The 136,425-nt window shown below is 40.0% G+C and overlaps 4 protein-coding genes and 1 long non-coding RNA gene across 7 annotated transcripts; 2 read left to right on the plus strand and 3 right to left on the minus strand.

Moving 5' to 3' along the window:
• The first annotated feature begins 11,339 nt into the window (after positions 1–11,339).
• Positions 11,340–62,532, plus strand: LOC103719683. Of its 3 annotated transcripts, none has more exons than XM_008809042.4 (13): positions 11,340–11,543; positions 12,657–12,777; positions 12,872–12,984; positions 13,965–13,994; positions 14,127–14,269; positions 46,456–46,632; positions 46,824–46,887; positions 46,993–47,100; positions 47,544–47,697; positions 50,704–50,793; positions 55,300–55,355; positions 56,184–56,241; positions 61,770–62,532. In XM_008809042.4, exons 2-13 carry the CDS (start codon positions 12,696–12,698, stop codon positions 62,072–62,074), a joined length of 1,380 nt encoding a protein of 459 aa, XP_008807264.1. In that variant the 5' UTR covers positions 11,340–11,543; positions 12,657–12,695; the 3' UTR covers positions 62,075–62,532. The 3 variants fall into 3 exon arrangements, with proteins under 3 accessions (XP_008807264.1, XP_008807266.1, XP_038975398.1); XM_008809044.4 differs by having other exon boundaries at positions 11,340–11,498; XM_039119470.1 differs by lacking the exon at positions 11,340–11,543 and adding an exon at positions 12,477–12,570.
• Positions 62,533–80,607: 18,075 nt separating this feature from the next.
• Positions 80,608–89,186, minus strand: LOC103719682 (sulfate transporter 3.1-like). The gene is made up of 12 exons (XM_008809041.4): positions 88,643–89,186; positions 88,215–88,422; positions 86,803–86,974; positions 86,075–86,140; positions 83,270–83,383; positions 82,887–83,003; positions 82,610–82,736; positions 82,230–82,516; positions 81,949–82,139; positions 81,748–81,833; positions 81,593–81,669; positions 80,608–81,066 (listed from the first exon to the last, which is right to left on the minus strand). Exons 1-12 carry the CDS (start codon positions 88,989–88,991, stop codon positions 80,878–80,880), a joined length of 1,983 nt encoding a protein of 660 aa, XP_008807263.1. The 5' UTR covers positions 88,992–89,186; the 3' UTR covers positions 80,608–80,877.
• Positions 89,187–109,460: 20,274 nt separating this feature from the next.
• LOC103697315 lies at positions 109,461–110,639 on the plus strand. The gene is made up of 4 exons (XM_039119471.1): positions 109,461–110,095; positions 110,130–110,314; positions 110,398–110,464; positions 110,522–110,639. Exons 1-4 carry the CDS (start codon positions 109,638–109,640, stop codon positions 110,637–110,639), a joined length of 828 nt encoding a protein of 275 aa, XP_038975399.1. The 5' UTR covers positions 109,461–109,637.
• On the minus strand, positions 109,870–118,522 carry LOC120106525 (glyceraldehyde-3-phosphate dehydrogenase, cytosolic-like). Its single transcript, XM_039119472.1, has 5 exons — positions 118,491–118,522; positions 118,266–118,389; positions 118,136–118,154; positions 117,886–117,986; positions 109,870–111,005 (listed from the first exon to the last, which is right to left on the minus strand). Exons 1-5 carry the CDS (start codon positions 118,520–118,522, stop codon positions 110,859–110,861), a joined length of 423 nt encoding a protein of 140 aa, XP_038975400.1. The 3' UTR covers positions 109,870–110,858.
• A 17,253-nt stretch (positions 118,523–135,775) lies between these two features.
• LOC120106524 lies at positions 135,776–136,328 on the minus strand. The gene is made up of 2 exons (XR_005508668.1): positions 136,118–136,328; positions 135,776–136,001 (listed from the first exon to the last, which is right to left on the minus strand). It is a non-coding gene; the product is annotated as an uncharacterized LOC120106524 (long non-coding RNA).
• Between the last annotated feature and the right edge of the window lie 97 nt (positions 136,329–136,425).

Here is a 136,425-nt window from a genome sequence, read left to right on the forward strand (position 1 = left end):
ATAAGGAAGGGTGAGCCTAGGTCTGTCTAGTGGCTCACATAGGTATTTGTAAATGAGTTTTGGGAAGTTAATTGGCGTATCCTGAAGGATGTAGAACATAAGGGCTAGGTCCCTCTCAGATACAAAATCGAAGCGGCCGGTTTTAGGGAAAAGGGTCCTAGAGATGATACTCAAGAGGAGCCGCATTTCAACTGACAGTGAACTAGCGGACACCTCATCTAGTGGGGACTGGGGTGGACTCCCTAATATGGCCGTAAGGGCCTCAGTCCTATCGGCCGGATGAGTAGGAGATACCCCTACTTGGGGAAGATGGAGGATTTGAGCAATGAAATCCTCCGAAATAAATAACGGGACACCCGCTACGGTTTTCTGTATCCCACCATTCCCCCTGGACACGGTACCATAGAACTCCCTAACTAGCCCAGGGTATGTGGGGAGATCTAGGGAACAAAAGAACTCGAGTCCCTGGGCCCTCAACCTATCTCCTATAGTGAAGCCCTCCCGAGAGAGATAGTCGAAGTTGACGTATCTCCCGGTGGAGGCCGCCTTTCCGGCGCACGGTCGCGAGGGAACCGACCTCGGCGGGGAACGAACCGGAGGTTGTGGCCTCACGGGATCGTTCCAAGCCTTGGACCGTCGCTCGGTGCCGCTCGCGGGTTGGGGCCTCTTCCGGCTTGGGACAACCGACTTACGGGGCATGGTTGACCTAGGGATGGGGTAAAACCCTAATGGACGGAAGAAGGTCGACGGAAAAAACCTAACCGAGGTCGGAGACGATGTCGGAGACGGCTCTAGGGTTTTGTGAACAGTAGGGGCGATGAATAGAAGTGTTGATTAAACGCTTGGATTAGGGTTAAAAAAACTCGGATCCCGACCGCGAGTCGACTCCAGTAAGTCGCGAGTCGACTCGACCTCGAGTCGACTCCAAAATATGCGCGAGTCGACTCCCCTCATGCTTCCATCGGCCTCGAGTCGACTTCCGTCTATGTGCGAGTCGACTCCCCCTCATGAGCCATCGACCTTGAGTCGACTCCCGTCTATGTGCGAGTCGACTCCCCCTTATGAGCCGACTCTGAAACTTACTTGAGTCGACTCGAACTCTGGCACGCACCTAAAAATCATGCTATGTTCGTACCAACCAAGAGACAATCACTAAGTTATGATTTGATTTGATGATTATAGATGAGAAACTACATATTTAACACAAGCTAATCATCAAAATCAATGAACTAGAAGAGAATATCACTAGGATGGATCAATCACTCCTAATCCTCTCCTAAGCACACTAAATCTCTCTTCACTCAAGGATTTTGTGAAGATATCAGCTAATTGATCATCAGTGCAAACAAATTGAAGTGTCACATCACCATTCAGTACATGATCTCTTATGAAGTGATGTCTTATCTCAATATGTTTAGTTCTTGAATGCTGAATTGGATTTTTAGTTAGATTAATGGCACTTGTATTATCACAATTAATGGAAATTTTATCTTGTTTAATGCCATAGTCTTCAAGTTGTTGTTTAATCCACATGATTTGAGCACAACAACTCCCGGCAGCAACATATTCAGCTTCAGCAGTAGATAATGCAACCGAGTTTTGTTTCTTGCTAAACCATGAGATTAAATTTTCTCCTAGGAATTGACATGACCCGCTGGTGCTTTTTCTATCAAGTTTACAACCAGCAAAGTCTGAATCTGTGTATCCTATTAATTTCAGGCTAGATTCTTTAGAATACCATAAACCTATACTTTTTGTTCCTATTAGGTATTTAAAGATTCTCTTTACTACAATTAGATGAGATTTCTTAGGATTAGACTGATATCTAGCACACATGCATACACTAAACATGATATCAGGTCTACTTGCAGTGAGATACAATAAAGATCCTATCATACCTCTATACATCTTTTGATCTACAGATTTACCTGATTCATCTAGGTCTAGTTTGCATGATGAGCTCATGGGTGTGCTGATTGACTTGTTTTCCTCCATATCAAACTTCTTAAGCATCTCCTTGATGTATTTAGCTTGATTGATGAAGATCCCTTCTTCAAATTGTTTGATTTGAAGCCCGAGAAAATAGTTCAGCTCTCCCATCATGCTCATTTCAAACTCACTCTGCATCAAGTCAGCAAATTCTTCGCAGAGGCGATTGTTAGTAGCACCGAAAATAATATCATCAACATAAATCTGCACTACTAACATTTCTTTATTTTTCTTCTTTAAAAATAATGTTGTATCTACATTTCCCCTAGAGAACTCATGATCTAGTAGAAATTTGCTAAGTCTTTCATACCATGCTCTAGGTGCTTGTTTCAAACCATAAAGTGCTTTGTTCAATTTGTACACATGATTAGGGTATTGATTATTTTCAAAACCAGGAGGTTGTTCTACATACACCTCCTCATTAATATACCCATTCAAAAATGCACTTTTTACATCCATTTGAAATAATTTGAAATCCTTAGAGCATGCGAATGCTAGTAATAATCTAATTGCCTCAAGTCTAGCTACAGGAGCAAAAGTTTCATCAAAATCTATACCTTCTTCTTGATTATAGCCCCTTGCTACTAGTCTAGCCTTATTCCTAATTACAATTCCATTTTCATCAAGTTTATTTTTATATATCCATTTGGTACCTATGATTGAATATTCAGAGGGTCGTTCAACTAGGTTCCATACCTTGTTTCTAGTAAATTAGTTTAGTTTTTCTTGCATTGCATTTATCCAATTTACATCTTTTTCAGCTTCTTCTATGTGTTTGGGTTCAAACTGTGAGACAAAAGCTAGATGGTTATTTAAGTTCCTAAGAGATGCTCTAGTCCTAACAGGTTGAGATGGATCATCTAAAATTAATTCCTTAGGATGCCCATGAGCATACCTCCAAGCCTTAGTCAGCCCATGATCCACAACAGCCTCTTGGCTTGATGATGCATTTCCAATTAATTTTTGTTCATCATCTTGTAATGTCATCTCATCAATCTTTTCTTCAAGAATTTCAGCATCATTATCAAGATCAACTCTCTTGCTTGAAGAGATATCACTAGAATCATCAAAAACTACATGTATAGATTCTTCTATAACTAGGATTCTTTTATTAAAAACTCTATAGGCTTTACTAGTTGTAGAATACCCCAAAAATATACCTTCATCAGATTTAGAGTCAAATTTACCTAGATTGTCTTTCCCATTATTATGAACAAAACACCTACATCCAAAGACATGAAAATAGTTTACTTTTGGTTTTCTGTTTTTCCAAAGTTCATAAGGTGTTTTCTTTATAATGGGTCTCAATAAAACTCTATTTAATATGTGACATGAGGTATTAATGGCTTCTCCCCAAAAGTACTTAGGGAGGTTACTTTCACATAACATGGTTCTAGCCATTTCCTCTAGGGTTCTATTTTTTCTTTCCACAACTTCATTTTGTTGTGGTGTCCTAGGTGCAGAAAAATTATGAGTTATTCTCTTTTTACTACAAAACTCATCAAACAAATGATTTTCAAATTCGGTTCCATGGTCACTTCTAATAGCTATGACTGAAGTATCTCTAGCATTTGTTACTTCCTTATGAAATTTCTTAAAAACTGAAAATGCTTGATCTTTATGAGCTAAGAACATGACCCAAGTATATCTAGAAAAGTCATCTACAATAACTAGACCATATTTATTTCCTCCTAGACTTGTGGTTCTAGTTGGTCCGAATAGATCCATGTGTAGTAGTTCTAGAGGTCTAGAGGTAGAGACACAATTTATGGATTTAAAGGAGTTCCTTGATTGTTTGCCATATTGACAAGCTTCACATATTTTATTCTTTTCAAACTTTAGTTTTGGCAAACCTATCATGGAATCTCTTTTAACTAGTTTTGATATTGTGTCCATACTTGCATGACCTAACTTACGGTGCCATAACCAACTAGCATCATTATCCTTAGTTTCATTAACAACTAAACATGGGTTATGTTTGGCAAGATCCTCAAGGTCTACTACATACACATTCCCACGTCTTATTCCTTTAAAAACTAAACTATTGTCATTTGAGTTGGTTATGATGCATAAGGTTGGTTTGAACAAAACATCAAAACCTCTATCACATAATTGACTAATGCTAAGTAGATTATGCTTAAGACCATCAACATATCGAACATTATCAATAAAGGTTGAAGGGGTAATTTGTACTTTACCTATACCAATGATGTGACCTTGGTTATTGTCTCCAAATGTCACAACACCTCCCTTCTTAGGCTCAAGGGTGAAGAATTGGTCCTTGTCACCCGTCATGTGTCTTGAGCAGCCACTATCCAAGTACCAACAATTTTTGTCGACCTTGGCTGCAAGACACTCCTACACAAGCAAATCATACAATTTTAGGTAGCCAAGTTTTCTTGGGTCCTTCATGGTTAGTAACGTTGGTTCCTTTTGGAACCCAAACCCTTTTAATTTTTCTTTTAGTTTTTTCTTTTCTATAATCACACACATTTGCTTTATGTCCTAATGTTCCACAGCAAAAACATGTTATTTTCTTAGTTTTGCTTTCTTCTGCTTTAACAAAGAAATTACTAAGGAGTTTTTGCCTATTTTTAGGTTTATACCCTAAACCAACTCTATTGAACACAGCTCGTTGACTATTAAGTATCATTTCTAATTTTTCTGAGCTATAAGTAAATTTTTCTACAAAAGGCTTGTACTTCTCAAGTTCTAGTGCCAACTTTTGTTTTTCTGTTTTTAGTGCATCTAAGTCTTTTGTGAAATTACCTCCAATAGTTTGTTTATCCTTTTTAAGTTCAGAAATTTCCTTGGCTAGTTTTTCGTTATCTTTACTCAAGGTATTAGTTTTTTGAATTAACATTTGGTTGCTTGTCTTAAGTTCTAAATTTTCTTTAGTGATAAAATCCTTATCCTTAACTAATTTATCGTATTTATGGAGGTGAGATTGATTGGTTAGTTTTAGCTCTTTATTCTTAAGACTTATTGTCTTATATTCATCCATTAATTCATTAAACGCATCATATAACTCATCAAAGGTAAAATCTAAATGCGTTTCAGATGTTACCTCATTTTCGTTTGCCATAAAGCATAGATTGGCCTTTTCTTCTTGTTCCTCATCCGATGATGATGATGATGTATCGGAGTCCGATAGGGTGGAGACGAGGACCTTCTTTTTCTTGTACTTGCTGCACTTCTTGAGCAAAGGACAGTCTGCTCTGAAGTGTCCCGGCTTCTTACATTCATAACATCCGATTCCCTCATTTTTCCTTTCCTTACCTTTGTCCTTGTGATAGGAACTTGAGGGGCCTCTCCTTTGATGAAAGGTCTTCTTACGGTTGATGAATTTTCTGAACTTACGCACGAGAAGAGCCTCATCATCATCTCCCTCATTGTCTTCCTCTTCACTGCTGCTGCTGCAAGATAAGTCTTTGTTAGTAGAAACAGATTTGAGGGCTATTACCTTTTTCTTGTGGGAGGACTCTTCTTCGCTGTGTTGTTTCATTGTGAGCTCGTGCGTCATTAGGGATCCAAGAAGCTCCTCAAGTGGAAGCTTGTTCAAGTCCTTGGCTTCTTGGATTGCCGTCACCTTGGCTTCCCATGACCTTGGTAGACAACAAAGAATCTTCCTAACAAGCTCACTGTTAGTATAATTTTTGCCAAGGCTTTTTAGGCCATTGACAATGTCAGTAAATCTAGTGAACATGTAAGTGATTATTTCATTAGAATCCATTTTAAATAATTCATACTTATGAACTAATATATTTATTTTGGATTCTTTTACTTGATTTGTGCCCTCGTGGGTCACTTCAAGTCTATCCCAAATCTCTTTTGCAGAATTGCAAGTAGAGACTCTATTAAATTCATTTCTATCTAAAGCACAATAAAGCACATTCATTGCTTTGGCATTTAGTTGTGCCTTCCTTCTATCATTGTCATCCCAATCCTTTTCAAGTTTGGGTATAGTTACACCCTCTACAAAAATTGATGGGACGTATGGTCCATTAAGTATGATGGTCCACATCTCATAGTCTTGTGCTTGGATGAATATTTTCATCCTTGCCTTCCAATATGAGTAGTCGGACCCATTAAAGAATGGAGGTCTTTGGGTGGACTGGCCCTCAATATGAGAAGATCCAAATGGGGTTGTCATTTTGATCTTTTACTCTTTGGGTAATAGAGTTCCGGCTCTGATACCACTTGTTGCCCAGATAGACAACCCAAGAGGGGGATGAATTGGGTTTTAAAACAATTATTACAATTAAAAGTTTTATGAAATACTAATTAACACTTTTTGCAAGTTGATTAATTAGATGCTATGTGCTGTGAATGAAATGAAGATAAAGAACAACAGAGCAATCACAAACACAAGGAATTTATAGTGGTTCGGAGCTAACCCTTGCTCCTACGTCCACTCCCCAAGCCTCACTTGGGAATTCACTATAACCCCTCGGATTACAGCCGGTTGTTTTACAAGCTCACAACCTAACTTGTTGTTTTACGAGGTCACAACGAACTCGGTCGGTTTTCCTAGGCTCACCGACTAGAACCGCCCGATTGTTTTTCCGGGATCACAATCAAACCCTTACACCGTTGGTTTCAACCTAGGCTCACCAACAAACCTTTACACCCTTGATTCAATCCCCTGATTGAATCAAGTAAGGAACAAACGGTTTGAACAAAGACAAACAGAAAAATAGAGCTTCTAAAAAGCAGATATACAGCGATATAAATAAGAGAAAAGTTAAGAGCCCTCAAACAAGTTTATGATGATGTAGAGGAGGGCTTCTTGAACTCTGGGTCTCCTCTTGAATGTCTTGAAGACTTGAAGGCTGAAGGAGACTTCTTTAATGCTGGGAAGAGTTGGTTGAATGGAGTTAATGGCCCTCTTCCTTCTTTTCGTTGAAAATCCTTTGGCAGATGAAGATTATGTATTTTCTTTGTAAGGAATGTCACTTCTCTATCTTGCTACAGTCCTCTGTGGCTATTTATGCCATTCCCCACGGAAACTAGCCGTTAGACACAATTTTCTAGCCGTTCTGCACATTCTGCACATCCTGACAATGTTTCCGTTGGGATCGGAGTCGACTCGCGCGATCTGGAGTCGACTCGGCTGCAGCAGGAGTCGACTCATGCTTTTCTGGAGTCGGCTCGGCAACTGTTCCGGATTTTGAATTAAAGTGCTCTTCTCGACTGGGAGTCGACTTGACTTAACCCGGAGTCGACTCCCCAAAGTCTGGAGCTGACCTAGCACTTTTGGAGTCGGCTCATTCCAAGAAATCCATAGATGTATTCTTCAACTTTGCTCACTCGAGTCGACTCGGAAATTATGGGAGTCGACTCGGCGCTCAGAGTCCGAACTCCCGAGCTTCTGTCTTTTGGCTCGTGCTGTCTTAGAGTCGACTCGGACTATTTTGGAGTCGACTCGGCTATCAGTATCCCAAAAGCAGTCTTCTGTCTTTTTGGGGTAGCGCTGCCTTGGAGTCGACTCGAACTGTCTTGGAGTCGACTCGCCTCTCAGAGACAAAAATACTGTCTTCTGTCTTTTTGGGGTCGCGCTGTCTCGGAGTCGACTCGGCCTTTGCGGGGGTCGACTCGGCTCTCAGTGTCCGAAAGTTGCTCTCTGACTTTTGCCTTGTATTACACTGAGAGTCGACTCTCGCTTCCTTTGGAGTCGACCTGCCAACCATCGGAGTCGACTCGAGTTCCTCGGAGTCGACTCGGCTCTCAGGGTCCAAAATAACTTCTCTGTCTTTCTATCTGTAACTCCCTGGAGTCGACTCATACTACTCTGGAGTCGACTCGGCAAGCATCGGAGTCGACTCGCGCTCTTCAGGAGTCGACTCGCTGACAGGTTTTGAGTTGGATCTTTCTGTTCGTCTGTCTGTTCTAAGTCGGAGTCGACTCGTAATGTACAGGAGTCGACTCGAGCCTGTGCCAGTGCTTCTGATACGCTTGGAGTCGACTCGTAATATCCCGGAGTCGACTCGAGTCTCAGACTTTGGTTCAAATTGACTTCTTAACTTATCCAAAATGTCTTGAACAAAATCTAGAGACACTTAACCATAAATATACAAGAATTTCACTGAAACACTATATTGAATTCATTAGTAAACATAAGATATACTCAAATGCTTTGAGCTCATCAAAATCAAATAGGGTTATAATCAATCACTCCACACAACTACTATTATCTGCTAGCAGGGTCGTATGGAACTAGATGTCAATCTACCTCACTTTCAGGGGCATACATAGCTACTTGAGAGCCTTTTTGCCATAGTTTTAAAATAATTTATTTTAAATCATATTTCTTGAATCATACATGAATAAAATACTAAATTGCTTTATAGAGTTCATAGCCCATAAATAAACATTTAACAGTAGAATAATCATGAAATTATTTTTTTCATAACAAAAGTACAAATTTCATAAATATAAAGTTTATAGTTCATAAATAGTGTTTAACGGTAAAACAATCATAGAATTATTATTTCACAATAAATTATGAGTTTCATAATCTTGTATGCTTGATCCTCGATTTTAAGAAAATATGATATCACCAATGTTTAATACTATTTTCATATTTTTTATAATACCAAAAAAAAGTAGAAATTTGAAAAAAATAAGTAGAAATTTGAAAACTAATAAGGAGTGTTAGGGTTGCTTATCTCTTCTATCTTAGATTTTCAAATTTCACTAGGCGAACCTGCGAAACCTATTCAAAGATATTAAGAGTAAGATTAATTTTCATTCGATCATTTTAAGTATTGAAATAACAAAACAAAGGAAACGGTTGGCCAAATGACGGTGGCCTAGTTAGGTCAAGTCTAAGTAACTCAATCAATGAATTATGGGGAACATACTCAATTAGGGCTAAGGCCATTCAATAGGGTTCATCAATATTGGGTTTTATAGTTACTTAACAAGGCTGGGGTGATCGGTCTAGCAAGCTGCCCGCGCACTAGGGCAGATCAGGGCCATTTTGCAGGGGGCAAATCGGGTCCATAGGATAGAAATATGGGACTCAGTTCATGGATCTATGGGTCTTCTTAAAGAGAAAAATAGAGAGATGAGAGAGAAGGAAGGGAAAGAAAATAAGAGAGAGATATGTTCACTGTCTTCTTCTTTTCTTCTTTTTTTTTTTTACTCTTTTCTCGTTAGCAAAATAGGGGAAGGAGGAGGTGCGCTGGTGGTTGTGATAACGGTGCCCAACGAAGTAGCCGCAGGCAGCGGTGGCGGGCAGCTGGAGGCGGCGGCCGGTCGGCCGAATTCAACCCACAACAGGGTCGAACATGAAAATTTTGGCTCGGTTGTCCTTGGATCCTAGCCCACTCGCTGACGATTGTGGGTCTAGCTTTGGTTAGGGGACGATGCATGGAAGGGGTCGAGGGCTTTGGTGATGAACGTCGGTCGCGAAGGCAGTCAGAATAAAAAGAAAAGAGAAAATAAATAGGGCCGAAAATAGGGGATTTAAAAATATCATTATATATAGTTACTTTATAAATACAAAATAAAATAAATTATCATTTTATTTTAAAGCCGAGATTATGTTATAGTGCATGTGAGAACCAAGCCAACTAGGCTATCTTGGACCAAAGTCGGCAAGTCCAACTAGCTTCAAATAAAAAAAAGGAGGGAGGGCGCATGTGCTTAGCACGTGGAATGAAGGAAGAAAAAACTTTCGATAGGAGTCTGCTTTCTTACAACTTCATCGAAGGAATTCGATACTGAGGCAGATTCCAGCCTCCTTTAGCCTATTTAGAGGCCCCTCTGATCTTCTCTTCGATCCCACCGGAGAACTTAGACTCCTGATCGAAGCCTATCGCTAGATTTCTTCGATTCCCTCTCCGATTACCGGCCACCTTTCGTACCGTCACCGCAGCCGAATCCTCGCTAGAAAATTGGTAATGACCATACCACCATCGAGCTATTTCTCTCCTCTTCCTTCGAGACTATTTGGAGCTTCAATTTCGGTTGGTGCTTGCCGGAGAAAGCATTGGAGATTCCCACTTTACTTAATCAGCCCGAAAAATAGAGAAATGGCTCAATTACAAAAGTATCATCACTATAGTGATCCTTTTATGATTTTTTTTTTTTTTTTTTTGTATCATATGTAGGTGTAAAAGCATTTGATATCATCCTCAATATATCTAGGATGTGGTGGGACTTTTTGAGAATCATAACCTTAATCATCGGTCGTTGTTTCGACTCCTTGAAATATGGATTCTTATTCGGCAACACTTTCTATTTAAGTTAACTTTCGATGTAATTGCAAGAGGTTTCCCAAAAATCTATTAAATTTTTTTATCTTAAATGACAAAAGTTGATGTGAATTACATTTATGATTATGACTAATCTTAATTACGTGATATTTAAGGTAAATTTTATGACCTTGCGTCATCTAATTTTTCAAAACACCAAAACCCCCAGCTCCAACCTTCCTGGAGCCTTTCCCATGTTCTTTGGAATCTCCAACCCCCTCTCCCATGTCTCTCTCCCTTATGACTTAAACGATTCATCCAAACCAACCCCGAGCACGGAAAGAAATTAGAAACCCGTCTCCTATGAATTCCTTGTCCTTGTTACCCATCAATCTCAAGGACCAACTAGTAAACCCACGATTTGCCTCACGAAACCTACCCCAAAACTCAGTTCCTGCAGCCACCATTCCTTGTTAAAAATTTAAAATTTTATTCAATTTTATTTTTTAAATAAAAGAGTATATATAGGGATCATTGGTCGAGAAAGTTGCAACAAAGGCCAAGGTAAATTAGGGCTTGGGTTGCTAGCATGGGACGGTTGAGGGTCGTCATAGAGGAGAGTAAGGCATGAAATGGAGGTAGATATAGATCATAGGAGGTGAGGGTTTTTTTTCTTTGGGTACAACAGCAATACAGGTGTGGATGTAGCCTAACAAAAAATATGAGTTGACAAAAGGAGAAGAAACAAATATATGGTTTTTTTATATAAAATCTCCGAAGTGATGAGCCACATAAAAGGCTGCATTCATATTGTAACCGATTAAATGATCCCCTGCCAAAGGTTTAGCTCATCCTAATCTTTTTTAGCCGTAATATCCGTCCGATAAGTAGATCCCTAGTGATTGTAAGGGTTGTAAAAAATCATTGAAGCAATTAGCCGAGCCTCGCCACGGCGAGGTGACTAGCAGCTGGGCTGGTCGAGAGAGTTTAGGGGATATGAAATGTGAGTGCGGGGCGGAAGGAGGTGTTAAAGGGTTAATTAACTAGTTCTCGGGTCAGCGGTCTAGCTTATGAAGTGTGTGTGGGGTGGAAGGAGGCGTTAGTTAAGGGGTCTGGGCCTTCTTCCATTGGGCCTTTGGACCGGACGTTTGGTACCGATTTAAACGGGCTCAAATGAGGGCTTAGGGCAAGTAACCGAGCAAAACCGTGAGGCTTCTTCCCCCTCGCCGTTTTCCGCCTCTTCCTACGCGAAGACAGCGGACGTTGGGCGGCGGACGGCCGGCGAGAGGCTGGTGGTGGACGGCCGAGGTACCCCGCTCGCTCTCTCCCTCTCTCCTTTTGCTCTCCAAAGAGGTAACCGCCCATCTCTCCTGCTCTGCCCTCCTTTTTTTTTTTTTTTCTATTTGGGATTTGGCACCGGGAAAACTGCATTAATGAGTTCTTTATTAGCAACATGAAGGCGCGAGGCTGGAATAGAATTAGCACATGCTGATTCCAAGGCCCTTGCTTGTGTCATGCTAATCGAATTCTTGTTTGGAGTTTTGTCTGTGAGAAAACAGAAACTTCTACTTGACATGTTTCGTTGTTCTTTCTAAAGGAAAGAGAAAGAAAAAAAAAAAATGATCACAGTTCTTTGTTTATCCATCAATCTTTCCCTTAATGTCTTGTTTTGCACTATCAATTGGTTACTGGCATAACAATCTCCCAGAGAAATGCGAACAAAGAAAACAACACAAACACCTGAAAGTAGCTTCAAAGACTCCCGTACGTAATATCTATATATAAGATCTAGTGTTTGTAGTTACAAATATATTGGCTGATGGCTACATAAAAATATTGCTTTGATGATTAATTACTCACAACTATTCTAGAATTGCTTTGATAATTGATAATTGATAATTCTTCATTAGCTTTGATACCATGTGCTCATAAATATGCATTTTTTTGTGATTGTGATAATAAATATGCTAAAAGTTGTTAGAAAGTGCTTATATATTTTGTATTTTTAGTTATTTAAAATATTTATATTATTTCTCTAATATGGATATGTACTTAATTAATAATTAAATATTTATTGCGTCATTAATATGTGGCGGTTCAATTTTGGTTAATCCACTGGTCTATTCTCTTTGATTTTTTAATCCACTTATTTCATTAAAAAAGAAAAAAATGTCTTTTGATTTTAGTTCCTTTTTTTCATCGTTCAGATTGATGAAAACCCCTTTTTTGTTGCCTGAAATTCGGATTTCAAAGGAATGATAGTTTGCATTCCTTTTTTTTTTTTAGGATGCTAGTCTCATGTTTGATCTGGTAGCAATTAAAGAATGAATGTTGCTCTAGCTCAAATGGTGGGATTCGTACATTTGTCCTAGATTCTTTGGTTTGTTCATGCCCATAACCATATAATTCTTAAGCTTTACTTTGGAGTTTTTAGTTAATAAGAACTAGTTTTCATTCTTTTGGTAGGTTTCCTTGAGTTTAGAGTAGCTAAAGGAGTATAATAAGATGCCACGAACTAGTACACTGGAGTGCCCTGGATGCCCTCCTCTGAGAGTCCTTACGACTGATGTTCTTGGCCTCGTCAAAGGTGGTATTTGTAGCTGAGTTGAATTGTTGTCCATGGCTCTTGGGCCATGCTGTTTTGTTGCTTGATTTTGCTCACTATGCACTATGGCTTGCAGTACTTGAAGCTCGCGGAAAAGTCGGAACTCCAAAGGTGGTCGAAACATGGGGTCCACCAGATGCTTCACGGGGTGTGCTTGCAGCTTCCTATGCTGACCGCAACATTGACCCGGTTCGTCTGTAGATCATTTGGTAGCTTGTCTTATTTTGTAATGATGTTTTAGACCCTGATCTTGTGAACTGGGTAGCTCGTAGTTTCTCACAATGATGATCATGTGTAATCTTTGATATTTTTTCCTAAAGAATTATTGCTATTTTATTTCCATTTTTCTAAAAGGGAAACAAGTAGGACTGGATAGCAACCTGTCTGTGCCTCTCCATCAAGTCTTTGATTTACTTGAACACAATTGATGAAGATCTAGTCATATAACTCTGCCATTAGGATAAATAGTTTATGTGGATCAAAGTCCAAGATTGTAATGTGAGTCTAAAAGCCTTTACTACTTGAATCATCTTTATCATTGCGATATTGAAATTTCACTTAAGTTGTTTTGGTTATGAAAAAATTAGGATTAAAAGGAAGCATGCAGTCAAAGAACTTGTAATTATCATAGTTTCAGCAGAAATCAACATAAATGAAAGACGAGCTCTTGGGTTGGGTTTATCTTTTGCAAGAGTTAGGGAGAGTTCGTATAGCCTTTATTTAGCATTTTACGACCAAAGGACAGTGTTAATTTAGGGTTTTATGGAGAAAGAGGATTGTTATATGTTGGAGTATGTTGCGTTGGGGTCAAAATGGCACGACATTTTTCTTACAACAGGGGTTTAAAGCCACAAAGGCTGTTGATTACTGATCTAAAGGCTTGATACAGGCAACTCGCCAAGTAAAATATATCTATGGGTAAAATCTTCATGCTATATGCAAATGCCTACTATAAATCGTGATGGGGTTTGCCATTTGGTTGACTTTTATTTTGTTCTCCTTTAATATTTTCTTTTTTTTTTTTCAAATTTATGGTGAATCAATTGTCTATGGTTTTATCTTCTAGTTAAAGAATTGAGTATAACTTTGAATGCATTTGATGTCTCTTTGCTATTTGAAATGTATTTATGTTCACAATATACACTAACTTATGGCTGTTCTTTTCGCAGCTTTTGGCCATAGCACGGAAGGATGGTTTGGTGCGTTACACCTTGGAGCTATGAGATGGAGTGAATGCTCCTTATTTTCTAATATCTTCCCTTCTATTTTGGGTGTTCTCTCTTGTTTGTGCTTTACTTTATACGACATCTGGTCTATTCTTTGAACCACAGGTGGAGTTTCTGAATCCGTTAAATGGGGATGCTTTGGCCGCCACCAAAGTTGACGAGTCTGACTCTTTAAATGGTGCTCTTAAGGATGATCATATTGTTGGATTGCATCTTTTTAGGACAAAGAAAATTGAGTTATCTTCTAGGTAGGTAGTGAGTCAATTCAATTCTTTTTATTACTTAACCTTCTCTTATCTCCAACGGAATGAATATACATTTGTTATTGTTCCATGCTTCATAGTGTAATTTCACTTAGTTACATTTTCTCTTGTTATGGAATTTAATAAAATTCCCTATATTGTATGGATCTAAATTCTTAAGTATTGAAGTTTAATAGATATTGAGTTGATTATTTGGTTACGGAGTTTGTCAGTTCCTTCATGCCAAGCAAGGATTTGACATAGTTCATATTTTGATTTTCAGCTTGTTCTTGTTGTTGCTTTTTTGTCAGAGCATCTATTATCTATACAACATTTGATGATTATAAACATCTGAGAGGGTCCGACCATAGTGTATATGTTGAGTTTGGGACAATAGTCTCTCTCTAGCGATTTTTCTGTTTACTGGTCCCGGGCTTATTTCACTTGTGGAGCTTATTTTGTTGGGCCTATATCTTGAACAGCTGAATTAATGCATCTTTTTGGCAGCTAATTTCAGTGTCTGTTTTAATTTATCTGAAAAAAATAGTCTGGTTCCTTGTAGCAAATAGCATCAGCCTGAATTGTGGCGTTATCTCTTTTGGCTTTGCATTTTGGTGCTCTCACTTAAAAATGTAAATTATGTTTCTGTACCTAAACTTTGAATAGTGTTGGATGTCTTTTAAGTCAATAAAACTAAAGTGGAGTTAGACTTGTCCTTTTGTTAGATATTAGTCTAGTTACCCTTCGATGATATGGCTGTGGACCATCAAACGTCTGTTTGGTTGGATATTTCCATAAAACCAAGGTTTCTAGCATCAGTGACCTTGGCCATCTTGGTGGATGGCCGACACCAAGATGAACCAAGATCTCAGCTTGACTCGATCTATAATGAAAGAGGAATTAAATAGCAAGGAACCAAGATATTTCTTAGATCTTCCAAAATCCTGGCTCACGTTATAGGAACCCTGATATCAAAATCTTGGCCAATATAGTAAATGAGAGATTAACTTCTATTTAAAATATTAATCTGAATGATAATAAATAAAAAATCTTTTTGATGATTGTAAAGTCTGATTAGAAAATCTTGCCTAATATTCCTATTTTGTATCAGCCAATATATCAGTAGAAATTGGATTATATCGGCTGAGATTTATTGAACTGAGATATATGTTATGAAATCATGATTTGTACTGTCTTTTGTTGAATTCTTTGGCAGTTGTATTCTTCTTGGTTTGTTAATTAAACATAGGCCGTGAAAACAAAATTTCTCAACTGTACTGTTTTATGCATCTGTTCACTTCTGTGGGCATACGATCTAGTTCATCATATTCTGCTTAGACCTAAACTGTGACAATGATTGTTGTATTAAGCTGACAACTCGAGTAACATTGTTAAACAAGTCAATCAGTCGATCACCTTTAAATGGTCAACATCATAATTTGTCAAGTTGGTTCATATTGGTCACCTTGTTGGCCGTGTAATCCTGTTGAATCAATTTAACCTGTAGAAACAAGGATCACTTTTATTTCATATACTTTACAATTGTTTGCAACTTTGCATTGCATGGTATTTAGCTTCAGTTCATCTTTTAGGTCTTTGGTGAAGCATGCCTGGCAAAATTGTTAGGGATCAACCCTACGATTGCGGAATATAAAGGATAGTAGGAGAAAAAGGAACACGACAAAAACAATAGCAAACGCACAAGATACTCAAGTTTATGTGGTTCGGAGTCTTTTGCTCCTACGTCCACAGCCGCACAGATCAATATTTCACTATATGATCAAAGAAAGTTACAGAGATTCAAGAGAAGAGAACAAACTCTCTTTCTCACAGCAAACAATCTCTCTCAAGACGAGCAACATGTCGTCTTCCTGATGCACACAAAGGATCTACTTTTGGAACCTCTCGTTGATAAGTTCTAGGGTTTCTCTAGGTTGCAACATACCTCTCGTGTCCCTCAAGAAGTCTATATATACCTCCCAATCTCTTACTTTGATTAGGGCTCAAAAGACCTTAGCTTGGACCCGGTTCATAACTCAGCCTCGCGTGAAAATCGTGCTCGAGTCGACTCCCACAATTCTGCGAGTCGACTCGGCAACAGTCCACAGAAAATGCCTCTCTGTCTGCCTGTGGGAGTCGACTCCTGGAGTTCTCGAGTCGACTCCAACACTGGGGAGTCGACTCCAAGTCTGCTGGAGTTGACTCCAAAAAGCTGTGCCAAGTCTACCTGCGTGCCAGAGTCGACTCCAAGTCTGCTAGAGTCGACTCCGGACCTTGTTGAAGATTTTTTTCTTTGTTGATTCAACTCTAAATCTTCTCGAACTCTTTCCGGCTTGTCCCTTGATCCTCCACCACCATAGTGCACATAGGGGTCTAGAAAAAAAAGGGAATGGATCAGGCTCCACAACCCAACAACTCTCCCTTTTGGAGACTGATACATTCAGTCGTGCATCTATCTTAAAAATAAACAAACTTCCATATCTTGATCTGTATTCTCTGTGCGGCACCTCCATTCAACTAACTATCTTTGGAGGCCAATTGAGGCCATGCATCACCTCAATTTCTCTATAGTGACTGTCTTAGTCAACATATCAGCTGTATGTGCTTCGTTCTCGCATGAAACATTGGGTTCTTAGCTAAGTGAATAGCACTCTGACTGTCGCAGAATAGTACACTACAGTTTTGTTCTCTGCCCAGCTCTTTCAGAAGGTTCTGCAGCCAAATCATCTCCTTGCTGGCTTCTGTAATGGCAACATATTCTGCCTCAGTTGTCGAAAGAGCAACGATCTTTTGCAGTTGTGAGAACCAGCTCACTGCTGTCCCGCCTACGGTATAAACATACCCTGCGGTGCTTCTTCTAGTGTCAGTATCACCTCCTAGGTCTGCATCCACAAAACCTTGTAGTGTTTGACTGCCTTTTCTATAACACAAGCCTACATTTCTGGTACCTTTCAAATATCTTAGGATCCACTTGATAGCCTCCCAATGTTGTCTACCCGGATTGGCCATGTATCTGCTCACAGCTCCCACTGCATGTGCAATGTCGGGTCTCGTGCATATCATAGCATACATCAAGCTGCCTACGGCTGAAGCATATGGTACCCTTGACATCTTCTTCAGCTCCTCATCATCCTTGGGTGATTGCTCTTTTGAAAGTTTGAAGTGGCTCGTCAAAGGTGTCTTCACAGGATCTGCTTCTGTCATATTGAATCTATTCAACACCTTATCAATGTAGTTAGCTTGAGAAAGCTTCAGTGTTCCAGCCACCCTATCCCTTTCAATCCTCAGCCCAAGCATCTGTTTTGCTGCACCCATGTCTTTCATTGCAAACTCCCTTGATAGTTCTTTCTTCCATCTTTCAATCTCTTGTAGGTTCGGTCCGGCTATCAACATGTCGTCAACATACAAGAGTAAGATGATAAAACTACCATCAAGTACCTTAAGATAACAGCAATGATCTTCTTGACATCTTGCAAAACCATTGTTAATCATGAATGCATCGAACTTTTTGTACCACAACCTCGGGGCCTGTTTTAAACCATACAAACTTCTCTTTAGCTTACATACAAGGTTCTCCTTGCTAGGGATTGCAAAGCCGACAGGTTGCTGCATGTAGATGTCTTCATCAATCTCTCCATGGAGAAATGCAGTCGTAACATCCAACTGCTCTAAATATAGATTTTCTGCTGCCACAATACTCAGAATCACTCTAATTGTTGAATATTTGACTACCGGAGAGAAAATCTCAGTGTAGTCGATACCTTCCTTCTGTTGGAAGCCTTTCACAACCAACCTTGCTTTGTACCTTTTGCTGCCATCATGTTCCTCTTTAACTTTATAGACCCACTTATTCTGTAAAGCCTTCTTGCCTTCTGGTAGTGAACTGAGTTTTCAAGTTTGATTTCTATCCAAGGACTTCATCTCGTCCTTCATGGCTAACTCCCACTTCACCGAATCTTCACTTTCCATAGCTTCTTCATAACACTCGGGTTCACCTCCATCTGTCAATAGCAGATAATGTAAAGAGGATGAATATCTATCCGGTTGTCTCGAGATTCTTGTATATTTTCTCAGCTGCGGTATACTTGGTTGAGGTTGTGCCGCAACAGTTTCTGAATTTTCAGGATTTCTCTGAGCTCTTTTGGCAACGTCTTCTTCTGTAATCTCTTGCAACTCAACTTGTTGTTTTTCCTTGCTTTGCTCCCCTACATTCTCAAGATCTGAAGTATTCTTGTCCTTATAGAGAACTCGCTCATTGAATATCACATCCTTGCTTCTGATGACCTTCTTGTTCTGCCCATCCCAGAACTTGTAACTGTTGGGGGAAAAACCCCAAGTCATACCGCCACGGAGGCGCTCGACTAGAGAACGCCGACCGGAAAGGCGCTCGGCCAAAGAATGCCGACCAGGAAGACGCTCGACTAAAGGGCGCCGACCAGAGAGAGCGCCAAGAGGCGCCCAATCAAAATAACCAAGTAGAGATGCTCGGATAGGAAGAGCCGACCAGCGGACGCCGACCAGAGAAGCGCTCAACTAGAAAGCGCTGACTAGAGACAGCGCCAAATAGAGGCGCTCGGCTAGAAGGTGTTCGCCCAAAGGGCGCCGACCAGGAGTACTCGAAGCAACCCCGCCACAGGGCGCCCCTCTGGGCGACCAGCTCGGCTCGGCACCCTTGCCGAGCCGATGCCTTAACTAATACTCCTCCCCGCCAAGCTTTCTCGAAAGGTCCGGCGGCTATACACGCGACTCTACTATAGCCTGCCACTATCTCCAAGCCATCAAGGCATAAGATCTCTGCAGGTATTCGGCACGACCTGCCATTAATGCATGAGACTCCCTTAAGTCTCCGATGCCCCCAGTCATTTAATGAGCACGGCCCAAGACGATCTCCGGATCACTGAACCATCAGAGCGTATGGCTCTCCCTGACCGCCGGTTCATTCGGTAATAAATGCACTTATCATCCACGGACCCCAGGCCCACCACAGCCGGCGGTTCAACCACTCCAACAGGTCCGATCGACCGTGACAACTCCCTGATTCCGGTCCGATTCGGTCCCGTTCTCCACTACGCCATTAATGGGCCAAATCGTGCCCAATTATTACAAAAGAGGACAAACCTCCTGTCACCTCCCAGGTAACAAAAATCCTTCTATAAAAGGAAACCTGGGGGGAAAAGGAAGGGGCCCGGACAGAACCCTCCTGGACCGGGTGAAAAAGAAGCAAACAGCACAGACACAATAGAGGATATCACCCTCTTCATCTTCTTCATCTTATCCAAATATTCCTGCTGTCTTCTCCATATACTCTCTTCCTTGCTCTCTCCACATATCTGCCCCCTCTGACTTAAGCATCGGAGGGCCGGCGCCGGGGAGCCCGGCCACCGGCTTTTTGCAGGACTTACACCCCTCCAGGAGGACGTCACCAGTCGGCGCGCCGCCGACCACCGTCCCTGTAGCGAAGCTCCTCCTTCCCCGGCTTCGCGGTAGCCCCCGGGTCCAATTTCCAGCAACAGTTGGCGCTAGAGGAAGGGTCCGAGTTCGCTGCCATGAAGCTAAGAAGCAAAGGGGCTTCCAACGCCTCTCGACGTCCTCCACCCAGTCCTGGGCATTCCGTCCGGAACTCACCACCTCCGGCCGAGTCAACCCCTCAAGTTCGGCCGGAGCAGTTTGATGCCCTGGTGCAACAAGTGCAAGCCTTGGCTACCGCTGTCCAAAGCTTGCAACCCAGGGGCATCCCAACGGCACCGCCTCCTCCGGCTCCAGTCCAACCGGAGCCTCCTGCAAGCGGACTTCCCCTTCGAGGTCAGGACTCTCAAGTCCAGGCCTCCCTCTGGAGAGAGCACCCCGTCAGAGGCCATGGAGGCTGGCCACAACCTTCAGAAGCTGAGTCGGTTCCAGGGCAACCTGCACCCGAGCGAACCGCTGCAGCAATCCTCCAGAACGATGAACTTGACAGGAAGGTCGAGAAGCTGGAGCGCCAAATCCAGGCACTCCATGGCAGGAAATCGGGGCGCGATGGCGACTTTGAGTTTACTACGAAGTCGCCCTTCTCCCCGGAGATTGAAGATGAACCGGTTCCGCTACGGTTCAAGATGCCCCAGGTGGAGCCCTACAACGGCAAGGCCGATCCCCTTGACCACCTGGAGAGTTATCGGGTCTTAATGGCCCTACAAGGAGCCTCGGAGGCCATGATGTGCAAAGCTTTCCCGGCGACACTCCGAGGACCAGCCCGGCTTTGGTTCACCGGGCTGAAGCCGAGTACTGTCTCTTCCTTTGAGCAGCTCGGCAGACAATTTGCTGGCAACTTTGCCGCCAGCCAGCCCCAGCGGCAGACATCCGACTCCCTCCTTGATATCAAACAAACGGAGGGAGAATCCTTCAAGGAGTACTTGGACCGGTTCACCGCCGCAACATGGGAGGTCCGGGAGCTTGACCAGTCCATCGCGATGTCCGCACTAAAGACTGGAGCCCGGTCCTACAGATTCCTCTTCTCGATCGAGAAGAATTTCCCTGCGGACCTCACTGAAATGTTCGCTCGGGCGCGGAAGTATGCCAAGGCAGAAGAGGCCGTGGCGGTTAGGCGGGGCGGGACCGAGCAAAACCCCAAGAAGAGACGTCGCGAGGAGCGCGGCCAGCCCAGAAGCCCGTCTCCGCGACGAGCTAAGAATCCGCCCCGCCCGAGGTTCCCACTGCAGGCCCGTGCACCTGAAGGGAGGTATGAAAAGTATACTCCCCTCAATACTCCTCGGGCTGAAATCCTCATGGAGATTGAGAGTCGGGATTGCATCCGGCTCCCACCTCCGAAGCCAGACACCAGAATCCGGCGTGATGTCCGGAAGTATTGCCGTTTCCACCGGGATCACGGCCATGATACCGAGGATTGTTATCAGCTCCGAAATGAGATCGAAGCACTCATTCGCCGAGGGGTGCTCGATCGGTTTGTGCAAGGCCGGCGTGAAGGGAAGAAGCCAGCCGAAGGAGCAGCACAGCCTGAAGGTTCAAATGCCAACAGGCCCATCGCCGGCGTCATCAACACTATCCGAGGCGGGACCTCGGCTGGGGAAGCCTCAGGGGAAGAAGCCTCCTCAAAGCGCCCGCGCACCTCTGAAGCCATCTCCTTCTCAGATGATGATCTAGAGGGAGTCGAAACTCCCCATGATGATGCCGTGGTCATCTCCATGATCATAAATAAATTTGATGTAAAACGCATCCTGGTTGATAATGGAAGATTGTAAAATGGGGATGACAAAAGAATAGCTGCGGAGGATGAATGCTCCGTTAGTTGGATTTACTGGGGATTCAGTCCCAGTAGAGGGCGAGATCGACCTTCTGGTCACAGCCGGGCTCCCCCCTCGTGAAAGTACCGTGGGTATGAGCTTCCTTGTAATACGCCTGCCCTCGGTTTACAATGCCATCCTCGGAAGACCAGGACTCAACGCCCTTCGAGCAGTGGTCTCAACTCACCACCTGCTGATGCGATTCCCTACCAGCCAGGGAGTCGGTGAAGTTCGAGGGGACCAAATAGTGGCAAGGCGATGCTACCTAGCGACCCACGAGGCAAGACGACCAGCCGAGGTGCCTGCCCCAACGACTGACCAGCCTTCGACTGAAATTATGGAGGCGCGGGTCAACCCCCAGAAAGAGCGGGTAGAGCCTGGTGAGTTGTTAATTCAAGTTCCCTTACGAGAGAACTTTCCCGAGCTAACCGTGCAGGTCGGCTCTGGCCTTGGCGAACACGAGAGGAGTCGCCTCGTCAACTTCCTACGGGACAATATGGATGTCTTCGCATGGTCGCCTGCAGACATGCCGGGGATAGATCCGGAGGTCATGGTCCACCGGCTTCAGGTGAAGCCGACCTGCAAGCCCGTGCGACAAAAAAAACGAGGCGCCGCCCCTGAACGACAACGAGCAGCAGTCGAGGAGGTCGGCAAGCTCCTTGAAGCCGGCTTCATCCGGGAGATATCCTACCCGGAATGGCTCGCCAATGTGGTCCTCGTCAAGAAAGCTAGCGGGAAGTGGCGTATGTGCGTGGACTACACCGACCTGAATAAAGCCTGCCCGAAGGACAGCTTTCCACTTCCCAGCATCGACCAGCTCGTGGACTCCACCTCGGGTCACGAGCTGATGGCATTCATGGACGCCTTTTCCGGATACAACCAGATCCGCATGGCGCCAGAAGATGAGGAAAAGACAGCTTTCATCACCGACGGGGGAACCTACTGCTACAAAGTGATGCCGTTCGGTCTAAAAAATGCCGGGGCAACTTATCAAATGCTGGTCAGCCGGATCTTCAAAGACCAAATAGGCCGAAACATGGAGGTCTACGTGGATGACATGCTGGTGAAAAGCAAGGCGGCGCAAGACCACATAGCCGACCTCAATGAAGCATTCTCCACACTCCGAAAGTACCAGATGAAGCTCAACCCAGCTAAATGTGCATTCGGGGTCACCTCCGGCAAATTTCTCGGCTTCATCATTACACAACGAGGAATTGAGGCCAATCCAGAGAAGATCCGAGCCCTCCAAGGGATGACGCCTCCCAGGACGGTCAAGGAGGTACAGCGGCTCACGGCCGAGTGGCAGCCCTCGGGAGATTTATCTCCCGCTCGGCCGAGCGCTGCCTTCCATTCTTTGCAGCCCTCAAGAAGCAGAACTTTTTTTGGACGGACGAGTGCCAGCAATCTTTTGAAGAGCTCAAGCACCTGCTGGCTTCTCCTCCCCTGCTCACGAAGCCTCAACAGGGTGAGCTCCTCTACTTATATCTAGCTGTCTCCCCTGTAGCAGTAAGCTCGGTCCTGGTCCGAGAGGAGGGGAAACTTCAGAAACCAGTGTATTACACCAGCCGGGTCTTAAGGGACGCTGAGACCCGATACTCCAAGCTTGAGAAGACCGCCTATGCTTTGGTCATCTCGGCTCGGAGGCTCCGACCCTACTTCCAAGCTTATACAGTGGCTGTGCTGACTGACCAGCCGGTCAAGCAGATCCTGCAGAGATCAGATCGTGCGGGTCGGATCACTAAATGGGCCATTGAGCTCGGAGAATTCGACATCGAGTACCGGCCCAGACCGGCGATCAAAGACAAACACTCGCAGACTTTATAGTCGAGTGCACCATACCGGATGAGGTCGAGCCTGAACCTGAGCCACCGCTGGAGCAGACCCCGAGTTTGACATGGACTCTACATGTCGATGGCTCTTCAAACTCGGGGGGTAGCGGAGCAGGATTTATTCTCACCAGCCCGGAGGGGGTGGTCGCCGAGCAGGCCCTGCGCCTCGAGTTTCCTGCTTCCAATAACATGGCGGAGTATGAAGCGCTCGTCGCCGGGCTTAAGCTAGCCAAAGAGCTAGGAGTGAAGGACTTGAGGGCCTTCAGTGATTCTCAGCTCGTCGTCAACCAAATTGTGGGCGACTTCGAAGCCAGAGATCCGACCATGCAGAAGTATCTCCAGAAGGTACGGGATCTCGCCTCGACCCTGGACTCTTTCCACATTCAACATATTGCCAGGTCGGAGAATCTTAGGGCCGACCAGCTATCAAAGCTGGCGTCCTCTCGCATGAGCGAGCTTCCCAAAGAGGCAGTACTGGAATATCTCCAAAAGCCCAGCACAGACGAGCCCGAGCAGACCCTCTGCACCGAGCTCGAGCCAAGCTGGATGGATGAACTCATCAGCTATCTGCAAGACGAAACCCTCCCCGCTGATGAACGAGAGGCTCGCCGAATCAAGCGCCTCGCCACCCGGTACATACTATACGAGGGAAAGCTCTATCGGAGATCCTTCACCTCTCCCCTCCTCAGATGCCTTCGTCCAACGGAAGCTAATTATGCCCTGCGCGAAGTCCACGAAGGGATTTGTGGAAACCATCTGGGAGGGCGAGCATTGGCCCATAAAATTCTGCGCCAAGGATATTATTGGCCGACACTCCAGAAGGATGCTATGGATTTCGTCCAAAGATGTGACCGGTGCCAAAGGAACGCCAATGTTCAGCGCCGGCCCTCGGCTCCTTTGACTTCTATCAGCTCCCCTTGGCCTTTTGCCCAGTGGGGAATTGACATCCTCGGGCCATTTCCACTGGCCACCGGGCAAAGGAAGTTCCTGGTCGTCTCCATCGACTATTTCACAAAGTGGGTGGAAGCTGAGCCCCTCGCCCGGATCACCGAGCAGAAGATGCGATATTTCGTCTGAAAGTCCATTATCTGCAGATTCGGGCTTCCCCGCATCCTTATCTCTGACAACGGTCGCCAGTTCGACAACATCCACTTCAGGGAGTTCTGCTCCGAGCTTGGCATTGACCATCGCTTCACCTCGGTCGCGCACCCTCAGACGAACGGAGAAACCGAGGTAACAAATCGTACTATCTTGCAGGGTCTCAAAGCCAGGCTCGACAAATCCAAAGGACAATGGGTCGAAGACCTATACAATGTCCTGTGGGCTTACCGGACTACGTTCCGCGTCCCCACCGGCGAGACTCCCTTCAACCTAACATATGGGACGGAGGCCGTCATTCCACTAGAGATTGGGCTCCCCTCTCCAAGAGTCGAGCACCACGATGCCAGCTCCAACTCTTCGCAGCTCAGAGGCAACCTCGACCTGATCGAGGAAACAAGGGAGGTCGCCCGAGTGCGTATGGCGAGATACCAGCAAAAGACAGCTCAGTACTACAACGCCAGGGTCAAAGTCAAATCTTTCAGACCAGGGGACCTTGTCCTCAGAAGAGCTGAAGCCTCCCGACCAACTGAGCAAGGGAAGCTGGCCCCGAATTGGGAAGGACCATACCGAGTCACGCGCATTCGCCGACCCGGAACTTATCAATTGGAGTCTCTAGATGGGACTCCCATTCCGCGGAGCTGGAGCTCTGAAAATCTCCGCGTGTACCACCAGTAGAACCCTAAGGGGTTCCCCATTATTCAACCATTGAATTTCATTCTATGAATTTCATTTCACAATAAACTGATGGTTTGCGAACTTATTCCGAGCTCACCAATTTTCCTGATTATCTCATGGCATCAGGTTTATTCTTCTTCCCTGACCACGGTTGGGATGCCCCGATGCCTCGGGATGATGGAGTACCTGCGTGGACTCCCTGAAGATGTCCGTGAGTTCGTGGTGCGCTCTCCATCAACCAACGAGCTCGGCTCGTGCTCCTACCCCGACCTCGGCCGGGATGCCTCGAGACGTCGAGATGCTCCGGTTTATCGGGATGCCCCGAGACGTCGGGATGCCCCGGTTACCGGAAAGCTCGAGACGTCGAGATATGAGTAGCGGTCCTCTCTGACCGGACGAGCTCGGCTCGTGCTCCATCGGCTATGAGTAGCGGTCCTCTCTGACCGGACGAGCCCGGCTCGTGCTCCATCGACTATGAGTAGCGGTCCTCTCTGACCGGACGAGCCCGGCTCGTGCTCCATCGACTATGAGTAGCGGTCCTCTCTGACCGGACGAGCCCGGCTCGTGCTCCATCGACTATGAGTAGCGGTCCTCTCTGACCGGACGAGCCCGGCTCGTGCTCCATCGGCTATGAGTAGCGGTCCTCTCTGACCGGATGAGCTCGGCTCGTGCTCCATCGACTATTGAGTAGCGGTCCTCTCTGACCGGACGAGCTCGGCTCGTGCTCCTACCCCGACCTCGGCCGGGATGCCTCGAGACGTCGAGATGCCCCGGTTTATCGGGATGCCCCGATGCGTTGGGATGCGGTCTTCATTGACCAAGACGAGCACGGCTCGCTGTCCGCCGGCTCCAGCCGACGAGCTCGGCTCGTTCTCCATCGCCGGATTTCTCTGCCTATGTCCTCGAAGAACGGACCCCGAGCAGAGGAGCGTCTTTAGTCGCCTCGGCGCAAGGACGCATACGGTACCAGGTACCCGTTTATTTAACGTCTTTACATTATTCTATTCTTGGATTTCTCTGCCGACATCCCCAAAGAACGGAGTCCGAGCAGAGAAGCGTCTTCAGTCGCCTCGGCGCCAGGACGCATACGGTACAAGGTACCCATTTGCTTAATGTTTCTACATTAATGTCTATATTGTCTATTCTATTTTTGGATTTCTCTGCCGACGTCCCCAAAGAACGGAGTCCGAGCAGAGAAGCGTCTTCAGTCGCCTCGGCGCCAGGACGCACACGGTACAAGGTACCCATTTGCTTAATGTTTCTACATTAATGTCTATATTGTCTATTCTATTTTTGGATTTCTCTGCCGACGTCCCCAAAGAACGGAGTCCGAGCAGAGAAGCGTCTTCAGTCGCCTCGGCGCCAGGACGCACACGGTACAAGGTACCCATTTGCTTAATGTTTCTACATTAATGTCTATGTTGTCTATTCTATTTTTGGATTTCTCTGCCGACGTCCCCAAAGAACGGAGTTCGAGCAGAGAAGCGTCTTCAGTCGCCTCGGCGCCAGGACGCACACGGTACAAGGTACCCATTTGCTTAATGTTTCTACATTAATGTCTATATTGTCTATTCTATTTTTGGATTTCTCTGCCGACGTCCCCAAAGAACGGAGTCCGAGCAGAGAAGCGTCTTCAGTCGCCTAGGCGCAAGGACGCACACGGTACAAGGTACCCATTTATTTAATATTTCTACATTATCTATTCTGTTCTTGGATTTTTCTCTACCGATGTCCTCAAAGAACGGACACCGAGCAGAGGAGCGTCTTCAATCGCCTCGGCGAAGGAGTGCTCATGACAACAACACATTATTATACTAAGTCCGGTGAATTCCCGTCACGAGCTGACGAGCATTCGACCCATTCGATGGAAACGAATCTGGTCCGCCCCGGCCACGCGAGGATCGAAGTTCACTAACTTCACCCAAAGTTTAAGTCCCAGTGACCGCTTTAGAGCTTGGTCGAAATCTGGGCTAGGCTCGGAAGGACTCTCCGAGCCCAAATCCTTTGAGCACAAGCGTTGCTTTACCGCTGGTCGAAGGGCCGAGTAATGGAGCTCGGCAAGCCGAACCTAAACCCAAACCCTGTGGCGGGCGAAATTAGAGGCCATAGAGCCCATCTCCTTGGAGCCTAAAATGGATCCGAGCAGGAAAACTTGGGACTATAACAGAATAGTTTCCAAAAATATGTATTCATTTCAAAAAGGCCCGTAGGCTAAGTACAAAATTCGGGTTCGGCCTTTACAAGTACGGGAGGCCATCCCGACTTTACAAAACAAAACAAAATTACACTCTAAGGCCCGAGCCCGACCACTTCGGCTTCGGCAGTGTCGGGAGCGGCGGGCTCAGCAGTCAGGACCTCCTCGGCCTCGGCAGCGATGGGAGTAGCCTCGAGGGCGGCTTCGGTCGCCTCGGCCTCCGGAGCATCCGCCTCCGCATCCGGCCTTTCGACCCCTGCTCCCGGTTGGAGCAAGTTCACATCAAAATCCGGGAGGAGCCGCCGCAATTGATTGCGGAAATCCCGGAAGCCCTGGATCAGCCCATTCACGCCCTCCTCTTCCAGGAGGTCGCGAAACTCCTCCGACTCGCGAAAGAGCGCCACCGCGCTCTGAGCTTGCTCCCGAGCCTCGAGCTCCCGAGCCTCGTGGTAGGTGGCCTTCTTCTTGAGGGTTTTTATTTCCCGCTTGAGCTTCGAATGTCGGAGGCGGGCATTCCCCACCTCCTGCTCGCGGGAGGCCAGCGCCTGCTCGACTTCGGCCAATCGAGCCTCAGCAGCGCGCAGCTCGGACCTCGCCAACGCATGCGCACCCTTTTCCTCATCGAGCTCGGCGGTAAGGGCTGGAATCCTTCCCTCGGATGCTCCGACCTTTTCTTGGAGCACCTGTCGTTCGGCCTCAGAGGCCTGGTACTTCGCTTCGGAGGCCTGGTACTTCACCTCGGCGGCCGTGTACCTCGTCTGGGCCTCGTCATACCCGCGCTGGCACCTCCGGGCCTTCTCCCGGTATTCTTGTACTAGGTGCATCAGCATCTCCGTCTCGTGCAAATGCTGTAAAAGAGACGAAAAGAAAAACATAAGGCGCCACTAGTAGAAAATCTATACAGATTACACAGGTGGAGAATTTTACTTACCCGGACGGCGTTGCAGCGGGTAAAGTCCATGAAAGCATTATAGCTCATGGACTGCATCATGGCCCGGTCGGCTGGGAGCAGCGCGACCCGGAATATCTCAAGCGCTACCCGAGGGTTTTCGAGGGCTGAATCACCCTCGAACACCGACCAGGTGGGTGCAAGGGGCACCCGTTCCACCGAGCCCGATGGGCCCGGGAGGCCAGCATCGGCTGGCCTAGGCGGAGCTGACCCCGAGGCTCCCTGACTGCTCCCCGGCTCGGAGCTAGGGGGCTGGGGTCGCACAAGCGGCCGATCTGACCGCCGCACAACTATGGCGGGGCGTGCAAGCACGGAACCCGCAGAACTCCTCCCCTGGTCGGCAACTGAAGCGTCCTGCCGACCAGGATTCTGCGTCAAGGGCGCCGGGCATGGGGGCGCCATCGAGGCTCCTCTGGAGCCCGAGCCCCCGGAATCCGCGCCCTCCCTCCGACCAGCTTCGGGGCGCGCGGGGCGAGAAGGACCCGCCTCGGAGTGAGCGGGGCGAGAAGGACCCGCCTCAGCCACTGCTGCCGCCGGAGGCGCCGGGGTCGCCGAGACCTTCTGCTTCTTCCTCGGCTCGGTGGGCTCGCCCGAGAGCTCGGCTGCCCTCTTTTGGAAGCGGGCGTAGAGGACTTCGCTTTTCGTCACCATCTTTGCGATATCTGCAAAGGCAAAAAGGATTAGAACATTAGAACAGTAAGGAAATAAATACACCTTGAAATTACTCTTACCATGGGGACGCGCCGAGCTAAAGCCCACGTTTACCAAAGCGTCCTCACATATGAGGCCGTTCAGTAAGATGCCGTCCCCGAAGCTGCGGATGGCGTCGAGGATCCCCTGCTCACGTGGAGAAAGTCTGGGGGGTTTGTTGATGGACTTGAGCTGAGCCGGTCCCCACCGTGGGTCAAACCCCCAGGACTGTGCAGAACCAAGGAAGAAGAATTTCTCCTTCCAGCCATGAATGGATGAGGGGGCACCATGAAAGAGTGGCCGACCCGCCCGAAGGGCGATGTAAAGCCACTCCCCGTCTTCCGGATTCGACTTAAAAATAAAAAGTCGCCGGAAGACGTTGACAGAAGTCGGAATCCCCTGCAGTAAACACAGGGATAGAAAACCGACCACCGTCCTCCAGGCGTTCGGAGTGAGTTGCGCCGGAACCAACTGGCACACCGTTAGCAACTCATTCACGAAGCCGTGAAGAGGAAATCGGAGGCCGGCCCAGAGCGATTCCAGATGCACTCCGATCCGGCCTACCGGAGGATCGGTTATCCGGTCCCTCCGCCTGGCGGGCTCCAAACGGAACCCGTGAAGAGGGAAGAATCACTCTTCGGTCATCTCGACCTCCAGGACGCTCATGGTGGACTCAACTTCGCTAGGGAGAGAACCCATTGCAAGCGAGAAAAAGAAATCAAAAAGAAGAGGGACCTGAGGGAAATGCCGGAGAGAAAGAACTTCGGTCTGAGGAAGACTGGAAGGAAAGCTGGAAGCAGAAGGCAATAGAAAGAGGACAAGGGGCCAGGGGAGAGTTTAAATAGACCTCCCCAACGGCCCAGATTAGCGAGAAAAATGCTGTATCCTGTTTAGATGGCGGCGCGTGTCGGTCCAAAAGACAGAACGACGCATTTAATTAGGGCTAGCGCTTCGGACGCCGAAGCGCCCCATCGGATCGTGCGGCCCCATCATGAGCCCACGACGAGAGGACGCTTCGCAAAAAGTGTCCCAATAATGAGACTCTTCGGGAAAAGAGAGACGCCGCCTATTAAAGGCACCTCAAAGCGCTCGATAATTCAAAACGCGCAACAAATTAAAATTTTCGGAATCCGTAATGCCCCAACTAAAGCTACTTCCCACGCTCCAGCTGGTAGCCAACTGGAACTCGGAAGTCGGGAGGTAGTGTTGGGGAAAAAACTGTAGGGTTTTAGCATGTTATAATGCGCAGCGGAAGTTAGGAATTTTAAAAATTTCTTGATAAAGTTCCTTAACATAAAACCCTTATAAGCCAAGATCACCTTAATGGAAGCAATCAAATAATATAATATAAATGCAGAAATAGAAGAATACCTCTAACGCTAATCCAATATGCAGAATTTCCACTAGGTGCCCAAGTGTTCACCCTCCAACGTTAATCCACACGAAAACTTGATTTAAGTCTTAAGCTCCAAAGACTTTGATCCTTAATGCAGAATTCTTAAAGAACTCTAATGGCTTGCTTTCCTTTCTTTCTATTTTTCTTTAACCTTCTAAAATTACTTCTAATCCTTTTGTCCTAAAGAAGACCACCTTGTCTTGGCTTAGGACACACTAGAAGCAATGCTAGAAAGAAAGAAACTAATGTAAGAAAGAAAGAAGAGAGGAGTGGGGTGGAGTTGGAATGATGAAACCCATGGAGTGCTAGCCTATTTATAATAGGTGTAGGGATGCATCTCCAAGGGATGCATCCCATCCACACATCCTTTCATGAAAAGACATCATCTAAGGGCCATATCAAATAAGAGGAGGTGCAGATCAAGTGAAGAGGTGTATCAAATGATATGTCCTTTCATGTGGTGCCATATTTTGACCAAGTCAACATCACATGCTAATCACATGTCCATCATGCCTCACCTCTTGATCTTTCATGATGATGATCCAAGGGCTCCAATGCAAGGCGCCATTTACTTGACCCATTATGTCTTCATCCAATGGTGGGATTAAGATCCAATGGTCAATTATGATAGCCATCCTCTAACCCAATCCAATTGGGTTAAACCAACTCTCCATTATGTCTTCATCCAACGGTAGATCAAGATCTAACGGTCTAGATTGAATGATTTATTAAATCTAATCCAATTAGACTCAAACCAAGCCAATTAGGTGCCAACTCTTGGCTAACCCATATTAGAAGATGATCTAATCAAATTAGATCAATTAAGAATCAGATTCGAATCCAATTCGAATCAAGAGCTAAGGGTTTGCAACACCTGCTAGGATGTCTATCTTGCAAACATGATCTAATCCAATTAGACCCTTAATAAGTTTTCTTGTGTGTGACCTATTGGGTTCCATACTTAGCCAGCAATAGGTGTGAGTGCAAGTTGACCCAACTTGATTAGAACTCTTCTAATCGATTTAAGTCCAAACTGCGCGAACCCAAACTTAACAATTAGAATCCTTTCTAATTGGTGATCGAATTAAACTCTTTAATTCGATCAAACCTATAAGACAAGATTGACGTCTAGCAACGTGTCATGTCTACCCGGAAAATATGGAATTTGGTGGAAATACCAAAAATACCCTTCAGTGGCAAGTTACCGTGCAATTCAATCATTTAATCAAACTGCATCCCGAATATGTATATGAGTATGAATATATGTCAAACTCAATTTTATATTCATATATTTCTCAATCTTCTAATGATAATTCGAATAATGAAATATTAGAAACTCTTTCTAATTTTCATTGTGCTTTGATCAAAGACTTTCTGAATTATCATATGATTAGAATAAATAGGATGCGATCTTCTCTTACTAGAAGTGATTAATTCCTTGTTGACCTACTCATAACCTTCGTACACATTCCACCATATCCAGAAGACCTCGTACATAACTTATTGTCATGAATGAGTGGAAACCAAAATATGGATTTATGTGCACAAGATACTATGGTGATCTCAGGTCAAAGGATCAGTTGCACAACTCCCACTAAGAGAATCATCTTTTGACATGTAAGTAAGACTTCATAAGATTTCTCTTTGTAGGTCAATTCAGTGAACTCATTTCTCTAATGAGCACCCACATCTTTGTATTAGTGTCTCCACACAAGTGATTGTGAGATCAATCACCCTCTGCATCGAGCATACATAAGATGTGCCAGTCTTTCCGGTAAACATTGATCCTCGACTCAATGTACCAATGACTGGGAATATTTAAGATTAGGATTTTAAGATTTTAGGTCTCACTAGTATGATCTCATCATAGCCTCAAAATCATTGTCTTAATCTAAGAGGTTCATCACAAATATAATCAACAGCATATGATGAAACACAATGCCTTTATTTATATTAAATGTCATGTACATGATTTAGAAAATCAAAAGAAAATCCTTCACAATACATATTGCGATTGGCTTGTAGGGCATCTACTCTTTCAATCTCCCACTTGCACTAAAGCCAATCGCCCTTATATTTCATCCCCATACAATCGAGGTGGCGATCGAACTGCTGTTGTGGTAGAGCTTTAGTGAACGGGTCTGCTAAGTTGTTCTTTGTGTCTACTCGTTCAATGACTATGTCTTGTCTCTCGACAATCTCTCGAACGAGGTGGAAGCGTCTTAGAATGTGCTTGGATTTGTGATGAGATCTTGGTTCCTTTGCTTGAGCAACAGCTCCAGTGTTGTCACAATAAACTGGAACTGGTCCAGCAATCTCAGAAACTACTCCCAACTCAGCGATGAACTTCTTCATCCAGACAGCTTCCTTAGCGGCTTCACTTACAGCGATGTATTCTGCCTCAGTAGTTGAGTCAGCTACAGTTTGCTGCTTGGAACTCTTCCAGCTCACTGCACCATCATTTAGGGTAAAGACATACTCTGAAGTGGACTTGCTATCATCTGGGTCTGATTGAAAACTAGAATCAGAAAATCCTTCTAGTTTCAACTCAGATCCTCCATAAATTAGAAAAATATCTTTAGTCCTTCTTAAGTACTTAAGAATATTTTTCACAGCTATCCAATGATTTTCTCCTGGATCAGCCTGGAATCTGCTTGTTATGCCTAAGGCATAAGCAACATCAGGCCTAGTACATAGCATAGCATACATAATTGATCCTACTGCCGAAGCATAGGGAATAGAATTCATTCTATTCCTCTCTTCAGATGTCTTAGGAGACATCTTCTTAGAGAGACGTATGCCATGACTCATAGGTAAGTAACCTCTTTTACTTCCTTCCATGCTGAATCTTTTCAGCACACGATCTATGTACTTAGATTGGGACAAGTCTAACATCCTTTTAGATCTATCCCTATAGATCTTTATACCAAGTATATAGGATGCTTCTCCCAAGTCTTTCATGGAAAAGCTTTTTGATAGCCAAGTCTTGACCGATTGTAACATTGGAATATCATTTCCAATGATTAGTATGTCATCTACATACAATATTAAGAAGACAACGGCACTCCCACTAGTCTTCTTGTACACACATGGTTCATCCACATTTTTGATAAAACCAAACTCTTTGACTGTTGTATCAAAACGGATGTTCCAACTCCTCGATGCTTGCTTTAATCCATAAATGGATCTCTTAAGCTTGCATACTTGATTTGCTCTCCCACTTGAGACAAATCCTTCTGGCTGTGTCATGTAAACCTCTTCCTCAAGATAACCATTAAGGAAGGCGGTTTTGACATCCATCTGCCAAATTTCATAATCATAGTATGCAGCTATTGCAAGCAAAATTCGAATAGATTTAAGCATGGCAACTGGTGAAAAAGTTTCATCATAGTCAATTCCTTGCTTTTGTCTGAAACCTTTTGCCACCAATCTAGCCTTGTAGGTTTCTACTTGGCCATCTGCTCCAATCTTCTTCTTATAGACCCATTTACAACCTATAGGATTTACACCTTCTGGTGCATCAACCAAAGTCCATACTTGGTTGGTATACATAGAGTCTATTTCGGATTTCATAGCTTCTAACCATTTGTTAGAGTCATTACTCATGATAGCTTCCGAATAGGTCAGAGGATCATCATTTTCGACGATGTGGGCTTCATCATTCTCAATGATAAACCCATATCTCTTAGGTGCATTTCGCACTCTATCTGACCTTTGGAGAGGAGATGTGTGTTGTGGTTGTACTTCATCAATGGGTACATCTGGTTGAAGAATTTCTTGTGTTTCTATTTGTAGGTCTTGAACTTCATTAAGTTCAATTCTTCTTTCACTGCCCTTTTCTAAGATAAACTCTTTTTCTAAGAAAGTGGCATGCCTACTAACAAATACCTTTTGTTCAGTAGGGTGATAGAAGAGATATCCAATACTTTCTTTGGAATAACCTATAAATGTACATTTATCTGATCTAGCACTTAGCTTATGTCCAAAATTTCTTTTGACATATGCTTGGCAGCCCCATATTTTAAAATATTTAAGATTGGGCTTTCTACCTCTCCATATCTCATATGGAGTACTAGATACAGATTTTGAAGGTATCCTGTTTAGCACATATGTAGCAGTTTCTAAGGCATAACCCCAGAAGGAAATAGAAAGATCTATAAAGCACATCATGGACCTTACCATATCTAATAGAGTACGATTCCTCCGTTCAGCTACACCATTTAGTTGTGGCGTATACGGAGGTGTCCATTCAGAGAGAATGCCCTTTTCTTTAAGATGATTTAAAAATTCACTAGAAAGGTATTCACCTCCTCGATCAGATCGAAGGATTTTAATACACTTTCCGGTTTGTTTTTCAACCATACTTTGATACTCTTTAAACTTATCAAAGGCTTCGTATTTATGTTTCATAAGATACACAAATCCGAACCTTGATAAATCATCAGTGAATGTGATGAAGAGTATCCGCCTCTAGCTGGAGTTGTCATAGGACCACATACATCTGTATGTATAAGTCCTAATAACTCACTTGCCCTTTCTCCATGTCCAATGAATGGAGACTTGGTCATTTTTTCCATAAGACAAGATTCACAAGTTCCTAATGATTCATAATCATAAGGATCAAAGAACTCTTCTTTGTATAACTTGTTGATTCTTGATTCACTTATGTGACCAAGTCGGCAATGCCAAAGGAGGGTATTATTCACTTCCTCTCTCTTTCTTTTATTGCTTTTATTAATATGAAAGACATTGTCATTAAGTAATAAAACTAGAAGACCATTTTCCATAATGCCATTGCAAAGATGCTTTTTAGAAAAATAAATAGAGCAACCATTGCCCTTTCCATTAATTTCAAACCCTTTCTTTAACAACAAAGGAATGGAAATTACATTTCTAATAATTTTGGGCATATAATAACAATCTTCTAATTGTAGGAGCTTTCCCGAAGGCAATTCCAAGTTGTAGGTTCCAACAGCTTCAGCCTGGATGGACTCTCCTCTAGCGCCATACAGCTCGAAGTCACCTTTCTTCAAAATTTTAATTTTCTGTAGTCCATGCAAAGATTTGCAAATGTGAAAACCACAGCCGGTATCCAATACCCATGAATTTGAATTTGAAGAACTTAATGACAAGTTGGCATGTAACATAAACATACCTTTTGATGCAACTCTTGCATCGGTCTTCATACTTGCAAGAAAACTCTTGCAATTCCTTTTCCAGTGGCCAGCTTTGCCGCAATGAAAACAGGTACTTGATCCGGAGTTTTTCTTTCCTTTTTTCTTTTTGATGCTACTCTTGGGGTTCAATCATTTCTTAGAACCCTTATTTCCCGATTTCCTCATAGAGGTGCTATTTATAAGAAGGAGTGGACCTTTATCCTTCTTAATATGCCCTTCAGCTGTTTTGAGCATATTTAACAGCTCAGGCAGGGAGGTGTTCAGCTTGTTCATGTGAAAGTTCACAACAAACTGAGAGAATGAATTAGGCAGTGATTGCAGGATCAAATCCTGACTGAGCTCACTATCCATAGCAAAACCTAATTGACTTAATCTGGTGATCAAGTCTATAACCATAAGAACATGGTTTTGCACTGGAGTTCCTTCATTCATTCTAGCACGGAACAACTGCTTAGATATCTCATACCTAGCAGTCCTGCTTTGTTCTCCATACAACTCTTTTAAATTGAGAAGTATGTATTGAGTGTCCATGCCAAGGTCCGCCGTACCGGTACCGGTCGGCGTACCGGTGGCCGGCCGGACCGGTACGGTACCGGTCCGGTCCGGTACGTACCGGCTGGTACCGGTCCCGTACCGGCCGGTACGCGGTGGTTTCAAAAACCACAGCGCGCGGCGCTGTGGTTCTATTAAAAAAAAAAAATCGTACCGGTGTGAACCGGCCGGTTCGCACCGGTACGAGGCCGGTACCGGCCGGTACGGGCTCCGAACCGGCCGGTACGCACCCGTACCGGCCGGTTCGGATAAAAAACCGGGAAATACCGGTTTTTTATCCGTTCCGGTACCGGTCCACGGCCGGACCGGTACGTACCGGCCCGTACCGGCCGGTATGGGCCGGTACGACATTCCATGGTCCATGCCTTCATGTTGCCTCTGTAATTCATTGTTCATAGAGGCAAGTATGATACATTTGACAGTCACACTGTCATTTTTCCACATCTTATGTGTGGCAACCTCCTCTTCTGTAGCATCATCCCCTAGATCTCCAAGATCAGGGGTTTCAAGTATATAGGAAATTTTCTCCTGAGTGAGTACTATCTTTAAATTTCTCAACCAGTCCACATAGTTTGGTCCGGTCAACTTGTTGGCATCTAAGATGCCTCTTAGTGAAAGTGAAGAAGCCATTTAATAATTCTACATATGCAAGAACAAAACTAATATAAGCAGACCAATCATGATGACATGTTTGCAACTAGATAAGGACTTTAATCTAATTTGTCTCCTACTATTTTTATCGAATATCATAGCCCTCTCCTATGATAAACGTGAAAATATAATTTTTCTGAGTAGGGTTGAGATCCTAATTCATCATAAAAAGCCTTGTGTTTACACAACAAACTCTTATGAGTTCAAAGGTAGGAAACTCTTTCCAATTGCATCTCATGCAATTCTCAACTTTATCTTGTCCTCTTAAAATACTTATTGCCTTGTGTTAGCACAACAAACAATAATATTTTAGTTAAGTCAAACCCTTCATTTCCATATAGTCATATTCGAATAATATTGCCCTTGTGGTTGCACAACAAGGCAATATATATTAAAATATGCCATAAGCATCTTAATGCACCAAGACAGTATAACATCAGTCCCCATTGCAAGTCTTGTGTTAGCACAACAAACTAGCATAGATCTTGACATAATAATATCGAGGCATGAAGGAAGGCTATCAATAGTGTTATATCAATATTAAGCTTATCCATAATAGGCAATCAAACAATTGGCCAGGTAAGCAGGTGGGAGGCTCCCCTTACTCAGAGAGTAAGGTCCTAATTAAGTAACCACCTTTAGTGCTTTCCTTAGACACCAATTAGATTAATTGTTCTAGAATGGGTTAGCTCAAAGTTTTTCAACACTATGACTTAATATAATTTTTATTGAGGGCTTACTAGTCTCTAGCACATTCTTTAATTGTAACATACATTTAACATGTCTAAAATAAACTATTATGCATCATGGCTATCTCATAGCATGTATAAATCATAAGCAATTAATTAACATGCTTCAACATATTTTCATATGGAAAATTTCATATCATGATATTTTATTACATAACATATCATATATTAATCATACATTTCAGCATTTCTCTAAGCATATGACATTACTATCTCATAGTAAATTAATAATCATACATCATACATAATTATTTGATTGAACCAATTAAGGATGGCTCTGATACCACTGTAGGGTTTTAGCATGTTATAATGCGCAGCGGAAGTTAGGAATTTTAAAAATTTCTTGATAAAGTTCCTTAACATAAAACCCTTATAAGCCAAGATCACCTTAATGGAAGCAATCAAATAATATAATATAAATGCAGAAATAGAAGAATACCTCTAACGCTAATCCAATATGCAGAATTTCCACTAGGTGCCCAAGTGTTCACCCTCCAACGTTAATCCACACGAAAACTTGATTTAAGTCTTAAGCTCCAAAGACTTTGATCCTTAATGCAGAATTCTTAAAGAACTCTAATGGCTTGCTTTCCTTTCTTTCTATTTTTCTTTAACCTTCTAAAATTACTTCTAATCCTTTTGTCCTAAAGAAGACCACCTTGTCTTGGCTTAGGACACACTAGAAGCAATGCTAGAAAGAAAGAAACTAATGTAAGAAAGAAAGAAGAGAGGAGTGGGGTGGAGTTGGAATGATGAAACCCATGGAGTGCTAGCCTATTTATAATAGGTGTAGGGATGCATCTCCAAGGGATGCATCCCATCCACACATCCTTTCATGAAAAGACATCATCTAAGGGCCATATCAAATAAGAGGAGGTGCAGATCAAGTGAAGAGGTGTATCAAATGATATGTCCTTTCATGTGGTGCCATATTTTGACCAAGTCAACATCACATGCTAATCACATGTCCATCATGCCTCACCTCTTGATCTTTCATGATGATGATCCAAGGGCTCCAATGCAAGGCGCCATTTACTTGACCCATTATGTCTTCATCCAATGGTGGGATTAAGATCCAATGGTCAATTATGATAGCCATCCTCTAACCCAATCCAATTGGGTTAAACCAACTCTCCATTATGTCTTCATCCAACGGTAGATCAAGATCTAACGGTCTAGATTGAATGATTTATTAAATCTAATCCAATTAGACTCAAACCAAGCCAATTAGGTGCCAACTCTTGGCTAACCCATATTAGAAGATGATCTAATCAAATTAGATCAATTAAGAATCAGATTCGAATCCAATTCGAATCAAGAGCTAAGGGTTTGCAACACCTGCTAGGATGTCTATCTTGCAAACATGATCTAATCCAATTAGACCCTTAATAAGTTTTCTTGTGTGTGACCTATTGGGTTCCATACTTAGCCAGCAATAGGTGTGAGTGCAAGTTGACCCAACTTGATTAGAACTCTTCTAATCGATTTAAGTCCAAACTGCGCGAACCCAAACTTAACAATTAGAATCCTTTCTAATTGGTGATCGAATTAAACTCTTTAATTCGATCAAACCTATAAGACAAGATTGACGTCTAGCAACGTGTCATGTCTACCCGGAAAATATGGAATTTGGTGGAAATACCAAAAATACCCTTCAGTGGCAAGTTACCGTGCAATTCAATCATTTAATCAAACTGCATCCCGAATATGTATATGAGTATGAATATATGTCAAACTCAATTTTATATTCATATATTTCTCAATCTTCTAATGATAATTCGAATAATGAAATATTAGAAACTCTTTCTAATTTTCATTGTGCTTTGATCAAAGACTTTCTGAATTATCATATGATTAGAATAAATAGGATGCGATCTTCTCTTACTAGAAGTGATTAATTCCTTGTTGACCTACTCATAACCTTCGTACACATTCCACCATATCCAGAAGACCTCGTACATAACTTATTGTCATGAATGAGTGGAAACCAAAATATGGATTTATGTGCACAAGATACTATGGTGATCTCAGGTCAAAGGATCAGTTGCACAACTCCCACTAAGAGAATCATCTTTTGACATGTAAGTAAGACTTCATAAGATTTCTCTTTGTAGGTCAATTCAGTGAACTCATTTCTCTAATGAGCACCCACATCTTTGTATTAGTGTCTCCACACAAGTGATTGTGAGATCAATCACCCTCTGCATCGAGCATACATAAGATGTGCCAGTCTTTCCGGTAAACATTGATCCTCGACTCAATGTACCAATGACTGGGAATATTTAAGATTAGGATTTTAAGATTTTAGGTCTCACTAGTATGATCTCATCATAGCCTCAAAATCATTGTCTTAATCTAAGAGGTTCATCACAAATATAATCAACAGCATATGATGAAACACAATGCCTTTATTTATATTAAATGTCATGTACATGATTTAGAAAATCAAAAGAAAATCCTTCACAATACATATTGCGATTGGCTTGTAGGGCATCTACTCTTTCAAAAACCCCAAGTCATACCGCCACGGAGGCGCTCGACTAGAGAACGCCGACCGGAAAGGCGCTCGGCCAAAGAATGCCGACCAGGAAGACGCTCGACTAAAGAGCGCCGACCAGAGAGAGCGCCAAGAGGCGCCCAATCAAAATAACCAAGTAGAGATGCTCGGATAGAAAGAGCCGACCAGCGGACGCCGACCAGAGAAGCGCTCAACTAGAAAGCGCTGACTAGAGACAGCGCCAAATAGAGGCGCTCGGCTAGAAGGTGTTCGCCCAAAGGGCGCCGACCAGGAGTACTCGAAGCAACCCCGCCACAGGGCGCCCCTCTGGGCGACCAGCTCGGCTCGGCACCCTTGCCGAGCCGATGCCTTAACTAATACTCCTCCCCGCCAAGCTTTCTCGAAAGGTCCGGCGGCTATACACGCGACTCTACTATAGCCTGCCACTATCTCCAAGCCATCAAGGCATAAGATCTCTGCAGGTATTCGGCACGACCTGCCATTAATGCATGAGACTCCCTCAAGTCTCCGATGCCCCCAGTCATTTAATGAGCACGGCCCAAGACGATCTCCGGATCACTGAACCATCAGAGCGTATGGCTCTCCCTGACCGCCGGTTCATTCGGTAATAAATGCACTTACCATCCACGGACCCCAGGCCCACCACAGCCGGCGGTTCAACCACTCCAACAGGTCCGATCGACCGTGACAACTCCCTGATTCCGGTCCGATTCGGTCCCGTTCTCCACTACGCCATTAATGGGCCAAATCGTGCCCAATTATTACAAAAGAGGACAAACCTCCTGTCACCTCCCAGGTAACAAAAATCTTTCTATAAAAGAAAACCTGGAGGGAAAAGGAAGGGGCCCGGACAGAACCCTCCTGGACCGGGTGAAAAGAAGCAAACGGCACAGACACAATAGAGGATATCACCCTCTTCATCTTCTTCATCTTATCCAAATATTCCTGCTGTCTTCTCCATATACTCTCTTCCTTGCTCTCTCCACATATCTGCCCCCTCTGACTTAAGCATCGGAGGGCCGGCGCCGGGGAGCCCGGCCACCGGCTTTTTGCAGGACTTACACCCCTCCAGGAGGACGTCACCAGTCGGCGCGCCGCCGACCACCGTCCCTGCAGCGAAGCTCCTCCTTCCCCGGCTTCGCGGTAGCCCCCGGGTCCAATTTCCAGCAACAGTAACCAAAATCATCTGTACCGTATCCAATGAAGAAACACTTTTTGGACTTTGCATCTAGCTTGTCCCTTTTCTCTGCATTGATGTGCACAAAGGAAACACACCCAAAGACCCTCAAGTGTGACAAATTTACTAATTTTTCAATCCACTCTTCTTCAGGCAATTTGCAATCTAGGGGAACCGACGGGCCTCTGTTTATCAGATACACTGCGGTGTTGACTGCCTCAGCCCAAAACATCTTGGGCAAACCAGCATGGATCCTCATACTATTGGCTCTCTCATTCAGGGTTCTATTCATTCGCTCAGCCACCCCATTTTGCTGCGGTGTGCTCGGTATTGTCTTCTCCATTCGGATTCCATTCACTGCGCAGAATTTCTTGAACTCGCTGCTATCATACTCACCGCCATTGTCAGACCTTAATCGTTTTATCTTTGCACCAGATTCATTCTCCACTAGACTTTTTCACTTCTTAAAGGTGACAAATACCTCTGATTTGTGCTTCATGAAATAAATCCAAGCCTTTCTGGTAGAGTCGTCGATGAACGTGACATAATAGTGTGAGCCTCCAAGAGATGCAACCGGTGAAGGCCCCCACACATCTGTGTGTACAAGCTCTAGCTTTTCTGTCTTCGGTGTTCTTCCACCCTTTGAGAAACTGACTCTTTTCTGCTTTCCAAATATGCAGTCTTCACAGAGACCTGCATCAACAGTTTTCAGATCTGCTAGCTTGTTCTTCTTCACCATTATCTTCATACCTTTCTCACTCATATGTCCGAGTCTGCGATGCCAAAGAGAACTATCTGCACCTGTCTCTGCTAATGCCACCGTATCCTTGGTGTCATTGGTCATGTAGAGTGTTCCCAACTTGTTCCCACGTGCTATCACCATAGCTCCTTTGGTAATTTTCCATGAACCACCTACGAAGGTAGTAACATACCCTTCGCTGTCAAGCTGCCCAACAGAAATCAAGTTTCTCTTCAAGCCTGGGACATGCCTCACATTCTTCAGTTTCCACACTGACTGATTCAGCATCCTGATATGAACTTCACCTTTTCCCACAATATCTAAAGGCTCATCATCAGCGAGATAAACCTTTCCGAAGTCTCCTGCAATGTAATTTAGCATACACTCCTTCCGTGAGGTAGAATGAAACGAAGCTCTAGAGTCTAGTATCCACGATTCCATAGGACTGTCCACGCTGAGAATCAAAGCATCGTTGGCTTCATCTGTGGTTGCATTCACGGACTCCTCGTTCTGCCCCTTGCTTGGATTCTTCTTTCTGAGCCAACAATTCTTCCTCGTGTGGCCCATCTTGCCACAATGCCAGCAGCCATCACCTTTCGATCTAGACTTGCTCCTCCTCTTAGACTTCGATCTGCCACGGTTTTCACTGCGTTGCACAGTTCTTCCTCTACCTTCAGATGTGTTTAGAATCGAAACAGATTTCACACCAGACTCCCTCCTTCTGATATCTTCACTGAGTATCAGATTTCGGACCTCCTCAAACTTCAGTTTGTTTGAGCCGCAGGAACTGCTTACAGCTGTCACCGTTGCACCCCAACTTTCTGGCTAGGAGGATAGGAGAATTAGAGCACGAACTTCATCCTCAAAACTGATTTCCACCGAACTCAACTGGCTCCTAATCAGATTGAACTCATTGATGTGATCCGTAACTGAGGAACCTTCACTCATCTTCAGATTGAATAAACGGCGCATCAGGTACACCTTATTGGAGGCCGAGGGTTCCTCGTACATATTCGACAGTGCTTTCAGCAAACCTGCTGTTGTCTTCTCTTCCAAAACGTTGAATGCAACGTTTCGAGCGAACGTCAAGCGAACAACTCCCAAAGCTTGACGATCCATTAAATCCCAGTCGGCCTGTGACATATCTGTTGGTTTCATAGCTTCAAAAGGTAGATGAAGTTTCTTCTGATACAGATAATCTTCGATCTGCATCTTCCAGAAACCAAAGTCTTTGCCGTCAAATCTGTCAATCTTGACCTTGCCTTCTTCAGCCGCCATTGCTCCCACTTTTTCCTTCGAACCAGATTGCTCTGATACCAATTGTTAGGGATCAACCCTACGATTGCGGAATATAAAGGATAGTAGGAGAAAAAGAAACACGATAAAAACAATAGCAAACGCACAAGACACTCAAGTTTATGTGGTTCGGAGTCTCTTGCTCCTACGTCCACAGCCGCACAGATCAATATTTCACTATATGATCAAAGGAAGTTACAGAGATTCAAGAGAAGAGAACAAACTCTCTTTCTCACAGCAAACAATCTCTCTCAAGACGAGCAACACGTCGTCTTCCTGATGCACACAAAGGATCTACTTTTGGAACCTCTCGTTGATGAGTTCTAGGGTTTCTCTAGGTTGCAACATACCTCTCGTGTCCCTCAAGAAGTCTATATATACCTCCCAATCTCTTACTTTGATTAGGGCTCAAAAAACCTTGGCTTGGACCCGGTTCATAACTCAGCCTCGCGTGAAAATCGTGCTCGAGTCGACTCCCACAATTCTGCGAGTCGACTCGGCAACAGTCCACAGAAAATGCCTCTCTGTCTGCCTGTGGGAGTCGACTCCTGGAGTTCTCGAGTCGACTCCAACACTGGGGAGTCGACTCCAAGTCTGCTGGAGTTGACTCCAAAAAGCTGTGCCAAGTCTACCTGCGTGCCAGAGTCGACTCCAAGTCTGCTAGAGTCGACTCCGGACCTTGCTGAAGATTTTTTTCTTTGCTGATTCAACTCTAAATCTTCTCGAACTCTTTCCGGCTTGTCCCTTGATCCTCCACCACCATAGTGCACATAGGGGTCTAGAAAAAAAAGGGAATGGATCAGGCTCCACAACCTAACAAAAATTTCAATTTCCGTTCTAAGCCAGTCCTAGAAGTTGATGGCCGGTGTCATTGAATAGAAAATATAGAGGATGGAAATATATTGAGAACGACGGTGCCTTTCACTTAACAATCTAGTTTGACAGTTAACACAGGTTTTTTTGGCAGCACAAGTACATAGTTGTTTTCTTGCACACGCATACCTGAGGATTCATTTCGATAATACGGATGGCAAATTAGTTTGATCAGAAAACTTTAGACAGATACATCTAGACACTCAATTCATGATGAAATACTTGATCCTAGACGCTCACTTATCATTATCATGATTTTAAAACAATTGCTCCAGCTACTCATTTGGATTTTGCATTCAGTGCCATTGCAGTTCACTGGTTCATGCGTTCAAACATTGATGTAGGTTAATTTAAATAATTCTTTTCAGGCATGAACATTCTAGACTTGGGTAATGATCTGAGATGTAATGCCAGATGCAACACCGTGAACATGCATAACTAAACGTGAGCAAGACGAGTATGAACCAGTTGGAAAGAACAGAAGGACCCCTTCCAAAGTATTTAGTATCTACAAAGGGCTTTACCCTCAATCTTGCCAATGTTAGATGGAAGCTGTGGCATTTTTTGAATTAGATACAATCACGGTTTAACATAAGTCCTGGAAACCTGAAGCTAAGGAGATCTCATTATCTAAATAAGAAATGAGAAAGAGCTTGCAAGGTGTTCACATAATTAACTTATAATGAGAAATAGGATAACTGTACAAAACATTACATTTCCAAAATGGGAATGAAAGACCAAAAAGTGCTGATATGAGCCAAAAAAAAAAAGACAGAGAAAGAACAAAGTTAACAACAACAATTTGTAACTAAAACTGTTTCCAATTTCAGGATTAAAAATTTCTTCTCGACAATGCAGTAGTTAAAAAAATGTGACGGTTAACTTATTGGAAACAGCAACCTTGTTTCCAATCCTATATCTGTGCATGGAACTCGATACAATAAATGCATTTGATTAAGGAAGAATGATCAAAAAATCCTGAAAGATTCTCTGGGCAAGTAATTTGATACAATAAATGAGTTTGATCAAGAAATAATAAAAAAATCATGAAAGTTCATATGTTTTTGTCAGATTGGTTTCAAATTGTAATTTATTAGGGGAGAAATGATATGAAAATGTCATTTGTAGTTATGATGAGTGATGGATGGGCATTAGTAGTGAAGGGCCCATAATTTGATCTTCAGAGCTAGAACGTTAGAAACCTCGATTCTTGCCAGCATGCTTTAAGCCTTCATATTGCATAAGACTTGACTCCTTTTCTGAATATGACTAGACTTGAGATTCATAAAATACAAGTGAGAGATACATTGATGCTGTCTTATTCATGCAAGTGATACTATATGGAATTATTGATCTTTAGTGGCAATCTTTTAGAGGTCAGTGCAAAAGGATGAAAGGAGCTTTTGCTGCTAGAACATATGTGAGAAGGGAAAAAAGGTTCTGACAATCCATTGTTGTGGGCTTAAGTCACTTTGAGTTCATAGATCAGTTGTATCAGGCCCATGGATCTTTAGGTTCTTGAGAACCTGGCTTGACAAAAATCTGGGTCCTCACGTATCATTCAAAATCCATATATTTGTTGAAAATAAAAATCACATAAATCCATTTTTCACGTTTTATCCAAACATATATTCGAAAATCCCATTTCAGTTGATGTTTATAAGTTATGGAGAAACAATCCAAGAAATAGGGCCGTAAAGTGCTTAGAAATTTGGCACGTGACAGCTGTGATAAGGTTTCAAGTTTCTCTTAATTGTAATGAAACATGGTAAGTGGCCTAGAAAACTTAACAACAAATTACAACTTATGATGAAAATCTAAAACAACCATAATATGTTACTTTGCATGAACTCATCTTGGGTTTAGGACCTTCATGATGCAGTCTTTATATCTAGCATATTCCTTTCCTAAAAGTTTGATGGTACAGTTGAATGTCATGCTTTTTGATTACGTTATTAATAATGGGAACATAGGACCATTACGTCTTATCTGTAACCATTGCCTGTCAATATTGGGATCCAATCATGTAACTGCAATGATTTCCACAACTTTAATTTCCCGTGGTTCTACGCATGGAAGTTGTACGAAAAGTTTTCATGTTGGTGGACATGAAAGCTTTGACTTTTAAAATAGGAGCATAATTGAGGCTGATGTACAGAGTAGCATGAAAACTAAGTATAGGTGTTAATATTTATGAAAGATGAAAAATGTCTGGACCTATTTCTTAGCAATTTATGATCCCATTTGCTTGAAAAACTCATATCCATTTGTGATGTGTATAATCATTTTCTGAACAATGTTCTGAATTTGCATTCAGATGAATATCATACTTTATCACTTGTCTTTCAGGTTAGCTGCATTCCTTACATGTACAGAAAAAGGAAAAGCATGCTTGTCGTATGTTGCATTGAGAGATGCACCAGCAGACTTGCATACAGACTCTCCCAGCTCATGGAATATATGCACTTCTGGCAAAGTGACATGCTCTTCAGTTGACAACACTGAGAACTATGCTTTATTTGGTGGGTAAGTTTTTCAAAGGCCTCAATTAAAACAGGGGTTTTTCTGGCGCTACTTATCAGGGTTATAGTATATAAGTTTAAGTAGACCTCTTTTTAAATGTTAACCTCTTTAATTAAAGGTTGATATACTATTCAGATTCTTGTGACTTCAGTGATGAGATCATTAGAGGGTGTTTCACTTTTTTTCTAACACAGGAAGGGCATCGAAGTAAATTTGTGGGATCTTACCAACTGTAGTAAGATCTGGACTGCAAAATCTGTGAGTCTTCTCATGCTTCCATACTGCATCTTAGCACATTATGTTTTAGTACGTTTTCTTTGATATTAATTGGGTTCTTTCTTTTTGCTCTTGACCCCTCTGAAGCCTCCAGCTAACAGCCTTGGTATATTTACTCCGACCTGGTTTACTGCTGCAACATTTTTAAGCAAAGAAGATCATCGTAAAATTGTAGCTGGCACGGCCAGTCATCAGGTATCACTCCATGATCTTCTCACAAGGTTAAGATTACAAGACACAAGAATGTTCTCTAAGATTTGAAGCTAAGTAGGCATATTATGAAGTTCCGTTGCCAAAATTATTAGAACATCGTGGTCACAAGATTATCAGGTGCCCTTGTGATTCGCTGTTACGATAACATCAGCTAATGCTGCTTCTAATCTAAAGACTGTACTTGCATACTAGCTATTTGAACAATATTCAATCATTGAAAGGGTTCTTGTGTTTATAGAGATTGATTTTGCCAAAATTTTTTGCTATTGGTGTATTTGGATTTGCATATTTGCAACGCATTGTTGTTTCCTTTCAGTTGTCCACAACTTGGGAAAACTACTTTCCACTGTTAGCTTCATCTTCTTTTTATTCTCTTTTGGAAACTGGTTGGACTTGCTGTGTGGTAATAATGTACTTTGTTACAGGTTCGCCTTTATGATATCTCAGCCCAAAGAAGACCTGTCATATCTGTCAGTTTTCGAGAATCCCCAATTAAGGCTGTCACTGAAGATCTAGATGGTTATACCATCTATATAGGGACTGGTTCTGGGGACCTTGCTTCCTTTGACATGAGAACAGGTATGCTAATTGTGCTAAAAGATGAATACTTCTCTATTGTGCTGTTCATTTTTTTGTACTAGCTCATATTTTGCTTTTTCAGTTTTGTACAGCCGTACTTTTGTGACTGTCTGCTATTGTTATTTTGTATTTGACCATTTTCACAGCCATACAACAGTTTCCTTGGGTCTTACCCCCATTATTCAGTCATGAAACTGCTTGCCGTTACTGTAATAAAACAAAACAATGTGCTGCTTTTTGTTAATATCCATTATTAAAAAGCACTATCTCAATATTTTTAGGTAGGATTTTCATATTCTCAGATCCTCTTTTACCGTGCAATTTTACATGGACCATATTTTTTCATCATAGCATACTTATTTCAGGGCATTTACCTTTTTCCGAGTCCAAATGGTCTTGAAACTGGACTTACAACCTACCACTGTTTCATCCCACATGGGCAAAGCAGCTAGTGTAGGTGAAGCACAAGCTTGATACATAGAATATCGGATTACAAACACTGCACAGGCTATGAAGGCATAATCAATCAAATAATGGGCCAACAAAACCCGAAGCATACAAGCACTCTTTAACTTTGTGGACACACTTATAGATACTTCTGTGGTATTCAATTGGTCTTTTGATGGTAACAGTATATATAATGGAGTATTGCATAAAAAGTATATGAAAAGAGAGTGTGAAACAAGATAAAAATTTAAAATCAAATTTAAAAGAGATAATATAGAAGTTTGGAAATCAGTATGGAATCTATAATTTCTGCCATGTATGTCTACCATGATTGGTAAAGGTGCACCTTTGGTGTCTTGTGTATACCAGTATATAGTGTGAGAACTTCAAATCCTACCACCCCTCCTATCACTGTGAAAACATCAAGCACAGTTATTTTAGATCCTCAAAGCGAATTTCTGTGTTTGATTGTGTTGCAGAAAATGTCTACTGTACTAGCAACCTCCATGTACTCATCATGCTAAGTGCCCAGTGATTGGTGGATTGATGCATGCACATTAAAAGGTTAAGGTACCAATAGATGTGCTGGTTAGCCATTTTACTGGTGCAGTCCAGCTACCTTAGCTTGTCTCAAATCTTTTCTTGCTGGGGACCAAGCTTAAGCTCAAATTTGGGTGCATGAAATGATCCTAAGACTATGGCAAGCCTCTTTCTCAAGTTGAGCCTGAGTTTCTCCCTGGTTGGCTCAGATTTGTTTAGGTTAGTCTTAAACTATACATTTACACTTTGTTTGGTTCCCTCAAATGTGTGCTAGAATGGATTGGGACTTTCGACTCTGGCCCTGTTTTAATATGTAGTATGGCAATAAAGAACGAAATTACATTTCCTTTGGAATCACCGTTGAAGAAATAGTGCTTTCAGTTGTAAATGTAATGGATGGTCATCCCCATGAGAATGGGAATGGATAATATTTTTGCTAATGAAGTAATTAGCAATTTGATGGTTAAAAAAATAGCAACTAGTAATTTTTTTGATATGAGTTATTTGTCGATGATTCTGTTATAAAATAAAAATAAATAATTTAAGTAAAAACATTATTTTATTAAGAATGATTAAAATATTGAGTAGCACAGATTGTAATATTATATCAGTTGTTACTTAAACGTTTGCTAAATACTGTATGCTAGGAAATGAGCATTGTGCAATGCATGTTAATGGAAAAATGCATAAGAATAAAAATAGAAATCACTAAATGGCATTAAATAGAAAAAATATATTAGATAAATATTAAAACTAAATAATAATAAATTAAGATTAAAGATGGGAAATAATATTTAATACAGAGTAATTGCATGCCTTATTAAAATGCTGAAGAATATAAAATAAACATATGTTAATTAGAATTAATATATTGAAGAAAAATGAGAAAAAAAAGAATAAAAAAATAAATTTAAAATTTTAAAAAATATTAAATTAAAATATTAAATATAAATAACATTTAATAAAGCAAAAATCAATTCATTCAAATATAGATTTTTTTTTTCCAAATACATTAAAATTATGCCACAATAATCAAAGAAAGTACCCAAAAAAATAAAGTGTATTAATTAATAATAAATATAATATAAAAATAAAATATAAATATAAATCAAAGCAAAAAATTATATAAAAGATAAACAATGAGAATATAAAATGACTGCTATTATAGCATTATAACGGTTGCTAGTTAAAAGTTTATCATATAGATATATAATATATTAGAGAGCCCCAAAAGAAATATAACAATTGTTATTGTAATATTTAGTTGTATTCCTTAGTCAATGATATAGAATGTTAATATATAATTTGTTATGATCTAACATAACTAACTAAATTACATATTAGCATTGAATTGCTATTCCTTTTCAATGAATTCCTTCATTTCATACCCAAACAATGGAATAAGAATCACGATTCTGATGCCTTACCTTTCATTCCCATTCCATGTTGATTCACATTTCGATTCTTTTCATTTGTGTGAACCAAATGCACCTTTATATACTTAATGAACTTAAGTGTTAGTAAACTGTAAACTTGGATCAGTTTATTAGCTCAGAGCTTTTACAAATTCATAAAACATTGTAGTTCAGATCTTTAAAGCTGATATAGAGTCATGGGGGTATATGGATTGGGCTAAACTAGTAGTTTGAGCGCCACACAGAGAAGTGGGAAAAAGAGCCAAGTCTGAGTTCGCCCAATTTTTAATAATTTGGGGCAAGAGTAAGTAGGGAAAATTTGGTCAAACCTATGTTATTGACACCCCTAATATGAGTATCATTGTAATGCTTTTTATGATTCTTGTGTACCGCAAATGTCTTGTCATTCAGGTTCCCGTATTGGTTTTCTAAGTGACTCCTAGTCTCCTATTATCAGTCTTGCTTCTTGTTGGATCTTGATATAGGATGTTATTTATCTAGTTGATTAACTGAGCTAATAGAGCTATGTGGGAGTGATAATAGGGTACTGCTTGTTTAGTATGATGATAAACTTGACAAAAAATGGTGATTCTATTTATTTCAGGGAAATTGCTGGGTTGCTATGTGGGTAAGTGTTGTGGAAGCATTAGATCCATAGCCAGGCATCAAGAGTTACCGGTGATAGCATCATGTGGTGAGAATAATTTCTGATCTTTCCAGTATCTGCTTCCACTGACATATCAGATTCATAAAATGATTTGTTCCTCTTGTCATTTTATACATGCCTATGGTCCTAGTGATTTGTCTTGGAGTCTATCCATCTGATGTGCTAAGTTTCATTAGTCAAATATGAATATATTATTATTCAAGTTTTTAGAAATCTTTTAACTGGAAGAAAAGGGGCCTGTTACGATGTTTACTCAGGTGCATCAGTGTGTAGGAGAATTTGAAATTCCTCTGAGTGCATGTTGGCCCCTTTAAATCTTTTGGCTGCTATATTTTGAGGAACTTTCATATGAACTATGTTGCATCTTGGTGACTAATACTTTAGGATTGCCGAAAATTCCTCTATATTCTTCTATATTCTAATACTAATCTATTTGTTCCATGTACACTGCCATATGTGCTTAAAAATTGCACGTTACAGATTGTGATTATTCAACTGGATGTTGATGCATTTTTCTAAAGGAAATATTGCCTATTACTACTAATTTTGTTTCTTGTGGTTCTAGGTTAATGTTCTTTTGGACTTCCCCCCTCAAAGTTTTAAGATTTTTTCCTTTGCAGTTACGCACTGTGACTTCATATAGAACTATTCACATGCAATGCACATAAGGAAATAGATATTAGTAAATAAAGAATAAAATGATCTTCTCCTAAATTTTTTGAACTGAAAGTCTCAAGGTAATAAACATTTAGATTGATTTTAGATTGATTGTTATTAGAGAAATATTGGTAAACATGGAAATTCCCAATTATCTTTACGATTGAGATCCTTTCAACTTAAAATCTGATTGGAGAAGAAAATGAAAGTTACAGGTGAGGATCTGTTAATATGAAGAAGTTAAATTTCTGGCCACGATCTTACTAAAAAGAATTATTGATATGTTATCATAGGAGAAGAGCATAGATGGACAATACCTTGGACTTTGGAACATCTAGAGTTAAATAGAGGGTATTGTAGAAAGAAAAAATGACAAAATCAAAAGGGTGTATTTCCTCAATTGGTAAACTTTTTTTTTATAATATGTCATAGATTAAAGCACTTTATCACCTTTTTTGTAACAGATGGATAAAATTATTTTGCACCCCATGCATGTCCCATGGAAGCTCCTGTCATACAGTACATAATTTTGTCCATATGAGAGCTATAATTATAGAAGCATAATTAGGGCTGAAGCTTAATTGAGCCTGAACATGGGCCTGTTCATGCTTGAGCATCTTTCAGAGAGATAGATAGATAGATAGATAGAGAGAGAGAGAGAGAGAGATAGAGAGAGAGAGAGGGAGATGCTAGAAGGCTGGATGGGTAGCTAGTGAGCTAGCATGGATGGTGTTGCAATGGCTGGGGTATGGCAAGGCCTGTTAGTGAGGCATTTCTGGGGTGGATTTAGAAGTGGGGTTGGGGAAGGGGGTCGGAAAGGAATTAGGAAAAAGAGAGGGGAACTGGGTCAGAGTAGAGAAAAAGGCCCTTTTTTCTCCAAAAAATATTGATATTTTATATTTATTATATTATATTATTTGGGTTTCAAGTTTTGGTTGGTCTAGGGCTGGCCCATATCCACTTTAGCATTGATTTGGGGTTAGAATTTGAGCCCAATTTATCATGATGCCTAAAATTAATCTATTTGTATCTGATTGCACTTTAGACCAGCTTGAGCCCATCTATAGCCTTGGTTATCTTATCTTTCCGGGGTTCACTATATCAGTGTTTTCTGGCATTTGTTCCTATTGTTGACTGTGCTCATTCAACAGAAACTAATTCATGTTATTCTTTGTGTTACATTCACACCTCTTACTTTAGTAAGGCTTCCTTTGATGTTTATTACATTGATCATATGGTTATCATATTGGTTGGTACTTAATCAAGTGTTACCATCTATATGTGACTCTTAAGCTTATTTCACATGCTTGAATTCAATTTTTTTTTGCTACACAACTCATTCTTCTCAATATTTCCATATCCCCTTCCTATGTATTTGTTTGTTAATTTTTTATTGTCTAGTTCTCTGAATTATGTAATATTGTAATGTATCAGTGTTCTAATTATGGATAAATAAGATCCATGGCCTAAGATAAGAATGGAAAAGGATGGGGTAGAATATGATGGTGTCATGGAACTGGGGCTCTAAAATGAACTGGCTTTTTGTGCAGAGCTCATGTTTGAATTAATGTTTGACTTGATATGCACCTGTGCTTTTTGTGAACAAGCCAGGCTGGATCCTGAATCTGAGCTTGAAACATTTTCATGCCATGCTCGAGATTTATTCATCTTGCCTGTGTTTGGTCCACTTTCCAGTTTGCGCTTATCTATATAGTCTTATCGTTACTGATTACACTCTCTTAGTTCTTACTTCCAAGGAAAGAAACAAGAAAAGTGCACTTCCCAAAAGTGGGAGTGCATCTATTGCAGTCATCTGTACATACTCTCATGTGCATCACACATGCACAACACAAGTTCAAGATTTTTTTTTTATAATTTTTTTTACATGAAGTGTGTGCCCCTGATGTTGTATGCAAATCTAATTATTCTATGGACTGGGTTTAAAGACTCTAACTTATGTTTAACCCCAAATTGATTAACCCCAACACTCTAGATGCCTCTTTTGTGTAAATATAACTTCTCTTGATCTCTCCTTCTATCCTCTTACTCTTTGCTACCCAAAACCTTAAATTCCTAAATCTTCACTTCTGCAACTGACAACTGACCTAGGTTGGGCTGACTGACACACCTATATTCACCCCTTTCTGTATCTTTTCTCCCCTATACTCTCTCCAAAAATTCTAAGAGCTCAATTTTTACAGCATTTCCATCTATTGACTTTACCTCTTTCAGTTCTCTTTCCCGATCCCTCTTCCTAATCCTATGTTTCATTGGTTGATGGTGCTGATTGAACCTCATTGCTTGTCTTGATTGTCTGTTATTTCCGGCTGTAATAAAACAAGCTTGAACATCATGCCCTTAGCTTGTAACTGATAGAAGTCCAAGTTGCCCATGCTAGCTTGGAGTTGTGCTCAAGCTGGCCAAGCTTGATTCATATGCAACCTACTTAAAACTTATCACAGAGACGACAAACAATGACTGCCATCTTGAAAACTGGTTTTTAGTAACTTTATTGTTGTGCCTCCAAAGCTTCCTTCATGTGCCTGTATCTGACCATGGCCTTCTATCATTTGTGCTATTTATCTCTTTACGAGCAGGTGCCTTATTTTTTCTTGTTGTCATCTGATATAACAATACATCAGTCAACACAAAGGTCTCTAGAATGATGCAGATGAGTAAGGATACTGAGGAGTGTATTGGGAAGAGGATGAACTTGAGATGCAAGCGTAAAATTACTAAATTTGCTAAATATTCTCCAAGCTATATTGTGAATTTTATAGTGCTAGCATAGATAGTGGTCAATATACTAGCTTTGAACACAATCCTATTGACCTTGGCTCCTACATACTGATATATAACAAATCTGTGTGTGTGTGTGTGTGTGTGATTGCACGCACGCGCGTGGGGGTTGGTGCGCATGGGTATGCGCGTGTGCGTGCATGCATGTGTGTGTGTGTGTGATTTGCGTGCATGTGCACGTGCGCGCACCTGCCTGCTTGCCTGCTGTCCGTCTGTCTGTCTGATAAGACTTATCTGAATAGTGAGTCAGTAATTGACATAACATTAGGATGTTTGTAGGTTGATTAACTTTAGAGTTTTAAGGTTCAAGGGTTTAAATCTCGGGTAATATAATGCTGAGGTTCCATCTGTGGAGTTCCTAGAACTAGAGAGTTAAAAGAAGATATGATAGGAATGTAAGCATTGAGGGAGGATTATAAAAAAATGCTAAAATTTAGCAGACTAGAGGAAAACAGAGTGGTGATTATCTTATCAGCGGATAAAGAATGAGAATAATAATATTTGGTAGTCAACTGTTTCTGTTATGTATCAGTAATGATGCCTTTATCATTACTCATGAGTGAAACATTCCATTCTTTATTTTGTAAATTATTTCTCCTTAATAAATTGCCTACGTTGGCCATCACGAAAGCTGCATCCAAGAAAGAGATGTATTTTATGATTTGAGGAATTGGGAGTTTAGGTGATGATGTGTTGTGTCTTCATTTATATTTATGCAGTTGACATTGTATACTGATATTCTTCTAAAGAGCTTTTTTGTTTTTTTCTTTTCGAATAATTGATCTGCTTGTGATTTAGTCTGATAATATGATTAAGTTTTATTGTGCAGTACTTTTACTGGTCCTGATTATCACAATTTTTTCCCTTACTTTATGAGTCATAACTTTATTTACAGTATACTGGAAATTATTGTGATGAAGAGTTTTATGAGTTTTACATTGGCCCATGCTGTTCTTCGTATGGCTGTAACTTTGTATGATCACAAGTTAACGATTATATATCTAGTTGATGATTGGTACAGTTTTGTTGGCTTACTATTGTGTGAAAAGTACTGAGAAGCTAGCAATGCATTTGTAGGACTAGACAGCTATGTGCGTTTCTGGGATGCAAAGACAAGACAACTTCTTTCTGCGGTATGTCGTAATCACTTGTATTTATTCTAAAGCAGTTTCTGACTTCGACAGGAACAATCGTGAATACCTTTAGCTTGTTTATCCAGTATTATTATCTTATGAATGAATTTCATTTGCTTAACATCTCACTCTTGCATATTCGCAATTTGATAACTATAACATGAATTTCAGCAGTTATAAAATAATCAGCATTGTAACTTACTAATATTTGTATCAGATCCATTTGAAACCCATGTCAAACCTCACTATCAGCTTGAACCCGCTTCCCCTGCTCGGGCCCACATATGAGTGGGCTTTATATGTGGCTCGAAAATGCAAAGCGGGCTGAGCCTGCATATTATTTATACAATACAAGTAGACAATATATGTACCGGCACAATGCTAAGTGGACCGTCTTTGCACTCCATTTACGAAATGACCACGTATAGTAACTGCATGCAGGCAATGCTGTGCAGTCAAAGGGCTGCATATGCATATGTAGGTGCATATGCGGCATTATTCGCCACATTGTAAAACACTGCTAGGGAGCAACTTTTATGACTTTTCAATGTCTATAATCATGCCATCAAAACAAGAGATGAATTTTCATCATCCATGATTTTTGTGTGCATTTGCTTCTTTACTTTGTATGTTTTTCTTGGATCTCGTAATTTGACTTTATTGTTACCATTACAACCTGAACCTCATTATTGGTGCCATTCATGATTGATATGCAACAGAAAACCATGTAGACAAAATTTTTTGCTCGCAAAAAATTTGATATTTCTTTGTACAATTTTTTTCTCTTGAGTGTAGCTGATTGATTTCTTAACTGTTTGTTGAGAGCAGGTTTTCCTCAAGCAACACCTCACAAATGTAGTAATTGATTCACATTTCTCTGGAGAAGGTTAACTTTCCTTGAGCCTTGACACTTTAGTGCTATATTTTTCATGTGTTGTATTCATTCATTTATTGATACCTTCTTTCATACTTAATGAATGCAGTCACTACAAAAATTGGACTCCCCTGTCAATTTGCAAATGTGTTTTTTTATTTAATAAATTGAATGTGAAACAATTAGTAAAATTGAACTGTACTAGCTTTTCATGTCCAAAACAATTCAAAAATTAAATCAGGTTGGTCTTATAACAAAACCTAAAGCCCACTGAACTTCTTGTGGTTGGATATACCATAAAGCTATTAGTCATTAAAAATTCACAAGTGGAGCTCCTTTAGCCAAATTAAACTAAATGTGTTGGCTTTGTGAATCTTTCTTTGCCAATCATTGTTGTCTTTATCAAAATAAACTTATAAATAATTTCCATAGCTTCTGTCCAAATTAATATGATTTCTTCTTACTTTATCTGTGCAAATTCAAGTATTGGATTTGGCCTTCCTCACTTGCTCATTCCATTTTATGTGGTTCTACATCAGTTAATTCTCAACATGCATGAGAATTCACTTGGAATAAGTGTCGTCGTTGCCCTTATTGTCATTGCCATCATTGTTACCACAGCTTGGGCCATATAGATGGGTCAGTTGTGAAATGCTTAAGAGGAAAACTCTACAAAGTAATAAACAAGATTCCACCGCTACTGTTGGTCAATTTGATGTCGATCTTCTCATTTGTTATGCTAATGTATTTACTAGAGTCTGTTGGTAGGAAGGTGCACAAACACACACACACACACACACAATAAGTTCAAAAACAAATATTAAAAGCAGCCTATTAATTACATCTATGATATTATTTCTATTTCATGCCAATTCAAAGCACTTCCAAGGTCCAAACCTGATACTGTAGTTATCCATGATTTGAAGCTTCGCCTGAAACTATAAATCCTAAATCAAAACATTTTGATTTTGGTTAAAGCTGATCCAGAATTGGGGTCAATTTTAAAGTTTAGGTCCAATCTTTTCAAATTTATTGTACATGTTGTTCATTTTTTTTTTTTGCAATTTCGTGATTTTTTTTAAATGTTAGGAGCATTTTCTCTAGATTTAATGTAGAGATTAGAAGTTTTAATATTAATTGGAATCATTTCAACATTAAATTCCAAAAAAGTTCAGAAAAGTAATTTTTTGATATAAACTTTGGCTATTCTAAAGCTCAAATCTGATAGACATATCTCTTCTCATATGTTGGATCAGCATCAAACACTAAGATGATATATTAGAGTTGAATCATGTTCTTTTGAACATCTTAGTTTTCGTACACTCAAATTTTCAGTATAAAACCAAAAAGATGGTACATCTGTAGGTCCTAACAGTTGCAAAAAAATGGTTACGACCAGTGCAAAAAACTTCAAAATATTGCCTAGTTTATTCATCTTACTCATATTATCTTTACTGCACACCCTCCCCCTCCCGAACAAAAATAATATTAGGAAATTTTTTGGATATCCCATAATTTTCAACTGAAACTGGCAAAACTTGAGTCTAAACCATGGAAACTGCCGAGATTGTTAACATTGAAACTCATCCAGGTGAATCTGAATTTTTGAATCATGAGTGTGTCAACTTTAAAAGTTCTTTTCATTCATATGAACAACCAAGTCTATCTTTATCATCATATTCTTATGCTTGACTTTAATACCTGTGATTTTAAGCCTACCTCCTTCTAACCCCTTTTGGTTGCACCAAGTCCCCTTCCTTACCAATGCCTTCTCATGACCATGTTGACTGACCAAAGTATCCCAATCTATCTTTATACTTTTTGATAGGTTCCTTATTTTCTTTTGTTTCCTATTGTACTTGCATTCTACATAGTCACATCTTTATTTGACTAACTTTAAAACATTTATCCATAACTTGAATATTGCATTAAATCCTAATTTAGTCTGATCAATCAACAGTACATTGATCTTCAAATAACATACACTGTGACATTTCCTCTTAAATATTTGATTACATTATCTCCCAGCTAAACTGAAATAGGTATAGGCTTAGGCCAGATTCTCGGTGCATCCTAACAACAGTGTTAAGTTATTGCTTGTGGCACTAGTTCACTTATCTTGGACCATTTTAGTTTTCCTTGATGATCTAAATATTACTGTGGAGGAACAACTCAAATTATACTAAAGTTATCTTATGTAATACCTTATCATATGCTGCTTGGGGGTCAACAAATAACTTGTCAAAGTCAATCCTTTTCAAGGTTATTTGTGTATCTTTGCCTTGTTACCTTTTCTCATAGTTTTATGGCATGTCTCTTATTCTATACCAGGTATGTAATTATTCAATCATGAAGGTTCAATCATGCAGTTACCTTTATTCTTACATTCCAACACACACACACACACACAAAAAAAAAAAAAAAAAAAAAAAAAAAACCCTTCTCCTTGATGCACTAGACATCGTTCCTATCTTCAAAATCTCATTATATAACTGCATAAATCAAAAGAATATTGTTTGACCCATAATTTTTCCTTGGTTATACAAGATCATGACTGGCTTCTATTTTCTTATCTCCTTTATCTTCTCAAGGCCTTGCTAACCTCATTTCATCAGTCTCTCTAAATTTCTCGCTACATGTGCTGTGATTCATCATGCTTAAGATCACCTTCCAACTAACATGCTCTTCATTGTTACTATTTGAATAATTTATGAAAATAATTTTTCCATTTTTGGGTAAACGTTGCTGAATTAATATAGATCTTCCCTATTGTTCTTGCATTCTCTATGTCCTGGAACCTTATCTTCTGATCTATCAGCTTTTTAGATGTCTTTCCTCCATCTTTAGTGCCTAATCTGCTACATAAATCATCATAAGCAGCTAATTTACCCTTTCTCTACTTGTTCTGCCTCTCTAATCGCTGCTTTATATCTCTAAAGGTTGTCTACATTTTCTTGACTGCCTTTGGAACCTCATCAACTCGGATCAGTATTTCCTTAGAAGTGCTTCTTTTTTTCACCGAAAACTTTCGACCTTTTTGTGTTTATTTCTGTCCCTGCATCTTATTGGTTGTGGTTACACTCCATCAGCAATCTTCCATATTTCATCTCTAAATGACTTCTTGGTTTCCCTTTAAGGGCTTGTTTGGTTCACGGAAAAAGAAGGGAGGAAAGTGTGGTCAACGGAAAAGTAATAAGATGCCTTTTTGTTTGGTTGGAGTTTTCAAAGGAGAGAGATGGGAAAGGTATTTCTATAGGAATATGATTTCCATATTTCATGGAAAAGTCTTTCCCATGAGAAACATGGGAAAGTTACTTTCCCATGAGGCGGGAATCACTCCAACTTTATTTTTTTTCAAAAAAGCTCTTCAGAATTAAAGACCTAACTTTTATTAAGGGTATAATAGGAATTACACAACTTTTCCAGGAAAGTGGATGGTCAACCAAATATAAGCACTCTAAAAATCTGTCACTTTTCCATGTTAAACCAAACATACCAAAAGTACATTCTCAGGCATTCTTTTCCTAAGAATCTTCTTCCCAGGAATCATATTCCTACGGGGGAAAATGCTTCCCGCGAACCAAACGAGCCCTAAGATTTCACACCAATTCCTCGTGAACTCTGTGAGCAATTCACCTTTTATACTTGCAAGACAAAAATTCATAAATCACTAACATATGTTTCATAGTCTGTTCTATTCTAGAAATTGTCAACCCTTTTAGTCCCTCACTTTTTTGTTCTGGAAATTTAACTGATTTTCTTAATTAACCCATGTTAAAGAGCCTTGAAATTTTCGTATCTCCTCTTGAGAAATGTATTCGCTTGTGCATGCATTATATACTGTAGCAAAATGAAGTAGCTTCAGCCTTCTCATTTCTTTCACTAAATGCTAAATCTCCATGCATACTGTGATACCCCCTACTAACTCCCCATTAACAACATTTAAGTCTCTGCCAGTGTATATCTTTTCAAGCTCAGGAATTCCTTGCAGTAAAGCTGCCATTTCCATCCAAATTTGGTTTTCCTAGTTTTTCCTGGTAAATCGTGGGGTATAGGCACTATTAAGGTGGATTATGTCATCGTCATTTAGGTCTTCTCCACTTGTTCTCCTGTGGGCAAGTTACGCTAATGCTTTCTCTCAGCAAACTATCCACTATTTTATAGTTTTTATGTATTTTAGTCCTTGTGTTTCAAGCAGCAAATATATTTTTCCTGAATTTATGAATAATTGATTTCCTAATTGACTATCCCATTTATTTAGTTCAAGAACATACTGTGAAAGAAAGACAACAACATACTATTCAAGTCATACTAGCACAGAATAATTTCATTATCATTGTCGTCGTCATCATCATCGTACCTGCCTTTTTTCATGGAATATGGATTGGCTATAGCATACGAATTAAGAAGGCTCTATGGAGGGATCGAGTAAATTTTATGATCAGTTATCAACTTGATGCTTCTACTCTAGAAATTGGTGTTGTATTCCTGGTCAAGACAGATTTAGGCTAGCATGTGCCTGCCATTGAACTCATGAGGTCATTTGGTAGGTAGAGAGATCTACCTTATTGCTCCCTGTTTAGGCTCATGCAACAGATAACCAGGTCTATAAAATTTTCCTAGACTTTCAAAGAGACTAGACATAAGGTGAAGATGATAATTTTTGATATAAGGAATTGGGTTTGTTCTCTAAGGCTCGACCAAACTCACCAGCTAAATGAAACACATTGCCAATTGACAATCATAATAATTCTAACGACAAAACCGAGTCAGATTTTCAAAACCAGGAGTTGGGTGGACAAAAATACGACATACAGTTCTTTTGATATTGATACTGCTGCCTTAAGAAAGTGTCAAACATTAGCTTGGTTAACTATATGTTTTTATTGGTGACGTCATGCATTTGAGCATATATGAAGCCTTAGTAACATCAACTTGACTGAAGCTTAATTCAAGGAGCATGGTTAGTCAATCAGTCCAAGTGGTTTAATTTGTCAGCTATCTCATACTGAAGCCCTTGTGTTTAACACCTCTGTGCCTGTCCTAAAAGCTTCTGTTTTCCTTCAGCAGTGTAAGCTATCCTGCTTTGTCTGAGTTGATTGTTCTACTTACACATAAAAAATCTTTTTTTTTTGGTACAAGAAAAATCTTGTTTTAGAACTATATATCCTCTTCACTCTTTTCAAATTTCTATAGACTTCGACAATAGAGCTTCATAGCCTCTATGACATCACCAGAACTGAACTCATATGGTTGCTTATATGTTTTTCTTTCTGGCTAACTTGACTTGATAAATTTGCTATTTCATTCTAAGAAAAGTTCAAAAGGGTAGATAGGAAAAGTGTAAACTACGAATCATTTTTGAATGTCAGATATCCTTACAGTAATTTTGTTACTCCTAAGAAGAAATAATGGACTTTGGAACAAAATAACACGGATGGTTGCATACATGTCCGCGTTATGTGCTTGTAAACCCTAGAGAATCTTTTTAGTGAAATAAGCAAACTTATCTTATTATTTTTTTTAAAAAAATATTTCAGAATCTGAAGGCAACCATGTTAGTCAGCCAAGTGATTTGGAACTAGTGAGTCAGACTGAAGTTCAAGATGACGAGGAGTTGCAAATTTCCAAGGGAAGTAAAACATCGAAGAAACAGGAAAAAAGCAAGACCAAGGCGAATAAAAACAGAAATAAGGTCCAAGATGATGATCCTACGAGTGTGCTTGTCTCTCTTAGCAATGTTGAACCTGAGGCCAGTGGTGAACTGCCAGCTTCCAAACGAAGAAAATCATCAGAAGAGGAAAGCAGGAGGCTCAAGAAGAAAAAGAGCAAGAAGAGCCTCTGATGATGACTGGGGCATGATGAAAATGTTCAGTTCAGTCTTTCAGACACAATCTGGAGTCCACTATTAAGTATAATTGGAGTTTTAGACAGCGGGCATCCAGAGCATATACACAAATATGAGCTTGTCAGTCTCATAGCTCCTACTACATGCAAAAAGTTGATGCGTTTTTGGTTAAAAAGTGAAACTTTTTTAGCATCTTATTTCTTCTGGGATTATGAAATTGGCTACAGAATGAGAAGTCTTCATACTGTTTCCAAAATTTCTTGGAAATTTCTAGATTATTTGACAGAAAAATAGAGTTATCTGAAAGTGTCATTATTATTAAAAGCAGTTTCATAAACCACGTACTTCTAGACTATTACTAACCGATATATATTGATTCATTAGATGTCTGTAATACATGTTGGCTTTCAACCAACCTAATTTAGTGCAAATGTGGCACTAGTATTCTTACTGAACATGCTGCACCATGCAAAGATACATTGCTGTCACTTGTCGGTTCGTAAAAGGCCACACTTTTCTAGGGCATATTTTGGCTTGCAAGTTCATTGTAGCTTCATATGGATAACAGGATACACTGTTTTAGGGCACATGTTTTCTTTCTTTGAACTCAGACTCTTAACCATATATCCTTGCTCAGTCACTAACAGTAGATTTTGTGCCGCTTTCATCTTCATGGTATATTATTCTTCTTCCTAGAGGTACATGACCACTGATGCTCATAATATTTTTAGTGAGAACATGTTTGAAAGAAGTGGCAATAATTAATTATCTTTCTGCAAACTGATAATAATATTATGTCTTTCAGTTCTCTCCATGTTGACAGAGAGGTCGCCGATGGGGTTAAATGGCCATTTAATGGCATGATAGACTATCATAACCCTCTGAAAGTGTCATGGTGAGTGTTAGATGTCAGGAATATGTGGATTAACAATGTTGCTATGCAGGGCTCCAACTAGACCAGGCAGTTAAGCGAACAGCTTGGGGATTTGGTTAGATATCTGACTTGATCAAGGCCTGGTTTTGGTTATTAACTATAGACTAACCTCATTTCAAGCTTTATGCATAGAGAGGAGGGGAGGGAGGGAAAACTAGAAAAAACTTCATTGGAAGCTTGATGGATTTGCCGGTGGAGGGAGGGAGGGGGGGAGACTTGAGCTTAACTTCATTCACTAGAAACTAGCCTCATTTAAAGCTTGATGCTAGAGAGAAACTAGAAACTAGCCTCATTTAAAGCTTGATGCAAGGAAGGCAGGGAAGTAGAGACAAACCTCGTCTAAAGCTGCTTGTACGGGGAGGGAAGCAGGAATGGGAATTAGAAACTAGCCTCATTAACTAGAACTTAACCTCATTTAAAGTTTGATGCATAGAGAGAAACTAGAAACTAACCTCACTTAAAGCTTGGTGCATAGAGAGGTAGAGAGGGAGGGAGGGAAACTAGAAACTAACCACATTAATGGCTTGATCCCTAGATGAGCCTGTGCTTCCAACAATAAACAGATGCCTCGGTTTGCCTTGATAAGAAGCTGATTCATACGAAAAAATAGGTGAAGCTTGAACAGTTATTTTCAATTTTGGATCTAGCTTGAATGGCGTTTTCATTTGGTGAGCCCGAGTCTAGCAGCTTAGTATTCGGCTTCATCACCGAGCTGTCAAATGTTACACTTCGGTTGTTTCATTGACATCAGCTATCAGAGATTTTTGCCTTCAACCGAAGTGTATTGCTTGCTTTGTCAAGGCTACAGAGTGGATTGTTGCATCATACGAGCGCTATGCACTTTTATTTGTATAAATTTAGAAAATAATAATGTTACAGGCATAATGAATTGTCTTATAATATATCTTATCAAATACCCATTGATAATCTTTAGTAAAATGTTTGGCAAACACAGAGTGACATCCATACAGCATTATTAAAGCTATTCCCCTTTTGTGCAAGTTGGCAATAGTAGAAGTCCTGTATACTTGTAAGCCTTGTGGTTTCTAAGCTGCTAATCCAGCTAAGCTGGTGCTCCATAACCTCAGAAAACTGCTCTAGCGTACCACTTGTATCTGAGGCTTGACTTAGGTTTAAGTGCAATGACTGCATGGTTATGCCGTTCACGGTGCGAGATCATTATTTGCTTTGTGTGCATTAACTTTAGAGACATGTTTGGTTGGAGTGAGTTGGACTCGAATGGAAGTATGGGTGACTCTGCCATTTGGTTGGGGAAGTTCTATTCCCATTTTGATTCAAAAAAAAAAAAAGCTTCAATCTTGCAAAACCTAATGCCTAATTCCCTATTCTCCTATAGTGTTCATATTTCATTTCGATTCTGGTCGCGAACCAAATACATTAGGGGATAGCCATTTTGATTTTCATTCCAATCTATTCTGATTTCAATGTCAATTTTGACTCTGATTTCAGTCACAAACCGAACTTATATCCAAACTCAATATAAGTTCTGAGCTCAAATAAGACAGTGGAGATCACAAAAATGTTTGGCTAATCAGCATGAATTTCACATTTTTTTAAAATGTAGATTCTCGGTCCTTACGATTAGTTTCTTCCAAACCTATGGGGGATTCGTATTCCTCAACGGAGACTGGTAGCTAATGTGTTGATATAGCTTTTGTCTGCTCTCTTGGTGCTTGTGTTTTTCTGCTCTGCTTCCTCCTGAACTTTTATAATCTTGAAGGGAAGTTCACTTCCTGGAAATATCCTTGGTTTACGGTCTCGGTCCTGCAGAAAATACATGCCTTGCAGTGGGTGTTGTTAGGATAATATCATGAGGTTTTTCAAGCGCAAATGAAGTTGAACGCATAGGACCACCCTCCATTTTTATTGGTTAAGCAACTTCTATTGGTTATCCATGGTCCACCAGTCCATAATGTATGTTGATCCTGGCTTTGAAGTAGGAAAAGTAGTGAACAAAGGTCGAGCATCTTGCATTGCATGTGTTTGTCATCCAATAATCTACATGCTAATCATTGTTTATAGATCATCCTTGTTACATTTTGGAAAGTGAAAGAATTACAAGGAAAGAGTAGAGAAAAAGAAGAAAAAGTAGAAAAAAGAAAGGTACCATCGACCAAGTTCATGTCCTTTAACATCCAATATTGGCCAAGGAATAGCAACCTAGAGTTGAATAAGTGCCTGATGAGTACAAGTGGCCTGGCAAGCCCTTTGAAATTTTCGACATGGATCACCAAAGAACTTGCCATGACAAAGTCTAAACCTCTACTTGGAGTATAAAGATGGAAACAGCTTCTCGAAAATCTGATAACACTCTGAAATTTTATATGGAATGACTTTAAGAAACCTTTCTTTTAGCTGCTAATGATAACAACTCCCATAAATAATAGTATAAAATTGGAGATCATTGGAAATTTGTGAATAATGTTTTATGATATGTTCCACAATCACTTACCATCTTAGTTAATCAAGGTATCATTGGACTTTAGGCCTCTCTTGTCATGAATTTTAGCTAACATCTTCCCACTCCATGCCAACTAGCTTAGGCACGTACAAGTTTAGTAGTATATTTGAAGCGTTGGATTATACACTTTACATTAACTCCTTGGAAATGGAGCAGATGATTCAAAATCAATGATCAACTATTGAAATTCAAGATCTAAAATGTTGAACATAATCTATACCATTGAAAAAAGCCTAGAAAATAGAATTCATGTTTTTTTGTGGTCTCTAACCTAATTACCAAGTAAGTGTTAAAAATGGATGGTTTTGGTACATACACAAATACATACATACATACATACATACATAGACAAACATATGTGCATACATACATACTTGCATGCAGGCATACGTATATACATACATACTTGCATGCATACATACATAGTTGGACTACAAGGAGCTAACGATTCAAAATTAATGATGGGCTACCCAATTTCAATATTCAAGATATTGAAGATAATTTATGCTATAAAAATACCTAGCAACTAAAATTCTTGTATTTTGTGGTCTCTAACCAAATCATCAAGTATATGTTAAATGATGGTTTTAATAGCATAATACTATATTTTACTATATTCTAATCATTAAAACTTAATAAATTCGATCTTCTGTTATTTTAAGATGTGTATATCATAATCCATAAAATGAATTTTCAATTGATATACCTTATCATGTATTTTACCATACTAGCACAATTGATGCCATTTATTTTTTATTGACTTGATTCATAGGTTAGAGACTATCAAAATATATAAATTTTGGTTTCTATATTTTTTTTATAATGTAGATCATTTTCAATAGTTTGGATTCTGAACTTAGGCTTATCATTGATTTTAAAATTAACTTCTTTTCCAAAGAGTTAATATAAATGTATAGTCCAGATCTCTCCTTCAAAAGGGTATTTTGCAAAAATGGCCACTGCATTATTACTTTTCACAAAATTGATTGTTCTTCAATTTTTTTTAAAAAAGGGCATTTTGAACTTTTCTTGGCTACAATAGCCTCTAAATTAATAGAAAAGAGAGGAAGTTGGATAAAATACTCGACTATATGAAATAAATTATAAGAAAATAGAATGATAGCTTAAGAAAAAAGCATAAGAGAGTGAGTGTGAAAGAACCCTCCTCTCTCACTACTTACCATTGCCCACTACCATTGCCAACCACTGCTATCTCATTATTGCCTACTAGTGAACTACCGAATGCCATCCACTATTACCGGCGATCCCAATGCTATCCACTGTCATTGTCAATCACTACTGCTACTCATCAATATCTCCAAACTTTATTGCTTGCCATCATTGATGATCTCTATCATGATACATTAGGACCAATGATTTTCACCACCAGCTCACCCTCAATGATCTCCACCACCACCTGTCACCCTCAATGATTTCCACCACCACCTATCACTATCAACGATCTCTATCACTATCACTTGCCAGCAAGGATCTCTATCACTGTGCACCACCATCAATTATCTTCACAACCACCACCGCTTTCCAACACCATTTATAAGTTATACTATTGCCCACAACCATGTACAATTTCTACCAGTACCACCATCATCGATAATCTCCACCAATACCTACTATTATTGACGATCTTCACCACTATCCGTTATCACCATTGATCTCCACTGCTGCCTACTATTGTTGATAACTTTTAGCATTATCCACCACCGCCGATAATGTCCACTACCACCTTCAACAATTTTTACTATTGTCCATAATCGTAAATAGCAGATGATGGAGATTACTAACGCTCACATTATAAACTACTAATACACATGTATTAAGCTAGAGAAATAAATAGGATATCCAAGTGTAGTGGCATTTTGATACTGCCAGAAATGAAAAAAATTATAAGAAATCAAAAAAAAGATATATTGGATGTAAAGAAGTGGCAACAATATTAACTAAGTTAGTATTGTAGTGAACTTTTTGAATCGAGTAATCCATATATGCTTAACTTTGTAATATAATTTATTTTTCATGTTTAAAATTATTCAAGTGATCGTCCCCTACAAAAATATGTACATGATAATTGAGCATGTGTAAATTATCAATTTTAAATATGTGCATTAATAGTTTATAGTATGTGATTCACTTTTTTAAAATGTGCACATCAAATTTATATGCATTAGTGATTTAAGATGTGTGCACCATCAATTTGAAATTTATGCACTAGCTATTTAAATTATTTACTTGCAACTATTTAATATCTTATAATGTATCTTATAATATATACTTAAGCTGTCATCTAATAAATTCATCATCGATTTAAAATGTGTGCAACACCCATTTTAAATGTGTACATCAGCAGTTTAAAGCAAGCACTGCCTTTTAAAATGTGTGTATTAGATTTCTATGCATTAGCTATTTAAGATGTGTGTGTCACTAATTTGAAATATGCACATCAACTCTTATTTAAGGAATGCATCGCCTTTTTATACTACATGAATCAATCATTTAAAATGTATACATGTAACTCTTTAATATCTTACAATGTATGTATTAGATTAGTGCATTACTTATTTTAATCATATGCATTATCTATTTGAAATATGTGTATGAGTAATTGAGCATGTATATATGCTTGTTCCAAATATTTGAATCAACATTTTATAATTTATGCCTTGCCTCCTTAAAATGTGTGTATGAAATTTTAATGTATCAATTATTTAAGATGTCACTGACACCAATTTTAAAACATATACATTAGATATCATCTAATGTGCGCATTAGTGATCTTTACTACCACCATAGATAGTTGTGGATGGTGGTGCAAATTGATAGTGGTGATGGGCATTGGTGGGCAGTGGTGGTGTGGTGGTACACCAGTAGTGGGTGATAGTGGAGATTGTCGATGATGATAATTGGTGGTGAAGATTATTAGCGATGTAGGTGGTGGTAGAGATCTTCAATGATAGCGAAAGGTGGCAAAGATCAGTGACAACAATAGTTGGTAATGATAGAGATCTTCACAATGGTAGGTAGTGGTAGGGGCATCCACCACCTCCAAGTATGCATCAAGGGTCATTCAATGAGTATGTCACTTGTTTTAAACATGTGCATCAATTGTTCAAAGTAAATGCACTAACAATTGAGAATGTGTGGATGACATCCTTTAAATGTTTATAACAATAGTTTGTACAATGTGCATTAACTATCATCTAGTGTATCACCTTTTTTAGAATTTCTGCATTAACAATCTCCATTACTAATACCAATTGTTACATTGTGGATGATGGTGTAGATTGTAGATCATGGTGGACGGCGATGAACAATGATGGAAATCATCAATAGTGGTAGGTAGTAGTGGAGATTATGGGCTATAATTGTTAGTGGTGGAGAGTTTGGTGACAGTGGATAGTGGTGGAAGTATTTGGTGATAGTAGGAGGTAGTGGAGATTGACAATGATCATGGTATGCAGTGATAGAGATCTTTCATGATGGTGGGAGATGGTGGAGGTCTACAATAGTGCTAGTGTACAGTGGTGCATGGTCTAACACCAAGGCAGTTATGGATGGTTATAATCATTGATGTGTTAGATGTATGCCCTAGAAGCCAATTTGGCTGACACATTGTTGATTCTAGGGACATAATTTTGTACTTGACTATTTATTATTGAATAAATAAAAGGCATCTTTTTCATTCATATTGTTTATGTGTCTATGAATCGTCCAAGAAATTAATAAGATGATGATACATATTCTCAAGAGTTGAGAATTTGAGCCATGTATCATTGGTGATTAATTTCTAAATGCTCCTGATCAATGGATCATCACGAGGACGGTGATCGATCCGATCAGTGCACAGATCACTCTCCTTCTGGATGGACGAGACTTGAGTCCACAGTGTAGGGACACTGAAGTGATAGTGCAGGTGCTTGTTAGAGAACAAGGGTACTGAGCGTGACCAAGACAAGAAGTCACTTGGATGTCTATCCACTCGTCAGTGACTTGCTTGATGTTGCAGTAGTGTGACTGGTCCTTTGACCTGCGGTGCTTCGGCTACTCACAGTGAGGTTATTGTAGTTTGACTGCACACATACATGGTCTCTAGCCATATGGGTCCATGCAGTGTAGATTGGCTGCAGTAGGTTCACTGTAGGAGTAGGGTATGCACCTACAAGGAATCTATCGACCTTGATAGAAGAGGAGTGATCCTATGTGATTTGTTAGACTGAGTTCTAAGACCTTGGCCAGGGCAGTAAAGTGGAGAAAGAGTTTTCCACTATCGAACTCAAGTCGAATAAATCTTGACATATGACAGACGATGGGGTTTGACGAGTTGTCCATGACCTCCGTCCTGTAGGGATCCACGATAGTAGGACTGTATCACACGTTAACTGCACCTAGAGGTTCATCATTCCATTCTGCTGGGTAGCCACTACATGCTGCTAGGTGTCACTGGTGGATGGTGGGACTCATAGGGATTATCTTGATGATCGATAAACCCTAATGAGTTGAGTTGGAATCGTTCCAACCCATTGAAAGGAGTTTTCAATGATATAGTGATAGAGATCACAATATATCTCACTACCAGTCAGAATAGAACCTATGGGGTCACACACACTAGAAGTATTGACCGATCCGATGGTTGAAATCATGATTAGGAATCACAAGAAATCAATTTGATTGATAAAAAGTTGAAGAAGGAAAAAGGAATTAATTAATTGGACTTGAAACAAGAATCCTACTTCGGGTAGGATTCCTAGAGTCCTAATTGGATTAGGACTGGGAATCCTAGTTGGAGTAGGACTGGAATTCCTATTTAGAATAGGATTCCTACAATCCTAATGAGATTAGGAATTTTGAATTAAAATTGGATTCCTACTTGGAGTAGGATTCCTAGAAATCCTAATTGGATTAGGACTTCGGATTCAAATAGAGTCCTAATTGGATTAGGACTAAAATTAAAATACATCCTAATTGGATTAGGATTCCTTAAGTCTAAATTAATTATTAATCTAATGAATCAACATGACTCCTAATTGGATTAGGATTGAAGAGTTCAATTGAGTCATGATTCATTCAAGTCCTAATTGGATTAGGACTAGCATAGATTGAACCCAATTTGGTTAAGCCTAATTGGATTAGGACTTAACCACATTAGGGCATCCAAATCCTTACCTAATGAGGATTAGGGCAACCATGAAGGAGGGGCACACGCCCCTCCTCCTTTCATATTGCTTGGTGCGGCAACAAGAGGGGCCGGCGCCCCTCTTGGAATTATTTCAAGGGAGCTCCTAAAAGTTAGGAGCTCCACTTGTTATTTAAAGAGGGCTTCATGGGGGCTGACCTAATAGAAGAGAAGGCTTCTTCCTTGCTGCCGTACGCCCCCCTCTTGCTCCTCCTTTGGTTCAGCCGCCATTAGCAAAGGGAAAAGAAGAGGAGGCCTCTCCCTCCTCTTGGTCTTCTTCCTTGGCTTCAACGCGTGTGAAGAGAAGAAGGCTGCGAAGGGATTTGATCTTCTTCCTCTTCTTCATCCTTCTTCTTCCTCCTCTCAAGTGCAATCAAGAGTTGATTGAAAGAGAGGACATCAGCCATCAAAGCTATCTCTGCAAGGGAGCTAGTACCCCGGTGAGATAGAGAGCTTGGATCGGATCCTGCTTCGTGTGGATACCCGTAGAGGCCGGACGTTTGAACGGCTTCAAGCGAACCCTCTTCCAAAACCACGAATTCAGATTTGCGGTGATCATCTACCCGCGCAAGGTGAAGATTTGATCTTCCTATTAGTTTTAAAAGTTTTAATTCTTACCTAATTACGAAAGGTCTCGAAACAACGTTCATGCGATGAACGTTGAACTCGTGCATGCCGATTCCGCTGCCATCTGAAAAATTTTTGAAATATCAGCGGCATGGGCGGGTTCCCAACAGTGGTATCAGAGCCTAGGCTTCGTAGATTAAGGTAAGAATTAAATATCTAAAGGCTTATTAGATCTGAAAATTGATTGATCATGCATGCTGAAAAATTCTGCATGCAGATTTTTCAGGGGTGCTGATTTTTTACATGCTGATTTTTATGTGATAAAAAGATGATTCTAATTGCATTGTTAATGGGATTACAAAGTTTAGAATCATGATTAGCATGATCAGCGACCTATGTCATGATATAATCAGTTAGTTTTCAGATCTGAAATTATAATTGTAGCATACGGTGATGATCATAGGATTCAAACCCTTTTGGTATCAAATGTAATGACCTGCGATGTGATCTGCGATGTCATGTAAATTTTACAGATGCTTGCATGCATCTTATTTGATGTTTTGAGAGGCCTGCGTGCCTCCTAAAAGGAGATGTAAATTATTTTTATTTTTATTTTACATCTGGTTGTATTTCTGTGATGTGATGTACATCAACGATCAAGTCGAAGACGATGCATGAGATGAACAGGGGTCTAAGCGGTTGATGGCGATGGGATCAAGAGTTGATCAAGGATCGAATCAAGGAAGCTTGGATCCAATTCAAGAGTTGAAGACCACTTGATCGATTGATGTGCATGTGCTTGTAATACGACCTAATTAGAATCCATGATCATCACCTAGTTAAAGTTTAGCTTTAATTATTGCCGCGATTATAACTGCCTGCAATGCGCCGTTTGCATGTGATGTGAATGAGAGTCGGGTAGATAGGTCTACATGTGATGTAGCAAACCCAATTGAGACCTAAATCAAAACCTCCTCAATCAAGTCGAGAGTGAACCGACATGAGCAAATCATATTAGATTAATTGATCTAATTGGTGTCTAGGAAAGCATGAAAGGTGGTTACTTAATTAGGACCTTACTCTCTGAGTAAGGGGAGCCTCCCACCTGCTTACCTGGCCAATTGTTCGATTACCTCTTATGAAAGGCTCAAGTTGCAAACACTAAGACCTGATTAACCAATATTAAGTCAATAGGTCTTCCACTGTAGTAGAGCTGCTAAGGCCTTTCTGATGTTGACTTGTCTCGGCTGGATACAGTGGTCAAGTTGCATTGGGGGGCTGGACCTCTCTATAGACATGAGATGTTGTAGGGTAAAGGTGGGGTTGGGCACCAATAACTGTTAGGTGAGGACCCAATGACGACTTTATTCCTACGGTTATACAGTGGGTCTGACTTAACTAAGAAATGAGACCAATAACTGTTAGGTGAGGTCTTCATGGCTTAGAGACCAAGTTGCACTGCAACATGCTTGAGAAGCATTGTACAAGAGTTGTACACTCATCCATCTATGTGTCACCAATAACTGTTAGGTAAGGTGGCATGTAAATTGGTGGGACCGCAGTACCCACTAGAAACCCTAGTCGTGTGGGATTTCCGTTTTCCTACCAGGGGAGTGTGAGGAATTCGAGAAAATAGTGGGAGTCACAATTTGTTCTAAAAGACCTTAGGACAGATTAGGATCAAGTACAAAAGTCTAACTAAGATCTTTACTCTCTGCAGATACAATGTCGGCTTCAAACCCTTTGACCCGTATTCTTGAGACCAACCGACTGACCGGAACCAATTACAAGGACTGGCTTAGAAATCTCAAAATAGTTTTGGACTGTGAGAAGATAGGCTACATACTCGATTCAGATATCCCCACATTACCAGCACGTCCCACTGATGTTCAGCGTGAGATGCATAAAAAGTGGTTGGACGATGACATTAGAGTAAAATGCTATATGATGGCATCTATGTCTAATGAACTCCAATGCCAGCATGAAAATATAAAGACTGCTAGGGACATACTGGCACACCTGCAAGAGTTGTATGGTGAGCAAAGTCGCACAGCTCGTTTTGAAGTGTCCAAGAGGCTTTTCAAAGCGAAGATGCGCGAGGGGCAGTCTGTCCATGATCACGGTCTGACCATGATCAAGGACCTAGAGGAGCTTGAGAAGCTCGGTATGGACATGCACAAGGAATTGCAAGTGGATTTGATCCTACAGTCACTTCCTGATTCATTTGGTCAGTTTATAGTAAACTACCACATGAATAAGATTGAATGCACTAAGACTGAACTAATCAACATGTTGGTAACTGCTGAGGGAGCCTTGAAAGGTTCAAGGGGCAATGTCCTCGCTGCTGAGTTGACTTCTGGTTCCAAGAGAAAGTCTACTTGGAAGAAAAAGAAGCCTGCAAAGAAGCAGAAGAAAGACAAGAAGCCAAAGAAGGAAGTTCAAAAGAAAAAGGCTAACGACAAAGGAAAATGTTTCCACTGCAATGTCGAAGGCCACTGGAAGAGAAACTGTCCTTCATACCTCGAGAGCCTGAAGAACAAGAAAGGTGACACACCTTCAGAAGGTATAGACTTGCTCATTATTGAAACTAATCTAACGGTTTCTTCTACTTCTAGTTGGGTTATAGATTCTGGTTCTAGTGCTCATTTGTGCACTACCATGCAGGGTCTAAAGGAAAGTAGAAGGCTGGCGGAAGGTGCAGTAACCCTTCGGGTTGGCAACGGGGCAAAAGTTGCTGCTGTGGCTGTGGGCACCTACCATCTGCGACTACCGTCTGGATTTAGTTTAATACTTAGAGACTGTTATTATGTACCTGTTGCTAGTAGAAATTTGATTTCTGTTTCATGTCTAGCACAGGAAGGTCATATTTTTACATTTGACAAAGACTGCTGTTCTATTTATTTAAGAAATAAAATAGTCGCACGTGGTTTCATGATTGACAGTCTCTATCATTTACACATGGATGTATCTGTGAATGTTACCGAGCAAGATGTGAGTGCCAAAGGATCCAAAAGATCCAGAGATGAGATAAACCAAAGGTATTTGTGGCACCTTAGGCTTGGCCATATTGGAGAGGACAGAATGAACAAAATGGATAAAGATGGGCTTTTAGGCTCATTGACTTCCGAGTCATATCCAGTTTGCGAGACCTGTCTTCAAGGAAAAATGGCTAGACTGCCCTTTGTAGGACATGGGGAGAGGACCATTGAAATACTTACCCTAGTACATACAGATGTATGTGGCCCATTCGATGTGCTAGCCAGGGGACGTTATTCTTACTTCATTACCTTTACCGATGATTATTCACGGTATGGGTATGTGTATCTTATGAGACACAAGTCTGAATCCTTTGAAAAGTTCAAAGAGTTCAAAAATGAAGTAGAAAAACAAACTGGAAAACCTCTTAAGGCTCTTCGATCAGATCGAGGAGGAGAATACCTTAGTGGGGAATTCTGGGACTATCTCAAAGAAAACGGCATAGTCTCACAATGGACACCTCCGGGTACACCTCAACTCAACGGGGTGTCAGAGAGGAGGAATCGGACCCTATTGGATATGGTCAGGTCCATGATGAGCTTCACTGATTTACCTATGTTTCTTTGGGGAGATGCCTTACTCACAGCGATTTATTTATTGAATAGAGTTCCCTCTAAATCCGTTCCTACCACACCGTATGAGATATGGCATGGTAAAGAAACCAAGTCTGGGTCATCTCAAGATTTGGGGGTGTCCGGCCCACGTCAAGCGACTACAGGCGGACAAGTTAGAGGCTAGGACCATAAGTGCTCGTTTTATAGGATATCCTAAAGAGTCATTAGGATACAATTTTTACGTCTCAGAGGATCACAATGTGTTTGTGAGCCGTCATGCCATCTTCTTGGAAAATCAGTTTATCCTTGATAGAGGCAGTGGGAGGAAAATTGAGCTTGAAGAGAAAGTCTCTGAAAAGCAACGAGTCATGGATCCTAAAGAACCTATTCATAAGGAGCCAGTACACGATGTCCCTCAACCACCTCGTAGATCTAGTAGGGTCTCCCATCCTCCCGATACTTAGGTATACTAGAAGAGGATACCGAGGAAATGTTCCTAGTGGGAGATAGGGATCACATACAGGATCCCAAAACCTACAACGAGGCGATATCTGATATCGATTCCGAGAAATGGCTGAAAGCTATGAAGTCAGAGATAGACTCCATGCATTCCAACCAAGTCTGGACCTTAGTAGATCCACCAGAAGGTATTGTACCTATTGGATGCAAATGGATCTACAAAAGGAAAATAGGTTCGGATGGAGAGGTAGAGACCTATAAGGCAAGGCTTGTGGCAAAAAGGTATAGTCAGCGCGAAGGCATTGACTATCAGGAGACCTTTTCACCTGTAGCCATGCTAAAATCCATCCGAACATTGCTTGCCATTGCAGCATTTCATGATTATGAAATTTGGCAGATGGATGTGAAAACTGCTTTCCTGAATGGATATCTTGATGAAGATATCTATATGGAACAGCCTTTGGGTTTCACTTCCAGTGATGGAGATCACAAGGTCTGCAAGCTGCAAAGGTCCATCTATGGACTAAAGCAAGCCTCTCGGAGTTGGAACACTCGTTTCGATGATGCAATCAAAACGTTTGATTTCATCAAAAACGAAGAGGAACCATGTGTTTATAAAAGGGTTAGTGGGAGTGCTGTCATTTTTCTCGTACTGTACGTAGATGACATTCTCCTGATTGGGAATGATATTCCCATGTTAACCTCGGTCAAGGTCTGGTTGTCAAAAGAATTCTCCATGAAAGACCTTGGGGAAGCATCCTATATTTTGGGAATAAAGGTCTATAGAGATAGATCTAAAAGGATGCTTGGCCTTTCACAGAAGATGTACATAGAGGAGGTGCTGAAGAGGTTCAGCATGGAAAACTCCAAGAGGGGTCTCTTACCCCTAAGGCATGGAATTCATCTCTCCAAGAAGATGTGCCCCAACACATCTGAGGAGATTCAACGCATGAGCAAGATTCCTTATGCATCGGCAATAGGAAGCCTCATGTATGCCATGCTATGTACACGACCTGATATAGCTCTTGCTGTGAGTGTCACAAGCAGATATCAGTCGAATCCAGGTGAAGAACACTGGACAGCTGTGAAGAACAGTCTTAAGTACTTGAGAAGAACTAAGGACATGTTCTTAGTCTTTGGGAGAAGATCAGAGTTGAAGGTAGAAAGATGCACACATATTGATGATAGAAAGTCAACATCAGAATATGTGCAATTGTGGTTCAGTAAATTGGAAGAGTTCCAAACAACCGATCATTATAGATTCTACCTTAGAAGCTGAATGTTAAGCTGTATCTAAGGGTGCAGTGGAAACCTTCTGATTAAAAGTTAATTGCAGAATTAGGTGTAATGTCATTAGATGCCATGACACTTTACTGCGATAACATTGGCACCATAACACTAGCTATGGAGCCATGGTCTCATCAGAAGTCCAAGCACATAAAGCGGCGCTTCCATTTCATACGCGACTATGATATAGAGGTGCAGAGAGTAGACTCCGCGGATAACGTGGCAGACCCTTTCACTAAGCAGCTGAGTCAGCAAAAGACTGAAGCCCACCTTGAGAAGATGGGCGTAAGATATATGACCAATTGGCTTTAGTGCAAGTGGGAGATTGTTAGATGTATGCCCTAGAAGCCAATTTGGCTGACACATTGTTGATTCTAGGGACATAATTTTGTACTTGACTATTTATTATTGAATAAATAAAAGGCATCTTTTTCATTCATATTGTTTATGTGTCTATGAATCGTCCAAGAAATTAATAAGATGATGATACATATTCTCAAGAGTTGAGAATTTGAGCCATGTATCATTGGTGATTAATTTCTAAATGCTCCTAATCAATGGATCATCACGAGGACGGTGATCGATCCGATCAGTGCACAGATCACTCTCCTTCTGGATGGACGAGACTTGAGTCCACAGTGTAGGGACACTGAAGTGATAGTGCAGGTGCTTGTTAGAGAACAAGGGTACTGAGCGTGACCAAGACAAGAAGTCACTTGGATGTCTATCCACTCGTCAGTGACTTGCTTGATGTTGCAGTAGTGTGACTGGTCCTTTGACCTGCGGTGCTTCGGCTACTCACAGTGAGGTTATTGTAGTTTGACTGCACACATACATGGTCTCTAGCCATATGGGTCCATGCAGTGTAGATTGGCTGCAGTAGGTTCACTGTAGGAGTAGGGTATGCACCTACAAGGAATCTATCGACCTTGATAGAAGAGGAGTGATCCTATGTGATTTGTTAGACTGAGTTCTAAGACCTTGGCCAGGGCAGTAAAGTGGAGAAAGAGTTTTCCACTATCGAACTCAAGTCGAATAAATCTTGACATATGACAGACGATGGGGTTTGACGAGTTGTCCATGACCTCCGTCCTGTAGGGATCCACGATAGTAGGACTGTATCACACGTTAACTGCACCTAGAGGTTCATCATTCCATTCTGCTGGGTAGCCACTACATGCTGCTAGGTGTCACTGGTGGATGGTGGGACTCATAGGGATTATCTTGATGATCGATAAACCCTAATGAGTTGAGTTGGAATCGTTCCAACCCATTGAAAGGAGTTTTCAATGATATAGTGATAGAGATCACAATATATCTCACTACCAGTCAGAATAGAACCTATGGGGTCACACACACTAGAAGTATTGACCGATCCGATGGTTGAAATCATGATTAGGAATCACAAGAAATCAATTTGATTGATAAAAAGTTGAAGAAGGAAAAAGGAATTAATTAATTGGACTTGAAACAAGAATCCTACTTCGGGTAGGATTCCTAGAGTCCTAATTGGATTAGGACTGGGAATCCTAGTTGGAGTAGGACTGGAATTCCTATTTGGAATAGGATTCCTACAATCCTAATGAGATTAGGAATTTTGAATTAAAATTGGATTCCTACTTGGAGTAGGATTCCTAGAAATCCTAATTGGATTAGGACTTCGGATTCAAATAGAGTCCTAATTGGATTAGGACTAAAATTAAAATACATCCTAATTGGATTAGGATTCCTTAAGTCTAAATTAATTATTAATCTAATGAATCAACATGACTCCTAATTGGATTAGGATTGAAGAGTTCAATTGAGTCATGATTCATTCAAGTCCTAATTGGATTAGGACTAGCATAGATTGAACCCAATTTGGTTAAGCCTAATTGGATTAGGACTTAACCACATTAGGGCATCCAAATCCTTACCTAATGAGGATTAGGGCAACCATGAAGGAGGGGCACACGCCCCTCCTCCTTTCATATTGCTTGGTGCGGCAACAAGAGGGGCCGGCGCCCCTCTTGGAATTATTTCAAGGGAGCTCCTAAAAGTTAGGAGCTCCACTTGTTATTTAAAGAGGGCTTCATGGGGGCTGACCTAATAGAAGAGAAGGCTTCTTCCTTGCTGCCGTACGCCCCCCTCTTGCTCCTCCTTTGGTTCAGCCGCCATTAGCAAAGGGAAAAGAAGAGGAGGCCTCTCCCTCCTCTTGGTCTTCTTCCTTGGCTTCAACGCGTGTGAAGAGAAGAAGGCTGCGAAGGGATTTGATCTTCTTCCTCTTCTTCATCCTTCTTCTTCCTCCTCTCAAGTGCAATCAAGAGTTGATTGAAAGAGAGGACATCAGCCATCAAAGCTATCTCTGCAAGGGAGCTAGTACCCCGGTGAGATAGAGAGCTTGGATCGGATCCTGCTTCGTGTGGATACCCGTAGAGGCCGGACGTTTGAACGGCTTCAAGCGAACCCTCTTCCAAAACCACGAATTCAGATTTGCGGTGATCATCTACCCGCGCAAGGTGAAGATTTGATCTTCCTATTAGTTTTAAAAGTTTTAATTCTTACCTAATTACGAAAGGTCTCGAAACAACGTTCATGCGATGAACGTTGAACTCGTGCATGCCGATTCCGCTGCCATCTGAAAAATTTTTGAAATATCAGCGGCATGGGCGGGTTCCCAACATGATGGTGGTAGAGATCTGTGTAGATCTTTGATAATAGTGAGCTGTGGTGGAGATCAACAATAATAGTGGTGGGCGGTGGTGGAGATCAACAATAATAGTGGTGGGCGGTGGTGGAGATCTATGGCGATAGTGGGTAGTGGTGAAGATCGATGATGGTGTCAATAGACAATGGTGGGTGGTAATAGAGATCTTCATCGATGGCAAGAAGTGGTGGTGATCAATAATGGTGGTAGTGGGTAGTGATGGTGATGGTGGACGATTATAGAGATCAACAAAGATAGTGCCAACAATGATGATTGTAGAGATCATCGATGGTAGGTGGTGATTGATAGGAGCGGCTCAATGCATTTGGGGGCCTAAGGAGAACTCAAAGACCCCAACATAAATGCATTTGGAGGCCTCAATGCATAAATAAGGAAAGAGATAATAAATTTATTTAGGTAAAAGATACGCTCCAACATAAATGCATTTGAGGGCTACAATGCATTTATAGCTACAAAAATACGTAGCATTTAAGGCCCCCAAACACATTGGGGGCCTCAATGCATTTGGATGCTCATCTTGGAACTCACTATGATAAATGCATTTGGGGGCCAGGGCCTTAGGCGACTGCCTCATCGCCTAAGGGTTGAGCCGGCCCTGGTGATTAAGGTCAATAATGGTGGCAAAAGTGGTGGGAGATGATGAGTAGCGTGTGGCGAGAGAGAAGAGGGCCATGAAATTTTTTTCTTTCTCCCTTTCTTCTCTCTTAAGTTAGTATTTTTTCTTATATTTTATTTCATATACACTTTATATTCTCATCCTATTTTCTCTCTCTCTAACTAGTATTCCGAGACTACATAGTGAGGGGCATTTCGATCTAAGAAAAATGAAGATAGCCTTCATAAACCTAGCAAAAATGGTTGCTCTTGCAAAAATGAATAGTTGGTGGCCATTTTCACCAAATGCCTTACATATATATATATATATATATATATATATATATATATATATATATATATATATATATATATATATATATATATATATATATATATATATATATATATATATGGGGTTATGCACCATGCACATGTATTGAAAAGATGATTGAATGAAAATAGCAAATAATATTGGATAAAAATTAAAATAAAAAATAAAAATAAAATGGGAGATAAAGATTGAAGGTGGATAAAATTGCTGGAGAGGGTAATAGCGATAGGAAATAAGCATATCGGATAGAAGTTAGCTAGAATAAAGAGAGAGAGATTTCAGAGTATTATTAAGGATTTCCATTTTTGAAGTTACAATAAAGTGAGTTTGCCAGCACATTTATTAAAGTAGTCCCATCTTCAAAGCAAATCCAAGGATATTCTATCCATTTATGAACCAGACTTTTATTGCATTATCAAGTAGGGACAATTTTCTAACCATTTATTCCTTTTTTCCCAATAGTTGCATTTGATCCCAACCCAAAAAGGGAAGTAATACATTGCCAACTTCTATAGCATAATAAGATTTTGAACTCAAGAAGATTAGAAGCGTTCAGCTCAGACTCAGCTGGAAATTTCAAAGGAACAAATGTGTCTCAGTTTCCATCTCCCCAACCCCCTCCTAATTTGGTGTCAGATTGAAACCATTTCTTGATTTCTTAGACAATGTTGTCGCCAACCATGGCGTCGTCGGTGCCAGCCCCAGGTTTGCAGGTGTGGAGCGTGAAGTTACATGCGGCGACGGCGTCTCCTACAGTTAGGAAGATCCATTCATGGCCAATGGTTTCGAGGACTTCAGATTTATCCAGCTTCTTCATTACTTCACCTCCAGGATTTGCTAACACAAGCTGTTCATCATGTTAAAAACAAATGCATTTTAGATATTAGCATATATCTTCACACATCACATGTTTGTAGTAGTAAGTTGCAAAATATGGAAATTAATTCTAAGATGACTAACAACTGCTGCTCTTAGCTCCCTTATATTACACTGTCCCTTTTCTCCTAAGTAATCTTTGGTGATGTTAATGCTGCTTATATATTGTTTCTATTCTAATATGTAGCATGTTGGTGCATCAAAAGATCTCAGCAGGTTGGCCTGAAATTATGTTGGATCAAGTAGTGTCGGAGGCCGACATTGCTAAGCATCGTAAGATTTTAGGTCTAGAATTCGACACACAATTTAGATCAGGCTAGATATCTTCCTTTTTCTTTTAGACATGGTGTGACATTTCAATCCATCTTTTGGCATAGTCTAGTTAGGTCATGATGGTGGACCTGCTGGTTTTTTCGATTTTGATCGGATCCAAATCGGTTTATTTAGGGACAATTTTGTAGATGAGAAAACTTAGTTGCACACAGGAGGCACAATACCTGAAGCCCCCTTCTATCCATACTCTTCTTGACCTCCACTAGCATGCTAATTCCACTGGTGTCAATGCTGCTAACAGCTGCCACCCAAACAAAGCAACCATATTAAGTCACAACACCAAAAACAAGGTATTGCTAGTGTGGACAGCCTCACTTACCACCCAAGTCCAGGATTACATACTGCAAGCTAGTCTTAGTCTTAGACTTCAGCTTGTCTTCCTCCTCGTCAATCCATCGCGAGATTCTAAAATGGCAAACACCAGCATCTCCATGAACGAAATGGCACTCGACACTAATCAAGCCATGCATGCAAGCATTTTCATGCAAATGCCCTAATATACAACCAATGTTCAACTCACCTCTCTCTTAAGTAGCTAGCACTGGCAAAGTAGATCGGAGCATCGACGCGGAGTATGATCACTCCAGGTACACTCTGGGCCACCGGATACTGGTCCATTCGTTGGTAGATCATTGAATTTGGAATGTTGCCGAGCACGGTAGTCCTCGGCCTTGCCACGAACAATAAAACCCTAAATATGGAGATTGCAACCTGCATGCATGCGATATTTGTATCATTCTTCTCTTGCTAGGACATGTAATGCAAGCCTATCAAATTGGACAAGGTTCAAAGAACACATACTGCAATGACTAATCCTATCTCTACGCTACCGAAGACGACCCCCAAGTATGCGCCCAAGCACACGCAGAAGTCGATCTTGTCGACTTGCCAGAGGTGGATTGCTGCCTCGTAGTCAATGAGTCCAAGCATTGCTGCAATGATAATGGAGGAGAGGACCACCAGAGGCGTGTAGTGGAACAATGGTGTTAGGAACAATAGTGTGATCATCACCGCAGCTGCCATCACTACATTCGACATCGCCGTCTTGCAACCGGCATTGTAGTTCACAGCCGATCGTGAAAATGGCCCTAATATCGGTAGATTATTTTCAGTTAAAATGTGCATATATTGAACAATAACATTTGCTATATATCTACAAATCTGCATATAGTCGAACATACCAGTAGTCAAGTAGCACGATGTTAGCGATCCACCGATGTTCATCATCCCAAAAGCAATCATCTCTTTGTTGCCGTCGATGTGGTAGTTCTTGAACATGGCAAAACTCCGTCCAACTGCGATCCCTTCCTGCGGGAACATGATGACAAATTTGGTCACCAAAGTTGGCCAAGTCAAAATTTAGACCTAGCTAGCAACTATGAGGTAAATGACCCCCATCCGACATCATGGGCTTTATAGCTGCCAATGGCTCAGATTGTCTTGATCAAGAGGGCTTACGGCTAGGACGATGATCCCGGTGACTATGCCGGTCTTCAGTGCGACCATCATGTATGGCGGCGAAAAGGTCAAACTGGTCACCGACGGTGGATTTAGGCCCTTCTTTAGGTAACCAATCTGCAAAATAATGAGCCATGATATATGAAATACCATTGACTTGCTTTGGATTGTAATTAATTTGAAATGCTAGTTTAAACGCTAGTCTTCCGATCAAAATCAGATGATGGATGGATGTGCTGCTGGTGAACATCTTGGTCCATGGACTCGCTCAGTTGTCAAGAGTGTAGCCCAAACAAACCTATTTTGAGATAATTTAGGTCCGCTAGCACAGTTTGATCTCAATCGGATGGCTATTGTTGTTCCAAGAGGATTGCAGGACTCACCACTTGGACGCCATGGTTTTCAGCATGAGTAAGGTACACCAGAAGGCTTCCCAGTATCACTGATGTTAGTGGCGCAGCCGCGGAAACCCAGAAGAACTTGGGCCGTCTCTTGCTCTGATTAATTTGAGTCATGAAAATAATTACTAAAATGATTGCTATATTCTTGCAATAATTAAATAAGATAATAATTCTTATATAGAAATAACTAACTAAAACTACTTTTTTTTTTTAAGGGTTTTTGTTGCTTGAATATCCTTCTAAAAATTTAAATTTGCGTAAATATCAACTTAAAATTTATATTTATTTCTGTACTCTCATAAAACACTGTTTTTGCACAAATACCCCTAATATAACAGTTCTTCTGATACCGTTAATAAAAACTATATTTATTTTAATTAAAAATAAAATAAAATTTTGAAATTACTTTTTTGTTCTCCATCGTGATCGCCTTATTAATATTTTTTTTGCATATTTACCCATTAATGGTATTTTACTCATTTTAATTTAAAACTATTAATTTTTTAATGACGTTAGACGGAGTAGGTACATATGAAAAAAATAGAGATAAAAAAGGTAGAATAACAAAACAAGTGTTTTACGAGGGTATATATGTAAATATAAATTTTGGAAGGGTATTCATGCAATTCGATATTTAAAAAAATATTCATGCAAAAAAAAACATTTTGTTCAAATGACACCTATTTTTATTTCTATACATTAAACTTCATCATTAATTGATAAAGCATTGAATATCTATGTCAAGAGGGTCAAGGCTTCGGAACAACATTATGAGATTCTACGATAAATCTTTCTAATTCATTGTTAAATATTTTGTTTGCCGACTCCCATATATGTATTTACACCTGGTAGGTTTCATTTATCCAATTTTCCCAAAAAAAAAAGGTCAAGGGCTTCTCCAACTTGGGCCCAGCCCATAGAACAAATTGAGCCTAAGTTGTGTAGATTTGGACTGAAACCACTGACTCAAACTTCCAGGATGGGTCAGGCCAGTTAGTGGTGGTCCGGGCCTAACTTTAAGGAGACGACCAATCACAGAATGTATGTTTGGGCTTTGGCTGTTGGCATTCAATTATTCACCACCAAATCATTAGCCAAGCACTCCTGCCATAAAACTGTACCTGTTCAGCTTTTGGCAAGTCAAAGCTGCAAGATATTGGATCAGAGAACTACACTCAGTTTCAGATGCGACCTATAGTAATACTTCTTTTTAGGCATGGATATATATTAACCATATCTCAGCATTTACTTTATTAAGTTTTTGAGACAACGGTGATTTTAATATGGTGTTAGAGCAGAGGTTCTGAGTTCAAATCTTACCTCCGCACTCTTTAACTCCATTATTAAAAATATTATATATTGGGCTCACCCATTAAAAAGAAAGTCCGGTCCATATGTAAGAAGGAGTGTAAGAAAATATAAAATATATAAATAAATCTACTGCATCCTATCAACTTAAGTTTTTGAAAAAGTGGTGATTTCAATATGGTATCAAAACCCTGCTCCGCACTCTTTAACCCCATTCTCATCAATTAAAAGAAAAGTCCGGCCCATATATGAGAGAAAATATAAAAAATATAAAAATATATAAATAAATCTATCTCATCCTATCAGCTTAAGCTTTTGGGACAAGTAATGATTTCAACATACTCAACCTACCTACCAATCTCTGATCACAATATATAATGGAAGAAGGCACTTGGGGTTCTTCTCTCTGTTAACATTTGCTCATTAGATGGTCACATAGAACTTACGGTATAAGCAAATTCTGTTCCTAACATTTGTTAGATCCCACCTTTGATGGATTATTTACCTTAAATTTTGTTCACAATTAGCAGTAGGTTACAAGAATGCATGGACATGTAAAAGAAGCCAACGTTGGCTCAATTATGTGAATGATGACCACCGACACAAAGGTTGGGCAAGGACATTCACATGTTCTCATTGGAAGAGGGGTGGAATCATTTGCCCCGGACAAGATGTCAGTATGTCACGGGCGTGTGTTGTGATGTGAACAATAGAGAATTTTGTAGCATTCTAACGTTTCTGGGCACTCGTTTCTTTATCTTTGTTTGTCTATTATATAATCCTTCACATTGATATCTTATTTCTCTTAGTTTATGTTCATGTTGTCTGTCTTCCTATTTTAGTTCTAAAGATCAACTAAAGATGGTTACAGATGGGGATAAAACTTCATGGCCAAGTCCCTCTTTCTGTTTTTCCAAGTGTTTTGCATGGTAATTGTTCCATTATGTTTGTGAAATTAAAGATTGTTGGTGCTAGCTCCCACCATATTTTTAAGAAGAATAAATGAAATACCCTTGGGTGCCAATAAAAAATTAACGTATATAGTTCTTAGGTTATGCTGATGCATATAAATAAAATGCTATGGTTTTTTAGTCATTTATCAACTCAGGAATTTACACAAGGCTATGCTCAAATTGCAGAATCTTCTATTTGATAATTAATACAGAAAAGGTTGACAATTTTTTTTTTCTTATATCAGGCTTTTAAGATCGTTGCTTTCACTTGATGACTTGCCTAGCTATGTAGCTTAGAATGATCCTTGAAGGACAGAATGTTCTCATGGTATGTCTCCTATCTCTCTATCTTTCTTTTTTCTTTTGGTAGTTCTCATCTTTCTCATCTTTTTTTTTGGTACAATTTTCTTTGGCCTTTCATGGGCATACCTTTATATCCGACTTAAATGAAATATTCTTATTTTTCAATGAGAATGATTAGCTTCATCCATGCACATCCAATTCCAGAGATAATAATACTGCGTACCAAGAATCTTGCGAGGAGAAGGAAGAAGAGGAAGCTGCATCCAAGAACCACACTTTCCCACCTCCACTGCAAGAAATAGGCCCCAACCACCACCAACCATTAGAAAGAGGAGTAGAATATCTTAATTGTAGAATTTCCATTGCTATAAGAAAAATGAGAGCAGGTACAAAATAAAAGGTGGTCCTTAAGGGTTCTTTTCTAAAAATAATTAACTTACTACAACCATATATATATATATGGTGGTATAAATAATGCTTATATTATCATTTTGTTATGTTGATTGTGTAGCACTGTTATAACAGTTTTCTCTCAAAATTAAAACACTATTTTAACGGTCATATGTATGGTGGTGGCATTTCTATGTTTCTAAGTCCATCATAATGTTTTTGATGCATGAGGGGATTACATTGAAATAATACTAAGGCCTGACTTGGGCAATATATTATGGTACTTTTTACATACATTATGTCCTACACTATTATCATGTCCATTGGATAACAGTATAGCGACAAATCATGCAGTATGTACGTCGGTCACTGTCGATATATATATTTCCATGTATAAAAGGTTTAGTGAGTCCTGAGATATGCATGACATGTTTAAAGAGATTCCTCCATATGCTATGGACTATTAATTTCCATGTCCAAATCAATTGAATTATTATAAAAAGGCAGATCAAATGGGCTATTTCCATAAGTATGATTGTTATTTATAAAAGTGGCAAGAACCTGGTGGGTTTGAGTGAAGATAGATTCCATGACAGAGACAAGGTCAGTGGCTGTGGTGAAATGTTGGAGGCCTAGCATCCCCTTTAGCTGCTGGAGGCACACCACTGTGGCTGCTCCCCCCATGAAGCCCACTATTGTTGCATGTGAGAGGAAGTCCACTATGAAACCAAGCCTGCAATCACAGATGAATTCAATCATGAATAGAACAAGCTAGAGAAGTATTTAGTTTTTATTGCAGAGGATGAGAAGAAAGACAAAAGAAGCATCTCCTTTTAAGTATGATCCTCCAATCTTCCTTTTCCTCTCGTAAACAATTTTTCCCTAGTTGTCAGCTCTGACAAAACTAATCACTAGGCCTTCTCTCTTTCTCTCTCTTCAACAAAAAAAAAAAAAAAAACTAGGCGACTTGGTGACCACTCAAAAAATCAAAAGGCCTCCAAAGCTCACCAGAAAACAAATTCCTCTGTCCTCTTTATCCACTATATGTTATTGTTTTCTTCCTCTTTGTAGCCCCTTCCCACCCTCTCATGTTATTTGCTTGGCATCACCCCGAATACACTTACTAATGCTCTTCACTCTTCCTTTTCTTTTTTCTTTTTTTCATATTTTTTACATATATATTCTTTTTAAATATCTGAAATTACATATATATCCTCATAAATTACTTTTTTCTCTATATATCTTTATAAATATATAAAATTATATAAATATTCTTATAGATTTAATGTTTGCATGCATTTCTTTATAAATTATTTATTTTTGTGTATGCACTGTTATAAATTATTTCTTTTGCATGTATTCATATTTTGTTCCTTATTTGCTAAGTTCGACCATTGTGGCTATAGCAGCCTAGCTATAATCTTAAGCAAAAGCAGGCAGAGAGAGAGAGAGAGAGAGAGAGAGAGAGAGAGAGAGAGAGGTTTCTTGTTCTTCATTTTCGTTTATCTACTTCTTATCCACCATACCTATCCAAGCCTCCACTTTTACCATTTTATATTTATTTTATAGACTTTTAGTAGTTTTATATTTTTTTCCAGGCTTATAATATTTTTAAAGAGAAACCTTTCTCCAGCAAAAAGCAGAAAGAAGTTGCTCTAATCCGCCATCATTTCCAATAGTTTAAGGTCTCTAATCCTACCGACCCAAATCTCCTCTCGGTGTAAAGCAGAACCAGAGAGGGAGAGTGTTTTTGTTTTTTGTTTTTTTTAGAGAGAGAGAGAGAGAGTTATTTGCTTCACTAATTTTTCCCTTGAGAACTTCTCACCATCTTTGTACCCACCCATTTCTTCTTTCCTTCCCCCTTCACCTTCCACTAATTATTCACCACTCCCCAACTATAACACCTTAAATCTCAAACCCGTTCTAATCCTCTATCTCACTACCCACACCATATACATGATCAACCCACATACCTCAACAATCCCAAGGTCGCCTGTAAGACTCCAGCGAAGAATGTGGCAGTGAACGCCAAGTGAAGATACAACCTCGGGTTCTGTGATGCCGACACCTCCTTCCCCAGCATCGACGCCATAAGCAGCGACGCCACGGCCACCGTCCCGACAGCCAGATCCCGTGAGCTCCCCATCGTCGCATATATCAGTGGAGGCACAAAGCTCGAATCTATAACAATAGTTTTAAGGAGGAAAAAAAAAAATGAAAACAAAATTTCTCTCTTTTCAAACGCAAAATATCTTGAGACTAATGTTGTTAACTAAAGCTATCGTTAACCATGCTTGCTTTGCTCTTTTCTTGTTCCTCTCCCTTATATTCATTTCACTTTCTCCTGAAACGAATCGATTGGAAACTCTAAAGAAAGAAGGTTATTTAGAATGATACTCACATAAGCCAAGAATTGGTGGTAGGTTTGCGAGCTTGGCATAGCTAATGCCCTGGGGTATTGCAAGGCTAGCAATGGTGATCCCGGCGACAAAGTCTGACTTGAAGAGACTGAATGAGTAGCTCGGAACCCATTGGAGGATCGGAATGAAGTACTGCAGGCCGAGGATGAGCTTACGGAACCCCCTCTCATGCTTGAATTGCCGGAAGGGGTCGTCGGGGAAGAAGGTCTCCTTGAGGTTGGCATGGAAGGTCTCAAGGAAGGGCTGCGACGGCGGGACCGGGACGCGGCGCATGCACTCCTCCCCGGTCACAGTCCCCGGAAACACGAGGTTGGCGTTTGCCATTACCATCAGCAGTATATTAGTGCTCTGAACCTGTGCGAGATCTCAAAGTTTAAAGAACGTTGGGGTAAATGTACCAGACTTGGTGAAGTAATAGCAGTTTAGTTAATTATTTTAGAGAGAGAGAGAGAGAGAGAGAGAGAGAGAGAGAGAGAGAGAGGACAAAGAGATATGGAGAATGAGAGAGGTGGTGTTAATGGTGAAAACGAAGGGAGGGAAATGGTGGGGTTTATATAGGAGGGGTTCGGGTCGAATCCATCGCCAAGTGGGAAAGATTTCTTGCGGTTCTTGTAGGGGTGGTGGAGTGGAGAGTGGGGCCCAGAGGTTTCAAGGGACACGTGGCAAATTTCTACCTTATGTTGGGGCCTAACCTTTTGCTTTCTGGGTGGGTATGGATATCCGACACGTGGACACGTGGAGGGATTCTAATGGGTAAAAGGGGTAGGGAGCAACTGGGGGAGCTGGGGAACTCGTGCGGGACTTATGGTGGTGAGGATCCGTTTAAGGAGATGATTCGGGCTTAATTGCATGTGGTTTGGTGCAATTGGCTTGATGAAAGGACGCGTGGCATGTGGGTCCTACGATTTCAGTCAAAACCGGCCCAGTGCGATGGACTCCTCTCTCGATTTCCCTTGTGCGCGTGTCCATGCGTTGAAGAACTAGAAACCTTTCATGAGAGAGTTGCGTAGGACTTTTGGACGGATCCTCTAGGATTGGCAACATCAGGAGGAGACTTCTTGTGCATAGGGATGCAGGTGGGTGGGGTTGAGATTCCACATATTGGCATACAACCAACACTGGCAATTATACACTGAAGGATGGGCCTCTTTCAAGTGTTTTTTATTATAAAATTTTAGTGAAGACATTATGTGGATTTTTTTTAATGCAATCACAAAAACCTAATAAGTTTGGAGCTTTTAAAACCCATGTGAACCTACTTCACCTAAAACAAGGCTTTGAGTGAGAAATGGCATATGTACTTCACATTATATATTTTTATGAATTAAGGACATGTTCGGTTACGAGTAGTTTGGCTTTGAAATGGAAACATAATTAAGTACTTCTGTGAGGGTCCGGTCCATTGACCAACCCGCATACAATTAGGCTAGTGGGCCAGCCCGACGCCTCACACGCATTGCATGTGAAGGAAAGGAGGAGGAGGACTCCAGCTGGGAGTCTCCTTCCTCCCTCATCTGATCGCAATCGTCCCGATCACAGCTGAAAAAAAAGGTGATTTAAGGCAACCACCATCCAATTCTCTTCGATTTAGCTAAGAAATAAAAAAGAAGAATAGAAGAAGAAGAAAGAAGCAAATAAGAAGAGGAGGAGGCAGAAACATCCCTCTCTTTCTTACTCTGCTCTCTCTACTTTCTCTCTCCTCCCTCCATTTTCTTTCTCTACTTTTTCTCTCTACCTTTTCTATTCTCTCTCCACTTTTTCTCTCTAGAAGATCTATAAAATCTAATATCGGGTCCTGCTGACTTGATTTACAAATCCGAATTGACCCTATAGAGAACTTTGATCTGCCCTGATATCCGGGCTGCCTACTAAATCGATTACCTGATCCTCCTGAATGTCCCTGAAAGCCTCATTGATGAACCATGTTGATTAACCTTGGCCCTGATCCAATCCATGTCCTATGATTTATTGATCGAATCGCTCCAGCCTAACCTATCGGGAATCGTCGAACGCTCGTCCCTGTTTGTTATTATTTTAATTTGAATAAAAATTAATCTCATTTTTAATAGGGTTAACTGAATCACTTAATGAAGTTTGCCGGTCTAAGATAAAGAGCTAAGTAAGCCTTATACTCCTTACTAATTTTCAAATTTCTACTTATTTTCTAGTATTATGAAAAAATAAAATTAGTATTAAATGTTGATATCATGTTTTCTTAAAATTAAGAATCAAGCATACGATATAATGAAACTTATGATTTATTGCGAATTAATGGATCCATGATTGTTTTACCGTTAAGCACTATTTATGAACTATGAACTCTATATCTATAAAATTGTATTTTTGTTGTAAAAAGAATAATTTCATTAGTATTCTACTATTAAATGCTTATTTACGGGCTATAAACTCTATAAAGCCCTATAATATTTTATTTATAAATGATTCAAGAAAATATGATTCAAGAAATATGACTTAAAAAAATTGTCTTAATGACCATGGCAAAAAAGCTCTAAAATAGTTATGTATGACCCCTGAAAATGAGATAGATCGACATCCAATTTCATACGACCTGTGAGCGAGTAATAGTATTTGGCATACAACTCTACCAGTGCGTAATAGTAGTTGGTATATAACCCTGCCAGCAGGTAATAGTAGTTGACATGCGACCCTATCAATAGGTAATAGTAGTTGGTATTTATCGATTACGGCCATATCACGGGTATAATAGTGACCTTAGTATTTAATCTGAGAAAAATAATTTGATTAATGGTAAGTAATTTATAATTTTATGATATACACTAAGAACTATGTTTATAAAATATGAACGATTTATGCACGCATGATTGGCTTTATGACTTATTTTAATATACTATACTATGAAATGCTTTATTTTGTAATATTTGTTTTTTTTAATTGATGCATTGACATGAAAAACTTATGCTTGATTCAGTAAGATAATGGAAGGTTTACTTACTGAGCTGTGTCACTCATATACCTTTATTTTTTTTATCTCTCCAGACAAATAGGGTCGCTAGGAATGAAGGATGGTCCAGGCTTAGAGTTCGTGCTAGCAAGCTCGACGATCTTTATAGCAGAACAGAACTTTTGTTCTTCAGTTGATTATAAAATTATAGTTAGTAATTTTTTGAATAGTAAAAATAGTGGGATTGGTATTTATGTTTGGATTTAGATACTCTGAACCAGTATTGGTTTTATTTAATGGATAATGAAATTGAATTCCTATTTATTCTACCATTTAAAGGATAACTCATCTCACTAAATAATGATATACGAAATCCATATGAGCCGGAATCAATACATTTTTCTGATACGTTGTGGTATAGCTGGTTTCACCTACCATGTAGTGAGATTGTTGTGGATCACCTAATGCCAAAAAAGAACAGCAATCCAAGCTTGTAAGAGCGAAGAATGTACATATCTTCTGAAAGTCAGCACGCTTGTGTATATCGAAAACTTAAGTTTGGAACAAATTATTTTCTTGTTAATGAGTACAAAACCTTCATTTATATGTGCAAAACCTTTAAAAGATGTAGTGTTTACCTTTTGAATTTTTATCTGTTTTAAATTTGAAGTAATTACAAAATGATTTTCCAGGAGTAATTTTATATGGCTCCAAGATTTATTCACATTGATGGAATAATAAGTGACATCTCATGCGCATTATTAATGGATGAGTGTGGTTAGGAGCCCCTTTGACTAGGAACTATGTTTGTTAAGGATCTCATCGTCATCTTTGTTTGGGGAAGCTTTTATATTCCCCTACATGTTATAAATTTTAGAGATCATGAATTAAACAATCTCACAGAGACATTACAAGTACACAATAAACATGAATTCACTAACCAAATATGAATATAGTTAAGTGTGGCAGACTAATACATGCATGCTTACTATTAATTTGACTTTATGATTCTCCTTACCTCAAATCTTAGTATTCCAATTTGTTATCTTGTATTCAGCAAAGGACATAATAAGTTCCCCACATCCTTTTCCAAAAAAAGAGAGGTTAAAGTTGTCAAATGTTGCACAATTTTCTTAATTTTTAAAATTAAAGTTTCAGCTATAACACACGCTTTTGTCTATATTTAAGATCAGTTAATTTCACCCTAACTGAACTAGGTTTGATTCAGCTCTACAAGGTTAGATTCATCTAAGCTCCTTATAGTATGGTGATTATGAGCATCTGTTAAGCCAATAATAAAGTTAAATAAGGTAAATGCTTGAGCCTATCAAATGATTTTTCACAAAATCAAGTTGTCTTACTATAGGTCAACTTGAGATGATTCTGTTTTAAAGTAATTAAGTGAGACATTCTAGCCCAGGTTAATGTATTGAGTTTTTTAGTACGAGCTAACTAATTCTAGGAGCTGCTTAGCACGTAAACATGGTAGCTTTAGAGGGGTGGAATTTGATAGTTACGTTTAGCCTGAGGTTGGACTTGGGCAAGCCAAGTGTGACATATATCCGCTTACTTGCAGTGAATTTTTATTTAATTACAAGCTCGTGCGCTATATACAACAACCTTGAGATTCATAAATGAACAACATATCATCTCATTATGTTGTGTAATCCTAAAATTCTATTTTGTATTATATTGGATATAATTTTTATGAAACTCTTAGTTTTTGCTACTCAATGAGTCTAAATTGTATAATAAAATCAGGCTGAGTAGAGACATCAATTTATCAAGTTGATATAGTTTTCGATAATTATATTATCAAGTTTCATGAAATCAAATCTGGTCTTTATCAAGATCTAGGAAGATAGAGAGATATTTGGAGAGAGCAATCTCTTCTTGCATGGTCAATTATTTTACAATGTGTTCTACCTCGAAAAAGTTGGTAGTGATACAATAAAACCGGCGAGACCCACTGCAGCCTCACCCACTCATGGAAGTGGAGACGGATGTCTAACTGAAATCAATGGATGGAGGGAAAAGTTGAAGAATCCTCACCAGCCGTGTCATTGTAGTTGTGTGAAGCAATGCCCGTGAGATCTCTGTCATTTGTTACTCCTAATCCATGGGTATCCTTCAAGAAAAATGCTAAATGTCAAGTCATAAATAGACAAGAAAACTATCAACATCCGAGCTTAATCAATCACCAAGACTCCGATGGTTCATTCTTGTTGCAATACTACATGATATATGAGAATCCATGAAGGCTTGTGCTTAGATGTTAGAAAAATTTTGGATATTTTTACAGAGTCCACGAATCTAAATAATACTTTCTAATTGATCTTTTCCTATGAGGCCATGAAACATTACAAATTATATTTATAGCAGATCTAGCTCACGAACCCAATTAGAGAAGATTAGAGGTTAATCGTGATGTTTGTGATTGAATTCAACTAGATTTGAAACTTTTGCTCAACAAAAATTGCGTTTTGGCTAGATTTTTTGGGTGAGATTATGGATCCTCGCACAGAAGATTTGATCTAGGATGGTCCTTGAGAAATACTAACCACCTATGCATCCTCTTATTCTTCATTTTGATAAAACAGTAGCGGAGATGGCTCGCAGTTACTTGGATCAAATGTATAGAAAGTAACCATCAAGATTTGTATATATAGAGCTAGCTTCTTTCAAATAGGTCGAGGTTGTATTAGTTGAGCTATAGTCAAATTTACATAAACAATTATTTATATAAAAGGTATGTATTTAATAAAGAAAAGGCATCATTGCTAGTTCTTTGCCTAAGCACATTTTTTGTGGAAATTCTGTTGGGAGTGGGACTGACCCTAAGACAAAGAATAAAATGTACACCCTTTCATTAGTTCTTGTGCTTGCAAGGGTTCTTTTTTCAACTCAGAAGTAGGACTTCAAGTTTTGTTTGAGAAAGAAAAGAATTAAATCCAGTACATTACTTTTTTGTTGCTGCTACTTTTGTTGGACCATTTGAATAACCTCTCATATGAATCATGTGTTTCAAGAATGTTTTAGGAGAATTATGCACATAGCACGCTCTAAACACTTGGAGGGTAACATATGTAGTTTGCCATGACTAAAATTCTTCCAGTTTTCTTTTGCTATATCATATTTCCAATCAATTATGAAGGCTAGGTTCATTTCACATGCAGAAAATCTTCCAGACTTTTACCCTCCCGAATGCTCCACATAAATTGAGTGTCAGGCTTCTTTTGAATCAAGTTGATCTTGAGGCAACTCATGCACAGATCATTTAAGAGATCCAGTGAAAGATAAATATAAAAAAATATTTAGATATAATAATAAATAACAATTTATAATAGATAAAACTATTTATTTTCTTTTTCTTAAGATTAATTAAGCTAAGTTCAAGTAGCCTAGTCTAGCTCTAGCTCAGATTATTTATTGATTGAGCAAACTAATTCAAGCCACGTATGAGCTACTCATACAGTTGTTCATATCACAACTCTCCCCGTTGTTTTATTTTTTATTTTTTTGGTAGCTCTTCCTGTTAGCATTACCAAGCTTGTTGATCGGTGCTTATTTCCACAAATTTTATAATTAACTAGTAGCTACATAAGTAAATATAGTACGGAAATTTTACCTACCAATATATCTTATTTAAAAGTAATGGTAGATTGTCCAATTTCAATATCCAAACTAATAAACTTGGTCTATATTATAAAAATGCTTGGAAATCAAAATTTATATATTTTGATAGTCCCTAACTTATCACTGAATCAGTGCAAAAATGAATGCTATCAATCCTACTAGTATGGAAACTTATATGATAAGGCATAAAATCTGCTTCTTGAATTATGGTCTTTACATCTTAATATATAGATAAATTTGTATTTACTATTTTAATGATTAAATTATAATATAAAACAGTATCATGCTATTAAAACCATTCATTTTGATATCCACTTGATGATTAAATTAGAGATCATTAAAATATATGAATTTAAGTTTCCAAGTATTATTTTTTGTAGTCTAAATCATGTTCAATAATTTGAATTTTAAATTTACATAATTCATCATTTTGAAGCCAAACACTGTTTAGATTTAAAAATCTTATATATTCCGCCATTTAAAAAAATGTAGATTCCCCTCCCCACCCTCGCATTTGCATGGATCATTTTCTCATCCCTAGTGTCTCTAAATCCAACCAAAGCGCACGAGTCGTACCTTCTTATAATTTTCCACCCATGCATCCGTATCATACATGCTAAAGTCTAGTAATTATAAGTGGATGATGGACTTTGGCCTGTAATGACATGCATGAAGGGATTAGTCGCTCCTACATGATCATGACATAGTATGTTCAAATTTATAATTCATAATTTAATTTTGTCATGATTCAGATTTTTATATTATTTTATTTTATTTTTTATTTTTTTATTTTCTATGGGGATATCTCTGCGAAGAGATGCATGTCTCAGCCTATGTCATCACATGTCTTGAGTTGCACCCTATTGAAGCCCATAAGTAGGGAATTGTAAGGTGTAGAATAAAAATTAGAAATAAGAAGATTGTGAGAATCTCTATAATTTTTTATCCTACATTTTAGAGTTCTATTCTATATTATTTTCTTTTATATTATGTTGATATTGCACTTGTCAACCTAAGTCTTTACTATTGCACTAAAGCAATGACCTCTAAACTAATATAGCCAATGTACCAGAAAATTCCAACATAATTTACCAAATCCACTTAATCAATTAATTAGCTTTGATAAGTCGGCACATAAAACTATACTCTTTCTATGATTAACAAGTAATTCCCCAGCCTAGTTATACCCTATGTCAGCATAATTGCATTATTTTAATATATAAAATGACATGAAAGCATTTGAAGTAATATGAGGCTAAATAGTATCACCTCCCTTGCCATGCCATATGGCAAAATAAAATAGGAACTTTAAGAAAAAATATTAGGATTGCATAAAAATACGCAATCACAAGACATTAGCTCAAACTAGTGAATTCATCGCTATAGTTAATCAAAACATTGATAAAATTCATAATTAGATTTGATGCTTGTTCAATGGTTTTATTCAAAGGCATGTCCTTTTTATAAGCAAAAGATCATTTGCATACTAATTCTGATTTGTTCGAATTATTCATATGGTTTCATATAAGTTTAGCAACCTGCAGGTGCATGCCTTTTATCAGTTGAGGTGCACCATTGCTCTCATGTCATGCACCATACCAATGTTGCAGGAAAACTTGTCACATAACATCATACCATGAGACCAAATACCCTTAAAATATCCTCACTGTAATCATTTTTCATTTCTAATGCTCTTCATTTTGTTGGCTGACTTCTGCCGTTGACAAGTAGACAGGTTACCTGTTCAAGCGTCAACAGGATAACTCCAATCATTGTCTTCTCTCTCTCTCTCTCTCTCTCTCTCTCTCTCTCTCTCTGTGCGTGTGTGTGTGTGTGTGTGTGTGTGTGTGCAACTTCTTCCCGTTGGCCCTTGTCTTCTCCACCTCATCCAATTATTCATCGCCAATAGTTACCGTTCGTTCTTAATTAGGTAGCCCTCATCCTACGTGACAAGTCTTCTGTTTTATTTTTCAGACTTCTCTATAGTTTGGGACCTCCTGGCATGTTACTTAATACTAAATGCCTCCCCCTGATTTAAAGGACCATGGCATCATACCTTTTGTCCGCCATTCCGTCGTCATCTCAAGGCATCCTATGATAATTAACCAAGCTTCACTTCGGATCACACATGCACATGTAGGCATGCACACATGCACATATATATGTATGCGTGTATATATGTATGTATATATGTGCATTGAGATCTTATGGTATGTTGCTTGTATTAAATGCCTCTCCCTCCTCTCCACTAATTTGGTGGGTCATGATTTAAAGCACGATGGCATCACACCATTCGTCTGCCATTCCATCGTCATCTCAGGGCATCGTGAAAGTAAGGAACCAAACTTCACTTTTAGGTCTGTCTGTCTGCTTGTTTATCTATCTATATACAAATGGAAACCTTTAGTTCACATCATCATGATCATCCTGCATCCCCTATTAAATTAATATTCTTTTGCAGTCTCTTGTTAAATTGATATTTTGGCACATGAACATGATTGTTAACCAAATTTGGTTCTCAAATAAAATAAAAAGAGCTTTAACAATCTCTCCCTCCCTCCCTCTCTCTCTCTTTCTCTCTCTCTCTCTCTCTCTCTCTCTCTCTCTCTCTTGAGGTAATATTGAGAGCACCACCAAAGAAATTATATAAAGAATTATGAGTCAAATATGTAGGATAAATACCTCCTAAGATTTGAATGCAGATCCTAATTCTTCTGGAGGAGGGGTATAATTGATGGACTATATTTTAATGTGTAGTTTGCCACCCTGAAAACTCCTATAGATCGATATTAAATCCCCATATGTTGTTTGACATAGAATGTGTCACGCCCCGAGCCCGAGGCGCGGCAGACGCCGCACGCCCGCACGGCGGGCCGCACGGGCGCGCAAGGCATCGAATTATATCAAAGCAAATACAGATGTTCAAAACTGACATAATTATTTAAATTGTTCAAAAGCGGTCTTACAAAATTCCAAAATAACATATGCCAACATAATTCAAATGTCCAAACTAAACTAACTAAAATGCCAATAACTGAAGAATCATCGGAAACTCTAACGCACTCCCCAATCCCGTGCGATCAAGCCTCTGGATCTGAAAAATGGAGAAAACAGAATAATGAGCTACACTAGCCCAGTAAGCAACAAAATACCCCAGAGTGGGGTCAGAGCATATCAGATCAAAATACAGGATAATGTTTGAAACAAATCACAAATAATATCATTTTTGTTTTTATAAAACTCTGATATCATAGTCTCAACATGATAGGCTACGGCCACGTAACCCAGTGGTATGGGTTGCACAGAGTGCCAGAAACCACTATTGTTAGTCACCGGTGGAAACGGTGTCCAGAAACCACTATTCTAATCACCGGTGGCGCGGTGTCGAAACCGGTTCCTCACAGAATACAAGTCGACAGGTCCAACGTATAATCCCCATTGGCGGGGCCAGAGCAGAACAGAACAGATCATAGCCATGCTGAGAATACATATATATAAAAACAGATTTCATAAATTTTCCAGTCATAGTTTACGGATTTCAAAGCATAATTTTCAATTGAAATTTAACATGCCAGACATATTTCAGAATTTAATCTATTTATCAAATAATTTAGAAATCACACTCGAAGTATTAAGTTACTTACATCTTCTCGCTTGATTCCTACTTCAGATAGACGGATCAGGTTCACCTGTTTAAATTTAATTAATTCCTTATTAATTTCAGAGCTAAGCAAAATCCAAAAATAATACTATTGGTCACGGCCCAACAGGGTCTAGAGTTGGCCCATAATGGGCATGGCCAGATAGGGCCCATATTGGGCACGGTCCAATGGGCCCACATAGACCCAGCTAAATAGGGCCCCCAAAGTTGGCTTCTAATTGGTTCATTTATGCAATAAAATTTATTGCAGGGACTAATACTTAATTACAGGGTACTGTTCTATAATAAACTTTAGTGGAGGGACCAATCAAATATATTTGGGGAGCCTTATGTAATAATCTTTCTTATAGGGACCAAACATAAATTACAGAATACCCTTTTTGTGAAATAATATACTGGCAAGGGCTTATCTACAAAATTTCATTTATTGGCCAAATGGGTTCGGATTCCGGGTTCGGGTTCAGGTTCGAGCTCCGGGTTCGGGTTCAGAGTTGAACTGGGTTTCGGGTTTGGACTGAGTTTCAAATTTGGACTGGGCCCACAAAAGGGTACGACCCAAATAGGGCCCGGACTAGGCTGAACTGGGCCCGATTTGGGCCCACAAAAGATTATGGCCCATCTGGGCCCAACACTATTGAACTGGGCCCAAGTTGGGCCCACAGTGAACCAGGCCCAAGTTGGCCCAGTTCGGCCCACGATGGGCCTTCATCTTTCCCAAACTCCCCATGGACAGGGGAGATGGGTACCAAGAGAAGGGAGAGGGGAGAGGGGAGAGGGCTGGCTAGGTGGCCGAAGGCCACCCCTCGGTTGACGGCCAGCCGGCCGCGGAGGCGGCCGGCGGCCGCTGCGACGGCTAACGGGGAGGAGGGCAACCGAGATGATCTCGGTTTGTAGGGCCGAAACAGAGGAGAAATCAAAGGTAAATGGCAACGAAATGAAGAGCCAAAGAAGAGGCCTACCGGTGGACGATGGAGGCGGCGGATCCCGGCCGCAGGTGGCTCAGTTCGGCGGTCAAGTGGCGGCGATGGCGGTGGGGCTCTCCGACAGGAAGAAGATTTCAAAACAGGGGAGACTCGCGACGGGGTTTCGGACAGCGCTCGGCCGGGAGGGCACGCCGGTCACCAAGGAGAGGAGGAGGAGGGAAGGAGGGAAGAGGAGGAGGAGGAGACGGAGGAGAGGGAGGAGGGCTCGGGTGATCTCCGAAGGAGGAGGAACGGGGGTTTTATCACCCCATTTCAACGGCTCTCCGTTGCGGGAATTGCGGCGGAGGCGAAATCAGCGGCCGTGCGTGCGGCCGCGAGGTGGACGCGGGACGACCGCGGTGCAGCCGCGGGATGCCCGCGGCGTCTCTGCGCCCGAAGAAGGAGGGGATCGCAGACGCGATCCCCTGCTACGCCCCTTCCAAAAGAGGCGTTGGGCTGAAGTCGGCTGGGGCTGCCGGCTTCAGCCCAGTATCTCACAGAATGTATATGAACTATGAATAGATTTTACTTGGAATTGATTTATCTAAATCCAACAGCATCATTCTCCAGAAGAAGGGCCCCAATGCACTTAATCCAGGTAAAGCGAAGTACTTCATACCTAATTAGTGTTCTAATGGCCCATGAAATTAAACTTTTGTGCTTATAAGTTAAGCTCTGATGAAAATATTTGCTTCAGACTATATCCCATTTTAGATGACTCAATCAATAGACACATCATAGCATGGGAAAAACAACTTTCCCATGTACTTCCTGTGGAAGTGAATTTTGTGAATGTAAAAATATATATCAATTTTCGTCATAGAAGATGGAACTTCAATTTTAATTAGTTGTTGACTTGGGTATTGTCTTATTGATTTCAAGCTAAATATGACAAATGAATATTTACTAACATAATATATCTAGAATTTTCTCAATTAAAACATAGTACATGTAGAACATAAGGTAGCTCAATTGTGGTTTTAGTCACGTTAGCTTCCTCCTACTTTAGATTTTGACATAGCCTTTCTTATCTGAAGGACTTACATGTAGAGTGGTTGCACTAATAACGCACAAGCCAAAGTTGGCTTGAAAAATATGACATATGAGGTGATACATAATGCTGTAGGTGCATGAAACTTTCAAGATGGTGAACTTGAAACAAGTGTTTCAGAAGACACATATAACCCATCTAGAAGATCATCAAGCCTACACAAATGAGGCAATGTTCAAGCTATGTGTCACAAGCATTGGAAATACTCATGCAGGCTTTTTTGACTTGGAATGTACGGGGATTTTAGAGCATTTTGCACTAGGTTGATGGCAGAATCCTTGCGCAAAGGTACCAATTATTTGTGGTTGCAGAAGAGGATGGACAGACACCTCTTTTTTGTTAGTATATCAGCAGGAGATGAGAGTGATGAGTCCACATGGTAGTCATCAAGTTGTATTCTTTCTGATGAACCAAATTGTATTAATCATTTCTTCTCACAAGAACAATATGACTTAATTGATGGTAGATGCACTTTTGCATCATCCTGTCTTGATCTAATGATCGGGGCCTATGAGATTTGGGAATTTGATAAGGAATGTAGACAAGTTAGTTTCTTGTTAAATCTCTCAGTTATCTGCATATATATACCACACAAGAGAAAATATCAAAATTTCTTTTTGATCCTTATCAATATAATGAACATGTTTTCTCTTCTATATATTAAATCTTTCAGTTCAGAAGAGATGAGGAAAATGTTCAAATTATTTTAACTCTGCTAGGATATAGCATATTTTTCTTGTATGAGTAAGAATCAGGAAGCCTTTCTTCCTTCATGAATAACAAGAGTTTGGTCTGAAGCTGTGAAACTTTCCCCTCCAAGGCTACTTGGACATATGGTGCACATCAGGTTAACATGCTAAAGGACTAGTTCTCGAAGAGAATAAAGAAGATAGCTGCTCGTCGAAAAGCTTCATAACCAAAAGGCAACAAGGAAAAGTAGAGGAAGACCACAAGTCATACTTAGCGGACTACGTCATTGCTGAAGTCTCCTAGCATAGAATCCACAAGAATTGGGAGAAAGATGAGATTTCAGTTATGCCACCTTTTTCACATTATGAGAGTGAGAGAATGTAAAGAAAACTTTTCTATACAGTCCTCATAGTTGTTTAGAAATCCTCCATTCACTTGTTATCTTTTTCTCAGAGTGGATAAACATAACGACGACCATTTTCCATTGATCTAGAAGGATCCTAGTTTTTAATGATTTCTCTTATGATCAATACTTTTACTACTTCGTATTTGCTAGATGCTTGGAATCACAAATTTGGTTGCTACACATTTTTATTTCTGTACCCCAAGAAGTGCAAAAGGGGAACCATGGGATGTATTTGTCAAAAGTGAGTCTCTATAGGGGAGTTAAGCATGAGTAGAAAGGAGAGGATAATAGGAAATACTTCATGAGAAAAAGTAAAAAAATGGACTATATAATTTGGTTTTGACGCGAAAGAGTTATATTGTTGTAAAGAATTATAATCTCTTATAATTTAAATTTTTAGATAAATTTGTCACCATTGTGGCACTAATTATATTGTACAGGATTATTTCATTGCTGAAAACCATTGTTTGTCATTGTAATGGCAATTAGTTGAAACTGAAACAGACCAATTTTCCAATGCAGCAGATAAGTTTTTCCAGATTTATTTTTGCTTTCATAAGAGCCCATCATAGCTACTCTTGATACTCTATAATGGCTTTGAGGCATGATTCCCATACAGTAGTAAAAAGATTGTGATCCAGCACTCCTCCACTATGATGATCCAAAAAATTATTGCAATTGGTGCCTTGGCGAATTCAGAACCTTTTACCTGGCCTAGGTGAAGCCGGTCTCAGATAAACCTCAGACAAGGCTTTGTTAGTTCAGGGCCATATTTGGAGCAAGACCTTCACATTCACAACCACAAAGTCTCCAATCATATTGAAGGGACAGATCACTCCCAAAAAACCGAAAGTTAAAAGTCATGGAAATTAATGATGCAGTGGATGTGAAGTAATGCAAAGGAACCTTGCAACTCTTTGACCAAAATGAATAAGGTCCTATTTACGATCTAATCAGCCATCATTATTCTGAATGACTGCTTCTTTTCTCTATGAATTCCAACTATTATTCTTTTCTTCTTTTAATATATGTGGTGGTTATGGGGGGCTATCCCCCTTAACCTCCTTTTCATCAAAATTAAATCTCCTATAATTATTATAATGAATTGTTGATCCATAATTTCCTCTTGCAGCAACAGAAGATGTTGATTGGGGGGGAAAGATAAGGACTAAGAGAGCAAATTGGATTTCTGACTCCTTAAAGGCAAGCACTCCTTGCATGCTTAAAAAAAAACATTAAAATATAGGAGACTGGTTGAGTGAAAACTTGAAAAGATCGATACAGCCTAGCCCATGCCTAACAACCTTTTCAAGTGGGAAGAATTGACGAGAGAAAAGGAAAACAAGACAACCACCATTCACTTAAAAAAGAAGATCGCTTTTACCTTTTACCTTCTCTCTCCGGTAGCTTTAGCATGGTTCTAATACAATGTAGTGGAGGATAAAAGTCTCCAACTAGAGTTTCTTTAGCAAGGAATTCAGATATAATTATGGAGCACACTAATTATTGAATCTATTTGTAGTCACTTTTTAAGGCATATCAAGAGGGAAGTGCTTCTAGTTTTGCAGTACTGCATATGTCGACTACATTTTTGATTTTTTTGATTTTTATTCTTTTCTTCAAAAGATAGTGGGAGTAATATCAATTAAGTATGACAATTTATGGCCTGACCAAGACTGATCTTAGATAAAAAATTTCAAATTTATTATAAATAGATCCAGATCATAAACGAGTCACTTGACTTAACCTGATCACTTAGCTCGGTGATTCTTGGGTCCCTGCCCATTTGCCAATTGTTAGAGGTCTGGCTCTGGCCAAGGACCGAGGTAGGGAAAGGGTTGAGGCCCTCAATGATGAAAACTGGTGGCGGCAGTGGTCGAAAAAGGGAGAAGGGGATGGAACAGAGCAAAACAAGGGATCCTTTTCTCCGAGCAGGTTTCGGCCGATTTCTCGTCTGGCAGTCATGAATCCTAGTCGTGGGAAGAAGAAGAAGGAAAGGGAAAGAAGGTTAGGGCATTACCTTGGCTCTAGCGACGTCCAAAAGCCCCGATTTTTGGCAAGCACAATGACAGGATGTCGTGACTTTGAAGGGAGTAAAGAGGTAGAAAAACGTCGCGGCACTTGTCCCTAGAGTCTTTGCAACCCTAAGACTTCTCATCCCGATTAAGATCATCGGAGAGGAAGAAGACTCCTCTCAAGAGTCTTCCTCTACTAGAATGCGGGGCGAACATGATACACTCCCCTCCCTTTTGGGCCAAGATGACCAATCAAGTGGACTGGGCCTAGTTTGCTGGTTTTTCAGTTAGCTTTAGTGTAGAAAATGTGTCAAAATGAAGATCAGAGAGACTAAGATATGGAGAGAACATGTGGAGCTTAGAAAGTGAGAAGCAAAGCTCCTTCCCCACTTCCTAAAATACTTAAACCTGACCTTCTAGGTCTCTATTGGCATAAGGATATCTAGGTCTGCTTCCTGGTGGTTCAAAACAACTTTGGGGATCCAATGGATCCCACAAAGTGGATTCTTTTCCCCCCCAACTGCCCCACCGCATTGGAGGGCCTCCATTGGATTGTTAAAGATCACATAGGTTCAAAGGCAGGCTTGGGGGGAGAACAAGGAACAAAGTATGCTAGCTAGTCTAGATTTGGATCATGGAGAAGAAGCTGTGTAGGGTGGCAAACTTGCCTATGCTTTATTTGGTTGCTACATGTCATTGGTTGTGTATGTTGATATAAAGGCATTAAAAGTGTTGGAAATAATTTGACTAGAAACTGCTTTATCATTATTTTATAGAAGTTTTCTAAAAAAATAATCTACTAAAATAAAATCAGAAAATTGAAAAGAGCTTGCCTGGATTGAGGCATATGATATATACTGCCATACGAATGTGATTGGCCCTCTACGTGTAGGTTTGCAGTGATCTCGTCCCCAAGGTATAACAATCCGACTCAGTTCGTTCCTCCTCTAATGAGCACGATCGCTGAGAGGCTTGACCTAATCAACTCCTTCAATTGCCTAGAAAAGAAGAAAAAGATAAAAAGCAGAAAATTAAAGAGTGGAAGAACTTTGTTTGTAGAAAAAACTCTCAGGAGATAGAGTACCAGTGAGAAATAGAGAGAGATTGGATTGGATTAGGATTAATCTTAAAGGAGTCTATTTATAGACTATTCGAAGACCAAACAGATGTGATGGTTCCGAAGATACGTAATGTTTCGGAAACACCTATCTTTTCGAAAGCCAACATTATCTTCCGAAGAGTCACAACTCTTCTAAAAGAGGCATCTCATAAAAGGATATTTTAAAATATTTAAAACAACTAAAGGTTATGAGATAAGAAAAAATTTATATCTTTTTTTAATTTGATACTCCAACAATCCCCCACAAAAGATTTAATTTTTTTAAAAATTATATAGTAGAATATTTGGACAACTTATCTTGTGCAATGGGTGAGGTGTTCCATGGACTTGAACCTCATTTAGTGTTGAAAGTATCTATATGAAGAAACTATAGTGGATTAGACCTGAAATTAGGTCGTTTGACTCAGATTTCTACTTATTACACACATAATACAGATCAATTGGGTCTTTATGCGGTTAGCGCCATTTAAAAGCCTTGTGCTTAGTACCTTGATTTTTTTTATGAAAAGTTTATTAGGGTTAGCCCAAACTCCTAGTCGTGGCCTATACGACACTTCTCATATAGGTAAGTCCTCCAAGGATATTTGTGACATAATACTCTGCAAATTTTCTATCTTGGACTTATTAAGAGTATAACTCAATCTTTCCAATATATATTTTTGTCATTGATAAGAGCACTCATCGTAGGGATGAGAGGAGATATACTCTAAAAAATGTGCTCCGACATGATCACTGAATCAACTTCGTTTCTACCACATTGAACCTCATTCATTGGATCCCCAATCACAGAGATTGGCCGCGGACGGGCACGGGGTGGAGCGCAGCCGGCACGCGGCGCGGAGCGGCGGTGGCATGCCGCCGGGCGGTTGACGGCTCAATTGTGCCCGAGTCCCGCGGCCACCGCGTCGCCCGGCCGGCATGAGGGCGGGAGGCAACCGGGCGGCGCCTGCAGAACCGGACGCGATGGCCGACGCCGCACGGCGCCGACGGGTCCGCACCGAAAACCAGCATGGTGCGGATCGACCGCTGATGAGGTCAGAGGTTACGTGCGTCAGCTGGCCGGCTAGCCCGAGCGGCGGCCGGCACGCGACGCGGATCGAGCAGCCCTGACGGCATGCCGTTGGGTGGCCGACGGCTAAACCGTACCGGAGTCCCGCGGTCGTTCGGGCGGCGGGGCGCGTGCTGATGGAAAGGCCTACGGCGGCGAACCGTCCGCTCGGCCGGCCGAGCCTTCCGCAGCGGCGGCCGAGATGACCGAGCGAAGCCCCGGCGACGGGCGGCGCGCGTGTGTCCGTGCAGCCGAGATGACCGAGCGAAGCCCCGGCGACGGACGGCATGCGCGTGTCCAGCTGCAAATAGGTTGGGTCGAGCCGTGACCTGACTCAACCCGACCTACACAAGACTCGACCTGATCCGAATTTTAGGACTCGCGGGGCCGGGTCATGTCCTAAATTTGGATCCGTTTTATTTTTCGGGTCGGGTCGGGTCCACCCAATTTTGACCCGGACCCAGACCTAGTCCTAACCCGACCCATTTTTTCTTTGGGCCAGTTTTTTATATTATATAGTGGAACTTTGAATATAAAACTACATAGACCCGGGCCCGACCCGATCCGAATGATCCGTCGGGTCCAAGTTTGTAGGCATGGACCCGACCCAACCCAACCCGACCTAATTTTCAACCGGTCGGGTCCGGGTCCAAAATTAGGACCTACCAGATGATCGCGCTCGAGTTCTCAAAGGTAAAACTCTCTGATTGCATTCTGTTCTACCTTTTGATTCATCGTAATTATGATAAGATGTTATCATCATTCTAGGATTCTGAAATCGATCTCGGTGTATTAAAAAAAAATATTGATAAGTTTTTGTGGTGGAGTTTACGGAAAATCTTATTGGTTTATAATTAGTTTATCTTTCTGAGACTTTATGAAGACTTTAATCGAATCCTGCTATAGAATCGTTGAAATGCTGTAGTTGTAGATGCGGTACATGATAATGGTGGGAATTTGTTGGGGTTTAGGGTTTATTGGTCAGGGACAGACAAGGATTGAAGTAAGGGTAGGGAAAAGGAGGGGAGAAGATAGATGAAGGATTTCAAAATTTTAAAGCACTCGCAGTTCCATTATAGTCGATCTTTTAATTTTCTTTGGGGGTTGATAAGTCTAATAGTCCCTCATCTCGTATTACATTACATTGTCATCTTTTTTCAATAAGATGTGCTTGGCTATGGAGTATAGCACTAAGTTAGACGCCATATAAGGATTAAGCAGACTTTTGCAATTGAGTGTCAAGATAAGATCTACCTTGCAAGGATTGTTATCGAATATCTTCCAACAAAAAATTATGTCAGGAGGGGCCTTCCATAAACTTTGAAGGTCAGTTGGTATAAAGGAAGTTCTAAATCCATGCAGCTTGGGAGAACCCCTCTGAAATTTATTTGAACATGTAGAGAGTGCCAAAAAAAAAAAAAAGATGACATTTTTTAACATAGGAAATTGTATGTATGTGTAAGACGTTATAAGCTAATGAGTTAAATTGTAATGTAATCCAAGGTACGTCGTACCGGTACCGGTAGGCGTACCGGTCGCCTACCGGATCGGTATGGTTCCGGTTCGAACTAGTTTGAACTGATACTGATTTAGTACTGATAAAGCTAGGTGCACACGTGGAAAAAAGCCGTGCGCACGTGTTTGCGTGCGCCCGACGTTAAATGCCACTTTGTGGCATTGAATCTCCTGCTGCCCAATGCGGGCGCGGTTTCCAGCAAGGAAAACCGTGCAGGCGCCCTGCCCCACCTGCAAGCCGGTACGAACCGGCCCGGTTCGCATCAGTACGCCGCGGGAAGCTATCGGTTCCCGCCCCATAGGGGTCGGAACCGTTTTCCACGGATGAACTGTACCGATTGGCACCAGTACCGGTATGGTACGTGCTGAACCTGCCCGTATGGATCGGTTCAGCAAACCATGGTGCAATCCCAAATTGGTGCATAAACATCATATAATTTTATTCCTCGATTAGGGGCTTAAGCTTCCCAGCATGCTTAGCTTATAGTGGGATTCATATAGTGAGTTACTCTTTGGGGAAAAGGTAAAATACTAGAGCATCCAATATTCCAACTATATTTTGAAATTTTATTGATGAGGGGTAGAGGTGGCATTAATCATTTCTGTGCATGTTTATAACTGAATCAAAACTAATGGTCATTCATAATATCCCATTCATTAGTGTAAGGAATTAGGGTTAAATGTCTAACAACTCTTCTTTGTTTAGCATATCCTAACCATTGGTGGGCTTACTCCATGACTCTAATGTCAAAAACAATTGACTGAAAAAAAAAAAAGATTAAATAAATTACTTTCTTTGGTAGGTTGTCATTCATAGGTGGTCTACTTTTATGTAGTAACTTACTGTTATTTCTTTTTAACATCAATCTCCCTGAAGCAAGAATAACTTGTGCTTGAGGTTGTTTGGTCAGTACAACCTTATCCACAAACAATCTTTTTGTTTGACTGCAATGTGGGGATCCATGTCACTGTCCAAGTAAATTAATACTTAAGACTTAATTTGACATTTTTTAAGACTGTTTTCTCGTGTTTCTTGACACTTGGTTCACTGTAGGTGCCAATAGTTCATGTGCTGTAATATGTAACATGACATAACCCAACATAGGGATATTGTCATGAAAATAAGACTATGAACGCATATTACATTTATTTAGTTTTGATAAAAGAAACAAAGCTAGCAATGATGTTATAGCATTAGTCAAAGATTTTTCTTTCAACACCTGAAATAAAAAAGGAGAAAATTATTATATAAGCTTAGAGCTTGAAATCATGTTCCATTGGACAGATACATTTAAATGACCATAAGCATATAATCCAAAACTATCTGTGTCTTCATGATGAAAAACCACATATTTCATATGTAATACTTTGTAACATAATGTTTACTAAAATTATTTGGTGCCAACCTGATGTATGAACATCATGGACTCAAACTTGTTGAAGCATTACTATTTGTAATGACTGAGCACTAAAGTCAACTAGCTTCTTGGAGAGCTATTTTGGCATAAAGGATTGGGTATATCCAACAGAGCAATGCTATATGTGGTATATTAGTTTTGTCGTTTATTTTACACAGTTAACATTTTCTTGTCTTATAATCATAAGTTATTTTGGATTAAATGCAGTTGCTCTAAAAAAAAATTACTTCAGACACCTGCTTTAACTTTTATTTGTTAAATTTTGAAGAATAAATGCACAATGATATACAGATATTCTCTCACCAATATTATCATCTTGAATATATATGTAACCATTAAAAAAAATATGGGTGATGTTTATTTCAGGAGCATAGCTTAGGCAGTGATGTTCCTTTGAAGAATCTAGATAGGAATCTCTCCTCATTTTCCTTCAGTTAAAATATGGATAAGATTCAAGTTTGGAGTTGTCTTCAAGTGATCTTAGCATAAGAGAAAAAGGCAGCTACAGTGAAGAAGATAATCCATCTGTCAATGGGTTCCAGGAATTCAATCATCGCGAGTTCGAGCATCTCAGCAAAACTTTTAAGTAGCTTGTCTTCACATGATGGACTTGGACTTTGTGGAGCACAAATCTGTGATAAGGCCATTGGTAGCAGAGAACTGGAACAGAGCATTATAAATATGGAAACTGCAAAGAGATGCCTTGTTCACTATAATTCGATGTTGGATAACCTTATTCTCAAAAAGAACTATAGAATGAAAGGATCTATAAAGAAAGTGCATTCAATTAAAATTTATCCTTCAAATTTTCATGAATCTACTATGTCAGGAAGCATTTTTCCTATGTCAGAAAAGGAGCCCTTGGATGAGTTGCTTATAGAGAACAGCTTGATTGAAGATAGGTTCTGCAGAAATTTTTTATCCTGTTTATGGAAGCAATGGCATTATGACTATGGAATCTTCACTATTCTAACAACACCATTATTTACATTCCTTGCCAAACAGATGTTTGTTCTTCTCTAACAGTCCAGAGTGCTCTTCTCCAGATGGGCATACATATCTGCAACTGTTTGACACTAAAAAGAATAATCTCTTTGTGGTGAAATCCCCACCTGAAAGCTTCTTCATTCAGGTAGGGGAAGCAGCTGATATCTTGTCATGTGGTAAGCTTTGCATTACACTTATTCTGTTGGCTGACCTGTTGAAATAGAGGAATTAAGCTGATAGATATTCGCCATCTTCTTGCAGCCAGCTTGGAACAAAACTCTCTCTTATCCTGCATACCTTTTAGATTCTGAAACAAGTAGGAAGTTGTTGTCAAGCTTCGAGACATCTGGGTCTTGTGACCAAAAAAACAAGTGCTTCACTGAGCTCCTTCATCACTGAAACTCAGGAACTTCTTGAGCTAATGCAAGAAATCTTCAAAAAAGTCCACTATCCTCTCGATTGAGAGATGGGATGACACTTGCAGAATTCTCACGTGAAACCACCAGGCAGTACTATAGTGACAGCGGACCACAGTCTGTTAGCTAATTTGCAAAAATGGGTATTTCTGTAGGTTGTCGACATCTAGTCAATTACAAGTTTATTATTTAATTCAAACATCGGAGAGGAGTTATGATTCTCTGAGGTTACAAAGTGTGCAAAGCTATGTTTGTAAACAATCTGCAGTTGTTCGGTGGGAATCAAATATAAAAAGAAAGCGGAAATAGCCCAAGCTAAAACAAGGTATTAGAATTCTTAAAATCATGGCTAACATGCAGAGAGGGAAAAAGCATTCCTGGGATTCAGCAATTTCTGCATCACTACATGTCTGCACATTTCCTTCTTCAGAAGCTGGACATCAACATTTTGTTTACCTTCTACCTTCACCAGTGTTACATATTTGATGCAGGACAACTGCAGAAAGGAGAGGAAAGAGAGAAGAAGAGGAGGGGGAAGAAGAGAAGGGGAGAAAAGGAGGAGGGAGAAGAGGAGGAGGCTAATTTTTATTCATCATTCATCAAAAAAACCTAAACATGAGGGTGAACCCATATAAATAGGGTCAAAAAATAACAAATAGATTCCTACAAATAAAACAATCCCGAAAAGGTCCTAAAATGACAATTTGCAAATAAATCCAAATGATAATATGCAAATAAATCCAATCAACATAAAATAAATCTAACTAAAATAAATCAATCTAAAATAAAATCAGGCTGGCTGAATTGCTGGGATCCACTGAGCTGGGGTGATCCTGTGGCGACCGGCTGACCTGGCACTGGTGTCCGCACCAACTCTCCTCGGGTGGAAAGAAGTCGACCTCGACGAAAGTGGCTCGGTAAAGCCTCGGTAGTACTCCAACAAGTCGGGGTCAATCGACGGTCTCTCCTCATGCTGGATCCAAGTATAACCGGACTTTGGTCGTCCACGCCAACGAACCAGAAAACGTTGGATGCCTCCATCACTGTCAAAAACTATTTGCTCGGCTAAAATAGAATCAATATACTCTTTTTGTGCTCGATGGAGGATAAAAGGAAACGAAGATGGCATGGAATCAATAATAGGGTAAACATCGGGAGCAGGAGAGTGTGCAGCAAAAGAGTCTTCAGGGATTGCAACCAAATCTATAATATTAAGAGTAAGGCTATGACCAAAATCAAATGGAAAGTCAATGGCATAGGCGTCAGTGCCATCCTTGTGCAACACCCTGAATGGTCCAATACTAAGAGACTGCAATTCCTTAAGACAGATCATTACGTAACCCCAAGTTTGAAATTCTTTAGCATGGAAATCAGCTTGCATCTTATATTGAGCAGGACATGCATGAATGCCCTTATAGATTTCCTGATACAACTTATGAATGTGTTGTGTAAATGCATATGCAAGCTCAGAAATCCTAACATCAATTTCGATGGGTTGTGCGAGGGCATATCCAACTATACTCATGGTAGACTGGTCAGACTCGCTACCTGACTGTGCAAGCGAGCTAGGTGTAGTGTGGGTGCATCCTAGGGTTTCAGGTTCGTCATCACACTCTTCCTCAATGTCCTGAATGTCATCGAGGTTTGGTTCATAGATTTGCTCCTCTAAGTCATCTATGTCACCTCCCTAATCTTGCTGAGCAATAACGAAAATTTTGTTAGCATATTGGGAGATAACGTGTCCAAAACCTTAGCATTTGTGACACCGAATTTTGGAATGTGTTTTGGGAGGCTCACCAAGGATTCCCGTGCTATTAGTGTCTCGGCATGGGACATGGGCAGGAGGAGGGGGCCTATGAGTAGTGGACCCTATAGGAGGTTTGGACCCTAAGGAATTAAGGCTCGTGGGAGTGCTCCATGTGTCAGGGCGCCTTACAAATGTGGACTTAGTGTTCCATCGGTTAAGGAGATCGTCTTGGTAGTTAAGAGGCAGATATTTTTCTTTAAGTCTCTCTTTCATCTCTACCCAATCAGTTATTTCATGTTGTTGTCTCCTAGCTAACAGTTGTTCAGTGTTTTGCCAAAACAGCTTAGCTCGACCAAGAAGTTTCATTCTAGCGAATCGAACTTTTTTGTCCTCAAGACGACCGTCAAAAGTGGGGGCTTCAACCCTAATGCCTCGCATTACATCTTCATCAGGGTCACGAGGTTCTCTGGGTTCTACGGTATGTCGGTGACCTCTATCAATATGAGGAATGGGACCAGGTCCTCTAGGGCGAGGGTAGGCATAATGGTGACCTGGAACAGACCTATTAACAAAGTTGTCCTGCCAAACCGAGCCTTGTTGTTCTAGGATTTGTTCTAGGGTGTCGTCCTCTTCAAGTCCCGGTAAATGGGGAGTACTAGCTCTTTGGGATCCAATAACCCTCTGAAGTGAAGCCTCAATTGAATCGAGTCGGGCATTAACCTGGTTGGACATTGTGGTTAAGTCATGAATTTGGGCATTGTTTGCTTGGACTTGGGCATTGGTATTTTGGACTTGAGCATTAGTTTTTTGGACTTGGGCATTAGTGTTTTGGACTTGAGCATTAGTGTCTTGGATAGCTTTTAATAGGGCTTCGATTTTGGAATCCATGCCTAATTGGGACTCAGGATGAGATGCATCACGACCACTATGTAGATGCATAAAATGAATGACAAAATATATGATCCGACCAACTATAAAGGTTCCTAAGTAGACCTAATGCATGAAATGAATTCAAAATTGCAAAGTAGATACTCAATATAATCGGAAGCTAACTCAAGCAATTGAAATTGGCTTTGAATTACGTAACAAATTCAGATAAGTAGTTGCAGTCAAATAGTACTAGTTTTCAGTGTGTTGCAGGGTTGCACAGAGCCTCAAAGAACTCCCAAAGATTAGGTAGCCCTACAATTAATAATAAAGATAGGCCACTACTAGGGTTTTGGTGTTGTTTGGAGTGGATGTGTTGAATTTTTAGGAAGCAATATCAATAGAGCACATAAGAGTTAATTAATTCTAAATCTAGACAAACAAATAAAATTTGTAGTAAGGAAAGAAACCTGACCTAGGTTGGGGTGACGACCAGAAACGCTGCACAGCAAGTAGGCTCGTCAAACGGCTCCAATTGGGGTTGATCTCAGCAACACGGCAGGTCGAAATGGGCTCTGCAGTGGCGTTGCAGGCCGACGGGCTTGGGCCTGTGAGGAGGAAATCGGATTGGGCCCGGTGTTTAGGGCCTGAGAGTCGGGCCCGGTGGGTTCTTTGGGGGTGCGGGCGTGGGCCCAATGAGAGAATCGGCTCGAGAGAGAAAATGAAGGTGGGGTGGGAGGTGAGGTGGGTTCGGCCGTGAAGGAAGAAGAAAGGGGAGGAGAGATGGGGTTACCCTTGATCCCACAGAGGGGAAGGGGGGGTGCGATCAGTGGAGGAAAGAGGAGGGAAGGGTTAAGGGAATCATGGCACGGGGGCGGCGGAGGAAGGGGGCGGCGCTGCGATGGAGTCGGAGGCGGTCGCAACACGGGGGCGGCGCTGCGTGCGGGCGGCAGAGGAAGAGGGCGGCACTGTGTGCGGGCGGAGGGAAGCGGCGACGTCGGAGGCGGCGCTGCGATGGAGGCGGAAGCGGCGTGTGAACGGGGGAGGAGAGGCGGAGGCGGCGGTGGAGTTACGGACGATCAGAGGAGGAAGATGAAAGGTACTCTTCTCTTTTTTTTCTTTTTTTTTCTTTTTTTTTCTTTTTATTCTTTTTTTTCTTTTTTTTCTTTTTTTTAACCCGATTGGGTTCGGGTTAGTGGGCGCACCCGCTCCGGGAACCCTCTATGGGTTCGGCTCCATCGTGGGGCTTTGAGGGGAGGAGGTTGCAGGTGGTTACCTACCTCCGCGGCGACCGGTGCATGGGGTGCGGTGGCGGTTGAAGGAGATGGGGGGCACAGGCGGGCGATCGCTGCGAGGAGTCGAGAATCGCAAAGAGGGGAAAGCAGCGGCGACGATCGGGACGATGGGCGCTCGGAAGTGGCAGTGCCCCTTTCCTCGGATCCGGATGAGATCGGCGACCGGGGACGCACGGGAGCGTGTGGAAGCGGGATACGACGGAGCGTCGATGAGTGATCTGGCCACGGACGGCGACGCTGAGACGCAATGGAGCGTGGCGGCTGGCGACGGGGACGCGGGCGGAGCCTAGCGCGTCCTCCTCTCTTCCGTGCTTGGGTACGATCACGGTTGGCCAGTGGCTCAGGGAGATCCTCTTCGTCGGGTCGCAGGGCACGCAGTTGATGCTCTCGGCAGCGGTCGCGATGACGTTGGAGGTGTCGGACGTGCGCGGGGTGGGGTGGGGGAATCGTCTTAGGGGCTTTTCCCTTGGGAGAATGATGGCCACGGGAACAGGGATTCTTTTTTTTTTTCCCTCTCGTCCGTAGCCTGACCCACGGCAGCCCAGAAAAGAAAAGGGTTTTGGCAACAGAGGCAAAACCGGGTGCTCTGATACCAAAGCTGATGCAGGACAACTGCAGAAAGGAGAGGAAAGAGAGGAGAAGAGGAGGGGGGAGAAGAGGAGGAGGGAGAAGAAGACAAGGAGGCTAATTTTTATTCATCATTCATCAAAAAAACCTAAACATGAGGGTGAACCCATATAAATAGGATCACAAAATAACAAATAGATCCCTACAAATAAAACAATCCCTACAAATAGATCCATTTCCACAATTTTAACGTTCTCATCTGCACCTCTATCCATCTCCTACATGTATGAAGCATGTCTCATAAGCATGGTAGATATAAACGCTACTTGTATAATGTATAGGCTAAAAGCCTAGGATTTTAGATTTTCTCTTCTTGTCTAAACTTGGTTATATAGTTTGAGCATTTGCTAAAGTTCCTTTTAACATTACCTGTTCATTAGTTGAGCAGTCTGCTATGTAAACATTTGTAAATAGGATCATAAACATAACCATGGTAGGGTAGCGTACCTGGATCCATGGATGACTGAACGATCAAAGCTTCATTTTCTCCCTCTTGACCCCTGTTAAAACACCCGATGATGGAGACCGATTTTGTGTTCTCGTTATAGGCAGAGGGCTACACCCCTCTCTTTTATGATAAACAATCAAAAGGTGATACGGAAAGTGCCAGTGGGCAGAGGTAGTTGGAATCTGTGCGTGACAAAGATCATGGGCAGCGGGGGTGGAAAAAAGTGGTGTAAGCGAAATTTGATGTATGACTAGAATAAAGTTGGCACACTCAAGTTCAAGATGACACAATATTCGCTTGGAGGAGAAGATGATCAGGTGAGAACTAAGAAAAGCTTAGAAAATAGTTTAGCTCTTGACCCTTTTTCGTTTTTTTTTTGTTGAGATCTTCTTTTGAGTTTGGCTTGAAAGTAAATGCCAGCTTGCCCAGACTCTCATTAACCCCGAGCGACGCATCTAATAAGATTGATGGTTTCTCTTGCCATCGTTATTGCAGCCCAAGTACGCTATCTGTCAGATTTTTCAGATCGCTCACGTGGCGGCTAGATTTCAAAGCACTGCAACGGACTCTCGTTCTCCAGGCACAGATCAGTGGGATCTTCCCCAAAACGACGTTGTACCACCAGGTATTGGGAGAAAAAAATATAGACAGGTCAAGATTTTTAATTTGATAAGTAAAATACGAAATGCATGCGCGCACGAGAGAAAATTTAACATTATCTAGAAATAATAATCACTTGAGCATTATCTCAGTTATTTAATCAGTTTTATGGGCCCTTCCTTAAGCATAATTACTTTTCCGTGCTTTCATTCAAAAATTATATTAAACTCAGGGGCGGCCTAATATATTTGGAGGCCTAAGGCGGATTCAGTGAATGAGGCCTTTTTTTAATAATAATTTTTTTTAATAAGTATAAAATACTTAGAAAAAAATTGAAAATAGATAGCCATCAAGTACATTATTTCAACAAAAATGCATGTATGCAACAAAAATGCATTTTGATTTATTCTCGAGTCGAACATATCGTGCGCGTATGAATGTTGTATTTTACTTATCAAATTAAAAATCTTAACCAGTCTATATTTTTTCCTCCCAATACCTGATGGTACAACATCGTTTTGGGGGAGATCCCTCTGACCTGTGCCTAGAGGACGAGAGTCCGTTGCAGCGCCCTGAAATCTAGCCACCGTGTGAGCGATCTGAAAAATCTGACATATAGCGTACTTGGACCGCAATAATGATGGCAAAAAAAACCATCAATCTTATTAGATGCGTCGCTCGGGGTCAATGAGAGTCTGGGCAAGCTAGCATTTACTTTCAAGCAAAACTCAAAAGAAGATCTCTACCAGAAAAAAAGCAAAAAAGGATCGAGAGCTAAACTATCTTCTGAGCTTTTCTTAGTTCTCACCTGATCATATTCTCCTCCAAGCGAATATTGTGTCATCTTGAACTTGAGCGTGCCAACTTTATTCTTGTCATACCTCAAATTTCGCTTGCATCACTTTTCTCCACCCCCGCTGCCCATGGTCTTTGTCACGCGCAGATTCCAGCTACCTCTGCCCACCGGCACTTTCCGTATCGCCTTCGATTGTTCATCATAAAAGAGGGGTGTAGCACCAATATCTTATTGCACTGTTGACAGGAGCTTATCCAATGGGATCGAATAATTCTTCCTGAGAATCTGCATATAGGAATCATCTGTAAATGTGGGCTCACTAAAAGTAAAATCTTGCAGTCCAAAGAACGGGCAGGCACCTAGCTGTATATATATGTTGTGAAGCATTACATAATCAAACCAATGTGGGCAAAAGTAGATAATGTGTGTGTTTTTTTCCGCGTCGAGAAATCACTGTGAGATGATTGGTAATCTCTTGTTTAACTATATCATTTATCCTGCTCACTTATGAAGTTTTCTGACACCTTCTCATGTTGATAAGGTATGGTGTAAATCTGCTTTTTACTCTAATTAAAATAAAAAGTACAAAAAAAAATATCGATTCTAATAATAAATGGTAGCAATCGCACAAGAACCAGTACCACCATAATAATTTATGAAGAAGAATAAAAAAGTGAATGTTTGCCAGATCACAGCAATGAAACATCTTTTGAAAGTTAGATTATAAAAATAAAATTTTAGCGTAATTCCGATCGGATCACGGATTAAAAATAGCTGATCAATGAACCATCACCCAGATCTAAGGATATCATATCTCACTCATCCTTCATCTTCTGGGCGTGAGCACGAAACCGATCAGAGGGTCCAGATTTTTCAGAAGCAAAACAAAAATCATTTTTAAAGGATCTGGAACATCAGATCCGTTGATCAAATGGACGCAGACAGAGATCAAACAACATCATCATCATATATAGAATCATAGGTTTCCATGTATACCATGTAGTCGGTGGTGATGAAGGGATCGTTGACGGCGACGAGCTCGACGTCGTTGCTCTGGAGAGCCACTTTGGCCACCAATCGCCCGATCCTTCCAAATCCTATCAACATCAAAACCAAATCAAACGTCACAAGACATATATGCATCAGGATCGAACCTGAGATCCATCCAGACCCCAAACTTTTGATAAAATCGCTTAAGATCATATGATACTCTAAAACAACCAAAAAGAGCAACAAGAATGCTCACCATTGATTCCGATCTTGATCTTCGCGGGAAAAAAAAAATCCAAAAACAAGAAAGAATGAGATCAGAATGCGATAAGAGAAGAAAACAGAAAGAGAGACATAGATAGATCGAGAGAGAGAGTTTTATTTACCCATGGTGATCTCGGAGACGAAACGAGTGAGATGGAGCCGAGAGAGAAGAGAGCGAGAGAGAGAGAAATAATGTGCGAGAAATGGTCGGGGTTTAGGGTGGGTATATATATTCGTGGTATCTCTCTTTTTAGGAAACCGCCTGGTTTCTAATTTAAGCGGTTTTGGGTTCACTGTACCGGAGGAATATGCACGCCACAAATGTTTGCCACGTGGCTGTTTATTACTGGGTCTCTTCCCTCGCGCTCCGGGTGACCATTGGAAGCGTTCTCGTGACGCGCTTCAGGGACGGCGCGAGTCGCCAGGGGGCGGCTATCACGTGCCGTCAGGTGGGCTCTCACGTGAGTTGTTGGTGGCCCACGGTTTTGCTTGGTGGCCTTGGAGGTAACGAACGTTACTCTTATTTTAAAAGTAGTGCACTATGGGGAAGGCGAAATTGTATTTGTTTTGATCTTGTGGTTCAAAAATGGCCTCGAGAGTACATTTTATGCTTGCTAGGAGAATTCAAATTGTCTTATAGATGTTATAGTTGTGGAATTCATGCATATATGCTTCTTGTTGTTGTAGACTAGTCCTTTTTTTTTTTATCTCTGTTGTATAAGATATCAAAATCCCATGCACTTTTTCATAAATATGATAACAATGGAGAGCTTTTTCTTTGATTAGTGTTTGTTGGATTAGTAGAAGATAGATTAGTGGAAGAACTTTGTTTGTAGAAAAAACTCTTAGGAGATAGAGTACCAGTGAGAAATAGAGAGAGATTGGATTGGATTAGGATTAATCCTAGAGAAGTCTATTTATAGACTATTCGAAGACCAAACAGATGTGATGGTTTCAAAGATACGTAATGTTTCGGAAATACCTATCTTTTCGAAAGCCAATATTATCTTCCAAAGAGTCACGACTCTTCTAAAAAAGGCGTCTCATAAAAGGGTATTTTAAAATATTTAAAACAACTAAAGGTTAGCAGATAAGAAAAAATTTAAATCTTTTTTAAATTAATACTCCAACAGTCCCCCACAAAAGATTTAAATTTTTTAAAAATAATATATTAGAATATTTGGACAACTTGTCTTGTGCAATGGGTGAGGTGTTCCATGGACTTGAACCTCATTTAGTGTTGAAAGTATCTATCTAAAGAAACCATAGTGGATTAGACCTAGAAGTTGTTTGACTCAGACTTCTACTTATCACACACACAATATGGATCAATTGGATCTTTATACAGTTAGCGCCATTTAAAGACCTTATGCTTAGTACCTTGATTTTTTATGAGACGTTTATTAGGGTTAGCCCAAACTCCTAGTCATGGCCTATATGACACTTCTCATATATGTAAGTCCTCCAAGGATATTTGTGACCTAATACTCTGCAAATTTTCTATCTTGGACTTATTAAGAGTATAACTCAATCTTTCCAATACATATTTTTGTCATTGATAAGAGCACTCATCGTAGGGATGAGAGGAGATATACTCTGAAAAATGTGCTCTAACATGATCACTGAATCAGCTTCGTTTCTACCACATTGAACCTCATTCATTGGATCTCCAATCACAGAGATTGGGTATTACTGTCGGTGACTAAAGAGTGGGCTTAAGCCCCATCCCCCTCAATGAATCTAGGACTCCACTCCTAGATAAACCCTTGCTTAAATGATATGCCAAGTTTTTCTTAGACTTGACAAATTCTAGAAAAATGACATTACTCTTTTTGAGTTGTCTTACAAATTTATGATGAATTCGGATATGCCAGTTCGTCTTTTTGTCAGTACTCTTTTGATTCGTAAGGTTTTGAGTTAGATTCTAGATTTTGAAATAAATGCAATAAAGAGCAATAATATCAATAAATTAAATAACCATATTAAGAAATATAACAAGTAATGTAACTTTATAATTTTTGCACTTTTTTCAAAGTAGCAATTTATATTTTGAGAACAGCTAATAATATGCACATAATTTCTATACAACTTTTAAAAATGTAGAAGTTTTCTGCACATATTTTAAAGATGCAGAAAGTTCTGCACAAAAATTAAAGATTGTAGAAACTAGATTGTACAAAGTTTAATGCTATAGAAAATCTGCATGGATTTTGAAGCTGCGGTAATTTTCTACACGAATTTTTAATCTACAAAAAAAATTTTGCATAGACTTTAAAGTTCCAAAAAAATTCTGCACATATTTTAAATATGCAGAAAATTTTTGCATGATTTTTAAAGTTGTAAAAAATCTGCTATATCAAAACTGCTATATTTGACTAGAAACTGCTATATCATTATTTTATAGAAGTATTATAAAGGAATAATCTATTATAATAAAAATAGAAAATTGAAAAGAGCTAGCCTGGATCGAGGCGTGTGATATACACTGTCCTAAGAATGTGATTCGCCCCCACGTGCCGATATGCTACGATCTCGTCCCCGAAGTACAACAATCCGACTCATCTCGATCCTCCTCTAACAAGCACGATCGCTGTGAGGCTTAATCTGATCGACTCCTTCAGTTGCCCAAAAAAAAAGAAAAAGATAAAAATAAAAAGTTGACGAGTAGAAGAACTCTGCCTGTGGAAAAAACTCTCAGGAGACAGAGTACCAATAAGAAAGAGAGAGAGATTGGATTAAATTAGGATTAATCTCGAAAGAGTCTTTTTATAGCGTCTATCCGAATACCATGAGATGTAATGGCTTTGAAGGTACATAATATTTCAAAAATACTGTATCTCTTCGAAAGCCAACGTTCTCTCCAGAAGAATCACAACTCTTCTGAAAGAGGCATCTCATAAAAGGGTATTTTAAAATATTTAAAACAAATAAAGGTTAGGGGATAAGAAAAAAATTAAATCTTTTTTTAATTAAAACTCCAACAGAAAGAAGCCACACAAGGGAAATGAAGAGATAGTTGGACAAGAATAGAATGTGTTCTATATCTATGTTGAGTGAGGCATAAGATGCTATATTATTCTCTCAAAAGAGGCTTTATCGAACACATATCTTGTATGAACTGAAATCTTATGGGATGATGCAGTTTAGTTGTTCTTTGTCATTAGATTCATGCTTTCTTTCTCAACCATGTTGCATTTGGATATGCTTGCATCTTTCAATTATAACCAATCAATAAAAGAGAATGCTCGGAAATGTTGAGATTTATTGCCAAGCTCTAATCTAATTAGAATTTATTTAGTTTCTTGTTAGTTCTAATAACTTACGGACTCAGGTCCATGCTAAGTTAGTTGTGCATTATGTTCAACATATAAGAGTTTATTTTTCAGTGGAGGATAGTGATGTTTCGTCTTTGAGTGAGAGATGGTGATGTGTTTATTTTGTAGTGGGAGAGAATGTATAATTTTATAAAGAGAAAGAGAAAGTAACATGAAGAGTGGAGATTTTTTTTTTTGATAGGGAGTAGAGGTGCAAATGGGTTAGGTCGGATCGGATCATAAGTGTCACCGATCAAACCCAGTTCCTTATTCGGATCCTAATTTTGGATGCAGACCTAACCCAATAGAAGATCGGGTCGGGTCCACAGTTACAATTTTTGACCCAGCGGGTCATTCGGATTGGGTTGGGTCGGATCCACTCGGTCCCAACCCAAAAAAAATTGAGTCCGTTCGGAATCAGTTTCGGACCCCATTTAACTTTACAAAATAAATATGAAATAGATTCAGTATTCATGCACAATGCGTTATAAAAATTTATGTATAATTAACAAATCCGAACCCCACCGAAACCTAAACGAACAAGCCGGTGAATTAGAGTCAATTATGAGATACTCTATCTTGTGGTGCTTGTATGGTAAGCCTAGAAGGAACTTTCAAATTGGTTGCAAAATTATTTTATATTGACTCAACAAACTATTTTCTAACACCAAGTTCAAGCACTGCTTAACTTCACTGTTAAAATAATTTCAATATTTGCACAAATCCCTTGTGTCCCAACCAAATGTTCCTTTTTGGCTCCTGGAAATGAAGTTTTGGGTGTGTTATAAATGACAGTAATTCAAATACAATGATTCATAATATCCATCATTTATAGGGATTTTAAGAGACAAAGGCCTCAAGGATGCCAACGCTCGGGGTGCGAAATGTTAATAATGTTGTGGAACTTGCCCCACACTGTTGAAATACCACGTACGAATGTTAATGATGTTTTGGGAACTTGCCCACACTATTTGAAATGCCATTCCATACCTGGCTATTCCTAGAATGGGATTCTCCCAATTGATCTATAGAAAGTGAGCTCTTGATCGTTGTTGTTGAACTTATTCTCTTCTCCAAACATGACACCAATATCTACATAGTTGCAGAAGAATCAGAAGAAAAAGAGTCAACATCTTCCACAATATCTATGAAATGAAGTGTGCACCCATGGCGGGAGAGAGAGAACATACCAGAGGCCATAGAACTCTGAGTATGCTTAGTCCTTAGTAGCCTCCATTTTCTAAAAAGTAATAAGAAAAATTGTCCAAAATTGTAAGAAAAATCAAAAGGGTCAGATCATAGAGTAAGAAACCCAAATTGATCCAAAAATTAAACAAATCAGGTCAGGTTAGAATTTAGTAAACCCAGACCCAACCCAAAAATAGAACAAGTCTAATTTTAGGACCCGACCCGGCCCCACGGGTCCTTTTAAATCGAGTCGGATCAGGTCTGAGCAAGTCGGGCTGGGTCAAGTCACGGGTCAACCTAGCCCATTTGACGCCTTAGTAGGAAGATTTTGCGAGACATCTTTGTGAGAGGGAGTGGAATTCATTGCTTTGGGCTTTATTTTTTTGAAATAAATTATTTTTCCCTCCCAAATATTTTCTTCCACTACTTTTGCTTGATTTAGTTGGTGTTTTCTTTGGAACTTGGGCTGGTGTGTTTGATGTACATCGAGTAATGTACCGTGCTATAGGAAAGACCCAAGGAATATTCGTCTAAAGATATACAACTATGGTTGGGCTTGTTTGCAAGTTATAGCTTCTAAGAATGAACATTAACGAAATTAATTTCCCTCCCCACCCCTCCTAATATATATAGAAACATTGATCGGGGCATGAAGTGGTCAAAGAAACATGTATTGTTTCAAGTTATTTGAACTATCCAATATTTTTGACAATTTGATGCATAGGCTAGGGGTATGCAAATCATATAATTTTTGGTATCTAAATAGTTAAATGTAGTAGATTATATCTAACAGCTTGGATCATTAATATGAGATCCTTGTCGTCCTATCTAGCGCTGATTGGATATGAGTGGAAGATCTACTCAAGTATAGCCAAATCTACCTCTCTCTCTCTCTCTATGTGTGTGTATATACAGAGAAAGATGGAAACTGTGTATAGACCTTGCATAGACTTTTCGTAACACCCTTTTCCTTTTCTTTCTTTTTTTTGTTGAGAATATATTAAGAAATCTTGTAGCTGGGCTGTCTTGGCATACTTAAGCTTTCTTGTGTCATGTTGGAGACATAATTTCTGGAAAAAGTATTGCACAAATTAGTGTATGGAAATACTATATGCGAAATATATCAAATAGAATATAGTATATTGTCATCCGCATATTGTTACTGTATCATGATTTTAAGGACTGGTAAAAATTGCAGCAATAGGTTATTCATTGTTGCCTATCTTAGGCTATCTGCTGCACATTCGAACTAGATAAGCGTACAAGGGATAAATGTTTTTTTTGTTTCATTTCAAATTTGAAGTTTTTGGTTGCTTGCTTAAATTTCCCAAGGGAAAGCATCTTGAGTAATTTTTCCAGTTTCAATCATTTATGCAAGAATTCAAATAATATAAGGCATCTGAAAATGATCGAGAATTTTATCGACACATGCCATATGGTGCACACAAACCCAACCATGTGAACCCAGATGCTATTTGTTTTAGAGGCCCACGCTGATGCAGTTGGCCGGTGTTCATGTGAATGATTTTCATTCTTAACAAAGAAAAAATAATATATCATGTGATATAGAAGGATCTCCAGACTTGATTTGACAATTTTGGCCACTACAAGTATGGACGAACATAGTCCAAGAGCACATCCATCATATCTGAAAGCCTAATTGTTAATCAAACTTTTAGGTATCATAACTTGGTTATACAACGTCCGATCGAGATTTTCTTTTTTTTTTAAATCGGATAACTTTTCGAGATCTACGATATGACGTCCCTCTCTTTATGAGTGGCACCTTTAATGATCTGACTCAAGCATTGGGGCCTGAAACGGCTAGTCAAACCGAATGTTTTTTTTTTAAGTAAGACTTTGATTGGATGTATTTTCCAATTCGAGAAGAATCAGGTGAAACGACAAAAGGTAGAGTTAATGTAGAAGTCGAAATCTACTTTCTAAAGAATTTTAGCTTTTTTAAGTTTATTTCTACTAATCATGCCTATTTTGTAAAAAGGAATTCTATTAGAACTAGAAAAAAAAAAATCTAATCGAAATTATGTAAAGGTGGACCTCACCATTATAAATAAAGACTATGCACTTCAATTTTAAATCAATAAATGAGAGCAAGTGAGTCTTAAGCTTTACTTTCACAATTATTCTATTTTCGAGATGGATAAATTGAGGAAATTTTTTTTCCCTCTGATTGGACCACGAAGTTGAGTAGATATGTTTGTTTGCTGGACTCTGGCTAGAACTGCTTCTGATGGTAGCTTCATCATTTCGGTCTTCTTCACACTATTTTGAGGTTTTAAAGGAGAATGTGCATGAGCTGACAAGTAACCTGAGCCCATTATACCTTGCACTGTTAAGACTGCTGGGCTCTGCAGATGCTTGTCTTCACATGGAACCTTCATCTTAATTTGGTAAATGGTGGGAGAACTTCATATAAAGCCAATGAACAGTAAAACTTCTTCCATGCAGAAACAAATGAAGAACTAACCTCCATTAACACCTAAGATCAAGACTATGGAAGACCAACATATGATCTGCAGGATGTGCCATTGAAGAATTGAGTTAAAGATAAGCCATCTGCACTAACTCCTAAGATCACGACAACCTAAGGGAGGAAAAAGAAAACTCATGTTAGGAATTTGTCTTCACAATGGAAACTCTAATTTGGTCTTCTATAGCATCTCATTGAGGTTGACATATCAAAAGAAAAGAATGTGCGAAAGTCTTCAGCAAGGTCATATAAGCAAACATTGTATCAAAATATAGCATAAGGGGCATGTAAGAAATAGTTTTGATGAATTAATATAGAAGTTGTACATCAAGAATTCATGATTGTATTTATCAAGTTACATTGCCACACACTATCCTCCCATTAGGCTCAAGCCTAACCCACTTAGGAATGTACATGTGCCTATGATGTTGATGCCAAGCTAACTTTCTTCTACTTGCCACCTATCACACCTCAATCCATCGATTTGGGCTAAGCACGTAATAGATGACCGACATCTCATTGGGTTTGGCCTCATAAGAGATATGCAAATCCTGCCAAAATTTCTAAATTGCAAAAATAGATTCTCCAAATAAAATTAAATAGGCAATCATAATTCAGAGCATCTCTATAATTTTATCATAATAATTTAAATAATAAAATTTTAGTAATGCAAAAATTATTTAGATCGGACCGTCCAAGAATTTTCATTAATTCTATCTTCAAATCACCGTTGGACCAACATAGATTTTTGTTGTATTTAAAATTAAAATTTCAAATAAAAATCCACACACAACTCATGACCCTATTCACGATATTACTTAGCATCTAAAAAAAGACAAGAGGAAAAATAATGAGCAATTGCCCAGTAATTACCTCTACACCTCTAGTGCATCAAGCATATAATATACAAAGAAATATTTAGATGAATGCAGATGTCATTATTGAGTATATAGTAAATTAAATTTGCAAATTTAGGAAGAAGTTTCATAAATGCATGTAGATGATAATCTACTTGATGATTCATAAATTTCAAATATGAAACTAGGTTTAATACATTTTATTGAGAAAAATATCCTTTTTTAATGAAATTTTTTAATAAAACTATTCATATTTTTGCTCTCTTTTGGTATTTACAACTATGACCATAATTAGGAAGGACTAGTTCTGAATATATATTTGTCTTAGACCTGAAATAACTAGTTTTGTGAGCATATGTTGGCAATGATCAGTCCCACTAGCTAGGCCCAAATATAGTCAGATTTGAGAATAACCATTAAATCCATTTCCAAACCGGTTTTCTCAATCATATAACAACATAAAACTTTAAATGCCTATGAGCTTCCGAACAAGATTTGACAATTCATTTCATACATTTTCATGATGCAAAATCAAACCAATATGTCGCTCTTGATATAGATAAAAAAAATCCAACATTCATGCTTAAGTTGAGTGTTTCATGCTCAATCCATATTTAAAATTTTTCTTTATGCAATATAAATACAATATTTAGTTTTAAAGATGAAATTTCTATAAATAATTTTCATGAATTTTATTTCAAATACTATTATTATGATATTCATTTTTCCAAATACATTCAAAACTAGGCAAAACTATATTTTAAATCAGATGATCATATAAAATGCATGGTAAAAATACTAGGGTGGTAGATATACTTACAATCTAGATTGACAATATCCAAAAATTAGTCTCGACAAGGCTACGTAGGATCGAAAATAAGTATGCCGAAGCATTAATTAGCATGATCCTTACAATCCTCTTCTTCCATTACATTAAGGCTATGGAAGGTCTCACTATGTTTGGAGACCCTTTCAGGGCTGTATGACCAACAAAGGAGATGTATATGGATCGAGTTCATGCAGCTTTATTGGCCTTGTTAGCAGGGAAGTGAAGGATTGAGGGAGAGAATAAAGCAAGGAAGGAGGAAAGGAAGAAAAGTAAACCAAAAAGAGAATGTTTGGCAACTAGTTTGGTTTGGCAGAAAGAAAAGATGGAGGAGAAGAAGGAAAGGAAGGAGGGAGAACAAAGGAAAAATAAAAAAAAGTAAGGGAGGGGGATTCAAGGAAGATGAAGACACTAGGAGGGGGGATACACATTGTCCACACGCGTGCTTGAGTATCATGATAGAGCTCCTTCCTTGATGCAATTTTGACCCATAAGTTATCCTAATACATCATCAAAAGTCTATTAGCCTCTTTTCTGGATATAAGTATAACAAATTAATTGGCTATATGGATGCGCGAGCATGCCACCAGTTCTTACCAGAAAAGATGGAGAAGTTGTGAGTTTTATCATCTTAAGCCTTCAAAGACTCTCCTATTAGGATGCTGCCTACTTGTGGAAGGCAACAATTGTAGATTAGGTTACAAACTAAACTACAAGAAATTTAAGTTAACAATAAACTTAATTGATAAATAAAGATAAAATTTCATTGATTGATGATCTAGAGAAAGATCTCCTTCATTATTTTTATAATTTGATACTTATTAGTAGCTCCTCTTAGCTGCCACCATAGATTCTGAAGGATATATCCTGTCCATGGGTTGAAGGCTAGCTCCTCAGCTCCCATGTTAATAGGTCTTTAGCTAGTAGTCGAAGCAATGTCTTGCCCCCAAGCTAGAACTCCTAGGCCGATATGGTTATGTATATCTAAAGTTTGATCTACGCTCTAAAGTCAGCCTAGGGTTGATCAAAAAATCGGTATATGTTTGATTGATCTCATCTGGTGCACTAATATTCATCGATAGGCCATAATGCAAATTTTCAACCTTACCTTATCATAGTTCATATATTTCTAAAAGTTGGACTTCTCTAATATCCTAACACTCCCTTATTGCAAGTCCAGGTTAATCAGTTTGCTACTTGCATGTGAGTCGCCATCCACAGGCTTGATTCACAACCAAAAGACCAACTACAACAATTATAGTGACACGTTTTCGACTTGCTTTGCAAGAATGGCAGAGCAAATCTCCTGATCTCAGCACCATGGCCACTTGGCTTGGGATTGTTTCTACCGAGTCTCGTTGGCTCCCTTCTAGGTAAAACTCTATGATAACATCATACAACTACCATGTTTCCACTAAAAAGATTCCATATGGGATACCTAGTTTTCATGACCATGATGTCTTGGTGGGCTAGAAATAGTCTGCTTACCAAACGCAGTCCTCTGCCCTTGTTGAGCCCTTGGGCTAATTGCTCCCAACAACTCATCTTATGGCAATGGCTATTCATCGGAGACATCACCATTAGAACTATTGGCTTGAAGATAGCCGTATAGTGATACATTATTTCTTTTCCTGGGCAGCATCTTAACCGCTATTCATATCCCACTGGGCATGCTAGAAAATTTGTTGGCCACTTTTCTAGATATATGAGTGCAACAAATTTAGTTTTATGGATGTGCAAACATGCCACCATTCTCATTGGAAAGGATATATAAGAAGTGGGTTCTAGCATCTTGAACTTTTAGGGACTTTTATTGTTAGGATGTTGCCTACTCAATGAAGGCAATGGTGATAGATTCTTCCATGAACTAAGCTCTAGAAAATTTAAGGGAAATATAAAATTAATGATAAATAAAAATAAAAATATTTATTGATTGATGATCTGCAAAAAAAGTCCCCTTCACTGTTGTTACAATTTGATTTATCTCCTCTTAACTATGGGGACAGGTGTGGTTACTTAGTTTTGACATTTATCTTTAATGGTTTGCACCAGGGGTTACGACACATCGGAGTAACTTTCCTTCCACTAATCATGTATTCTGGGTAGTGTTTCTACCGGTTTTGTAAATATGGGCTAGTCCACACCACATTCTAAAATACTAGCAAAGGAGGCAATCATGGATAGTATCTACTTTGTAGGTAACTCGGTCACAGTGATCAAATAGATTTAGGGCTAGCACAGTACTGTCGACTGACACCTACTGCTTCGGAATATTTCAGGCTCATGAGAGGGTTTGGCTTCTTCCAGGCCGCTCATGTCTATCGAAAGGTGAATCGTGCTACTGACTGGTATGCCTCTTATGCTGCGCACTATTTAGAAGAGTTTTTCTAGGAGAGTCTTCAGTCCGTTCCTCCCCCTCTTTGTCAACTACTTCTTTTTGGTCTCTCTAGGTGTACTCATGTGTATTTGGTGTGAGTCACTGTTGTATAAAAAAAGAATTTTTTGCTTACATACCCTCCTAAAATTGATTTTTGTATGTATATTCTCAGTAAACACTTATTTTGTTTGTATACTTTTTTTTCTTTTTTTTATTTTTTACATATCTATCTATGCTATCTAATGCCGTTAAGAAATTAGCAGTTTAAAATTGGAATGATAAAAATACCCTTAGTCGGTAAACATGCAAAAAGAAACGTTTATAAAGATATACATGCAAATAGTAATTTTGGAAGGTATTCATGCAATTTCATATATTCAGAAGGGTATATATGCAAAAATTCTTTAATTTTTGCATAAATACCCTTCTAAATATTAGAATTTACATGAATATCCTCCAAATATATATTTACATGCATGCCCTCATGAAACAATATTTTTGTATGAATACCTTTGATAAAGCGATTCAACTAATATGATTAGCCAAAATTATATTTATTTAAATTAAAAATTAATTTAAAATTATGAAAGTATCATTTTATTTTTCAAGTGGGTAATAAGTTAATAGGTCTCACTAAAAACTAATATCTCTAAGAAATTTTTCGATCTCTTTGATCCGCTCCTTCAGTTCTTCGTTCGGAATCAAAACTATTCTTTTGACTCTCTTCTCCACTATAGACAGGCCTTCATTATCTTTTTTGCATGAAGATTGTCAAGTCCTGCCTTTAGCTTTATGAATTATTTAAAGAAAAGTGTTGTAAGAGATTTCCAAATGTATGAGATTTGCGATGTTTAACTTTTAGAGTTGGAAAATTTCCCATGTGTAGACTAGTGGGTGATTTAAAATTACTATGATAAGATAGCCCATACACTATATCTTTTTTCTAGAAAACTGAAGCTCAAAAAAAGGGTGGCTTAAAGTACACAATTTAAAAGGTGACAATTTCTACTATATGGTCGCAGAGATTGTTAATAAGTCTGAAGGGTTTGAAGTTTTTTAATAATTTTGCTTGGGGATAATTGATGTTGTTCTTTTACCCATAAGTATAGCAGTAGTAAAGAAGCTTGATCATTGCAATCTATTATGTGCCTACAAGAGTTTTTCTATATTTTATTACATGTCCTCATATATGCATCTATAATAATAAATATTAAATAATATTTCGATGAAATAAGATATAGTGGTTGCTACAAATGAATAATGACGGCCAGCTATTGAATGAGGTATTTTCACTCGATTATCGAATAAAGTAGAATAATCCCACGATTAGTGAAAGAATTTTTATAATTCTTTTTATAAAAAGAATAGGGATTATTCTTTTTGTTCAATTTTTACCCATCTCTGTAAGATGGATCAACAACAAGGTCTTATGGTTAATTTGGCCGCTCCTGGAAAGAAGCTAGTGAATTAGACCATGCAATTTCCATATCAATATTTCAGAAGAAAAGCAAGGAGGTGTAGGAATATGACAGAATAATGGTAATCCCATGATTAGTGAAAGAATTTTTATAATTCTTTTTATAATCTAATTATCGAATCAATTTTTTTCTTAAGCAATATTTTAATAGAAAATATTAAGGAGCAAACATAGAACAAATCTGAATGTTAAAATAGGTTAAACTAAAATAAAATTTAAATTTTTTTATGTAAACTCTCCTAAATATATGAAATTATATGAATATCCTTACAAAGTATTATTTGTATACATACCCTTATAAATGTTTTTTTTTACATATTTACCCATTAAGGATATTGCTAATTTCTTCATGGCGTTAGATAGGGCTGCAAATAGGTCGGGTCGACCCGTGACCTGACTCGACCCGACCTGCATAAGACTCGACCCGACTCGAATTTTAGGACTCGCGGGGTCGGGTCATGTCCTAAATTTGGACCCGTTCTATTTTTCGGGTCGGGTCGGGTCATCCAATTTTGACCCGGACCAAGACCCAGGCCTGAGCCAACCCATTTTTTCTTTGGGTCAGTTTTTTATATTATATAGGCATGGACTCGACCCAACCCAATCCGACCTAATTTTCAACCGAGTCGGGTCCGGGTCCAAAATTAGGACCTGAGCAAGAAACCGGGTCGGATTGGGGTCACTCAGGAGCCGACCCGACCCGACCTATTTGCAGCCCTAATGTTAGATGGTGCGGCACATACGCATGAGAAAGAAAAAAATTAAAAGTATGCATGCAAACAAGAATTTTGTAAGGATATATATATAAATATTAATTTAGGAGGATATTTATGTAAATTTTAATAGTTAGGAGGGTATTTACAGAAAAAAAAAAAAAAAAGGTGGCGCCGCTCTTCGCCGAGAAGAGATGAAGGCGAGGCGGAGGTCGTGGAGCCCTTAGAGCTCTCTTTCTCCGACCTCCTCCTACACCTCTCCTCCGCTGCTTCCGCTCCCTCTAGGGTTTCTTCCTCCCCAGAGAGCTGGCGAGGCTTGAATCCCTCTCCGCCGCCGTGATGCAAGCCCGAGGTCCGGCGGGGCCCGGCTCTTAACTGTCAGGGGGATCTGGAGAGGCCCCGCTGGAGCAGGATGCTCACGCTCCTTGACAACAATGATCGCGCTCGAGTTCTCAAAGGTAAAACTGTTGATTGCATTCTGTTCTACCTTTTGATTCATCATAATTATGATAAGATGTTATCATCATTCTAGGATTCTGAAATCGATCTCGGTGTATTAAAAAAAAAATATTGATAAGTTTTTGTGGTGGAGTTTACGGAAAATCTTATTGGTTTATAATTAGTTTATCTTTCTGAGATTTTATGAAGAATTTAATCGAATCCTGCTATAGAATCATTGAAATGCTGTAGTTGTAGATGCGGTACATGATAATGGTGGGAATTTGTTGGGGTTTACGGTTTATTGGTCAGGGACAGACAAGGATTGAAGTAAGGGTAGGGAAAAGGAGGGGAGAAGAAAGATAAGGGATTTCAAAATTTTAAAGCACTCGCAGTTCCATTATAGTCGATCTTTTAATTTTCTTTGGGGGTTGATAAGTCTAATAGTCCTTCATCTCGTATTACATTACATTGTCATCTTTTTTCAATAAGATGTGCTTGGCTATGGAGTATAGCACTAAGTTAGACGCCATATAAGGATTAAGCAGACTTTAGCAATTGAGTGTCAAGATAAGATCTACCTTGTAAGGATTGTTATCGAATTCCTTCCTACAAAAAATTATGTCAGGAGGGGCCTTCCATAAACTTTAAAGGTCAGTTGGCATAAAGGAAGTTCTAAATCCATGCAGCTTGGGAGATCCCCTCTGAAATTTATTTGAACATGTAGAGAGTGCCAAAAAAAAAGATGACGACATTTTTTAACATAGGAAATTGTATGTATGTGTAAGACGTTATAAGCTAATGAGTTAAATTGTAATGTAATCTAAGGTACGCCGTACCGGTACCGGTAGGCATACCGGTCGCCTACCGGACCGGTATGGTTCCGGTTCCAACTAGTTTGAACTGATACTGAATTGGTACTGAAAGAGCTAAGCGCACACGTGGAAAAAAGCCGTGTGCACGCGTCCGCGTGCGCCCGATGTTAAATGCCACTTGTGGCATTAAATCTCCTGCCGCCCAATGCGGGCACGGTTTCTAGCGAGGAAAACCGTGCAGGCGCCCTGCCCCGCCCGCAGGCCGATGCGAACCAGCCCGGTTCGCACCGGTACGCCGCGGGAAGCTATAAGGGCCGGAACCGTTTTCCACGGATGAACTGTACCGATTGGCACCAGTACCGGTACGGTACGTGCTGAACCTGCCGGTACGGACCGGTTCAGCAAACCATGGTGCAATCCCATATTGGTGCATAAACATCATATAATTTTATTCCTCGATTAGGTGCATAAGCTTCCCAGCATGCTTAGCTTATAGTGGGATTCATATAGTGAGTTACTCTTTGGGGAAAAGGTAAAATACTAGAGCATCCAATATTCCAACTATATTTTGAAATTTTATTGATGAGGGGTAGAGGTGGCATTAATCATTTCTTTGCATGTTTATAACTGAATCAAAACTAATGGTCATTCATAATATCCCATTCATTAGTGTAAGGAATTAGGGTTAAATGTCTAAGAACTCTTCTTTGTTTAGCATATCCTAACTATTGGTGGGCTTACTCCATGACTCTAGTGTCAAAAACAATTGACTGAAAAGATTAAATAAATTACTTTCTTTGGTAGGTTATCATTCATAGGTGGTCTACTTTTATGTAGTAACTTACTGTTATTTCTTTTTAACATCAATCTCCCTGAAGCAAGAATAACTTGTGCTTGAGGTTGTTTGGTCAGTACAACCTTATCCACAACAATCTTTTTGTTTGACTGCAATGTGGGGATCCATGTCACTGTCCAGGTAAATTAATACTTAGACTTAATTTGACATTTTTTAAGACTGTTTTCTCGTGTTTCTTGACACTTGGTTCACTGTAGGTGCCAATAGTTCATGTGCTGTAATATGTAACATGACATAACCCAACATAGGGATATTGTCATGAAAATAAGACTATGAACGCATATTACATTTATTTAGTTTTGATAAAAGAAACAAAGCTAGCAATGATGTTATAGCATTAGTCAAAGATTTTTCTTTCAACAACTGAAATAAAAAAGGAGAAAATTATTATATAAGCTTAGAGCTTGAAATCATGTTCCATTGGACAGACAGATACATTTAAATGACCATAAGCATATAATCCAAAACTATCTGTGTCTTCATGATGAAAAAACCACATATTTCATATGTAATACTTTGTTACATAATTTTTACTAAAATTATTTGGTGCCAACCTGATGTATGAACATCATGGACTCAAACTTGTTGAAGCATTACTATTTGTAATGACTGAGCACTAAAGTCAACTAGCTTCTTGGAGAGCTATTTTGGCATAAAGGATTGGGTATATCCAACAGAGCAATGCTATATGTGGTATATTAGTTTTGTCGTTTATTTTACACAGTTAACATTTTCTTGTCTTATAATCATAAGTTATTTTGGATTAAATGCAGTTGCTCTAAAAAAAAATTACTTCAGACACTTGCTTTAACTTTTATTTGTTAAATTTTGAAGAATAAATGCACAATGATATACAGATATTCTCTCACCAATATTATCATCTTGAATATATATGTAACCATTAAAAAAAAATATGGGTGATGTTTATTTAAGGAGCATAGCTTAGGCAGTGATGTTCCTTTGAAGAATCTAGATAGGAATCTCTCCTCATTTTCCTTCAGTTAAAATATGGATAAGATTCAAGTTTGGGGTTGTCTTCAAGTGATCTTAGCATAAGAGAAAAAGGCAGCTACAGTGAAGAAGATAATCCATCTGTCAATGGATTCCAGGAATTCAATCATCACGGTTCGAGCAGCTCAGCAAAACTTTTAAGTAGCTTGTCTTCACATGATGGACTTGGACTTTGTGTAGCACAAATCTGTGATAAGGCCATTGGTAGCAGAGAACTGGAACAGAGCATTATAAATATGGAAACTGCAAAGAGGTGCCTTGTTCACTATAATTCGATGTTGGATAACCTTATTCTCAAAGAGAACTATAGAATGAAAGGATCTATAAAGAAAGTGCATTCAATTAAAATTTGTCCTTCAAATTTTCATGAATCTGCTATGTCAGGAAGCATTTTTCCTGTCAGAAAAGGAGCCCTTGGATGAGTTGCTTATAGAGAATAGCTTGATTGAAGATAGGTTCTGCAGAAATTTTTTATCCTGTTTATGGAAGCAATGGCATTATGACTATGGAATCTTTACTATTCTAACAACACCATTATTTACATTCCTTGCCAAACAGATGTTTGTTCTTCTCTAACAGTCCAGAGTGCTCTTCTCCAGATGGGCATACATATCTGCAACTGTTTGACACTAAAAAGAATAATCTCTTTGTGGTGAAATCCCCACCTGAAAGCTTCTTCATTCAGGTAGGGGAAGCAGCTGATATCTTGTCATGTGGTAAGCTTTGCATTACACTTATTCTGTTGGCTGACCTGTTGAAATAGAGGAATTAAGCTGATAGATATTCGCCATCTTCTTGCAGCCAGCTTGGGACAAAACTCTCTCTTATCCTGCATACCTTTTAGATTCTGAAACAAGTAGGAAGTTGTTGTCAAGCTTCGAGACATCTGGGTCTTGTGACCGAAAAAACAAATGCTTCACTGAGCTCCTTCATCACTGAAACTCAGGAACTTCTTGAGCTAATGCAAGAAATCTTCAAAAAATTCCACTATCCTCTCGATTGAGAGATGGGATGACATTTGCAGAATTCTCACGTGAAACCACCAGGCAGCACTATAGTGACAGCGGACCACAGTCTGTTAGCTAATTTGCAAAAATGGGTATTTCTGTAGGTTGTCAACATCTAGTCAATTACAAGTTTATTATTTAATTCAAACATCGGAGAGGAGTTATGATTCTCCGAGGTTACAAAGTGTGCAAAACTATGTTTGTAAACAATCTGCAGTTGTTCAGTGGGCAAATATAAAAAGAAAGCGGAAATAGCCCAAGCTAAAACAAGGTATTAGAATACTTAAAATCATGGCTAACATGCAGAGAGGGAAAAAGCATTCCTGGGATTCAGCAATTTCTGCATCACTACATGTCTGCACATTTCCTTCTCCTTCAGAAGCTGGACATCAACTTTTTGTTTACCTTCTACCTTCACCAGTGTTACATATTCCAAATGGCAGTGGTCGAGATTGCTGAGATAAGAATCAGGACTTATTGTTGTGAACCTGGATTCATAAAGAGCATGGCATTTTCTGTCAGTAATTCCTCCTGAAGAAAGCAATCAAGAAATCAATTCACATACATAAGCAAGAATATTATCTAAAGCTTTACAAACTCACACCTCAAATCCCACCAAAGATGTGCAATAGTTGGTATTGGTGAGCACGGTGCTTGTTGAACCACATTCACTGTCTTTGAGGGACATGCTGGACCTGTCGAGCTTGATTGACCATGGATACTGATATCCATTTGCTGTCAAACCCACATGGGAAGAAGATCGTTGCATCCTAACACCTCTTGGAATGTTTCTTCCTTCCACTGATGGCCTCCGCCTGCTTTTTGCCTTTCATATGAATCAGTTCGTTGCCTTGGTGCACTCTGTGACCGTGTCTTTGCCCTTGAAGATTCTTGTGTTTGGCCTTGTAATTT

Source organism: Phoenix dactylifera, unplaced genomic scaffold, assembly GCF_009389715.1.
Source record: "Phoenix dactylifera cultivar Barhee BC4 unplaced genomic scaffold, palm_55x_up_171113_PBpolish2nd_filt_p 000557F, whole genome shotgun sequence".
Classification (NCBI taxonomy): domain Eukaryota; kingdom Viridiplantae; phylum Streptophyta; class Magnoliopsida; order Arecales; family Arecaceae; genus Phoenix; species Phoenix dactylifera.

Bases quoted from the DNA above. Each gene is read 5' to 3' on its own strand.
- LOC103719683 (XM_008809042.4), top strand. From the start codon at position 12,696: ATGCCACGAACTAGTACACTGGAGTGCCCTGGATGCCCTCCTCTGAGA. The intron at 13,995-14,126 runs GTGCGTTACACC...TTTGAACCACAG, and splicing joins TAGCACGGAAGGATGGTTTG to GTGGAGTTTCTGAATCCGTT. The intron at 55,356-56,183 runs GTATGTCGTAAT...TGTTGAGAGCAG, and splicing joins CAAGACAACTTCTTTCTGCG to GTTTTCCTCAAGCAACACCT.
- LOC103719682 (XM_008809041.4), bottom strand. From the start codon at position 88,991: ATGGTAATGGCAAACGCCAACCTCGTGTTTCCGGGGACTGTGACCGGG. The intron at 88,423-88,642 runs GTGAGTATCATT...CTATTGTTATAG, and splicing joins ACCACCAATTCTTGGCTTAT to ATTCGAGCTTTGTGCCTCCA. The intron at 81,834-81,948 runs GTGAGTTGAACA...TTGCCATTTTAG, and splicing joins GCTAGCTACTTAAGAGAGAG to AATCTCGCGATGGATTGACG.
- LOC103697315 (XM_039119471.1), top strand. From the start codon at position 109,638: ATGGGTTCCAGGAATTCAATCATCGCGAGTTCGAGCATCTCAGCAAAA. The intron at 110,096-110,129 runs ATTCCTTGCCAA...GTTCTTCTCTAA, and splicing joins CTAACAACACCATTATTTAC to CAGTCCAGAGTGCTCTTCTC. The intron at 110,465-110,521 runs GTGCTTCACTGA...AGCTAATGCAAG, and splicing joins TCTTGTGACCAAAAAAACAA to AAATCTTCAAAAAAGTCCAC.
- LOC120106525 (XM_039119472.1), bottom strand. From the start codon at position 118,522: ATGGTCACCCGGAGCGCGAGGGAAGAGACCCA. The intron at 118,390-118,490 runs GTAATAAACAGC...TTTCCTAAAAAG, and splicing joins AGCGCGAGGGAAGAGACCCA to AGAGATACCACGAATATATA. The intron at 111,006-117,885 runs GTATACATGGAA...TCCTTTCTGCAG, and splicing joins TCATCACCACCGACTACATG to TTGTCCTGCATCAAATATGT.